The sequence below is a fragment of the Lissotriton helveticus genome, chromosome 3_2, assembly GCF_964261635.1.
Source record: "Lissotriton helveticus chromosome 3_2, aLisHel1.1, whole genome shotgun sequence".
Taxonomy (NCBI): domain Eukaryota; kingdom Metazoa; phylum Chordata; class Amphibia; order Caudata; family Salamandridae; genus Lissotriton; species Lissotriton helveticus.
In genome coordinates this window covers 155,155,465-155,299,643 of record NC_136062.1, presented here as the reverse complement: position 1 = coordinate 155,299,643, position 144,179 = coordinate 155,155,465, and positions in this window count along the sequence as shown.

The following is a 144,179-nucleotide window of genomic DNA, read 5'->3' as shown; positions in this document are numbered from 1 at the left end:
CAAGGTTGCAGCCATTCGAGCAGAGATACGTCAAGTTCTCCGTCTTTCCGAAGTGTCCCTTCGTTCTCTTGCAAAAATAGTGGGCCTTCTATCGGTGTCTATCCAAGCCATCTTTCCCGGTCCTCTTCATTATCGCGCCCTCCAACGTTTGAAGATAAGACATCTCCGCCAAGGTCTGACGTATTCCGATCTCATTCAGCTAGACCTAGAGTCCCGCCTCGAACTTCAATGGTGGATCGACCATTTAGATGCGTGGAACGGAAGAACGATCTTCGCTATGGCCCCAGATCTTGTATTAGAATCCAATGCCAGTCTGTTGGGTTGGGGCGCCCGATGTGGTTTGATCTCGACTGGAGGTACATGGTCTCCAGAGGAGTCGTCATTGCACATCAATTGTTTAGAGATGCTGGCAGGCTCCTTTGCAATTCGCAGTCTGGCAAAAAACAAGGCAAGCTGTTCCATTCTTCTTCGGATGGACAATGTTTCTGCGGTCCGCTACATCAACCATCTCGGTGGCACAAAATCCAAACCCCTCGCAGAATTAGCAAAGAGCCTTTGGGAATTCTGTCTCCACCACAAACTGTCCCTTCGGGCGGAGTACCTGCCAGGCAATCTCAACGCCATTGCAGATTGGCACTCTCGTTACCTTCGAGATTCAAGCGACGGGAAGCTGCTTCCCTCCGTCTTTCTTTCTCTCTCCCAGAAATGGGGCCCCTTCTCTATCGACCTTTTTGCTTCCCGTCTCAATTCCCAACTTCCCCCTTTCTTCAGTTGGCGACCGGATCCTCTCGCTCTGGCGACGGATGCCTTCCTTCAGGACTGGTCCCTACACCTCAATTATGCTTTCCCTCCATTCCTGATGATCAACAGGGTGCTTGCTCAAGTCCGACGTCAGTCGACCTCCTTGGTTCTTCTGGCTCCTTTCTGGCAAGCTCAAATCTGGTTTCATTCGCTCCTGGAGCTGGCTGTGGACTTTCCGGTGCTTCTTCCTTTCAGCGAAGATCTCCTCCTGGACCCTCAGGGTCTTCCCCATGTCATGATCCTGGACCGATCCCTAGTTCTTTCAGCATGGAAAATTTCCGGTCTTCCTCTTCTGACGTCATCGTTTCACAGGAAGCTTCACTCTTTATCAGCCAGGCTTGGGCCCCAGGCACTTCCAGAGCCTATAAGTCAGCTTGGTCTTTATGGTCAAGCTGGTGTCTGGAACGGTCTGTCGATCACTTTTCAGCCCCTCTAAGTTTTGTGGTTAACTTTCTAGCCTCGGAAGCTAGCGCTGGTAAATCTTATCGCACTGTCAACCTTTACAGATCAGCTATCTCTCTGAACCACTGTCCCATTGACAATAAGCCGGTAGGTACTCACCCGTTAGTGTGTCGTCTTCTCCGAGGAGTCCGATTCTCGAAACCTCCGTTGGCTAAGTATTCCTTTTTATGGGATGTTAACTTGGTTTTCAAATTGTTTATTTCATGGCCTGACAATGATGCTCTCTCCCTCAAAATGCTTTCAGCCAAACTTACCATGTTATTGTGCTTAATATCAATCAAACGTGCTTCTGATGTCAAAGCTTTGGATTTGTCTTCCAGACAGTTTTCGCCTTCTGGTGTTTTGTTTCAGGTTCACAGGCGTACCAAAACTAATTTGCAATCTGTGTTTTATCCCTATTTCCCTTCCCAGCCTCAGCTCTGTGTTGGTCAATGCCTAAAAAGTTACGAACAGAAAACTGCTGATCTCAGGACTTCCTCTCATTCGCAATTGCTCATTTCTTTTTGCAAACCCCATCATCCTGTGTCCTCTGCCACGCTAGCCCGTTGGGTGCGTTGGGTCATGTCCCTCGCGGGCATTGACATTACCGCCTTTGGTGCACACTCCGCTAGGGGTGCTATGGCGTCTAAAGCCTTTTGGGCAGGCTCTCGTTTGGAGGATATCCTGAAATCAGCAGATTGGTCTAATGATTCTGTTTTCAAAACAATTTATTGTAAACCTGTTGTTACTGCTTCTTCGTTGGTGGTTAATATGCTTTGAACAAGCATAATAGGAACCTCCGTTCTTGACATAAAATGTAGATTTTCCTAGTACTTATGACGGAAAGTCTTAATTTTATTAAAGACACGGAGTTGAGTATTATCCCACCTCTTCATTACTAATTGTGTCTGTTTTTCCCACCCTAGGAACTCCGGCTTTGCCACCAGCCTCCTCCTAGGACTGCGACTGCTGCTGTAGACTGTCTTTCTTCAGCTGGATCCTCGTCTCACTTCCGCTGGACTTTCTTCCATCTTTATCCTGCAGTTCTGGGTTTCCTTCAGGATTTATTTGCTTGGATTAAGACTTTTTGCTTATTGTTTGCGTTTATTCCACTGTTTATACCCTCTTACTGACTTCCTCGCACAAGAAAAGAGGGCTACTCGCGGTCAGATCTGTTCATATATACTACTCATACTGTGATTGGTTCATCATTTGTTTTGTTCTATCTCATTGGCCAGTAGCTTTTCTGCTGTGCCTTCTGGGTATTGTAGTTGTTCACTTATCTTGCTGCTATTTGGAATAAAGCAAGAAAAGAAGGCATAATACTCGCCTCCATGTCTTTAATAAAATTAAGACTTTCCGTCATAAGTACTAGGAAAATCTACATTGCCGGGGAGTTTTTTACACATTGCTCCTGTAAAATTACTATAACTTTCACAGTAATGTATACACGGAAACTCCTACAGTATCCTATACATAGTGTTTACAAAGACATGCCCAATATAAAAGCTATATCACCCTAATGCAAGAGAGACATTCATATCTCAATAGTGACAAAGCAACCCTAATGGGGCACCACATAATGTAGAGCAGCAATTAGAGATTAGGCCAACAGTATATACACTAGCAAAAGGACTGCCTTTGGGATAGCCTAGCAAAAGCGCCTTATAAATATAGCTCCAGTTGAGTTTGAGTTTGTATTTCCTTTTTAAACACAGGTTATAAAGCAGATACCCACTCTCCAATTTGTTGTGACCAACCGAGAGGTTAGCCAAAGGCCACATCAATCCAACATTCCAAAACAAAAGAAGAAAATTAATATAGAAAAGGCCCTCTGGTGAAAGGCTAAAAAAAGATAAACATAGCAGGTAAGCGAGGAGAGAAGTAGACATTCATGTGTTTTGTCCTCTAATGTTTAGATGAGACACTTTTAAGCCTAATAAAGGTTTGTTTGTTCACAGGAGGACTGTTTGAAATTGTTAACTAGGGACACTACATATGTGTCACCACACTCCTACTAGACGCGAAGAGCCACTTTTAGGACAAGACCTTACTTGGGGCAACATATTACCTGGTATTTACAAATAATTAAGTAGCCCTCCTTTCACAGAAAGCCTGATTAGGACATAGACAGAATATTGATCTGTTTTATATTCTTGGTAGAGATATAGATATCCACATTGCTTGGTGAGGGTGACCCATCAGAGACTACAGAGCCCACATATCCCACAGAGCGGGCCTGCTCAGTGCGGGTCCGACAGCTGGACTTAAGCCCAAATCCAGGTATGAGCACCCAGCATATCCAACGTATATGTATGAGAGAGATAGATGGGAGTCCCCCTATGGCTCCACTATAAATATGATTGAGCGTTAATTTTACCCTACGCAAATAAGGATAGTAGTAGTGTGACAGATCTACTAGGTGAAGAAGAGATCACAAATGTATCTCATTTTCTTTTTCTCTTAAACTTCTTTCCTATTTCTTCTTCTTTCCTTTTCACACAAATAAAACCTTTTATCTTCTAAATGGTTTTTGAATGAGATTTTATTGCCTATTCACCCTGTAGGGTTGCTTTGTCACTATTGAGGTATGAATTTCTCTCTTGCATTAGGGTGATATAGCTTTGATAATGGGCATGTCTTTGTAAACACTATGTATAGGATACTGTAGGAGTTTCCGTGTATACACTACTGTGAAAGTTATAGTAATTTTAGAGGAGCAATGTGTAAAAAACTCCCGGGAAACTATATTTCAAAGTGTCAAAGTATAGTAATATTCTAATGACAAGCATTTTTAGCAAGATGAACACAGCGCTCTTTGTAAATAATTGTAATGTTTCTCCACTATCTTTCTTTGTGTTTTGTCTATGTAGATTCCCCAATATTCATCACCTATCACATATCGCTACATAGTTGTAAAATAACCAATTGTGTAAAGGCCCTGATGAAGATGGAAATGAATAACTAGATCATTTGAAACGTACGTCGGCCAGGAGTGTTTGATATCCCAGATTCCAGCACAGCCCAGGAGGGAGGATTTTACCCCCCCCTTTGTTTGTTCATCTGTGCTTGTAGAGTTGGTCTGGGTGCGAGTATGATTGCCGAGTGTGTAGTATGACTGCAGAGTAGTATGGAATGGGTTATGTATGAAGGGGATTTTATTTGTGTTATATTGTTATGTTTATCTACTGTATGTACTAAGTGAACATCTTTTCCTTATCCGGTAAACAGTTTGGCGTCTCTACATCGATCCACGCTGGCAGCAGCTTACACCATATGGGAACTTTTACATTGACGGCAATACCCGCACGTCTTTGGTACCTTTATTTAGGATCATTACACGCAGCACGGCCGTAGTTGGCGTCTACGTACTCACCCGACCAGGACCAGGTTGGAATTATCAACGGCCCCACGATACCACCCCTTACAGCATACTTTCAGCCCTGAAGAGTCACGGGTTACTACCCGATTTGACGAAACACGTGTCGGCTGGTTTCATGTTCTCTGGATCTCCTCTACAAGGAGAACCACGCTCACGTATAAAGCAAAAAGAAAAACCAACTCTTGTGAACGATCTTATTTCTCATAATATCAATTATTACTTCTCAAAGAACTCCTTACGTGTACTCTAGTCCTTGCTTGTAAACATTTGTGGGTGGGGGGGGTTGTCACCCCTCTCCTGTACAGGGGTTTTTGGGTTTCCCATGTTCTAGTCAGCACCGCTATTCATTAGTTATTTTCTCTCCGCCAACCGTTACTTGATGAGCGCCACAATTTTCTGAATACTCTAAAACCCTTTGCAGGACTTTCACTCGACATTCAAAATTGTACAGTATGAATAATTGATACTATGCATTGTTCTGATCAAACCTACTGAGAATTGTATTATTATGGAAAAATATATTTGAAAATATTTATATAACTAAACACATGTGGATAAAACTTATTTTTGTACAAAAAATCGATATAAATAAAGAAAAAAGGAAAAAATCTAAATAAATTGATGTGTTGAGATATTTTTGGGAGATTGCCCTAGACTCTTTAAAGTTGTATTGAGAGTCAATGGTAAAGAGATATAGGTCGGGTGGGAGCTTGTTCTTGTGACAATATTGAGATATGACAGTGATCCCTTGCATTGATAGCGACCACAATCCCTTATCACCAGGGTCGGATTGAGATGAAAAATTTGCTCAGGCACCCCCCAAAAAAAGCGGCCCGCAATTTCAGTTCTCAACTATTCATGCCGTAAAAGGGGATTTCTTCTTATCAGTTTATAGTCATATATATATATATTTTTTGGAATTGCAAAGTTATTTAAAACTTTTGTGTTTCTTGTTTTTTCTCTCATTCCATTGCAACAGTATTTTAATGAAACTAGAGCCAAATTTCGGGGGTGGGGATGGGGACTACTAAAAATTTTGGGGGGGGGAGCCCTGATTCTTCCAGCAATATGCAGGCTCTATGAAGGGTTGAAAACACAACAAAGCCTCGTTAGCAAGTAAATGATCTTTTAAAGACGTGGAAGTACTCGGGTGGTGCTGTGTGTGTGCCCGGGAAGCTGTTTCAGCCGGGCTGACACACACTGTGGGGGTAGGGGGGGACTGAAGCCCTTTGAGCCCAATGGGCAGCAGACACCTAAGGCTCGTCTGCCTGGTCGTTGTGACCAGCTGTGGGGGACAAAGGCTTACTTCTCACACTGACGACTTGTTAATTGCACTGCTCAAAAGACATACCTCATTGGGGAAAAACTAGCTCAGGTATTTGGAGTTGCTTGATCCACAGACCCAAAAAATCATCCGACAAGCTGGCCTCTGCAACAGGCCCCTCAGGCACCGGCCGATTGTATGGCCTGCAAATCCGACCATGCTTAACACTAGAGCTGAAAACTATAATGACTACAACATGCGCCAATCTCAATAAACCCCTTGATGTTATTTTGGTTTTGTCAACTAGCAGGCGTAGGGTGCGTTGAAGCACTGTTATAACATCAGTAGATGCCATTGGTGATTTTTACCAATGTGCTGCTGGGGGAATTGATGATCTCTTGGTACTGTTAGACCGGTTCCAGTCAGGATTGGGAAATTGGGCAAGCCATACAGATACATACTTGCAGTTGTTTAGTAAATTATGTTAATTTTTCTATATAGCATCGTGCCATTCGAGCAGGAGGCTCAAATCCCACCTGGTACGACCAGCTGTGCAAACTTGGAAGAATAGCACTGGCAGTGACCATAAAAGTGCAGGACCATTTTATGATACGTGAGGCTCAATCAATCTACAAATGCTATGTAAGTGAAGCCACGAGAGAATGGGAACAGATGAAGTGGACCAACTTGCCGGCTGCTGTAAGAAGGAGGGACTCACGCTCATTCTGGAGCATAATCGCGACTAGATCTGTGGATGGTAATCCTCATTTTGAAAATCATATACCCATGGTAACCTGAGTTGCACATTTTGCACGCCTGTATTCCTTTCAAAATCCTAGTTTGCAATCTGCTGTTGAATCCTTTACTCCCTGTAGTAGCGTTACTCTAGCAACCAGTATTGATTTGACCACATGCACTACTACAGGCCATTCTCCTGAATGCCTAGTTTGAGGTACTGGGTTTTTCAGAACCGGTACCAAACCGGTAACCCAGCGGTGCCAGGGTACACCCAAAGACCTCGGGTACTTTCCTGATTCAGACCACAGAAACTCAAGAGTCTTCTAGGTGAAGTCAAGGATCGATTTTATTGGCTGCAGCCGAGAAACAAGTGTCCTAGAAGTACAACACACGGGATGTATATTCTCAGGAGACTGCTCAATCCTACAAAGTCAGGCTTCTCTTTTTATACAAAATATTGTGCTTTAGGCAAACATTCTTCGAATTTACAGTATACTATTCACATTCTTTTGTTACAAAGGAAAAGCAGAGTCATGATGACATGTCCATATTTCAGTTCGTCCAGCCCACAACAAATCATCCGGCAAGGCCCAACATTTCATCAGATATCGGTGGACCCCCAATAAAAATGGGCACCTCCCCATCATAAAGCAAGTGAGAGAGAAAAGAGCAGGGACAGGTGTGAGCAAGATTCGGCAGGGTGTGTGCGATGTAATGGGTTTATGGCCTGTTGTGCCTTGATGCTATCTCATTCGGCCACTGGGAGAGGAACTGACCAAGTAGGTTCGGCCTGGGGCAATGGTTCCAACTTGCCCAGGTCACAGGAAAGTCAATTAAGGTGTACGTGTCCTTTGGAATCGAATTTAGCTGTATTATAAGCCTATGTCAGGGCAACCCACAAAATGGCTGCCGTACACAAAATGGAAGCCAAGGGTTCAGAACGAAAATGACGATTTCGAGAGGAAATCGTCACTGGAATATGACGAAAATGCTTGTACATAGTGTACTCGTCATTTTCGGTCTTTTGATACTAAATTCGTCATGTTACGACGAAGTTTTATACTTAAGTCCAGAATTTTCAGAACCACAAACCCTCCTTTTGTCCTTACATAGGCAATTTAACCTAATCTCTTGAGTCCAGGTCTATATTCCTAAAGTCATTGAGATGTTGCTGTAACATCATTCTAGTACTTAGCTCGTCTCTTGATACAGGTTTCCTTACACATGATGCAGCACAGAGGCCACATATTGCAGGAGCACACTGCACGCACAGACAGAACAGAAAAAGAATGGCTAGGACCATCCCAATGACCATCAGAATTTTCCATCCCCAGGCGGATATCAGTTCCCATCCCATTAAAGACCAATCTCCTTTATCCACCTGAATAGATTCGGAAATCTTATGCAGTTTAGAGATGGCCTGGTACACTGTTGGAGCGTTATCTGGAATGAAAACACAGCAACTCGATTGGATCAATCTACATACCCCACCTCGGTCTGCAAGTATGACATCTAAAGCGACCCTGTTCTGAAGGGTCATAAGTCGATCCGACTGGAGCTCAGCAGTCAAGTTACTAAGGGCACCAGCAGTTTCAGTCACGGTGGATTCAACCACCCTTGTCAATTGCCTTATGTTCCTGCTGTTAGCCATCGGTCCCCAGAATGGCAGAAAACCCTTTACGAAGTCCCCAAATTCTTGTCCTGCAGTGTCTTCTTGACTCAAGGCACCTCTAACTATCCTTGTCTAGTGGTAATCTGCCGCTGCTGTGTAGGTGGGAGGCAACAGGAACGAAACAAAACATGAGCCCGAAAAGTCAGGGGGCAACCATGTATAGGCTCTATCATGGCAGATGAAATAGGTACCCTTAGCTGCTAAAAACGAAGGGGAAGTCTGGGCTGAAAAAACATACGTTTTAGTGCAGATACTCTTCCCTAACTGAGCTCTGGGATTCGTGCCATTACCTTGCAGACACAGATGACCCTGATGGGGTACAATCCAAATCGGGGAAGATATCTTAGCTTGCTGTTTCTCACTCAGAGTAGCTCCATATCCGGTTACGTTCCATCCTATGTATACTAGTGTCTCATCTCTCGGGATAGTCTCATAAGAAATACCTTCCTTAATCATGTCTACTATACCCTTAACTAGAGCACTATTCTTAGGATTGTCTGATACAGAACGTAGGGGGTAGACTTCATGTGCGTATATGAACATTGTTCTGTATGCCCACACAAAACCATTGTGGCTGAAAAGCAGGACCAGATAAGGGATACCTCTATCCGTTGTGTGAGGCATAAGACCACACACCCAACAGTTAGTTGTGTTCATTACTAGTTGGTGTTGGTGTAAAAGCTGAACAAAGGGGTTATTAATAAACTCTAATCTCCTAGCTGATTCGTGTTCAGGAAGGGGTTGAAAACAGTGTGGGGAAACAGTAGAAGGAGGAGGTATGGGCGATGTAGTGGGTGCAAATGTTACTCGAAAAGAGAACAAAACATAACTTATTAGAAATATCATCACACTGAATAACATAAAAATGCACAATATCAAAAAGCTTTTCTTTGTCATTATTTTACAGATCCTGGTTTTAAAGTTCACTCTTTTGGCAGGTCTCTCCATCTCGGAAAACTCCATCCTCTCTAAAGTGCTGCCCGCGATGGGAGGTTGATTCTGCTAAGGAATGCTTCTGTCAGTCCAGGGCAACTCCCTTAGACCAACCAGAACTGCCGACCTAACGTCGTCAGCTGCACCCCAAAGACTTTGGGCAATCGCGGCCCTAGCAGCGGAACCCGGATGGCGGTTCGAAAAACAAAAATAAGCAAGTTTCTTAGATGGGAGAGCTGCACTTTCAAAAATAGCAGGATAAAAAAAATGTATTTGTCCATAGGTCTCGGTCTCAAATTATAGCGCTTTTTCCCAGGTATTGTTTGGTCTTTGAAAAGGAGTTCAGGTTCTGTAGTGTCCAATGGAATTGACGGTGATACAACTGGTTGCAAAATGTTATCGCTCTCTTGTTCAGTAAGTGTTCCTTTTACTCGTGCATCACTGAAAGGCAGAAAGCGTGGTACAGTTTCAGTTTCTGAGTCGGCGACACCCTTCTGGACCCACTGGTCATACGGCAGAGGTAGGGGTACCCTTTTACAATGGACCCCGTGGATCCAGTGCTTCTTCCCTTCCACTCGAACAGCTGATCTCGTGGAAAGAAGGACGAGGTGCGGTCCGGTCCACCTGGGCTGGTCGTTCTTGGTTCGCTGGAAATTCTTGACAAGGACCCAGGATCCAGGGTCGATTGCGTGACCTGGAGTTTCAGAGACCGGAGGCAGGGTGTCGTGAACCTGTTGATGCAAAACACGCAATTTAGCCGTCAATTCGTACAGATAGTCAAGCAAAACAGGGTGTTCGAGTTCGCTGAACTTAGTGGGCCTTGGCACTCCCCATATGTTGGCCGGGCGGCCGAAAACTATCTCATAGGGACTGTTTCACTCGTGAATGCACAGTCATTCTGGTGGATAGGAGTGCTAAGGGTAGAGCATCAGGCCATTTAAGACCTGTGCTCGCTTGAATTTTGGCTAGTTTTAACTTAAGCGTGCCATTATAACATTCTACTAATCCAGCTGATTGGGGGTGATTTGCAGCGTGGAACCTTTGCTGAATGCCTAACCCTTCACATACTCTCTTCATCACTCGACCCACAAATTCACTCCCATTATCACTCCAGACCATTCTAGGCATTCCGAATCTGGGGAAGTACTCTTTCACAAGGGCTTTAGCTGTGGATAAGGCAGTATTGTCTTTTAGGGGCTATGCTTCTACCCTTCTTGAGAAGGCACAAACAACAACAAGTACGTATTTTAGATTGTTGCACCTCTCCATGTGGATGAAATCTAGCTGCAAAACCTCAAACGGATACGTAGGAGGTGCAAAATGACCAGCTGGAGTTGGGGTTCCCCTACCAGGATTGTGTTTCAGACACACCATGCAATTCTTGACGACATTCTCTGCACACTTGGGAATTCCTGCATTTTGCCATACTGGAGCCAACAACTTACAAATCCCTTTCACACTGATGTGAGCCATTCCATGAGCTATTGTAACCACTGCAAGCACATATGCATCGGGTAACAACCATCTCTGATGCTCTGACAATTCAATCCAACAACCATTTGCATCCATTCTACCCGTACTTTCTCTCCACATGTTCAACTCTTTCTCTGTAGCCTCAGCTTGAATAGACTTCACACTCTCTATCGTGTCCTCACACATTCCAACATCACCAACCCATCTTGCAGGGCCTGCAACATACATTCGGCTCATCACATTCCTTGCAGTTTCTTTCGCGATTTCGTCAGCAAATGCATTTCCATGACCAACATCATCAGTCACCTTTTTGTGGGAACTGCATTTCACAATCGCCACTTGCAGAGGCATGGTCAGTGATTCAAGAAGCTCATTCACCAACTGACCATGCTGAATATTAGCTCCATGCGAAGTCAGGAACCCACGTTCTTTCCACAATCGTCCAAAACTGTGAGCCACACCAAACGCATACTGACTATCGGTATAGATAGTCACTTTCATTCCTTTAGACAACACACATGCTCTTGTAAGTGCAATCAATTATGCTGCTTGAGCTGAATTATGTGGAATACGTGCAGCTTCAACAATTGTATGCAAAGTCGTGACAGCATATGCTGCAGTCGTGTCACTATTCGGAAGCTTGAAGCATGAACCATCCACCCATAATGTACCATCACACTTTGCAAGAGGAGTGTCCTGGAGGTCAATTCTCCCTTTCGTTTCTTCTTCTGTTCTAAGAAAACAATCATGCTGTTCTGAAGCATCTAATTCCTCTACAATTGGCAACAACGTAGCTGGGTTTAGAGTGTTGCATCTTTTTAACCTGACAATCGAGCACTAGTTAAGTGCTTTGTCTTGGTTCTGTTCAACAACGTGTCCACTGCATGTGGAACCATCACGCCTAACATATTATTCATCACTAGACCAGCAGACTGTCGAATAGAAACAGCTGCTGCTGCTGTTGCTCTTAAACAACTCGGCAATGCTCTAGCTACCGGATCCAAAGTCGACGAAAAATATGCACATGGATGCTGCTTGTCTCCAAACAACTGAGTCAGAACTGACAATGCACAACCTTGTTTCTCATGGACATACAATGTAAAGGGCTTACTGTAGTTGGGGGTACCCAACACAGGAGCCGAACATAATGCTGTGTGCAATTCAGAAAAACTTTCCTGACACTCTTCAGACCAAGGAATGGGATTGGGTGTATCTTTACATGTTAATGCCACCAAAGGTTTGGCTAATAACGAAAAATTTGGTATCCACTGTCTGCTATATGATGTAATACCCAAGAAAGCACGCACTTCTCTCTGTGTTCTTGGCACACTCAATTTCTCTATTGCCTGAATTCTTTCTGGGGTCAGTTTCCTTCCCTCCTTCGATAAGAGATGACCTAAGTAGGTCACTTCTTGTCGACAATATTGCAATTTTGAGAGAGACACTTTGTGGTGCAAATCACACAAATGACGCAACAATGACAATGTGACTTCTTTACGGATTTCCTCAGTATCTGCAGCAACAAGCAAATCATCCACATACTGAATAAGGGTAGCACCTTCAGGTAAAACAATTGTATCAAGCTGTGTTTTTAAAGCTTGACTATATATTGATGGACTTTCACAGTAGCCCTGTGGAGCTCGTTTAAAGCGGAAGCTTCGTCCTCCTAAACTGAAACCAAAAATATCCGTGCTCTCCTCAGCAATCGGGATGCTGAAGAAAGCGTTCTTCAAGTCAATCACCGAAAACCATGCTGCAGAAGCTGGGATCATAGTCAATAGGGCAGTAATGTCGGGGACAACTGGAAATTGTGGTACAACTATTTTATTGACCTCTCTAAGATCAAACACAAATCTGTAAACAGGTGGCTGGGAAGGATCAGTTCGTTTTAAAACAGGCAGGACAGGGCTATTGCAAATGTTGCCTCTTGTCTCTTCAATGACATCTTTTTCAATTAGATCGTAAACGATCGCTAGCAAAGCTTTTTCACCTTCACTAGAAATTCTATATTGGGGAATTCGTGGTATTTTAACATTGGCTTTCAATGTTACAACATATGGTGGTATTTCCAAAAGACCTACATCATTAGGACCAGTAGCCCAAAGAATATTAGGGAGACAGGACAGTTCTGTTGGAAGTTTGTCTCTCAACAAATACATTGGAGAAACCACTTTCTTACCCAGTGTAAGTTGTACTCCAGAAGGAGAACAGTACAAAGTCGCATACAATCTTTTAAGCAAATCTAATCCTAGCAAGTTTTCACCACAACCTGTTGTTAGAATAAGGGATGCTTCGAATTCACAAGGTCCAACAGAAAGGGACAAAGGGTCAGAAATCGGATTTCTAACTGGGGCGCCAGAAAAACCTACAGAAACATTCATTTCGCCAGACAAAGGTGCGCCAGGGAGTTTGGAGTGCATAATAGAACTCTTTGTAGCACCAGTATACAACAGAAAAGGTTCTGACACACCTGATGTAATCACCTCAACGTAAGGTCCACTCTGATCTACTGGAACTGAAACAACTCCCTCTCTTTGTCTATGGCTGTCCTAGCAATCATTACCTTCCCAGTGCTCATCTTCTGTATAGTAATCATCAGCATAGTACTGAGCTGTCCTACCAGATGCGTTATTCTGCTGATCGAACCTATTCATCGAATTTTGAGGTGGAAGAGACTGTGTGTTCTGGGGGAAATTTCCACGTCCTCTACCTCTAGACGCTTGTTGAACACCTCTACCTCTTACACCAGAAGCACCATTTGCACGCTGTAATAAAATAGGACAACTATACTTGAAATGACCCTCTTCCTTACAATATGAGCACTGATTGGGGCCTACAGGGACACGTGGTTGAGTATACTCGACTCTTTGCGAGTTCCTCTGATACTGTTGAGGCTGCTGATAATTATTCTGATAGTTACTCTGACCACTATTATTTTGACCACCACTATTCTGGCCACCACCACCACGTGGCGGATATGCTTGCTGTAACAAAACCTTCGTTTTCAGCTCCTTAGTTTTCTTTTCTGCTCTATCTTTCTCATCTTTGTCTCGATTTTCGTAATATTGTGCAGTAGCCAATATCTGTGCTGAAGAGGAACCTGCCCAAGAACTCTCTGAATCTTTCAACTGTTTACACAACTCGGGAAGCAGATTGTGCACGTATTTATCGACGAACAAACGCTGACCACCTTCTGTGCTCATATCTTGACCACTGTGGTTGACAAAAGTCTCTTCAAACCTGGTGAAGAAATCTGAGACCGTTTCATCTTTCTTCTGCTTACATGCAGACAACTTATCCCAATTTACTCGCATGGCAGGCATTAAAGTCTTCATGTAATTAATAATCTTACCAGGGAGGTCTGCTACTAAAGGCTCGGGTTTGGCACCACCAACTTGTCGGCCATCTGCAGCAGTAATATTAGCCCATGAGTCACCTAACTCCTGATTATGATCTGCATGACGAATCTTTCCCCACAAAGGCTGTGGAACAACGTTCCCAAACAACATGTCTATGTCTGCTAAATTCATGATACATGACCCAGCAGTCTGTGACAACTCTTTGTAATACCCTGCAGGATTTTTACGGGGATCAGGCAATGTCTGTTTAAGGGCCAAAACTTCAGCTAGCTTCCAAGGAACATGTACCCACACACACTGAAAATGTGCTGGCACAAGTGGTGGAACATTACCAGGACCAGCTGCTACTTCTTCCTTCCATACTGGAGGGACTTCCCTCATGGGGTACTGTCGCGCCTTTTTCCTACCGGGTGCGTCATGCTCAAATAGTGATTGAGAAATGCCCCCCTTACTCCGAAATGACAACAATGTCTCAACCGCTCTCTCGACATCGGGACCTACGATCATGCCCTCTGCGAACTCGTACCGCACACGACACAACTTGGGTGGGTTGTATTCCAGATCATTGTCTTCCAAATCCTCACAGAGAAAAACACACATTTGTTCAAAAACATATCTCTGCTTTGGTGCTTCCCATTGACGGAAGACTTCCATGACAGACTCTACATCATACCTTACAGCGTCGATAACCCATTTATGCGCTAAACGATTCAGTAAATCTCTCTCTCGATAGTCAGGCAGTTGACTTTGCAACTGTCTTCGTTCCATGTTAGGGGTCGTATTAGGCGACCCGGAAAAAGGTGAGAAAAGATTAGTAACAGTGTTGGCCATTCTCTGTCGAACGGAAGGAGAAACTGATGGAAGAACGGGTGGAAAAACAGGGTGAGATAAGGCAGGGGCAGAGGCAATAGCAGAGGGATCATTAGGAGAAATAGAAGGTGCACTAGGCAAAGTCGTAGAAAGCACAGGTGAGGCAGATGTGATCGGTGGGCCTTGAGGAGGCTGCACCAGAGGAGCAGGAGCCAGCTGAAGAACAGCTGGTGGGTGCTGTGGAGGAACAGGAGGCACAGGTTGCACAACTAAAGGTTGCGGAGGTGCCGTGGCATTTTGCGCATAGGGGGGTGGCGAACTTAATAAATGCGACATTAACGGATCTTTTTCAAGCCCTTTTTCTGCATCTTGCTGAGGAGGTGGCAAAACTGGATAGCATTTATCTATTACCATTTTACGTTGCCTGTGCAACTGCTCACTCATCTGTTCTTCTTCATTGTCTTTAAACTGCATGGCAGCTTGCATTATCGAAATTCCCCCTTCTCCCTTATTTTTCTTCGCTAATTTAATTTCCTTCTGTTTGGCTTCCTTACGCCATAGGCGGAAAGAGTCAAACATTGCCGGCCGGGCTTTCTTCTTAAAAAGTTTAACTTCGAGGTTATCTAAGATTTCTGTATCAAAGCTACCATATTGGGGCCATTTTAAAACACCATCTTTTCTGGTGTATTTGATCCACACTTCATTATATGTGATGGGACCTACGCCATGTTTGACATATAATTCATAAGTTGGAGTTCCAATCGGAGGAACCGGACACAAGTCCTCCAATCGGGAATCCCTATTATTACAACCTAGACAAAACAAATTTCCAAGTCTGCTAAGACCAGGCATCTTCGCTCTCTAGTCTAGCTTCAAACTTCAAAGGATTATCGATTACGATATTTCTCGTGAATACACGAGTCCTTTGGCTTTGGCACTTGCAAGTTCCAAAAATGATCCCAAAGGGAATACCCAAACTAAGACCAACTAAGGACTGGGAGACGCTCCACTTATACTTAACTGAGATATCGATGACGTCACCAGAAGACTCGTCTTATCGTTTCGCTCTACCAAACTTCAAGGGTCCAAATCAGGGCGATAGCCAGGGTAGCAGTCCTTTGTAGCCGTCGGGAAGCGGGGAACCTCGCAGCAAAGACTTTCGGACCACGTCGACATGCAGGGGTCGATGAAGTGGATGGCCTTCCTCCAGAATTTTCACACGAAGCTCCTCACGAACCTCTGGCTGGACTGGAACCGCTGGTATCGCCCCAAACGTTGGGCGCCAAACTGAGGTACTGGGTTTTTCAGAACCGGTACCAAACCGGTAACCCAGCGGTGCCAGGGTACACCCAAAGACCTCGGGTACTTTCCTGATTCAGACCACAGAAACTCAGAGTCTTCTAGGTGAAGTCAAGGATCGATTTTATTGGCTGCAACCAAGAAACAAGCGTCCTAGAAGTACAACACACGGGATGTATATTCTCAGGAGACTGCTCAATCCTACAAAGTCAGGCTTCTCTTTTTATACAAAATATTGTGCTTTAGGCAAACATTCTTCGAATTTACAGTATACTATTCACATTCTTTTGTTACAAAGGAAAAGCAAAGTCATGATGACATGTCCATATTTCAGTTCGTCCAGCCCACAACAAATCATCCGGCAAGGCCCAACATTTCATCAGATATCGGTGGACCCCCAATAAAAATGGGCACCTCCCCATCATAAAGCAAGTGAGAGAGAAAAGAGCAGGGACAGGTGTGAGCAAGATTCGGCAGGGTGTGTGCGATGAAATGGGTTTATGGCCTGTTGTGCCTTGATGCTATCTCATTCGGCCACTGGGTGAGGAACTGACCAAGCAGGTTCGGCTTGGGGCAATGGTGCCAACTTGCCCAGGTCACAGGAAAGTCAATTAAGGTGTACGTGTCCTTTGGAATCGAATTTAGCTGTATTATAAGCCTATGTCAGGGCAACCCACAAAATGGCTGCCGTACACAAAATGGAAGCCAAGGGTTCAGAACGAAAATGACGATTTCGAGGGGAAATTGTCACTGGAATATGACAAAAATGCTTGTACATAGTCTACTCGTCATTTTCGGTCTTTTGATACTAAATTCGTCATGTTACGACGAAGTTTTATACTCAAGTCCAGAATTTTCAGAACCACAAGTTGACACAGACCAAGAAGTCTTTTGGACAGGCGTCCAGGCGATCTTTTCCTTGGCAAACCTGACATGGGGGGCCTACTTTTCCCTGGTTTTTAGCATCATCATGCGAGTAGGCCCCATTCCCCAAAATGGCTTGGAGCTGAGATCATTCCTATTTTTAAGATGGGAGCCTGTGATACTCCAGCCAACTATAGGCCCATTAGCCTTATTGATTGCACCCAAAACTCTTTGCAAGGGTTCTTTTGAATAGGCTAATGGAGTGGATGTCCGAGTCCCAGATTCTTACACTCTTGCAGACAGGATTTAGAAAATGGATCAGCACGTTGGACCAGGTGCTCTGTTTCCAGCTCCTTTATTGAAAATTTGTTTTATTGGGGCGAGGACAGTTTTACATAGCATTCGTAGATATTAGATCTGCTTTTGATCTAGTTCCCTGCCCCAAGATTTGGACGGTTCCTGATGAATTGGTGGGGGGTGCAGCAATACCTGTTAAATATGATTAAGCGCCTACATGATAATAACTTTGTCTTAGTGAGATATGGTTCGATGGGTGAACTGACTGAGCCTTTTCCTGTCCAAAGGGTGGTGAGGCAGGGCTGTGTCCTAGCCCCTACCCTCTCTTCTCTTTTTTACAAATGCCCTAGCAACGTTTGTGGACTGTGGCGGCTCAGTTGCCCCACCTCTTGCAAACAACAGGACACCAGCCCTGATGTTTGCAGATGATGTATTGCTTATATTGAAGTCACCTATGGGCCTACAGAAGATCTTGGTAACAATAGAGGCCTAGATATAAATATCACCAATACTACGTTCATGGTACTCAATCCCTGCAGCCTAACCCTGTCCTTAGATAGTCCTATTTGGAGCGTGTTCACACGTTCGAGTACATGGGAATAACCCTTGATGAGCACTATATTTGGCATCTGCATATTACTAGGAGCAGGTTAAGGCTTGAGTAAACCATGGGGGGTATAATAACATTGCATAAGTGTTCTCCCTTTTGTCCCATTTCCCTGGCACTACAAGTTTTCAATCATCAAGCACTCGGCTCAGACCTCTATGGAGCAGAGCTCTGGGGGCACAGAGATGTAGCTCCCCTTGGGTTTGTTAAATCCTTTTCTGCGAGAGCTGACGGGACTTCCCATCAGTGCCCCGTTGCTTCCCTTAAGGCTAGATACAGGGCAAAAAAACCTAACTGATGTGGTGGGCCTAAAGCCTTTATTATATTGGAAGAGGGGCTGGCCTACTCCAGAGCTTGCTTCCTATCAGTCAGGCTTGCAGGAGATCTTATGTAGTACGGGTGTAAGAGATATTCCATGCCTGAAAAATGTCAGGGTGACACTCGCAAATATTGGGCTTGGGCAACTTTGGGACACCCCCGCAGAGTGCAGTGAAATATCAAAGGCCCAAATTAAGGATGTCTATTGGCAATACAAACTAAGCAACAAGCTATACAAGCAATATAAGCTTGTTGCATGCTCAGCCAAAGTAGGAATCTTATCTTTGGCCTCCCTCTAATGGAGCTATGGGCTGGAGATCTTACTGGATGATATTGAGCAGGTAGCTGCAAGGAAACTTTATCTGCAGTTCAGGCATGGGTCTTTACCCCTCCTTTCCTTTACAGCTAGATGGGGGACTGATTTGAGGCCCTCCCTCCATCAATGTGCCTCTGCTTTTCAGCAAGTGAAACAATTGAGAAAATTTTATTCTTTAGTCCTGCATACCTAGTTCCTAGGGAAACTGTGTATCCAACCACTGTGTCATAACCTTGGGTATAGGACATGTAAAGAAGCCCTAAGAAACCTCAAGTGTGGTTCCACACATTGTGTAGTATTCGCACTCTCACGTTTTTTAATGGCTATGTGGAGAACTAGGCAACATTTAATGAAAAGAATCATCAATCAATCAGGGGTTTTGTATAGCGTAGCTACTCACCTGGGTGTGGGGTCCATGGGGTGGTGTGGTCATCTGAAGAGCCAGGTCTAGCGGTTCTTCCCGAACTGGAACAGTGTAGGGTTGTGCCGGAGGTGAAGGGGGAGGTCGTTCCAGGTCTTGGCTGTGAGGTAGGAGAAGGAATTTCCATCCGTTCTGGTTTTGTAGATGCATGGCATGGTGGCCAGAGAGAGGTCTGCTGATCTGAGGTTTCTCTTGGCTACGTGGAAGGAGAGGCGGTTGTTTAGGTATGTTGGTCTGATGTGGAGGACCTTGTATGCGTGCGCGAGGAGCTTGAAGGTTATTCTTTCGATGGGGAGTCAGTGGAGGTCACAAAGGTGTTGGGTGATGTGGGGCGGGGGATGTCTATGATCAGTCTGGCTGCGGTGTTCTGGACGGTCTGGAGCTTGCGAAGGAGTTTTTTGTTGATTCCGGCATAGAGGACGTTACCATAGTCCAATCTGCTTAGTTATGAGAGCATTACCATAATCCAATCTGCTAGTTATGAGGGCGTGTGTGACCATTTTTCTGAATTCAGAGGGGATCCATCAGAACGTTTTCCGGAGTGTGCGGAGAGTGTTGAAGCGGACTGAGGATACAGCGATGATCTGGTGATTCATAGTGAGTGATGAGTCCAGTATGATGCTGAGGTTTCGTGCATGTCCTGTTGGGGTGGAGGGGGGTTTCCGAGGGCGGAAAGCCACCAGGTGTCATCCCATGCTGAGGGGTGGAGCCGAGGATGAGGACTTCTGTTTGCTCGGAGTTGAGTTTCGCTTCTTGGAAGTTGTGCCTGGTACCTTTGGTGAGGGAGAGGATGAGCTGTGTGTTGTCCGCGTAGGAGACAATGTTGAGCCTGTGGTTTCTGACTATGGTAGCGACCGGGACCATGTAAATGTTGAAGAGGGTGGGGCTGAAGAAGGATACCTGGGGTACTCCACATCTGGTATTTGTTGGTTCTGAGAAGTAGGGTGGGAGTCTGACTCTCTGAGTTCTGCCTGTGAGAAATGAGCCTATCCAGTCGAGGGCCTTTCCCCGGATGCCGGCGTCATGGAGTCTGGTGGCGAGGGTGCGGCAGGAGACTGTGTCGAATTCAGCTGAGAGGTCCAGGAGGACGAGGGCAGGCATTTGGCCCTGGTTGAGGTGGGTGCAGATGTTGTCAGTTGTGGCAGTAGGACAGTCTCTGTGCTGTGGTTGCTGCGGAATCTGGATTGCGAGATGTCCAGGACATTGTTGGCTTTGATGAAGTTTACTAGCTGGATGTTGATGGCCTTTTCGATGACCTTGGCTGCGAAAGGAAGCAGTGAAATTCTTAAGGTCCGTCGGGTCTGCAGAGGGTTTCTTCAGGAGCGGGTTGACTTTGGCATGTTTCCAGTCGTCGGGGAATGTGGCTGTCTCGAGGGATCGGTTGATGATCCGGCATAGTTCCAGTTCGATGGTCGTGCTGGCTCTGTGGAAGATGTGGTGGGGACAAGGGTTTGAGGGTACTCTGGAGTGGATGCTCTTCATGGTCTTTAAGGTGTCTTCTGTCGAGAGCGGGGTCCAAGCGAGTAGGGTCTATTGGGTGGTGTAGTTGGGGGCCGGGGCTGAAGCAATGCTGAGATCCTGGTTGTCGAAGTTATTGTGGAGCTTACTCTTGAGGTCAAAAAAGGTGCTGAGTCTGTTGCAGAGGTCTTGGTAGGGAGCGACGTCTGTTGTTTCGCTGCCGGGTTTGGCTAAATCCTGGATGATTGAGAAGAGTTCTTTGGAGTGGTGGGCGTTGGTGAGGATTCTGTCTTGGAGGAAGTTCTTCTTGGTGGATTTGATGAGTTGGTGGTGTGCTATGGTGGCTGTTCTTTTGGCGGTCCGTGTTTCTGAGGTTTTGCTGTTCTTCCATATCTTTTTGCGTAATTGACAGGATTGTTTGGATTCTTGGAGTGCAGTGGTGAACCAGCTTGCTTTCTTGATGTGTCGTCCTGTAGCTTTCTTGAGGGGAGCAAGTGTGTCTGCGCAGTTAGTGATCCATCGGTGGAAGTTGCGTGCCGCGGTGTTAGCATCCGGCGTCGTTGGAGGTGAGGTGCTGATGAGGGTGGCAGTGAGCTGTTCTTTGGTAACTTTGTTCCAGCTTCTGCGGGGGAGGCGGTGCGCGTGTTTGTGTACGGTGGGTTTTCTGAAGGAGAAATGGATGCAGTGGTGGTCCGTCTGTGGTAAATAAATAATTAAATACCTGTTCTATTTTTGACTAGATATACAATAACAGATAGCTCAATAAATAAGAGTCAAGATTCGAGGTAGCTGGAGTTTGCAGGTTTTAATCAGGCATAAAGGACAGGAACAGGACAACCTGCATGGGAATGGGATGGCAGCTGCCGGGGGGCAGGATCTGGGAGCATAAGGGGTAACTTTTAATAACAGTGCACAATATTTATAGTTAAACAATTGCATTACATTCAGTATAGTAGGCGTAGCAGTGGGTGGAGTTCATAGCAGTCGCGAAAGATAAGGCATAAGTGGGTGGAACAAGAGGCGTATACATAGACATGTGATGTAAACGTAACAGAATATGTCATAAACGGGGCGGAAACATGGAGGGGGCTACCTAAGGAGCCGGGACCTCTGACCTAGTGGTGCGCGCAAGCTGGCAATGACGTGTTACTAGGAGGAACTGGGGGCTATGACTTCTGCGCTAGAAGAGGAGACGAAAGTCTGGAGAGTCAGAGCGACATGTACCTAAACACTATCTAGTATCTCGTGTTTAGAGAACATGTTGATAGAATCCAGAAGTTATCAGGGTAAAGGCTAACAGACTCTAAGACTGGTGCATGCATCATTCTATATGTAGTGCGTGTTGAGGAATATTAAATGACCATTAATACAGTATTTCTCTTACATGGAGACGTAAAGGCTAGACGATGACTGAAACTATTGATGCGATTCAGTAGCTTTAGGAATGCAGAGAAGGAGGGCTGGACTGATAACTAGAATCATAACATACTCTTGGCAGACTGGCAGGCAGAGCCAGGCCGAGCCGGGCACTGTGAGGCAGGAAGTAAGTGAAGGGTCAGGGATACAAGTGGGGGCTGTATCGCTCCTCAGCGAGGGTTCAGGAGACAGGAGCTGAATCTGGTGTCCGGGCCCTTTTGAGGCCTAGAAACGGGGACTTTTATTGAATTAACGTGCACACTGTGAAACGTGGCAACATAACTTTACATAGGCCTAATACTCGTAGCTTTAACGAGAACTGAAAACTGGCATACTAGAGATGGACACAACTATAATTGTGTCTTTAATCGATCATAAGGGAATACATATGCATATTAATCATGCACATATAACATAAGATGGGGAACACGTAGGGACACAGAACATGGCAAAATTTACTTTTCCACATTCCCTCCTTGTCACTACGTTTCCATCAGGAAACATCAATATTCATGATACCATCTATCATTTCATACAGTATCATTTGCTCGTCTCGAATTGTCTTGGAACGGGACTTAGGACTAGGACTTGGAATACAGGATGTAGCACAAATGCCGCAAATCGCAGGGCCACATTGTAAACAGAGGCAGCAACTGAAAATGATCATTACTGCTATACCTAGGAATGACAATACTTTCCATCCCCAGGCAGAGATTATACTCCAGAGCCAACCGGACCATGTCCAGGTGCCTGGATTCTGGTGTAACTGATGGGCAATTTTATGAAGTCTGGTTATAGCTGAATAAACAGACGGCGCGTTATTAGGAATGAAAATGCAGCAACTAGATCCGATGACTCTACATGCTCCTCCTCTATCGGCCAGTATGACGTCAAGAACGAGACGATTTTGGAGCACGACAAATCTCATGGCAGATTGCTCTTCGGTTAAGTTACCTAGAGCAGAAGTAGTCTCATTCACTACTGCTTCAAGGGTTCTGGTTAACCTACGGATTAACTTACTATTCTGGATAGGTCCTATAAAGAAGAAGAAACCTCTATTGAAGTCTGTATACTGTTCTAGAGCAGTTTCAGTTTGATCGACAATCGGGGACTCAATCTCCCTTCTATGTCTAATGTGTACTAGATGTGTGTTTCTATGATAATCGGATGGGGCTAGGAAAACTGGTGGCAGTAGGAAGGCAATGTAACATGTTCCATCCCAATCGAGGGGCAGACGAACATATGCGGTCTGACCACAAACAAAATAAGAATGACGTGAGGCTTTGAAAATAGATTTCCCACTGTCACTATACTTGACAATAGTAGTACAATCACTATGTCCTACATGTGCGGAACCATTTTTTCGGACACATAATTCGCCTTTGACTGGTAGTACTGAAATAGCAGGTAAATCTGGAGTAGTATCAGACTGAACATTCAGGACCATAAAATTCGAAGAATAATTTCCCAAATTATAAACTTCATTTTCTAGGTCTAACCCGGTTCTATGGGTGAGACCTTGCTTGTCTGGAAAACATGTACTATTCAGAAGGGACATATCAGTTGAGGATGACGTTAACGTGGACCACGCTCCACACGAACCATTATGTGAAAACGGATAAGGAAAGAGTGGCAGAACTCCCTTCGGTGTCTGGAAAGGGGGGGGTCGACCACACACCCAACAATTAGTGGCATTGCTGGTCTGGTGTGAATAGTGTAACATACCGATAAACGTATTATTTCTCATAGCAAGACGATAGGATAGCTCGTGAGGAGGCAGATCACTGAATGTGTGTTCTACTGTAGCATTAGAAAACTTATTTACATGAGAAATTGGAAAACATAAATGCAATGCATGACTTGTGCAGGTAACCATCAAACTCAAAAATAGAAGAAAACATAAAATAACAATACATCTGATGGAGTTTTGACTAACTCTCTCACTATGGGGGTCTATCTCATACATGTCAGATACCTGTCTAACCGTTTCACCCGAGGGGGACTTAGACAATTAAACTGGCTGACTTATTTTACTAGACCGGAGCTTATTTTTATACTCCTGCTGCGGAGTTTCCTCTAACAGGGAGGGCTTTGAATCAAAGTCAATAGCGGGACAGTCCTTGAGAATAGGGCTGTTTTTAGACTCGGAAGTGTCTGCAGAAATGTTATTTAAAGTCTTGTTTCTTAGTCCATGAAATTTCTTGACGTGAGACAGGTGGACCCAGCCCTTACGGCCCTCCAACTTCACGGCCGTACGGGTGGTCAGAAGGACTTGCTTCGGTTCCTTCCAGCGAGGCTCCAGCGGACTTGAACGATCAAAATTCCGGACAAGCACTAGACTTCCTGGAACGATTTCATGCGGTTTCACCTCGGTATTGTCTGGAAATGCGGCGGCAACCTGTGAACGACAAGAGTGTAGGGCAGACATCAAGGAAGCTAGGTAATCTGTCAGCATATTACTGGAAACATCTGTAATACTTCGGGGTCTAGGTGTACCCCACATGTTCGGGGGCGGCCGAATACGACCTCATAAGGGGACAGACCTGATCTGGAATGTGCGACCATGCGCATATAAAATAGGGCGACTGGCAGAGCTACTAGCCAGTCTACACCTTTCTCTTTACAAACTTTGGCGAGACGGATTTTTAATGTCTGGTTATGTCTCTCTACGAGACCTGCTGCTTCAGGATGGCGTACACAATGAAACTTCCACTGGTACCCTAACAGAAGGGAAACATGCTTCATCAACTCTGATGAGAATGGCTGGCCGTTATCTGAGTACACGACCCTAGGGAGTCCATAACGGGGGAAGAATTCACAAACCAGCTGCTTGGCAGTGGTCGCGGCTGTGTAATCTGGGACTGGATATGCCTCTGTCCACCTGGACAAAGCGCATACAACTACAAGGACATACTTAAAACCTCGACATCGCTCCATCTGAATGTAATCCATTTGGAGGACCTCAAAAGGGTGGTCAGGAGGCTGGAATCCCCCTTGTTCCACCGGGACACTTTTACCTGGATTGAACTGACAACATATCATACAGGTACGGACTTTCTGCTTGGCTGCAGCTCGTAAATGCTTGTTGAACCAAATGTTCTGGATACTGTCTAACATGGCTTTTTCTCCTAAATGTGCAGGACTATGTGCGGTATTAATAATGACTTGAACCATTGAGTCGGGGAGAAACCATGTGGCTTTTCCCTTCGTCAACCATCCCTGATCTGTCTGGACCCCTCCTTGTTCGGACCATTTCTTGATTTCCTCGGGAGTAGCATGTGACTGGATATCTATGACATCTTGAGTAGGGTCCTTAACTGTCATACAAGTAGTCTGTTCTAGAGTGGATGTCGGTGTCTTGTTAACTGGTATGTCTGGTGTCTGTGCTGTAAGCTTGGCTGTTCGATCTGCTAGATCATTACCTTGGGAAATAATGTCAGTAACTTTCGTATGTGCTTTGCACTTCATGATAGCGATAGCTGTCGGTAAATGTATTGCATCTAACAGAGCTTGGATGAGGAGACCATGCTGAATCTTGGTTCCATGAGAAGTCATAAAACCTCTTTCTTGCCAGAGCACTCCAAAGTCGTGTACGACTCCGAATGCATAACGTGAATCTGTGTAAATATTAACTTTCAGGTTCTTGGCACGTATGCAGGCTTGAGTCAGAGCAACTAGCTCTGCTGCTTGGGCAGACAGGGTGTCAATACGATGTGTTTCAATAACTTCAGTGTCAGTAGTCACTGCATACGCGGCTACTAGTTCTCCTGTACTTGTTCTCATACATGAACCATCCACATAAAGTGTCAGGTCGGGATCAGGTAATGGAATATCTGTCAGGTCTTGTCTTGGCTTTGTCATGGTGTTAACTACTTCCACACAGTCATGTGTGGCAGGATTTGAAGTAACTGACGGTAACAGTGTAGCAGGATTTAGAACGTTGCAGCGTCTGATTTCTATGTGTGGCTGGAACAGTGTCAATTCATAACCTGTTAAACGTGCAATTGTCAAGTGCTGAGTCTGTGTTCGGTTTAAAAGAACTTCCACGGAGTGTGGAACTTGTACTGTCAGGGAATGTCCTAACACTATGGAATCACTTTGTCTGATAGCTAGTGCTGTGGCTGCAACTGACTTGAGGCACGCAGGCAGAGCCTGGGCTACTGGATCTAATGTGCTCGAAAAATAAGCACAGGGCTTGTATTGTCCTGCTTGATCTTGTGTGAGAACAGATAATGCTGTACCATTACGTTCTGTGACAAAAAGTGTAAAAGGCTTACTGTAGTTCGGAGTAGCTAGAACAGGAGCTTGACATAAAGCTTTCTTTAACTCATTAAAAGCAAGTGTATGTTCCTGGGTCCAAGGGAGGACAGTCGATACGGCTGCCTCCTGTGTCGTTAACTGTATCAGTGGCTTGGCTAGAAATGCATACTGAGGAATCCATTGTCGGCAATAAGAAGTGAGGCCAATAAAAGCTCGTACCTCCTTCTGGGTCTTGGGCTGAGGAAGACTCGCTATTAACTGGATACGGTCGGGTGTCAACTGCCTACCCCACTTGGACAGTAAGTGGCCTAAGTAGATCACTTGCTGGACACAGAATTGAAGCTTCGAAGGGGACACCTTGTGCCCCATCTCGGCTAAGAAATACAGAACTGTAAGTGATGCTCGCTCGCAGTCACGTTCAGAACGGGCTGTGATCAGTAGATCATCGACATACTGGAGCAGGGCAGTGTCAGTTGGCATGTGAATATTGTCTAGTTGTCTCTTAAGTGCTTGACTGTAAATACTAGGACTTTCTGTGAAACCTTGAGGAGCTCGTGTGAATTTATAGCTCCTTCCATTTAAACAGAATCCGAAAAGGAACTGGCTGTCTGGATGAATGGGGACACTGAAAAATGCGTTCTTGAGGTCTATGACTGTGAAAAACGTAGCTTCAGAATCAATGGCTGTCAATAGGGAAGAAATATCTGGAACAACTGGGTACTGGGGAATGATACATTTATTAAGCTCTCGAAGGTCAATCACTAATCGATATACTGGAGGTGCATTTGGATCAGTACGTTTCATGACTGGAATGATAGGAGAATTACATACATTGGAGTCAGTTTCTACAACCACTCCTTGAGCAATGAGCTCGTCAATAATTTTGGATAAGGCTGCTACAGCCTCAGGTGGCAATCTGTACTGTCTGATTCGTGGCAAAACAATACCTGGTTTGAGAGTCACACGATGGGGTGTGATTTGCATAAAACCAACATCAGTTGGACCTTGCGCCCATAGATGCTGCGGAACATTTAACAATCTTGGATCAAAATCACGTAATACATAGTGACCCTTAAAGTCACGTAAAAACAAACGTATTCCTTCTGGGGAGCAGCAAATAATTGCACCTAATTCTTTTAATGTCTTAATGCCTAACAAATTTTCTGGACATGATTTCGTGAGTAGCAGGTCAGTAGTTCGGGACAATGGACCTACTTCTAGAGTAACTGGTTTGGAAATCTCGTTAACAATTGGCTTTCCTGAAAATCCAAGGGAAACATTTCTAGAGCCTGAGAGCGGAGCCCCTGGAACCTCGTCATGACTGATAGTAGTCCTACTTGCCCCTGTATCAATCAGAAACTTTCTGTCTTTCCCTAATACTTGACTGTGAACATAGGGACCCTCTTGATCTACAGGAATCTCGATGAGAGGCAAGCCTACCTCCCTCTCTAGGCTGTTTCATGAATACGGCTGGTACTCTGGATACTCGGACTGTGCATACTGGTACATCTGCTGTGTAACATGCTGTGTTGCAGCTATAGGCTGAGGTGCTGTAACTGTCTGTGGTGTATTCTGTGGTAACTGGGAAGTCTGTGAAACTTGTTCTTGTCTAGGCGGACGTGGTCTTTCTTTAGTCTTACCAGTGGCTATGTTGTGTTTCAGAACTGCACACTCGTTTATAAAATGACCTGGCTGTTTACAATAATTGCAGGTTCCTTTAACAGGAACTGCAGGATGACTGGCTTGATTTGGACCCCTCTTCTGACTGTCCTGTGGAACAGATTGTGCAACTAATACTTTCATTTTCGTGTCTTTCATACGTTTCCTTTCGTGTTCTTGCTCTTCCCTGATTCTATTCTGGTGATACTGGAGCATCTGGAGCATTTGGGACGGAGTATTAGCTTGCCAGGTACTCTCGACTTTCAAAACTCTATTTTTAACTTGTGGACTTGAATTCTCGACTAGTTTAGTAACAAAAAGATGAGGGTATGACTCACTACTCATCTTCAAACCACTGTTGATGCTAAAACATTTCTCAAATCTAGAATAAAAATCACTAGTATCTTCGTCTGGTTTCTGTTTACAGGCTGAGATTGCATCCCAGTCTTCCTTTTTCGTGGCTAGTAATCTTGGCAAAACTTGTATTAACAATTCAGGTAATTCTTTACATTTATCTCCTTGACCGGTACCTGGTACACGTGTATTTTCTTCAGCTTCTAGAGCTGCCCAATCTATCTTTTTCTCTCCCACCTCCCATTCTTTCTCCTTGAGTTTTTCATATATGCCCGCGGGCAACAGGACCTTTAACATTTTAATTATATCTGGATACGTGTATTCTCCTATACGGAGCATGTCTTTTAATTCACGGTGGAACCCTGCTGGATCTTTATCGTGACAGGGAATTAACTTTTTCATCTCTAAGAGTTCCATCTTTGTAATCGGGGTGTAAACAAATACTCGTTGCATTTCACCACCCGCTGTCCTAACTGGGTGTACTTCTCATAACAGATGCTGTCTGTCTATGTAAAAGGGTTTACTTTCTGGGGGTGAGACGTGAACAAAATGCGGGTTCAGAAACGTTCTATATTTGTGGCGCTGTTCTAGAATGATACTAATTAAGTCGGTACCTAGACCTCTCCATTTATACTGGAGTAACTCGTTCAGAACATCATGTAACGGACCTGGATCGGAATGCTGACCCTCATACAATGTAATGAGGTGCTGGATCATATACATACCCACCAGTCGCTGCTCGGCTGGGGGCAGTTTCAGAAACATTTGTGCCACTATTTCGTCTGAAAAAGTGGTAGAATCAGTAGCCCATCGGACTGCTGATCGGGCTAGTTCTTGTTCATGCATGGTACTAAGTTCACTATAACCGATTCGTGATTTCAGAATGTGATCGGTAGCTTGAAATACTTGCTCTAGAGAGCCTTGTTCTGGTGCTGGAAGAGGAACAGTTTTCTTGTGTTCTAGACGTGAATGTCGGTCGGGAAGTCTAGCTTTACCTACATACGCTATTCTGGCGGTATTCTCGTCGTCTACCTCTTCAGTAGAAGAGTCGTTTTCCTTCTCGCTTACTTGTGCTGCTTTGCGTTTCTCGTGTAACCTTATTATTTCCTTACGAATTTTCTTGTACATACTCTCTATACAACTGAGCGTCCTGTGTCTTCCCTCGGCTATATTATCACTCCACCTTGTCAGGACTTTCATTTCGGTCGGATCTTTAGTCGGATAATCTTGTTCCCTTATTAAACAATTAATTAGAAACTTTAATAGCATGAGCTGAATCTCAGCTTTTCTTAGAAACATGACTTCGCCAATACTTTCTGGGTCTGTTCCTGTACGAATGAAACGATATATTCTGTCTAGATCTTCTTTCATATTCGGTAGGGTGTCCAAATACTCGGTCACCCGTCTTACACGTAATGAATATATAACCATACTATCATCACCTGGGACCGGATCATAACGGCATTCGGTAAGAGCTCGTCTGATATCTGCAACAGACTGATGTTTGGGCGTGCGCTGTAACGCACGTTCATGTAACTCGACTGACGTTACACGTTTGTGTGGCGGCGGGGTTCCCGGAGGACCTCCTCCCGCGGCCCCTAAACTGGAATCGTCGACTGATACTCTTCGTGCTGGCAGAGTGACCAGTGTAGCGGGTACTTGTAATGTAGACTGGACCGGGGGTACCGTAACAGGTGCTGTAACAGGTGCCCCGGTGACTGGAGGAGCAGGATTTACATTATTTACAGGAGCTGGCGGAACAGGATTTGCATATTCTGGGACTGTGTCGTCCAAATAGGACGAGAGAAAAATATCAGCTGCGGTCGGTTTGTGACGTAGCTTGGTCGGAACTAAGGGTGGCGGAAAATTACTGGATGCCTCCGGGGTTGCTTTTGGCAAGCCCTCGGCAAGAAGAGGGTACATACCCTTAAAAAGGGCATTTCTCTGTCTGTCTGACTGTTCGGTTTTAACTCGTTCACCTATTTCGATTAATTCCCTTTCTTGGGCTCTTTCTGAGGATTCTCTACTTAATTCTGACTTTCTGATTTCTTTTTCGGTTCTTCTATGAGATTCTTTGCGCCATAACTCGATGGCATCTTTCTGTGACTGTCTGGCTTTCTTTTTCCATAATACTTCTTCTACTCGCATGATGCACTCGGCATCCCATGTGCCTGATACAGGCCATCTATATTTCTCTTCTAATTCCTTAGTGTACTCGACCCATAAGTCTAGATATAATATGGCACTTATGCCATGCTTATGATACATAAAATGACCTGGACTGTCCCGAGGTGGGACAGGAACTGCTTCCTCGAGCAGACCTTTTCTAGTTCTTAACTGACGTAATTTTGAGAACAGAGGCATGACGTGAACTGGGATCTGGACACAATACAATACACAATGAACACAATAATGACTTGAGACTGATCACTCATACCACGACATTAAAACACATTGAAATGACATTTAAAATAACAGTTCGAACAGAAACATTACCTGGAATACTTGAGAACAGAAACACATGAATTTCTCGAGACTAGAACTTACTAGAGTTACTAGATGCACTGCTGAAACAGTACGAAACATACCGGTCTCATAAAGAGACACGTCAGGACCCGCATCCACCTAAGTGGACACTTCGTGTTGGATCTGTGTACCCAAACCCACGGACCAGAGACAAATTAATTGACCCTGTCTAGATACTACCCCAGCAACGGTACTCACCGGGCAGCAAGAACGGAAGGCCTCGGACTGGACTGGACTGCTACGACGACGGACTACGAACTTCGGACTTCAGTTACGGGTGGGCCTCCGGATACCTCGGACCTTGGACTCTCGGCTTGGGCTCTGGTCGGGACTCGCCGCGTTCCTCCACCGCCTCGTCTGGATGCTGGACCGCAACCTCCGTCTCCTCCGTGGGCCTGAGGGATACTTGAAGCAGAAATATCTGCACGTGCACGGTATGGTTCCGTCACGGCTGCAGAGGATCAGGGGGCCTGCGTGGCTTCTCCGGCGCGTGGGGAAAGGGCAAGTCCCTATTCGGGCGCCATTATGTGGTAAATAAATAATTAAATACCTGTTCTATTTTTGACTAGATATACAATAACAGATAGCTCAATAAATAAGAGTCAAGATTCGAGGTAGCTGGAGTTTGCAGGTTTTAATCAGGCATAAAGGACAGGAACAGGACAACCTGCATGGGAATGGGATGGCAGCTGCCGGGGGGCAGGATCTGGGAGCATAAGGGGTAACTTTTAATAACAGTGCACAATATTTATAGTTAAACAATTGCATTACATTCAGTATAGTAGGCGTAGCAGTGGGTGGAGTTCATAGCAGTCGCGAAAGATAAGGCATAAAGTGGGTGGAACAAGAGGCGTATACATAGACATGTGATGTAAACGTAACAGAATATGTCATAAACGGGGCGGAAACATGGAGGGGGCTACCTAAGGAGCCGGGACCTCTGACCTAGTGGTGCGCGCAAGCTGGCAATGACGTGTTACTAGGAGGAACTGGGGGCTATGACTTCTGCGCTAGAAGAGGAGACGAAAGTCTGGAGAGTCAGAGCGACATGTACCTAAACACTATCTAGTATCTCGTGTTTAGAGAACATGTTGATAGAATCCAGAAGTTATCAGGGTAAAGGCTAACAGACTCTAAGACTGGTGCATGCATCATTCTATATGTAGTGCGTGTTGAGGAATATTAAATGACCATTAATACAGTATTTCTCTTACATGGAGACGTAAAGGCTAGACGATGACTGAAACTATTGATGCGATTCAGTAGCTTTAGGAATGCAGAGAAGGAGGGCTGGACTGATAACTAGAATCATAACATACTCTTGGCAGACTGGCAGGCAGAGCCAGGCCGAGCCGGGCACTGTGAGGCAGGAAGTAAGTGAAGGGTCAGGGATACAGGTGGGGGCTGTATCGCTCCTCAGCGAGGGTTCAGGAGACAGGAGCTGAATCTGGTGTCCGGGCCCTTTTGAGGCCTAGAAACGGGGACTTTTATTGAATTAACGTGCACACTGTGAAACGTGGCAACATAACTTTACATAGGCCTAATACTCGTAGCTTTAACGAGAACTGAAAACTGGCATACTAGAGATGGACACAACTATAATTGTGTCTTTAATCGATCATAAGGGAATACATATGCATATTAATCATGCACATATAACATAAGATGGGGAACACGTAGGGACACAGAACATGGCAAAATTTACTTTTCCACACGTCCAAAGAAGTTCCATGGTGTGGCTATAGGAGACACTGCTTCCTCCTGCAAAGACGAGGTTGAGTGTGTGTCCCGCTGTGTGCATGGGGCGGTGACATGTTGCTACAGTCCTATGTTGGGGAGGTTCTCTAGGAGGGCAGTTGTGTTGGGTTCGTTGTCTAGGTGGAAGTTTAGATCTCTGAGTAATATGTAGTTGTGGAAACGAAGGTGTGGGGTGTGATGAGGTCGGCGATGGTGTCGGTGAAGTGAGCGCGGGGGGGCAGGCAGCCTGTAGATGAGGGTTCTGCTGAGAGTTGTTTTGGGGTTGGTCTCGATCTGGAAGTGGAGATGTTCCATGGGGGTCGTTGTGTTGTCTAGGTCAGTGGGTGTCATGTGGAGGTAGTTTTTGTGTACTATGGCGATGATTCCTCCTGGGTGGGTGGGGCGGTCTTTTCTCAGGATCTTGTATCCTTTGGGAATGGTGATTACGATGTCCGGCGCAGAGTTGGCGTTGGTCCAGGTTTCTGTGAGGAAGGCGATAGGCATGTGGGTGTAGAGGAGGTCCCAGATTTCTATGGCGTGACTGTGTAGGGAGCACATGTTGAGGAGGATGATCCCCAGATCATCAATTCTCTCACACATAACCAACAATGGCAAGCACACAATGCTTTTGCACACACAAATACAGGAGAATGTTATTGTGGTAGTAGTACTGGTAGTAATGATGGTGGTAGTGGTAATACTGGTTGTAGCAATAGTAGTGGTGTTTACAGTAGTGGTAGTGATAGTGCAGGTAGTAGTAGTTAAGAGTAAGTGGTGAGCATGGCAGTGGTGGTGCTGGTGATAGTGTCAGGAAGAGTGATATTCGAGATAGTGCTATTATTGGTGATGGTACTGTGTCAGTTGTAGGAATAATGGTAGTGATGATAGTCGTAGTGATGGTGATGATCATGATGGCAATGGTGGTAGCATTTGCGGTGGTGGTAATAGTGGCAATGGTCATGTTAGCAGTGATGGTAGTGGCGGTGGTAATTGTAATGGTGGTTTGAATCACAATGGCAGTGGTAATGGCACTAAATAGTGATAATAATCAATGTGGTCATGGTGATAATGATGATGTGGTGGAGGCACTGACGATCATGGTGGTAGTGGTTTTGGTAGTGATAGATGGGATGGTTGGTGATGCTGGCAGTGGTAATGGTGGTGGTAGCAGTGTTGGGTCACTGGCAATAGTTATAGTCGTGTTAATAGAAGTGGTGATAATAAGGGTGGTGTTAATGGCATGTATCTATATGGTAGATCTATATTGCAAACCCAGCCAAAATGTAGCGGTGCACTGTACATGGTCAAAAACAAGCATAAAGTGAATGAATAATAGAAGAGGATGCTGGATTGTGGAAATTAATATACTGTGATGTTGTGCCCTTTAAAGTGGTGAGTTTTCAACTCTTTTCCAAATTGGAGCAGTGTTGGGGTCGTCCTGATGGATCATCCCCATGATGATGTTGCAGATCCTGGGTGCATAGATGAAAAAGGCCTGCTGTCATCTTTTTACGCTTTAAAGTCTGTTAGTGTCCTAGCTGCGGGTGTGTCGGGAATCACCAGAGATGGTGAGCATGTCTGCACTATAAGCAGGGGTGCTGGTCATGATGGCTTTGTAAACGATGCAGCTGGTTTTCAAGGTAGTGCAGGATGGATGGCAAAGGAAGCCAATAGAGTTCCAATAGGATAGTAATTGTGCTGGTGGTTGTAATGTGGTAGTGATCTTGGCAAAGATGGTAGAGGTGGTGGTTGTGTTTTGGCTGTGGTTTTCTTAATGTTGGGAATGATGGGTGTGGTAATGGTGGCGGTAATGATGTTAATATTACTGCTAGTAGTTGTAGTAATGTTGGTGGTGGTGGGGTTAATGGTTGTATAGGTGTTATTCCTGGTAGTGGTGAAAGTGGTGGTAATGATGGTGATTGTGATGGTGGCTGTATTGTTGGTGGAGGCAGTGGTATTGTTCTCGATGTTTAAGGTGGTGGTAACTAGTTTTTGGTTATAATTATGCTAATGGTGATGGAACTTGTGGTATTGATGAGGGTGATGATTGTTAAAGGTGGTGATGATGGTGGTAATAGTGATGGCAATGATTATGGTAATTATTATGGTGTGATGGGGTAATGGTTGTAATGCGGGTAAACATGGTGTTAGTGATTGTGGCTGTGGAGGTAGTTAATGATAGTTGTAATGGTGGTGGTGATGTTAATAGTTGTGGGGATAATTGTGTTAGTGATGTGGTGGTAATTGATGGTAATGCTGGTGGCATTGGTGGTGTTAATGGTGGCGTGGCTTTTGGTGGAAAGGGCAGTGTTAATGGTAAGGATGGTGGTGGTGGTAGAAATGTTGGTAGCAGTGCTGGTGGTAATAAAGCTGGGAGCTGTAATGGCCAGGGCAGCAATTCTGGCGAACATAGAGGTGTTAATTAGATGGCAATGGTTAATACTGTGGTGGTGGTAATGTTGGTAACAGTAATCTTTGTGGTGGTCATTAAGAGGTGATGATGGTGGGAATTATGGTAACATCTATTCTGGCAGTGATAAAGGTGGTGCTTTTCATTGTGATAATGATTGTGGTGGTGATAAGGGTATAAATCATGGTGGCAATGGTGATGTTAATAGAGGTGTTAATGGTAACTATAGCGGTAGTAATGGGGTGGTAATTGTCGTAATACTGGTAGTGATAATGTTTGTAATGCTGGTCATATTGATGGTGGTGACAGTTGTAATCGCTTAACTGGTGATAATGAGGGTATTGATATATAGTGCCTAGACTCTAAACTGCAGCGCGATCTCGCAGGTTACATTTGTTAGGAAAACAGGAACCTGCATACCTGTTTAAAAATCGCCATTTTTATCATTACTTCTTGCTGTGTTATTTTAATCACGAATTGACTGTATTGTTTTAAAATAAGTTCTCGCTTACTTGCACATTAAAATTTACCCACCACACGCTATTTTAGCGTGAATAGAAACTCCTAGGCAGCTACCGCGCCATTTTGGGTGAGGGAGAGGCAGGGTCACGACCATCGGAAGGCGCCATCTTGGGAGGCGCTCTAGTCACTGCAGATGCTTGGCGGATCACACGGCCCAGCATATTTAAAGGGGGAAATGCAAGCGCGCACGCGCCAGAGGCAAGCCCATCTGCGACCGTCCGCGCCATGGAGGCGCACAGGGCAGGAATTGCTGCCCGCCTGGAAACCGACCAAAGGCGGATAAAATACGGTAGAGAACAACTTCTGGAGCTAGGTAAGACTGAGGCCCCCGTGAAAGACGATGCGAAGACTCTTAGGGGAGGGCTGATTAATAGTCGGTCAATCACGAAGCATGCCTCAGAGGTCTCTGATCTGATTGAGGATCTGTGACTTGATGTACTATTCCTAACAGAAACGTGGCTGAATGTAGAGTCCACCACTGTTCTGGGATGTGCCTACCCTAGTTACTATACAAGTCTACATAAGCACAGGGCCACGGCAGAGGGGGGGAGTGGCGGTAATCTTTAAAGAAGAGCTGGATTTCAGACTCCTACAGACTAAGGAAGTAGAGGGTATAGAAGTGATGGGGTTCGCACTATGCTCTTTAAGCGGGAACCTTCTTACCAGACTCCTATGCTATAGGCCCCCGGGGGGTTCTACAGATTATCAAAACCTCTTTGATGTTATTACCAATCTTACGCTGGCCCACTCTAGAATGATTATTCTTGGAGATTTTAATCTCTGGGAAGATGGGAAGGCTAATAACCATCTGCAAGATCAAAGACATACTTGTACTAATCTGGACTTCACCCAGATGGTGGAAAGCCCGACACATGAAGGGGGGCATGTCCTTGATCTGCTATTTTCTAATCAGGCCACAACAAGGGTACTAAATGTAATGCCTCAGAGTTGGTCAGACCACTATTTAGTCCTGTTTAGTATCAGGACGATGCACTCAAGGGACAGTGGAGGTCAGCAAAGGTCCTATAGGATAGGCATGGAATGGGCAAAACTGGGTCAGACTAGAACCCCAGTATTTGATCCAGAGGTCACATACTTCGGCCCCATGCTATCTGTAGAAGAGAACTACTTACTCTACACAAACCATATATCTGCCATCTTAGATCAGGTAATCCCCATGAAGAGGATAAAAAATAAGAGGAAGGCTACGGCGCCTTGGTTCAATGAGGAGCTGAAACAGCTCTGCATGCTTCGCAAGAAGGCGGAGAGGAAATGGAGGAAGGGGTATGGGGAGGAAGAGAAAATTGAACTAAGACGGGGACAGCTGCATTACAAGGAAAGCATCCTTAAAGCCAAGCCGGCCTTTATGCAAGCTCAATTGCCCACGCATCTAATGGGACAAAAGCCCTCTATGAAATCACTAAAGCTATGTCTGCCCCCAAATGTATGGATAATAAAGTGGCAGCTTCTCAAAAACTCTACGATGAAATTGCCACACATTTCCAGGACAAGATCGCTAAGATCGTGGATAGTCTCACTGCTAATAACAAGGCTGAACAACTTAACCCTGTACAGTCGGGAGCGGAAGATCAACTACAATCGGTATCTCTGAATAATTTCCAAACCCACTCAAAAGCTGCATTTGATAGTCTGGTAGAGAGTGTCTCTTCATGCTCACCGAATGATCCCTTCCCCTCCAGAATATGGAAGTCATCTGGCCGAGACACTCTCCCTTGGTTGAGGCAGATATGTAATCAGTCCCTGGTGAAAGGAGAGGTCCCAGAGGAATGGAAACTGGCGGTGGTGACGCCACTGATTAAAAAGCCCTCCCTGGATCCATCAGTACTGGCCAATTTCAGGCCTATTTCTCTCCTACCCTATCCAGTGAAGATCTTAGAGAAAACAGTTAGCAGGGAATTGTCGCGTTTTCTGGAGGAGAACTCCTTGCTCGACAAAGATCAGTTTGGCTTCCGCCCTGGCCACGGGACGGAGACGGCCCTGGTCACAATGTTGGATAACCTACGGATGCATGCCGACAATGGGAATGCGACCGTGCTAGTGCTTCTCGATATGTCGGCCGCATTCGACACGGTGAACCATCTCATCCTACTGGAAAGACTACAGAATCTAGGAGTAAGGGGGCGGGCACTGCAGTGGCTACAATCCTACCTAACAGGACGTCATCAGGTGGTAACACTAGCTCCTTTCACAGCCAGTAAATCATCGGTCATCCATGGGGTGCCGCAGGGTTCTGCGATCAGTCCCATCTTATTTAATATTTATCTGCAGCCCCTGCTCCCCATTATAAAGTCTGCCGGAGTCTGCATAGTCAATTATGCGGACGACACACAACTGGCATTCTCTCTGGAAGGTGACAACGCAGTATCCCTTGACTTGTTCCAGGAATGCATGCAGAAGACAGCCAATTGGCTTAGTAGGTATTCCCTACAATTCAACGCAGGAAAGACCGAGGTGCTTTACTGTTCCTCGGGTAGGCTACCTAGACAATTCCCCTCTGAATTTAGGCTTACCCCTGAGGAGGAACCACTGACCCCGGCAAGCATAGTACGCAATCTGGGGGTGCTGATTGACAAGGATCTCCAGATGGAATCACAGGCTAATAAGACCACCAACGTCTGCTTTGCTCTAATACGTATGCTACGTAAAATACTTCCCCTGCTTCCTAAAGAGGTGCGCCCACTGGTAGTAAGCAGTATAGTAGGTAGCAGGCTGGATTATTGCAATTCCTTGTATCTGGGGGCCCCATTATACATTCTGCAGGGGCTCCAAAGAATCCAGCCTGCAGCAGCTAAACTTGCCCTTGGCTGGCAACGCTGCGCCTCGACAACACTGGCCTTGAGAGAGCTGCATCGGCTACCAATGAGGGAACGTATTCGCTTTAAATCCCTATGTTTGGTCTTTAGAGTGGTACATGAGCTAGGGCCAGTTCCTATGCAGGAAAGGTTCTCTTGGTATCAACCCACTAGGCAGCTCCGCTCGTCCAGTGCCACCCTACTTACGGTGCCATGGTTCAAACGGGCCAGGCTAGGAGGTAGAGCATTTAGTGTGGCCGGCGCTCGGCTGTGGAATGGACTCCCCCAGAGCCTTAGACAGCTCAGCGCCCTGCTAGAGTTTCACAGGAACCTGAAAACCTGGCTTTTTCCTAGAGCTTAGCTCGAGTCCTCTATTTAGGCTCTGACAGGTGCGACCTATTCCATCGTGGTGCAGTTTTTAGTCTGAAGCGCCAGGATACCCGTGGGGTGACAGCAAGCGCTATATAAGTTTTAAAATCAATCAATCAATCAATCAAGTTATCGTAGATTAGTAATGATAGAAATGCTGCGGTAAAATTATGGTGGCAATAGTAAAGGTGGTGGTGCTTGTATAATATAGTGAGAACCGTTGTGGACTTTGCCTTGGCACCCTCACAGCTACATTTAATAGCGTGCTTATTATCATTTACATATATTCTACAAAGCATAACATTGTGTGTAGTTTTCAATTCACCGAGTAATTGTTTTAGTTATTAGTTGATAGTGTGTCTATAGTTCACGTCATATATTCATGCATTGTGATTTGTAAGGCAAACATAGTACATGTAGACAATTGTACAAGACAATTCACACTTTTCTAGTCACATCTTAGATCACAGACCTCATGGGACTCATTTTTTTCTCATATTAATGCTGAGGAAATATGATTTAAAGCTTGTCCAGGAGCCTCTCGACGAGTGAGACTTCAGGCATTCCAGAAGGAGCGGCTGTAACAGTCTACATCCAGACTTCACACTGACAGTTGCTAGCTGGTTCGTCTGAGAATACTATCCACACATAAACGAAACCAGGCCTCGCCTCTGGGTAGGCTGCGAACTGGAAAAATATTAAAGATAAGCAGGTATGAGTGTTTGCAATATAAAAGCTCACATTTTCAGCAAGAGTTTGGCGCTAGGATTAGGAAGGAACACTTAGTAGTATTACCGTCTGGTCTGCATTTGTAACCTCCCATAAGGACTGGACTTTTTACTTGTATTGTTACATGATCTGTTTTATCTACAGCCTGTGAGCACTATTTTCTTTAATAATTTCCCCCTATTGCAGACACAAAGTGCGTTTCCGCAAGGGTGCTGCTTTGCCTCAGGGCGCAGAGCTACAGTTTCAGCATGGCACCCACTTTTACATTTTTATTGTGCCAACTTCACAAACAAATGCTTTTTTTTGTAAAAGCACCCCTGTTGGAAAACGAGGCAGCATCTGTGAGGCCTGCACAAATAACATGACTACATTTGTCCTTCACTGAGATCCAAACACCCAATTGTAGCGCCTGACTCTCAGTGGGTAGCGTTGCAGAGCAGTCTGAGGCTTACTCAAGGGAGGTGGTGGGGGCTAGTAATCGCCATTTGCAAGTGTGCAGAAATAACACTCAATAATTGATTGTCCAGTCTGTACTTTGCTTTATAAAAGTAAGAGTACATTTATTAAACACACACACTACTCAATACTATGCACCAATTTACAAATATACATAAGCTGTTGGAATTACTTTGTGACATTGCATAACATCTCCACCCCACCCGCAAGGGGGGGGTGGGGCCTAGTACCACCACTCCCATATATGCACATCATCTTGCCCCCAATGCAGTTAGTGGATCTTAACCTGGAGCAAGGGCCCTGCGCACTGGCACCATCCCAGTGACGATCCACCCCAGTACTTCAACCAGCATTTAAAATAGGTAACCCTGCCTTGGTGACACACAACCCTGACCGAGCATTTCCTACTGACCATAAGGTATGCACCTCTATATCTTAAGGGCTAACAGTCTGGGTTCTTCACCTAAGCACAGCTGCAAGAATACATGTTTAAGCATCCCTTTAGAGTGACAGTACTCATATAATGTGGATATCATTAGAATGCATAGCAATTACAAGTCCCTAAAGGCATCACAGATTTAAGTAAATACAGTCAGACACCCTTAGCAGGAATGTCTAGCCCCTTAATTCCACTTTGCTTATGACTCCACCTTCACCATGTACTTCACATTAAACACATGAACTTCAGTCCCTCTATAACGAATAACATGAGTAAAACCATTTGTGGTGCACTTTCACCTCTTCACCTCCAGGAAATGTTTTCTTCCAGACATCCACCACCTCAGCCCTTCACTCCATGAAGCCCTTTTCAATTCACCCTCAGCTGAAGAACAAAAGTTCCAGACCAGAAGGTGATCAATGCAGGCTGAGCCCTTGAGGGGTTATTATTTCCAATCCCTAAGACACTTATGGTGAGCCTTTTCTCTTCATGCAGGGGGAGACTGCGCTTCTCCAGCAGCTCCCCCAGCACCCGCACCTCCAAGTGGTGGTGATCCCGTCCTCCTAGGGCCACCACAAGCAAATAAGACGCTGTTTTGATCTGGCCTGCGTGGCATTATGGGTAGGCTGTGCTTCTATTCGTGAATATTATAGCAGCGGCTCTCCCGCTGAGACGGGGAGAGCAGCGATCTGTGCCTCCGGCCACTTTGGCTCCCTGTTGGAGGGCCCGGTCCCATCTGGACCCTCAGGTGAGTAAGACGGCTCGGGGAGCCCACCCCCGGCGGCTTATGCAGTCTTCGGGCCCGGTCCCACCCGGGCCCCTGGCGCTGCTTCTCCTCCTCCTCCTCCTTCGCAGGGCCCTCCACAACCTTGCCACTTCTGGTGGTGGGGGCATCCCGGGGAGCCCACCCAAGCTGTTCTGGCTGGCTCTCGCCCGGCCCGCACTCTTGTGTGCAGCCGTGTAAGCCAGAGCTGTTCTGGCAGGTTTTCGGGGGAGTGCGACAGCACTCCTCCCTCCTCCCTCCAGCCTTGGGGCCCGGGGAATGGGGTCCCGGACCCCCTCCATTACTTCGGGGCCCGGAGATGGGGTCCCGGGGCCACTCCATTACTTCGGGGCATGGGTATAGGGTCCCGGGCCCCCTGGCATCATTGGGGGGAGGTGGGCGCAACGGCGCTCCCCCGCATCCTGGCACCTTAGGGACAGAGGATGGGGTCCCGGGCCCCTTCACCTCTCGATGGGGTTGCGCGACGGTGCACCCCATCGCCATTTTAGTCGGGGGCCAGGGTGGGCTCCTGGCACCCCATGGGGCATTGTCACGGGGAACGCGACGGTGCTCCCCGGCCATCCTCCTCGCGGGGAGGGAGAGGGCTCGACGGCGCTCCCCCGCCTCCATGGTCAGTGGAGGTCAGGGTGGGCTCCTGGCCCCCATGCAGGGAACCTTCACGGGGAGGGCGATGGCGCTCCCCGGCTTTACTTCTCCTTGGGGGCAGCCCCCGGGACCTGACCCACCCCGGGGGCATTTCTGAGACCGGCGGCGGAACCCCACGAGCTTCGTCGTCGGTCTTCTTAGGGGTCAAAGGTCACCTACCTTCCCGGGGCCATATCTCAGCCCCTGGGGGTCCGATCTGCCCCATTTTCTTGTATTCCTGCTCCTGGTGGCACCACCCAGCCACTGGGAGCACTCTCCTTCGCTTTCCAGGTCTCCAAGAGGGTGCATTCTGCAGGAAGCGGTCTTCTCTGGCTCCCTGCGCCAGCCTTTCGCCTGGCTCTCCTCCTGGGCCTTTTAAGTCATGTTGTTTAGCAGTTAGTAACATGGCTATTCCTCTATTTCCTCCTAGAAGCGTTTCATGCCATCTTATACAGTCCCTACCTGGTACGTAGGAGTACCGCTCATCTTTTGTGGTAATCTGCTCAGATTTCAGCATTTCGTACATTACTGGTCTGCCTTTCTATTCCTTTCAGAGCTTTTTGATTACTGACTCTGTCCAGGTATTTAGGTTTCCTCCTTTTTCTGCATGTTTGTTGGCATAGCGAGGTCCATTCTCTTCATTTTCTTCTTCCCTCTCTCTACAATGTTGTGTACTCGCGCATTTCAGTCTTCTTTGTTGCTTCTTGTTTTAGGTAATTTTCCCTTTTTATATTCTGGTCACCACTTGGGGTGTGCACAATTCTTTAGCTCTTTGTTTCCATTCACCTTACGTTTCACATTGGTGATGGCATCTTACTGGCTGCTAAGAGGGGTTACGTTTTGTGTAGAATTCGTGTTGTCTTATATTTTTGGTAGCAATTCATGTATGTCTCTAAATAGCATGATATATCTTCTTTATACAAGTTGGATATATACATATTTCTGTTTTGTTTTTTCATTGTTGTGGCCCCTGAAGAAGGGACGTGGTGTCCGGAAATGCATCGGGCCACCTTGGAATGGAATGCTTTTCGTTTTTGAACATACTCTAGATTATAATGTCAGCTCATGGATACAATGTAAAAATGTTTTGCCATACTAGTGTATGATGTACATAGATGTTGTCTTTATTTTGATATGTGAATTGTTCAATAACAAACAATCTTTATTTGACAACAACCCTGTGTTGAAACTTGTTTCTGTTTAACGAGGCTTAACAGGAGTAGTTTCATATAAGCCAGTATAGGTTGTTTACCTTTGTGAAAATTGTACATGGTAGTGCACACAGTCACTCAAGTGAGAGTTCGCTTGATTTTTTGACAATTAATACATACGTGGGACAGGCAGCCCACAAACACTGTGTAGCACACAGAAAACATACACAGCAATTCAATCACTTGTTCAAACGTTTTTTAACCGTGGTTTAAACCATTAAACTCAGGTGTGCACCGCATATTTTTATATATTGCCATTTACAATGTAAATGCTTGTTTTTCATATGTTCTGCATTAGAGTACACCATCAACATATCAAGAAGTGATTTAAAATTATAATGTGGAATTCTTGTATGTGCTTATCCTTCACGGAAAGGTATTCCAGCCAGTAACCCACATTCAAATAAATTGTACTCATGACAGTCTGTGGCAGGATTTGACCTTTATTTGATACTCCTAGCATATTGTGGGAGATGCTTGCTTCACAACTTGACTGGTTCTCCCGCCCAAGCTGGAAAGTTCGTTCACACTTGTACTTGCTTGAGAGTCAAAGAAAATCAACTGTTCCGTATTTAATATATTGCCTTTGTATAATCTTTAGATACACATTATCGTGCAGGGTTTCTGTGAGGTGTTTATCATTGAAAAGAAATAAGCAGCCATGTGGCAGCGAAGGTGGGGCAGAGCAGAAGCAAAGACCACTGTGAGCTACTGCAATAAGTCAGTTGAGAGAGAGTAAGATCATGAGCAGCAGTGGATTTCTCCCAAGGATGGCACGTAGAGCAGGATGAGGCAACACTGGGAGGAATGGGCAGGCGGAGCAGGATCTGGCATCAAAAGTGCTAATACCTACCACTTTGGATTGCCTGGAATAGTCCGAATGGTTGCACTGGTAGAAGTGTGATGGTTATTAGTTGTGTTGATACTTGCATTTTGTAGTGCTGCCAGGGGTGATAGGTGGTGGTGCAAGCTACAGTGGTCTTCTTTCTTCTTCTTTTTTTACAAATTAAGCAATGTCTTCCCGTCCTATTCATGTCTTCTTGTTTGTGCCTGCTTTTGCTTTATTACTCAGATGAATGCCTGTCTTATGGCATCCTGAGGTTCTTGCTTGGTACTCAAGATCTATCAGGAGCTCGTAACAACACATCCTCCCAGTATGATTGGTAAGCATCTCACTCTCCATATACCTATTATTATTGGCCTACTTATATCAACTTAAATCTACTATTTCACGAAGTCCCTGAGGCTGCTGAATAGAGGGTCCCCACTGCGTTGCCTACTGGGACAAATCCAGGACAATTAATTCCTAGTTTTCTCCTACCCCTTTTACATTTTTTCCTGAAGTTCCTCTGCCAGCCGGATCAATTATCAGATAATCTGTTCCAGGATTTAAGGACTGGAGAAAGGTAGAATGGGATAAGAGAGCAAACAGAGACTCTGGATATGCTCACTCTTCTTCATTATGCTGATATCTACTAGTTCATTGTGAATATAAATTAAGACTAATGCCATATCTCTGTACTGAATCATTGATCATTTGCTATAACAAATGATATATCTCCACGTATCTCTGTGCCTCATGCTCTGTGGGGTATTGTTAGAACTCTGACATTCCGGATACTGAAACATAAACAATTTCTATATAATTTATAATTCTTAAGGTTACTTAAGGTTTTGCATAAGCCTCACTCCATTGTTTCATAAAGGTAACTTCCTTGTGTTTTTTGAGTATACTCTGGTTCTGATATGCTTTCAAGATTATTTTTTATACAGTAATATAAACAAACATACATCAGGGTTATATATCTCATACTGGTACTAGAAAATTGTTTTCCTAAGCACGTACCACTATCTTAAACACAGTGTATGCATTGTGACGTGGCAACAGTCATTTAAGGAGCTGAGTATCCTTTTTGTTGCTGACATAGGTTTAGAATAAAAAAAGTACGATACTAAATTTAAGTTTATCTTCCTTCAGTCATAGCTCTAAAATAGTACTTTACAAATGTTTTACGTTAAAAAAATACCTCTTAACCATTTCGCTGCTAACCCCCCCCCCCCCCCCCCCCCCCCCCATATGCTAAGCCTGTTTTTTTTGGCAATTTGGGGAAGTTGGCTCTTAGGCCCCTGTAACTTTTTGTTCAGATAAGGTATACACACCAAATTTGCGTCCTTTTCTTCCAACATCCTGAGGATTCTAAAGGTGCCCAGGGTTAGTGAATTTCTCTGGAGGAGACTGAGAAATTAGCCAAAATATAGCTACATTTTAGGTTTTTTGTTTCGAAACATTGAAAAAAGTCCTGCAAAAGAAAGAGTCAGGTTTTTTCCTTGCAAATGGCATTAACAAAAGCTTTTGTGGTGCTGAAATCACAATCTTCCCAGCTTTCAGGAACATTGAGACCTGTCAGAAAACACAGTTTCTACAAAGTTTTGGCATTTTACTGGGACATAGCCTATATTTCCAATTTTTGTGCTATAAACCTCCTTCCACTTAGTGGTAGAAATGGGTGTGAAAGCAATTATCGATCCCGGATAGCTATACATTTCTGAAAAGTAGACAACATTCTGAATTCTGCAAGAGATCACTTGTGTTGATCTTTCAAGGTTTACCTATAGAAACTAACAATTGAAATAAAGAAATCTTGTAATTGAGTTGAAAAAAACAGCCGTTCGAGCCACCGTTTTTACCTGTAACTTCTTCTAAGTATGGTAGATTTTTTAAAGCAATATACAGTTACGTCGGCTGGACCCTTCTAGTTGCATGGATATATACGACTTGCAGGTTCAACAAGAACCTAAGTTACCCAGAGCCAACAACTGAGCTGCGCCTTACAATGGTTTTCATTGTGAACCGGGTATGTAGCAATTCATTCGGTAAAATGTAAAGAATGAAAAATAGGTATCAAGGAAACCTATGTATTTCTGAAATTGGAACAAAATATAGAGTTTAGAAGCAGTGGTTATTTGTATATATCCTTAATGGTAAGTACCAATCCTAGCATGTGAATTAGAGGATAGTTTTCAAAATGACCTCTTTTTTACACATTGTCTTACATTTGAAAGGCAGAAATGCATAGTGAGTCAATTGGAAATAGCACTTGTTCTACAATTATGTGTCCCCCTCAGTCTCCTGATCAAAATGGTAAAACTTAGCTAACTTATACATTTTTTTAAACTAGGAGAATCAAGAATAGGGTCACATGTGAGGCTCTCATCAGGTTCGGGTACCCAGAAACCATTGCAAACCTCAAGCTTTGTCAAAAAACACATTTTCATCACATTTCTGGGATGGAAAGTTCTGCAATCTATGGGGAGCCACAAACTTCCACCCACCTAGCATTCCCCCAAGTCTCCCGATACAAATGGTACCTCCTCTTTGTGGGTAGACCTTATTCCTGTGACAGGAAATGGTGCAAAATGTACTGTGGAGACCACAAAATTATCGATCACAAATAGAATTGGTTTTGCGACGGAGTTGCCTGCGTTTTTGGTGCCGGGCTCGGTGGGCATCTAGGGAAATCTACCAAACCCAGACATTTCTGTAAAATGGATATCCGGGGGAGTGCATGGAGGTGTGACTTGTGTGGATCTCCCAACATTTTCCCACCCAGAATCCCCTGCAAACCTCAAATTTAGCAAACAAAATTATCACATTTTCCTTACATTTCTGCCTGGAATTACTGCACCAGACACACAATTGATGGACGGAATGCAGAACAAATCAAAACATTCACCCCCAATCAAGAGATCTGGGTTAAATCCATCATTCTTTTGCTCACTATGCCACACCAGTTTAAACCTGGCCATATGCAAATCAGTCTTGACCCTGTGCCTCATGGGAATAGTCTAGCCCGAACTGCTAAGCCAGGTCCTCCCCGGACCGGAAACAAGCATCCTAGGACCAGTTTCAGGGTTTCACCCCTCTTCAGCCAGGATAGCTTGAATCCAGTGGCACAGTGAGCCTCGGACCCATGTCTGGGCATACCCAGCGCACTTAGGGCGAGGAAGTAAATGACACACAATTGATGGACGGAATGCAGAACAAACCAAAACATTCACCTCCGGTCAAGAGTTCTGGGTTAAATCCATCATTCTTTGCTCACCATGCCACCCCAGTTTAGACCTGGCCATATACAGTCTTGACTCTGTGCCTCATGGGAACAGTCCAGCCCGAACTGCTAAGCCAGGTCCTCCCTGGACCGGAAACAAGCATCCTTGGACCTGTTTCGGGGTTTCACCCCTCTTCAGCCAGGATAGCTTGAATCCAGTGGCACAGTGAGCCTGGGACCCACATCTGGGCATACCCAGCGCACTTAGGGCGATGAAGCAACAGACACACAATTGATGGACGGAATGCAGAACAAATCAAAACATTCAACCCCAGTCAAGAGATCTGGGTTAAATCCATCATTCTTTTGCTCACCATGCCACCCCAGTTTAGACCTGGCCATATGCAAATCAGCCTTGACCCTGTGCCTCATGGGAACAGTCTAGCCCGAACTGCCAAGCCCGGTCCTCCCTGGCCCAAAAAGAAGCATCCTAGGACCAGTTTCTGGGTTTTCCCCCTCTTCAGCCAGGATAGCTTGAAACCACTGGAACAGTGAGCCTGGGACCCACATCTGGGCATACCCAGCGCACTTAGGGCGGGGAAGCCAAAGACACACAATTGATGGACAGAAAGCAGAACAATGTCATAAATTCACCCCGGTACAGAGTTCTGGGCCTAAATCCATCATTCTTTTGCTCACCATGCCATCCCAGTTTAGACCTGGCCATATGCAAATCAGCCTTGACCCTGTGCTTCATGGGAACAGTCCAGCCCGTAATGCTAAGCCAGGTCCTCCCTGGACCGGAAATAAGCATCCCAGGACCGGTTTCAAGCTATCCTGGCTGATGAGGGCTGAAAGCCCAAAACCGGTCCTAGGATGCTTGTTTCCAGTCCAGGGAGGACCTGACCTGGCAGTCCAGGCTGGACTGTTCCCATTGTGCATAGGGTCAAGACTGATTTGCATATGGCTGGGTCCAAACTGCAATGGCATGGTGAGCAAAAAAACGATGGATTTAGGCCCAGATCTCTATATTGGGGTGAATGTATAACATTGTTCTGCATTCTGTCCATCAATTGATCTTTTTTGCATTGTCAACCCGAGTGGGACGGGTATGCCCAGACGTGGTCCCGTGAACTCCATGCCACTGGAGTCAAGCTATCCTGGCTGATGAGGGCTGAAAGCCCGAAACCGGTCCTAGGATGCTTGTTTCCAGTCCAGGGAGGACCTGGCCTGGCAGTTCCTACTGTACTGTTCCTAGTGGGCTCAGGGTCAAGACTGATTTGCATATGGCTGGGTCCAAACTGGAATGGCATGGTGAATAAAAAACGATGGATTTAGGCCCAGATCTCTGTACTGGGGTGAATGTATGACATTATTCTGCATTCTGTCCATCAATTGTTCTTTTTGCATTGTCACCCGAGTGGGACTGGTATGCCCAGACGTAGGTCCCGTTCTCTCCATGCCACTAAAGTCAAGCTATCCTGGCTGATGAGGGCTGAAAGCCCAAAACCGGTCCGAGGATGCCTGTTTCCAGTCCAGGGAGGACCTGGCCTGCCAGTTTGGGATGGACTGTTCCCATTGGGCGCAGGGTCAAGACTGATTTGCATATGGCTGGATCCAAACTGGAATGGCATGGTGAGCAAAAAAACTATGGATTTAGGCCCACATCTCTGTACTGGGGTGAATGTATGACATTGTTCTGCATTCTGTCCATCAATTGTTCTTTTGGGGATTACTGCACCGGCACAACTGTCCCATTTGTGTTTGGGCCAGTGGGGGCATTGGAATGCCCATTTTGGGCGGCCCCCATCCCTACATATTCAAACAAAATAATCCTTGGTGCCTAGTCGGTTTTCTGCCCCCCGAGGGGACATATCGAGGGGCTAGTGCCACCAACTGCCCCTCCCCCCCGGGTGTCAGAGAGTCTGTTTGGAATGTAATGTAGGTAGGGGCATGGTCTTGCCCATTGTGGGCCGTTCCCACACCTCTTTCATAAAAAAAAATTCAATCCCTGGTGTCTAACGGGCTTACTGTCCCTCCCACCCCAGGGAGGCATATCAAGTGTAATATACCCCATGTGCTCCCTAAGGGGGACAGAAAGACTGTCCAGGTTGTTTGGGGGCGTAGCATTGGCATGCCCATTTTGGGCAGCCCCACCACCCCTATATTTACATTTAAAAAAATCCCTGGTGTCCAGGGTGCTTTCTGTCAGGGGCCATTGCCCCCATCTGTCCCCTAAGGGGGGCAGAATAGAATATGCCCAACACTTTTGGGGGGGGGCAAAAGACCCTTGCCCAAGGAGCCGTTCCCCTCTCCCTGCTGTCTAGTAGTGGTGTATTCCCTGGTTGGGGATTGACCTCCTGCAGCAATCTCCAAGCAGGGATCCACTAGGGAGGAGTGCCATTAAAAGGGGAGATTTTCCCCTTTTAAATCATACCTATCCCATCTGATTTCGGGCTCAGGTTGTTGAGATAGTCCCCGAGCACGAAGGCAGTGAAAGTGAAATGAGCCTATCAGCTCATTTCACTTTTGGTTTCTGTGAGATGACGTCAGAACGCCATGCGTGCTGATCGTCATGTCAGTGAAAACCGAGAACAGCCTCGGGAGCTGTGGCTGATTTGGAATAGCACAAGAGGGATTTCCAGTGTTATATGCGGAGACGCGCGGGAGCTGTGTGACGCACCCGAGCACCGTTGCGTTGGATGGCTCCAGCGCATCCGGCGCATGGAGGGGTTAAATACTTACAAAAATACCACTTTCCAAGGTTTTGACACCTCTGGTAAAAAGGTCTTGGTGTCAGCAATAAAGTATCTCTGTAGCCTAGAAAGAATACTCTGGACCATTCGAAACTTATACTCATCATCTCCAAAAGGGCTGCTGACCTTTTCAAACATTGTGAGGGTTCGGTGGCTTTGTTGACCAAACGTGTTGAGAAATGAGCCAGAATTACTGATTATAACAGATACCTCTGATAAACACCTGACAGATTTTTGATCTGTGCAAATGTAAATAAAATAAATCAAAGAAAAAAGTGATGACATATGCAATAGAAAGAAGATGGAATTTTAAAAAGTTCTTCAGAAAACAAGATAAGTCTTTATTGCAGAAGGATTTCTCCTTGCTACATATGAGTACATTCTATGGATATGGAAATGGTTTCAGCAGTTTTGATTATAAAACTAGAAAAATCTCTCTTCTTTATCGCAAAACCTTTTGTGTTACCAGTTTCCATGTTGAGTGCGATGAGGGTAGAGTTGTTATCGCAATAATTAAAGTTGATGATACAACTTATCTTTAGCTAATGTCTGAGCCCCCAATGATGGTTCTAATATTTTCTTTGCCCATTTAATGACCTTTCTTGAAGTAGCACAATATTCATTGTGTCTTTTTTTCAGATAAATTCGGTATTACCCTTGAATCAGCTATTGAACGTTCCAAAAATTCCTCATGTCAGAATTGTCAGGATGTTGGCACAGAAGTGAGCTGAAAAGGGGTCACATCGTGCCTCGCTAAGGAAGAAAGTTGGTTATTGCATCATTATTCCCTCAGAGAATTACAACATTTTCGGATCCTGAGAGGTCCTAGTTTGGAAGCTCGGACAATGGCATCTATGAATAACTAGATTGCTAAATACGGCGGGAATGGGAACTCCATAGGGTAGGAGTTGCTTCCCGGTATTCACGCACAGAACATACAATAAGTTGACATTCCCAAATAACATGGAGTAGGGTTGTTGTTGGGTGGTGTATCTGAAGCATGACAGGTTGGCAGCCCTTTTCATGTGACAAAGTACCGAGAGATGATAGTAGACTTGATGTGGGTATTAAGATTGGGTCAGTGTGACTATGGCACAGATCGCCATGGTTTGAGGGACCACATGGTTCTCCATCCATTCATCGTCCTCCACCTGACCCGCATGCGCCTCCCACCATGTCCTTAGCTTATCAAACACCTTCAGTGTATTAACTATCAACATTCTATATATCATTGAGATGCCACTTGGCCTCTAGGGGGTTTAATTTTGCCAACCACCGCATCTGATCCCTATGTGCCTCCAGTGTACATCGAATTTGAATAGATCGAAAGTACTGAGATCTAGTCAAACCAAATTCCTCTAACAAGTTCTCAAATGATTTAACATCAGTAGTTGCACATACATATCCCAGTGAGGCCCAGTGCCCTTTTTTATTTAAATTATTGCTTTGCTGAGGTTTCCTTATAGTTTGCAGAACTATACCTTCCCTTTATCACCACTCTTTTTCTAAAATCTGCAAGCCCCGTTGCGAAAATGTGTGTGGGGAGTTGGGAAACCCGGAAGTTTTCTTGGCCAAGAGTACCTGATATACTTACAACAGGGCTGGGACCCGTCAGACCCACCACACAAGGGGCTCCATTACAATAGCAAGCAGTAAAGGGGAGTGCAGACAGTCCTGCCTGCTCTGCTTGAAAGAGGAGTACAATATCCCATTGACCTGAAATACAGGCCCATGGGGCTACGTACAGGACCCTCATGTAGGACCTAAAATAGGGCCCAAATCGAAGCCAATACAATACACAGTGCAGGAACAGCCAATGCTCTGTATTGAAGACCTACTCAAAATACACCAATACCAGCGCTGCTTTTCCTCTGATTTCTCGAAGCTGGGCCACAACAGCATTCTCTTTTCAGAGACAGTGGCGAGTGCCAGAGACTGGCATAAAGCCGTTTTGATCTGCATGGATGAGGGACGAAATCACTTTTGCCTATCGATCGTCCAAAATCTTGGCTAGTGTCTACACCTCAGAATTTTTGAGGTTTATAGGGTGATAAGAGCTGCAGAAACACGGCACCTACCCTGCCTTTAATATAACAGCAATAGTGACACACTGGTCCAATGGAAAAAAGCTATTGTGCCTCGACTCTTCAAATACATTTAAAAGGTATGGTGCCTAGAGAGATGAGAATCTTTTGAAGAATTCTGGGAGAAGCACATTTGGACCCGGGGCCTTGCTACAGGGAATAGCAGTGATGGCCAGCAGAATCTCCTCGATCATAATGGGGAGGTCTAATTCCCATTGTTCTTCATCAGTAAGGGAGGGAGCGGACGATTGCTCAGCATCAGTTGGTCTTTTTCTTTTTGTGCTGGAGTGGTAGCGTTATACAGCGTCTTATAATATTTGGCAAATGTGTCCACGATCGCAATGCTACTTGTGATCAGTTGTGCAGCTTCGTCATACACAGCCGGGACCAACCTCACCGCTGCTTCTCGGGTTGCCAACCAGTAAATCAGCCTTCCCTCTTTATCCCGCCACTCATAGATGCAATGCTGCGAAAGTAACCACGCGGACTGTGAGGCACTGAGCAAGATCTGACTGAGCCTGAGCTGAGCCTAACCAAGGCTTCTACTAATCTTCTCAAAGTGTTCCAGATGGACAAATTGCCTGGTGTCGATCCTTCTCTCTCCCCGTGTTTAGAAAATAAATGTATCCTAAGTTACTGCTTTGTATGCCCCCCAAAGTGGCAGGGCTGAAGAAATGAAAGAGAGTTAATTTTGAAGTGTTCAGACAAATCCTCCCAGAGCAGGGTGACAGGGCAATCTCTGTGGATCCACCAGGGGAGTTCAAGTATCAAACGCTACGCTGTACCCTGTTTGCCCCTTGCAAGGTCAGGTTCCCTGGGGAATGGTCTGAGGTGCATGGAGATTAAGTAATGCCGACCCGTCCCTGTTTATTCATTATTTCCCTTCTACCTGACAAATGGGAAAAGAACAATCGATGGACAGAATGCAGAACAATGCCATACATTCACCCCAGTACATAGATCTGAGCCTAACTCCATCGTTTTTTTTTGCTCACCATGCTATTCCAGTTTGGACCCAACCATATGCAAATCAGTCTTGACCTTGCACCCAATGGGAACACTCCAGCCCAAACTGCCTGGCCAGGTCCTTCCTGGACTGGACACAAGCATCCTAGTACCGGTTTCAGGCTTTCAGCCCTCATGAGCCAGGATAGCTTGACTCCAGTGGCATGGAGAGCACGGGACCCACGTCTGGGCATACCCGTCCCACTCGGGGTGACAAATGCAAAAAGAACAATCGATGGACAGAATGCAGAACAATGCCATACATTCACCCCAGTACAGAGATCTGGGCCTAAATCCATATTTTTTTTGCTCACCATGCCATTCCAATTTGGACGCAGTCATATGCAAATCAGTCTTGACCTTGCACCCAATGGGAACAGTCCAGCCCAAACTGCCAGACAAGGTCCTCGCACCTGACAAATGGGAGCATTTTGTTCTTGCTATGTCCAGTGCTTCTACACCCAGGGGGCTGGGAGAAAGGGTGGGGGCTGGGCGGCTTGCTGGTAAATGAATTATTCGAACAGTGTTTTTAATGGAAAACTCTGGAGAAGGGTACCGGGTGACTAGAGGCCTGCGGGAGGAGGGATGTGAAATCTCTGTCATTGGAATGTACTTCTCTGTTTTTATTTATAGGCTGTTCAATACTCTTGTGATGCAGTCTCACACAGAATGTTATAGTGCTGTTGACTTTCATCAAGTTACTTGTCTTTCTGTCTGTGCCTTAAAAGCATTCTAATGTATCCATAAAGGCTCTATTACTTACCGGTAATCTTCATTACTCCGGGTCCCGTTGTCCTCGTGCCACTCATTTACAAAGTGGAGATAACCATCTCCCGACAGAAAATCGACAAGAGGAATGCAGGGACCCTAATACTGCCACTCCCACCGGGAGTACATAAACAGTACTTACCCAGCATCCCGCCTGTACAACCAAGTCCAAACAGGAAGACCGGCCGCCCGGGTGGGAGGGAGGGGCATATGAATGGGACGAGGACAACGGGACCCGAAGTAATGAAGATTACCGGTAAGTAATAGAGCATTACCCCCAGGTCCCTTATGTCCTCGTCCCATTCATTTACAAAGTGGAGCATACCAAAGCAGAAAACCAGCCTTCCGAACCCACAAACGCACCCAGGAAACCACGACAAATGCAGCAACCCAAGGGAGCACCGAGAAGGAGGGAAGGGAGGACTGCCGGAAGCAACCGGACCGCAACCCAAAACAGAATAGCAGGGACCAAACACGGACCGGAGACACCCAAGAAAAAAACTGAAGCCAGAGCCACAAGAAGGAGGCCCAAAAACCAGACAAACCTGAGACAGGGCAACCAGGGCAAAGGCCCAAAGGACACGGCCAAGGGATCCACCAGACAAGGCAGCCCATCCAAGAACCACCAGGAAGGCACACAGGACTCGGCAGCCGCAGAGACACCGAGCAGGCACGACTAGCCCGAAGAAGGCCAAAGAAAGAAGCCAAGACCGGCAAACAGGGCGCAGGCCAACTAGGAAGGAGGGAAGCACAGGCCAGAAACAGGCCCAACCCACCAAACCAAACGACCCGGCCCCCAGAGACGACAGAGGAGAAAGCCAACCCAACCCCGCAGAGGAGGCCTAGGAACCAGGAAAGAAACGCAGGCACCACCAGGGCCACCAAACAACAACGCACCCAACCCAGAGAGAGGAGGAGCCGCAGCAAGAGGCCAGGCCGAAAAGGACAGGGAAGGAGACAGAGACCAGAAAACCCCTGGAGGCCGAAAAACCCACAGGGAAGGGGGCCGCCAGCCGAACCAGGAAAGCCACCAAACCCAGACCAGCAGGGGCAGAGGAAGCCAATCCAAAAGATCACAGGCCAGAGAAGGCCCCAGAAAGAACCGGCAGCAGGCCAGACAACAGAGAGTTCAACAAAAACCGGAAACCAACAAGCCGGAACTGAACAGGCCCAGCCAGGGAGGGGACAGGGCCACCAGCCACAACCCCAAAAACCCACAACCCCAGAGGGAGGGAAAACAAGACAGGGTGCAAGCCCAGGGCAACGGGAACCCCCAGCAGCCCTCAAACCAGGAAACAACCAGGCAAGAAACCGCAGAACCACAGAGGGCAGAAAAAAACACGCGCCAGCACAGCGGTGGAACCCACAGGCACCCAATACCCCGGCCAAGCCCGCAGTAAGGGCAGGAGCAGCAGAAAAGGCCCCAAGGCGCACCGCCCACAGGCCAGAAACCCACCAGGCCCGACTCCATCCAACGCCGGAGAGGAGCCAAGAAAATAGCCAAGAAACAGGGCAACAAACGCAAAGGAGCCAGGAAGCCAGGACAGAGCGAAGCAACCCACCCAAGCAAGCCCAACCAGCCCCCGGAAGGAGCCCAGGCAGCCCAAATGCTGAAGCACGGGCAGGAAGGCCAACAGAGACCCCCAGCACACCACCGCCGGACCACACCGCCGGACCACACAGAAAGCTGGAAGAAACAACCAGAGAAAAACGCCGGGAGGAACCCGGAGGAAGCAGAGAAGCCAGAGGGCCAACCAGCAGCAGAACCCGGACAACCCTCAGCCACGAGGGAGGACGCCACAGAGGCCAAGACGAACACCACAGAACCCCACCCCAACAAAAGAAGGCGGGGCAAACACCCACACTCGGAGCAGAGCCCGCAGACGTAAAGGGAGACAGGAGCGAGCCAGGACATCCGGAACTAGGAAACAACTAGGAACTCCCGACAAACACACCCCCAGCCGGCAGAGAAGAGACCGCACAGCCAGTAAACCAAAGAGGCACCGCCAGAGGCCATGCCACACCAGCGGGAAGCCGACAGGCCAGGAGCAACAGGAGGCAACCCCGTAAATGCCAACCCAAAAGCACCGAACACCAAGACCCCACACAGGCCCGGACAAGGCAACAGAAAGAGGCCAACGAAGAAGGAGCACCGGGGCAACCCCAACAGCCGTGAACAGAGACACCAGGACTCGGTCTCCCAACCACAGGAGAAGCAAGCCCGGGAAGAGAACCGTCAGCAGGAGCAGGCCCAGAAGGACACACCAGGACAGGGCCAGACACCAGCGGAATGAACTGCCAGGCCAGCCAGAGAGAGCAAAGGCAAGGATGCCGGGCCGAAGAAAGCGACCAACAGGAGCCAGAAAAGCCCCAGTGGACCCCAGCCAGGCACCCAGGAAGGGGACCAGACAAGGCCAGGACCCCACCCCAGGGAGCAACTGCTTCCGGAGCCCAGACGGAACCCCAACCGCAGTACAGAAGAGGGGAAAACAGGGGCCAGAGCCCTGGACAGGGCAACAGCGGAAGACAGCCAGGCCCAAACAGCAGAGGCATGAACCCCCAGGGACCAAACAGGTGAACCGCCACAGGGAACACACCCGTGGAAGGGGTGTGCAAAGGAAAGGTAGAGAAGGAGCCCAAACTAGACCGAGCAGCACCGACGGCAGAACCGAGAGGGGCGGCCAGGACCCACCGAAGTAAGCCAAAGACACAGGAAACAGAGCATGGGTACAGCAAAAGCAGGGAACACGAGGACAAAGTCAAGGAAACCCCAGAAGCCAAGTGCCGAAGGCAGGAGCAACCAGGAGAGCAGCACCCAGCAAAGAAAAGGCAGGCAGACGGAGACAGCACCAGCCAGCCAGACCCCATGAAGCATACCCCAGCACAAAGAAGGTCCGGGACAAACCCCGGCCGCTTGAAAAGGAGGCAGCAACAGGCGCAAACCCCAGGAACCAGGAGGAAGCGAACACCGCACCACACCGCGGATCCAGCAGCCTGAGTCCAGACCTGAGAACCCGCACCGCGAACACACCAAGAAGCAGGACCGGGCAGGCACGACAGAATGAGATGGCAGACCCCGGCAGGACCAAAAGCCCAGGAGAGGGCAAGCACCAGCGAGGGGGCAGCCGAAGAACAACCATCCATACCAGAACAATGGCGAGGAGCACGGCAGCCACTCAGGCCCAGGAGGACCACGGTCCCAATCTCAACACCCAGGGAAGCCAGCCGCCGGCAAGAGCAGTGACCCCCAGGAGGACACCAGAGCCGCGGCCACCACGCCAAAAGGGAGGCAGAGACACAGCACCACCCAGGGCGACAGTCGAACACCACGAAACAACCACCCGGGCCTGCCAAGCAAGAAAGAACAGCCAGAGAGGCATGAGTGGCAGTGCCTGCACCAAGACGCACCACACAGCAAAGGGGAGACACGCAGCCAGGAATAAGGGCTGGACAAAACACACCACCAGGCACCCAGCACTGACAAAGAGAACCAGGCTGGGAATCCATACCAGCCCGAAACCAGTAAAGGCACAACCACCCAGGGACAGAGTGCCACCGGGCAGGAAACAGCCAGCGCACAGCACAGCAAGTGCAGGGTGGAAAGGGGGGGCGCGATCCAGACCCCGTAAAGGAAAACAGAGCTACAGCAGCGATGCCCGCAACACCAAGTCAAGACCCCAGCAACAGAAAAAGGGGTCCCGCTCCAGAAGAGCCCAAAATGAGGCATCAGGAAAGATCCCCCACCCCCAGCAGCACGAGACTCGAACCCACAACCAGAACGCGGGAACACCATCCCCAACTGCTGCCATTAGGAGCGGGCGCCCCAGGAGTACCTGAAGGAGCAGCCAGCAGCACTAAGCGCGGCACCCGCAGGGCTTTTGAACATGACTGCCCTGAAAACAAAATATGTTGAGCTCAACATAGCGGCGGGCAGAGCCCAAGCCACGAAGGTTCACAGGGACTGAACCCGTGAACAGCCAAATAGGCACTGGCAGTGGCAGCACAGAACAGCATAGACATCGCACCCCGCACATCCAGGTACATATCCAAATGGACTGTGCAAAAAAAGTCGAAGGGAAACCTGCAAACCCTCGCCAGTCACCAGAAATGATAAATTTCAATAATTGCTGTATATGGCACCAGGTCGGGATTGGAACCCACAGCTGTATCTAAAATAAACACGTCATTCTCCTTCTGGTGCTATCGCGCCTCAGCCAGGCCATCTGGAGGCAGCATCAAGTAGAAGTTGAAATTCAGAAAAGAAGAGGAAGGCGCGTCCTCCCTGCAAACACACATACAACATCGTTGTGGCAGGGAGCAGACCGCAGCCCCTACGGTCATCAGATCCCAGAGACTCACGAGCACCGGACAGAGTATGCAATACAAGCAGCGGTAGAAATAAGAGAAAAAAACGCCAAGCAGGACTCACCCGGGGCGGGGGACAACACCAGCGCCAAGGCCCATCCCCTTCAACTGCCAGCAGGAATCCAAGAGAAATGAGGAACAGCACAAGCGAGGCACGTCCCACCCGGCCAGGCTCGGGAAGAGGCAACCACGAACCGGAAGGAAACAGGAGCACATGCCCCAGCTGCAAAGGGCCCTTCCAAGCAGGATTGCAGCAGGAACAGAGACTGACTCCCAGCAAGCCCGGCAGGCCAAGAGACAGTCCAGGAAACCCCGCGCCCGTACAGCCAGGCAGCCGGGCGGGGGTGAAGAGAAGCAACGCCACTCCATCCCAGCAGGAGCAGCACCAGCACATCCAAGTCCATTCTGTCGACAGACAGAGAAAAAGAACAGGCGGGATGCTGGGTAAGTACTGCTTATGTACTCCCGGTGGGCGGGGCAGTATTAGGCTCCCAGCATTCCTCTTGTCTTTTTTCTGTCGGGAGATGGTTATCTCCACTTTGTAAATGAATGAGACAAGGACATAAGGGACCTGGGGTAATGTTTCATGAGGCAAGCATGTATTCCTGAATCATACTGACTGACCTAGTGTGTAGTAATTATATAGCTCTTCAATCCCTGGGGGTACAGCACCTAGGATAATGTGCTGCATGGCCAAACACTTCTAAGGTCCCAAAGGCGAGACCTATTGGCTATGCCAATGCTTGTTAATGTTGCTTTTGAACTTTACCTTAAGTCATACATGACAGGATGTGGACTTTGCAGATGTAAAATGATGGGATACAGTATGTAAGGTGTTGGTTTACACCGATGATGTATTTCTTCGGCTATAAATCCTAGAAAATCCTTCAAACATGTTCTTAATTTAGTGGAAAGATATAGAAAATTTGTATCAACAAATTGAATGTTTCGAAGTGAAAAATTATGTCAAAAATAGATCTGATCACCTCCCTCGTGTGGCTGGCTGCAATGTTTAAAATGCTTGCTCTGCCGAGGCTCCTGTATATCTTCCAGAATACGCAATACCCGGTTCCCAATGGAGTATTCAAGCGGATCTCCCAGGCACTACGAACGTTGCTCTGGGAGGGAGCCAACCCAAGGATAGCGCTGCACAAATTGACATGGGGGTTTATGATGGAGACTGGCCCTCCCAGATGTACCATTATACTACCGGGCATCACAGCTGCAAGTGGTTAAAGACTGGGTATATACAGCAGGGTCGGAGCCGGCTTATAGAGTTGACAGATGAGTCATGCCAGGGGGAAACTACGAGCCTCTCTTTTATGAGAAGAGGCCACAAAGGGACCTGCCATCGCACACAGGGGTGGTGTTCCAATGCTGGAGGGAGTCAAATCAATTCCTGGGCTGGAAAGACTCCCTGACAGGCAGAACCCCTTTATGGTTTGTGGACCAGTTGCCAGAGGTGACCCGATTGACTGGCTTTAGGGGATGGAAACTAATAGGCATTGAGTACTTAGGGGACGTATGGAAAAGAGACGCCACCCGACCTTTCGACTATCTTCAAATAGAATATGACCTACACGACACACAACATTACCACTATATACGTCTTACTCATGCTCTACGTTCACACATGCGGGGTGTCGCGTCAATTCCTGAGTATTCCCCTATGTAGGACAGGCTTCTCCTCAATCCCATAGTGGAAAAACCCACCTCCACAATCTATTGTAAACTTATTAACAACATGCCTGACCCCTTGGTGTCCCTGCGGGAAAGATGGTAGGGAGACATAGGGGCCCTGGAAGACAACGACTTGCAAGATGAACTACAAAGACCCCGAGAAATTGCAGTTCTTGTCAGGTTCCGATTGGTGCAGCTAAAAATTCTACACGGGTGTATTACCCCGTACCCATCTATATGCCTGGGGAAGAAGCCAGTCAGCCCTATGTGTGAGGGGATGTAGAGGAGAAGGCACATGCTTCTATATCCTCCGGGAATGCCCAGAGATAGTCCCCTTCTAGGCTACAGTTGTGGACACAATGGCAGCGGTAGTGGGTTCTCCGGTCCCACTAGAGCCTAGGTGGCTATTGTTGATGATCAAAGGGACCACGGACTGGTCCAGACACAATGAGCTCTGGCTGGCAATGGCAGCAGGGGTGGCAAAAAGAAATATTGCAAGTGGCTGGGGGGCACAGGTGCCCCTGATGGAGCAGATTATTGAACAAAATGTAGTTCAGTCTTGTGAAATCAAACTTCCATAATGTTTAATAAAACTAATATGTTTTGCATGTGTGTTATTAAATCAACCTAGAATAAAATTGCATTCACGAACATTTGGGTTTAACATATTGTGCTCTATGTTGCAGCGAGTATGTTTTAAAATTAATTAGCTAACCTTGTCTGTTTGTCTATCGTCTCATTAATTGCGGCTGTTTAATTTATGGCATTTGCTTATTTTATGTATGTTTTGTCTATGTGGTGTCTTTTATTTTATACAGGTATGCAGAGAATTCTGTTGGACTAAATGAAGAATGGTAGATATAAATGCTGCTTTAATTGTTTGCTTTTGCTAGATAATATAGACTAATGGGTTAATTATTAGCAATGGTGGGTGGGTAACAGACCGAATATCATTTCTTACATTAATTATTCTTTTTATGTTTGTTTATACACTAGTTAACGTGAAGGCGTTTTTGAGGCCTAGTATTTTTGTAGTTGGCAAAAAGTTCTGCTCGGAGAAAAGCAAGAGTCCTGTGAGGAAAGAATGATTTCCCTGCCAAAAACTATTCGTGTGGAAATGAAATAAATAAACGTGATGAGCTGACTGTTCTTTAGTCAGCGGGGCCAAGGCCAGGAACCGGCAGAGGAGTATGACAAGCTGAGGAAGTTATGAACCTCGTTATTAAAATGTTGCAAACTGGAGGAAGCCTCACAATTCGAAAGCGAAGGACAATGGACTCTAAGAAAGAGACGGAACTAAAGTTTTGAGAATGCAATGACATTATGGCCTGTCACTTGACAGCCAATGAAATCCCAGACCGAGTAGAAAGAATACAATTTTTCTTAGATCAGTTTAGTTAGAAAAGGTATATAAACTCTTCCTCTAGGGAAGAGCTGCTGCTGCTTGCTGACCATTAGATGGGTGTGTCGTGCTGAAGGACATCTTTGGAGCACGTAAGAACCTAGAGCTTAAAGACTTTTTCCCTTTAATTCTTATAGAGCAAGTGTAGCTAGGAACTTAGAATTTAGATAATACAAAACTGCAATTTTCCATTTGAAATTAATGCTTTGAATTTACTTGAAACTGTTATTACTCTTTGCAAAATCTAAAAAAAAATGCTTTAATAAAAGATTCTAATGCACTTTCTAAATATTAGTTAATTAAAACATTCTTTGAGAAAACAAGCTGGCCTTGTTATTTCATGAGTTTAGGTTACTATTAGCAGGTCTTTTCGCCACAGTGGCTTAATTAATCATAGGGTTTGATAAAGTGTGATGAAATCGTTTTACTGCAGTTGTATATAAATGTATATATTTTGTGAATAGGTTAATTAGGTCACATGATTCAGTCGGTCAAAATATGTCATGTTAGTTTATGGGCCTTATGAATAATTTGTGGTAAATGGTAGGTATTGTGGAGTTGGGTAGCGTTGCTTATGACATATTTCCTATAGGCCGCTGGATCAATTTCCTGGTAGCAGAGATATGGTTGCTATGGTAACCAACATGCTACATGGTAGATACATAGGATCAATGTCTAACATATGTTAAGTTCGTTCACTTGTGTTACGTGTAGTCGAAAGGTTTTTTCCTGCAGTGTGAAAAATCCTAGTTGTACCGGTACAGAATGGTGTAACGAGAAGTGAAGTTACACAGTGCATTTGATCTGTTTCAGAATAGTGGTATTATCTTATATCACAAGTGTTGTGGTCGTACAACACGTGTTAGGGATTTAGGTGTGCTAGATAGAATGTATGTATAGTGAGGAGTATCTATAAAATTTTGGCTTTGAGTATAGGGACAGAGAGCCCGTTTTAAAACTCACTGTGAAAAGAGTAATAGAATATATTCGAGCTTGTGTGAAGGGTAGGATAACGTCGTTTATTTTAATGGTGGTTCTGAATTTCTATGGCTGGTTAAAGTCCTGCCAGGATTTTGCGTGCGTTTAGTATTAGGGTAATTTTCCGTTTGAAAGTGCGTAAATGATTGTGTAATTCCGTTCGAGTCAAACTTTGAATTGCTACTTTATGTGCATTCAGAGGGAAATGAATTCGTAATTACCTGTTTGAAGGGTAGAGTAAAAGTTTACTTTATCGACGAATGTATATTCTGTGAGAATAGCGTCGTCTATTCCACGCATAGAATTCTTGCATGCCTGTAAAAACTGTCACTTTATTTTAGAGAAACAGACAAATGGTTTGTTCTTTTTGTCGTTATTAATTGAGTTTCATTGGAAAAAGTGTTCTTAAAATGGCGCTGTGAAAAGTTTTTGTGAAGGAGGGGTGAGCGCTGAGAGTGAGACGCGAGAAACCGCAGCGGCTGTGTACGTCACACGACCGCGCTGTGATTGGATAACATACGTCACAGCTAGTATTCTGATTGGCTCACGTGACTTTGACGAGCTAGATGCTGATTGGCTTTTGTGGAAAGCTCCGTTCTTACTGGTTGAGCAAGGTGGTGACGTAGCTCGAACCTTATTGATCTGTTAGTGTGTTTCGCGCACGGATTGGCTGAGTTGGCGGAACATACAGGAAGTATTTACGAATATTTCAATTTAGCGAATTTGATTTAAAAATGAGTTATTTCTATAAAAAGGTAGAGAAAAAGCTTACGATGTTTCAAAAAATTTTACATTTTTATTTCACCCGATAAGAAAATTGAAACGCGAGGTGGGAAATTACTTCATAAATACAAAACACCTGCAGCGTATATGGAAGGTGAATATGGTTATCATACCTGCCTATGGTTTGATGTTTGGAAATATTACACCAAAGATGATGGAGTTTTAGCTTGGCCAGAAGACGGTTCATTTAACATGAGGATTTTGAGAAACTTAAGAAAAAAAATGACAGCTCTTGTTCCAAAACCTAGACCAATTCAATTTGAAGCTTTAGTTGAATGGGAGGATGAGATGTTTCAACTTCAGAAGGAAGCAAATGGATTATTAAGACCTCCTAAAACATCGATTTACAAAAGAGAAACACATGAGGATAGAATGCGTGTGTGGAGACAGGCAGACATGTGTGAGGGTTTTTATGTAATAAGTGAAAAGAATACTCAAAAGAAAAATAATGCTGTGGTAGAAAGTGAAACAGAAGATGCAGTTTTGGAAGAAATTTATATGACAAATAAAAAACAGACCCCATTAAAACCAGCTTGTTCATGGTCCACTCCTATGGTTTCTCCAGGGATCACACCGAGTGCACCTCCATTAAATGAAGAATCATCTAAATTGTATCCAAATAATTCTGAAACTTTTGAAACCCCTGAAAGGTTTGAAACAGGAACTAATTTTAGTGTCTATAATGAGAGTAGAAATTTTTCTGAAACCCCGATGAGAAGGGAAGCTCCTAGAAATTCAATGGGAATTGGGAGAGATGAGGAAGTTGCAAATACCTCAGACTATTTACGATCAAAAGAAGAATTAATTCGGCAGTTATCTAAGGGCATGGAAGCGGTGACAGTTCCAGTAACGATTGGTCCTGTTCAGCCTATTTTTGATAAAGGAGAAATTAAACAACCAGGTTTGACAATTCCATTAAATGCAGAAATTCAAAAAGTAGCTGAAAATTTTTATTCGGAATTAACTGAAATACATCGTGAGAAAACAAAAATGCCTGATTTAACTTTTAATGAAGGTTCACTAAATAAAACACCAATGGGTGCAGAGTCAGATACAGAATCATCAGAAAAAACAGAGTCCACTTCTAAACTTGATGTGGCAAAACTAAAAGCAGATTTAGAGGAGTTAATAATTGGCACAATTGGTCCTGACAGTTCGAAATATTATCGAGATGATGAACTTCTGTTTATCAGCAAAAGCATTCAGTGGAAAACTAAAAACAAATATGATCAGTTGGAGGAATTAGCTGCAGAGTTGGATTTTGATTTGAGTAAACAAAAAAAATTTGGAAAACATTACAGATTAGATTTTACTGAGAAAGACATTGGGAATTTCAATACAATGGGAAGAATCATGCATATAAAAGAGCTGATTGTGTACATTAAAAGGTTAGGTGATCTAAGTAAATGGAGAGTGAAGAGGACCAAAAAGAAGGAAGACGAAAGATTGGAAAAACTATTTAGACAGCGTCCAATGAGGGAAATTGCTGGTGGTGGATATGTTCATGTTCCATGTACAAGACAAGACATTCTGCTTTTTACAAATGATTTCCCTCGGCTGAGAGAAAAGCCAGTGGAATGGTATCGACAGGTAGACAGATTCATTAAAGTTTCAAAAGTTCTGTGGATTGATCTAGATGGATTTTTTGACATCGATGTCCCATCAGATCTTTGGACAGAATGTAAAATTGCTGTGAGTTGGCCCAAGTCAGAACCAGATCGTATCAAGGAGACACCAGCACCAGCACCAGTGGTCATGGATCTTTATGACAAAGTGATTTATTGGTTAAAAGAAAAAATTCCACCAAAAGAAGTTGATTGGGTAAAAATAGACAGAACAAATCAGGAGCCAAAGGAATCAGTACATTCATTTTATGAAAGATTACTGTTGGTTTGTAAGCAGTACAGTGGCTATGAAAAACTAAATGAAAAGGACATGAGCCATTTTATTTACAGGTTTGTTTATGGTCTTAGACCTGAAATTGGAGAAATGATCAGGAATAATATTGTCGGATGGCAATCAAATTCAGTTGATGATATTTTGAGAAAGGCAAAATACTGCAGTGATGAGCTGGAAGCAAAGCAAAAGAAATTAAAAGAGAAGGCAATGTGGGCACAGGTGAAGGTAGCTGAACATCAAATTGCAAATCTTGAGAATAAAAATGTAAACTTTGTTCAGAATCCGAATCAGGGTCAGGGAAAGTTTAAAAATAATTTCAACAAGCCAAAATTTAATGTTAACATTCAGGAGTTAAAACAAAAATTACCTTGCTTTAATTGCGGGGAAATTGGACACTGGAAGCGTGAGTGTGAGAACCCGCCCAGAAATTTTAAAAATACATCATTAAATCCACAGATGCAGAATGATGTGGATCTGCAGCAACAGCTACAGAGACAATTGATTGAATTGAGTCTTCAGCAACAGCTACAGGGACAGTTAGTGCACCAGCAGAGTCAGATTCCACAGCCTCCTCTTCCAAACTGCGGGGGTGGTCAAAGGTATAACCAAAGTACAGGATTAAGCGGAGGTGATCAGGTAATAAGAGCCCAAAGACCAAATGTGCAAAATGCATCAGGACAATTTTTGATAAAAGGAAACCAAGGAAGTGATTCTGACGACTGCTTCTGACGGTGCCCGAGAGAGGAGGAAGAGTGTGTAATTGGAGCCACTCTTAAGGTTGACCAGTCTGGTCCATATGTAAATGGTAAAGTGAATGATGTAGAAGGAGTAGTTTCTGTCCTGTATCTCCAGTTCTGTAGTAGGGGTATCTCTGTTATAGTCATAATCTAGTGAATAGTCCCGCCCATGTGCGTGGACCCCGGAGCAATCAAAAATAATCTCTTACAGTGTCAAAAAATGCAGAAATGCATAGACACTTAAGAGAGAATTTAAAGACAGATAATGCAGCCAAAAAAGGCTACACTGTCCAGTACTTCAACTAGAAATTCCACCACAAAATCCACAAAACAGCAAAGCCTGTACAGATTTCCCTTGCTTAACAGCAAAATCCCTCAGGAATGATAGAGAGAAGAACCTGGACAGACAAGCCCCATAGGCTGCCATTATGTGGCTTAAATAGGATACTGTGCCTTTAAGGAACCTTCCAGAACCTTCTCCCAGTATCCCAGAATGCATAGCAGGTCCAACTTAGTTTCAGTTCTTTTTGAAGGCGTAAAAAACGCCAGACCTGTAGCATTATGCACCTGAACAAATCTCCACCGGGGAGGCGGGAGGGCGCTTATGACTATAACAGAGATACCCCTACTACAGAACTGGAGTTACAGGACAGAAACTACTCCTTCTGTAGTATGGGATCTCTGTGTATAGTCATAATCTAGTGAATAGAATGGCAAGCCCATCCCCACATCAAGTGGCGGTGGAGAGTACGAAATTACGCCACTATTGTGCGAACAAATTCCGCAGCGAAGCCTGCCCAACCTGAGCGTCTGCCCTGGCATCAGTGTCCAGGCAGTAATGCTTAGCAAAGGTATGGACCGACTTCCAAGTGGCCGCCTTGCAGATCTCTGCAAAGGGAACATTACGAAGCATAGCTGTCGTGGCAGCTTTGCCTCTGGTGGAATGAGCCTTAGGTTTACCCCCTAAGGTCTTATTAGCTTTGCAGTAACACAATTGTATGCAGGACACAATCCACCTCGAGATGGACTGTTTAGAGGTAGCAAGACCTGTCCTGACTGAACCATAATTAATGAACAATTGGTCTGACCTACGAATATCCTTAGTCTTATCAAGATAAAACTTCAGCACCCTCCTCACATCCAGGGAATGTAAAGACCTTTCCGCTGGAGACGACGGATTCTGAAAGAACGTAGGCAAAGTGATAGTCTGATTGATATGAAAATCAGAAACAACCTTGGGAAGAAACTTAGGGTGAGTACGCATAACAACCTTAGCAGCATGAAATACAGTATAAGGTTCTTGGCAACACAACGCCTGAATTTCACTCACCCTGCGGGCCGATGTAATGGCCACGAGAAACGCCGCCTTCCAGGACAGGTGCTGCAACGAAGCCTTATGAATAGGTTCAAAAGGCTCCTTCATCAATCTGGACAGCACCACATTCAAGTCCCACGAAGGCGAAGGAAGCCTGACAGGAGGGAATACTTTCTTCAAGCCTTCCAAAAAATCTTTGATCACAGGGATCTGGAAGAAGGAAGTCTGTGAAGGGCCTTTCCTGTAGGCAGTCAAAGCAGCCAGATGAACCTTAATGGAATGGACATTAAGGCCCGACTGCGCCAGATGCAGTAGATATGGAAGGATGACATCTTCCTTGCATGTCGTAGGGTTAAAGTTCTTAGACTTGCACCAGATGCAAAACCTCTTCCACTTGTAAGCATAAGAAGTCCTAGTGGAAGGGCGTTTAGCCTCCTTCAGTATGTCCATACAATCATCTGGGAGATTCAGATGGCCATATTGCACTATTTCAGGAGCCATGCCGCCAAACTCAAAGATGAGAGGTTGGGGTGCACCATCCGCCCCCCGAACTTCGTGAGAAGGTCCGGCCTGCACGGAAGCTTCATGTGAGGAAGGAGAGACCGGTGAAGCAGGTCCGTGAACCACCACTGTCTGGGCCATTCCGGGGCAATCAGAATCATTCTCGCCCTGGATTGGGACAGCTTGATGAGAACCGCCGGAATCAGGGGAATTGGTGGAAAAGCGTACAGAAAGCTGTTCGACCAGTTGATCCATAACGCATTCCCCAGCGTCCCGCGGCTGGTAGTACCTGGAGGCGAAGCCTCGGCATTTTCTGTTTTCGGCGGTGGCGAACAGATCTACGTCTGGAGTCCCCCACCTTGCGAAGACTTCTCCCAGAACTTCGTCGCTTATGACCCATTCGTGGTTTTCCTGAATGAGTCTGCTCAGTTCGTCTGCCTGAACATTCTGCACACCTGGCAGGTGGGTGGCCGTTATCGACAGTCCTCGAGCCAGACGCCAGTGCCAGATCGCCTGCGCCTCCTGCGACAGAGTGCGCGATCTCGAGCCCCCCTGCTTGTTGAGGTAATACATCGTTGTCGTGTTGTCTGTCTGAACAAGCAGAGAGTTGGTCTGAAAGGACGGGTGAAAAGCCTTCAGCGCCAAGTGCACAGCCCTGAGTTCCAGGAAATTGATGTGGTACGTGGCCTCCGTCTGGGACCACGTCCCTTGAATCTGCAGGTCTCCGGAGTGCGCTCCCCAGCCCTGGAGAGAAGCATCCGTCACGATAGTCTGTGTGGGAATGTCCTTGTGGAAGGGAACCCCTCTGAGAAGATTCTCCTTCGAGCACCACCACTTCAGAGACTGAAGAGCATGTAGAGACAGTTGTATCTTGTCGTCCCAAGATCCTCTCCTCTGGTCCCATTGATCCTCCAAGCACTCCTGCAGCGGTCTCATGTGCAGCCGCGCATGTGGCGTCAGGAAGATACACGAGGCCATCGATCCCAGCAGAGAAGACACCGTCCTCACTGTCGTGGATGGAGTAGACATGAGAGCCTGAGCCTTCCGAAGGAGTGATATCCGTCGCTCCTCCGAAGGAGACACGCTTGCTGACAGCGTGTTGATGGAGGCTCCCAAGTACTGGATGCACTGGACCGGAGTCGGGACAGATTTGGACATGTTGATGTGCAACCCCAGCTTGTTCAAGAGAACGCACGTCTTCTGGAAGTGTGCTTGAGCTTCCGAGAAGGAGGAGGCCTTGATCAACCAATCGTCCAGGTACGGGTAGACAAACACCTTGTTCTTCCTCAGGTGTGCCGCTACCACTGCCATGCATTTCGAAAATGTCCTGGGTGCAGACTTCAGCCCGAAGGGAAGCACCGTGTACTGATAGTGATTGGTGCCGACTTGAAAGCACAGAAACTTCCTGTGTTTGCATGCAATAGGCACATGGAAGTATGCATCCTGTAGATCTATGGCACACATCCAATCTCCTCGTTGCAGCTGAGGGTAGATCTGATGCAACGACAGCATGCAAACCTTTTCTCTGCGAATCCACTTGTTTGCCTGTCGCAAGTCCAGAATAGGCCTGAACTCGTTCTTGTCCTTCTTGCGGACAAGAAAGAACCGAGAGTAAAGACCTCTTCCTCTTTGAGACGGAGGTACGTCTTCTATCGCCCTTTTCCTTAGCAGGATGTCTGCCTCCGCCTGGAGCTCGCGCAGTTGGTACTGCGAGCTGACCGGAGGGATCGATGGAGGCGGGCTGATGAACCGAAGACTATATCCATTGCAAACAATATTCAGCACCCACTTGTCCTGAGTAATTTTTCTCCACTCTGCCAGAAAAAATTGAACGCTTCCCCCCACCGGAGCGGGTAACGGACGAGGGGGAAGTAACCGCTCAGGGTCGAGACCCGGCCGGGCCCTTGGTCGCGGCAGAGGACTGCTGAGTCCCTCTACCCCTCTGACGCTTCTGGAAGGGTCTTCTGTACTGCTGCTGTTGTTGCTGCTGATGTTGCCCAGAAGACTGTCCCCTTCCACGACCCTGTGACCCGAACCGCCGTTGGAACTGGCGGTAGGGTTTCTTTTCCTTGGGCTTCTCCAAGCCCACCGCCGTCAGGGTCTCCGCCTCGGCCTTCATCCTGGCCATCTCGTCATCAGCGTGTTTTCTCCGAAGAGGGTGTCTCCAGAAAACGGAAGATTCGCCACACGTTGTTGCGCTTCCGGTTTAAGTGACGTCAATCTGAGCCAAGCATGGCGCCTCTGATTAATCCCGTGGCAGTATCCATGCGCAGACAGCAAGGAGATATCTGCCGCGGCGCTGATGGCCTGGTTAGAGACCAGCATCCCCTCCTGGACGATCTCCATGAAGTCCTCTCTGCGGTCTCGAGGAACAAGGTCCGCAAACTGCTCCATAGAGTCCCACAGTGCGCGGTCGTATCGTCCCAACAACGCCGAGTCACTACCGGCCTTCATCGAGGAGGAGGACGTACCACACGCTTTCCGTCCCGCAGAGTCAATCCAGCGGCTTTCTTTATCCGGAGGCACAGTTGATGCAGGGGAGGTGGCATGAAGCTTTCGAGCCGCCGTCACAATCACTGAATCCGGTACCGGGTCCTTTCTCAAGAAAGCTGGGTCCGAGTCTGGAGCTCTGTATTTCTTGAGGAGCCTGGAAGGCACGGACTTCACCACTGCCGGTGTTAGGAAGAGCTGTTCAGCCGGCTCGAGGAGTCCTGGCACCAAAGGCAGTAGGGGGCGAGACATGTGTTTCTTATGTAACGTCTCAAAGATCACAGAAGTAGAAGGCGTAGGCGCTTCAACCTTGATCCCCAACTTCGCCGCCCCTCGCAGGAGGACCTCCTGGAATGTGCCAATATCGTCTATCGGAGACACTCTAGTCTCCGGCGAATCAGACAGCGTAGGCGAGTAAGAACGGGTCCCAGAGGCAGAACGTGACCTGGACCTACGCCTCCTATGGCGATGCCTGGATCTCGAGGAAGATCCGCGTCCACTCCTAGATCTGTCTCTTCTACCCGAGCGAGACCTCGATCTCTTGGGCCTGGGCCGTTCCGTCGGCCTCCCCGGTTCGGATGCCTTAGGCTTTGGAGGCTTCGACTTAGGAGTCTTCTTCGGCGGAGTCGGAAATTTGGGCATCGACACCACTCTCGGAGGAACCGGGGGAGGGGGAGTAACCGGAACCGGGGCCTGTCGAGCCGGCAAAGGAGGCAACGGAGGAGGAGGGGTCGGAGCCCTCGGAGGTGGACCCCTGGGTAAAGGAGGCAGAGGAGGAGGTGCAGAAGGCTTCTTCGGGGTATATACCTCGGAATATGCCGTTCCCGGCGAACCATCATCCCGTCCGGACTGTGGGGAGCCCCCCACAGTCCTGGGCCTGGCCTTACGCCCTCCTGACGCCGACGATCGGTGCTCAGACGACGACCGTGGGTCCCTCGACGTCGAGCGTCCTTTCGGCGTCAACCGTTCCACACTCCTCGACGTCGACCGGTGTCTACGCCTCGACGTCGACCCCGACCAGATGGACGAACCACGAAATCTCGACGACAGGCAATGGTGCCTCGACGGTGACCTCGACCTCTTCGTACGTCTCGACGTCGACCTCTTGGAACGCCTCAACGTCGATCTCTTTGAATGTCTTGACGTCGACATCTTCGGCGCCGGAGACTTCTCCCGTCTCGACGGCGACCTCGACGACGAGGATCCCCTCGACGACGATGACTTCGACGGCGAACGGCGGTGTCGCCTCGACGGCGAGCGCCGACGCCGGGTCCTCCGATGTCGACCACTCGACGCCGACGGTGACGACGAGGAGATCGACACCGGCTTCGACGGCGGCCTGTAAACGTCCCTCGACGTCGACGGGCGACGTTTTCTCAACCCAGAGCCCTGGGGAGACCGGGAACTGGCCGTGGACCTTCCCCTCGACGTCGTGGTCAGCGCAACTGACCCAGACGGAGAGCTTGGGTGTGAGCTGGACTTCCTGCCCCTGGGGAGCCCCCCAGAGGCCACAGCATGGGCAGTAGAAGCCCCTCCAGACCCACCTCGAGCCTTCAATCTTCTTTCTTCAAGTCCCTGAAGTCTGATCTTCCGCCTGTCCTTCAGGGTCCTGCTAGAGAAGCCTCTACAGATCACACAATCCTCAGGGATGTGGGAAGAGGGAAGGCAGAGAATACAGACCTCATGGGGGTCTGATTTGGCCTTCTTCCTGGAGCACTCCGGGCTTTTGTCAAATAATGCTGGCATTATGGACAACAAAAGAGTGCAGAACCCAAGAAGAAAGTCACCAAAGTACTTTAAAAGTACAAAAAAATCGAATTTAGTGAAAAACACCAACAAAACCCTTGAAAAGGGAGAGCTCAATGCTCCAGGGTCCTGCTTGCAGGAGCCGGAAAAAAGAACTGAAACTAAGTTGGACCTGCTATGCATTCTGGGATACTGGAAGAAGGTTCTGGAAGGTTCCTTAAAGGCACAGTATCCTATTTAAGCCACATAATGGCAGCCTATGGGGCTTGTCTGTCCAGGTTCTTCTCTCTATCATTCCTGAGGGATTTTGCTGTTAAGCAAGGGAAATCTGTACAGGCTTTGCTGTTTTGTGGATTTTGTGGTGGAATTTCTAGTTGAAGTACTGGACAGTGTAGCCTTTTTTGGCTGCATTATCTGTCTTTAAATTCTCTCTTAAGTGTCTATGCATTTCTGCATTTTTTGACACTGTAAGAGATTATTTTTGATTGCTCCGGGGTCCACGCACATGGGCGGGACTATTCACTAGATTATGACTATACACAAAGATCCCCTACTACAGAAATCACTTTTCTTGTGGACACTGGTGCTACCCGTTCTACTGTTAGATCAGTGGAAATTGAAAACCTGCCTCTCTCTGGGGATTCCATCCAAGTAGTCGGTGTAAGTAATCAGCAAATGAAAACAGATCTGACAGAACCTGTGAAGGTGGGAATTGGCAATTTTAAATACAAACACAGGTTTGTAGTTTGCAATAGCAGTCCTGTAAACTTATTGGGGAGGGATATATTGTGCAAGATGAATTGCAGAATATATTGTTCACTAGAAGGAATTGAGTTGCAAACCATGGAAGAAGATGGGCTGTACAGGTTAACAATATTAATGGTTGAAGCAGAAGAAGCAGAACTATTTCCTGTATTTGATAAGGAAAATTTGCCTGAAGAATTAAAAGAATCAGTTAAGGCTGAAATTTGGGATTTAACAGGGAATGAGATGGGTCTGATGAAACATGTTGATCCAGTCAAAATTACAGTGAAACAAGGAATAGAATTTCCAAACATTCCTCAGTATAAAATGAAAGCTGAAACAATTGAGGGTGTCATTCCTGTGATTGAAAAATTCATTAAGCAAGGCGTTTTAAAAGAAATTGAGAGCAGTCCTTGTAATTCACCGATTATGGGGATCAAAAAAACAAACGGAACGTTTAGGATTGTTCAGGATTTAAGAAAAATTAACCAAATAGTTGTTCCTTGTTGTCCAGTTGTACCAAATCCAGCAGTCATTCTTTACCAAATTCTGCATGATGCAGAATGGTATACTGTCATTGATCTTTGCAATGCGTTCTTTACTGTCCCATTGCATCCAGAAAGCCAGGAAATCTTTGCGTTCAGGTTCCAGAGAGTTCTTTAAGAAGGGCTACAGGAAAAACTGCTGAACGGAATCCAACCAAATTTGGCAAAAATCTAGATCTTGGTGTGCAGTTTGGTCTTTTTAAGATTTGGTGTAATTCCATTCAGGGTTTGTTTTAGAACTTAAAGGTAAAACATATTTGGATATCTGGATGGTTGGGGCCACAAGAGGCTTGAGAGACTCCCTCAAGAGCGCCAAATCAAAAAAGGACCATTCTGATTAGACTACCAGAGTGGCACTGGGAAGAGCAGCAGACGAAAGGCTCTGTCTTCACTGGTAGGCAGTGGTTATATGGGGACTGGCCATCAGTCTTTCTATGGGTGGTGGACTGGGGAGCAGTGGGCGGCAGTCATGGGTTCGCAGACATCCAATGGGTGGTTTTAAAGGCGGACGGAAAGCATAACTGCGGGTTTTTATAGGGGTGAGAGTAGAGTGTAATGGATGCGTTAGTAGCAGTCAAGACAGCAGTGGTCTGTGTTTGGAGGTGATTAACTGAGCGGGCTTCACTTGGAGGTGGATCATCAAGTAGGAGGATGTGTTTGGTGGGCCGGCTGGAGGCAGTGTTATGTAATTTTGCTGGAGGGCGCAGCAACAGTATTTACTGATGTATGTATATCACCCAATGAGAGGGCGGATGTGACCAATGGAGGAACCAGAATCCTTTTTTTATGGCTGGGGTGAGCCCAGGCAGTATGGCGGGTCGCTGGCCTGAGAGCTCTTGACTGATGCGGAGAATGGAGGACCCCTCCATGTACTTTGAAGGGGGGCCCCCCTCAAGTTTCGTTACACCACTGACTCACTGTATTTTGGACGTTATCTACTCTGTCATAAAAAGTTGCCTATTCCATTTAAGGTGGATTCCTCTCATCTGGGAGAATGTCGGGGTTACATGAAGAATGGCTGCAATAGGTGGGCTTGTCAGAAGATGTGTATATGAGGGACACTAAGAATTGTTAAAGTGATCCTAATTCCTAAAATGTTATATAGATTTAGCTGTGTTCTATAAACATTGTATTCAAAGAAGATTTTCATTTAATATATTTCACCTTGAATGACTTTTATACCAAGTTCTTTTTTAAGTGCTAACATTTAAAACAACGAGGGTATGATGCTTTGAGATTTCTGATTTCATGATGTACAAAGAATCCTTAAGTTTGCAATAACTATTTCATGTAATAGCAAAGTTCTTATTTTGTGGGATATAATTAATCCTTACAAAATGTTGCTTCCAATAAATTTGTATAAATTGATTACTGGACCAAAGTTTACGAGAGCAACATTCTCAGCTATAAAAATCTGGCTGGAGCGCCCCTCCGTCTTTGACTACGACAAACATGCTCATGACTCTTGTTCTTTGTGGCATAATTCCTGCTTTAACATAGGCACAGAGCTAAGGAATTGGAAATCCGGGATCAAGGTAGGAATTTGAAGGACATATACATAAAACATTTTTGTGGTGCAAAGGCTGCAAATCGGATTCTGTGTCTGCAAATATGCTTTTTGTATTAAACTAAACCCATTTTAGGAGTCAGTAACTTTGTTCCGACTCCTAAATTGGGTTTAGAATTGGATGAAGAATCGCTACTTGGAAGTGGCATGTTCTAGGAAACCTTTCCAAATAGCAATATCTATCCATATATATCTATGGTTTATGAGGAAAAGAGTGGTTGCAAACTATTGAGCATACATTTCTTTGTTAGGCATAATGCCATAAAAACAGACTTACCGTTACAAAGTTAAAATATAGTACAACCCGAAAGCATTACACAATCAGTCAAAAGATTAAGAAAGATTAAGAAAAACCATTGAAAAGTTACCAACCCCCAAGTTGGGGTGGTAACCTATTTGCCTGTGCCCCATTCTCCTTTATGTATACAATAAACCAAAAAAAAAAGTTTTGGAGGAATAGGCAGTGGCCACAGGACCACAGCAACTCTCACAGGAACTTTTGTAGAAAATGTAAATGTTTCTTTTCAAACGCAATCCTGTTTTCACATTTTAAAAAATGTACTTTATTGAAAGACATTCACAGATGTATCAGGGCACCATTCCTGTTAAAATCTCAAATTGGAGTGAATCTCAGTTTGTGAACTATCTCTTTAATATTAATGATGCACGTCAGGTTGCAACCCACTCTGAATCTGAATTTTTCAACCCAATCTATTTCTACATAGATCGAGTTTGAAAATTATTTACTGGTTACAAAATGCAACCAGCATTTTGCGAGCATTAAAGTGAACATCTGACCCTTAGTTTTGTACCATGTTCTAAGAGATAGTTTGGTAATGAGATTTACATTTTTAGCATTAATATATACGATGGAGGAATCAAAAATACTGATATTGTACTTTATTTTTTTCTCTTTTTGTACTTTTTTGGGGGGTTTTCTATGGGAAGCCGTTCATGTCAAAATTACAGATCCCCATATAAGACACAACCTAAAATGCATTGAGTGCTCCAAAATAAATTTGACACACACCAGAATGAATGTAACATGTGTCTAAACAAATATGAAACATGGCAGAGTGAATATACTACTCAGTGGACAATAGTGATAATACGCATTCTGTATTGGATAAAAGGTATATCAAGATGTATAGCAACTACGCTGAAATTAATATGACTTGCTGAAAAGAATACAACAAGATCTCAAGTGAATATAAACCTTAATGAAATGATATAGAATGGTGAAGAAATGAATATGACCCACATCGGAACAAATATGGCATATATTAAATTGAATCTGAGACGCTTTAAAATGACTGTGACACACATGAAATGAATGTCAGACATACATCAATGAATACAAGCCATGTTCAAATGAATAAGACACATGGTCAAATGAATACAAGATAAGGTGAAATAATTATGACTAGCGTCAGAATGAATATGACTAACACTGAACTGAATAGGACACGTTAATATAAATATGATTCCAGTTGAAATACATTTGGTGTGGAATTTAAATGAATATGGCCCACACTGAAATGAATATGAGAAGCTTTAAACTGAATACAACATGCATTAGAATCAATGAAACATGGCTGAATAAACATACTATCTATTGGACAATATGAATAATATACTTTGAATTGGATATAAGATAAACCGAGACGTATAGCAACTACGCTGAAAGGAATATGACTGTTGGTGAAAAGAATACAACAAGAATTAAAGTGAATATAAATCTTATTGAAATGATATACAATGGTGCTGTAATGAATCTGATCCACACTGGAACAAATATGGCACATATTAAATTGAAATTGACACTCTTTAAAATGACTGTGACACACATGAAGTGAATGTCAGACATACAGCAATGAATACAAGCCATGTTCAAATGAATATGACACATGTTCAAATGAATAAAAGATCATTTGAAATAAATATGACGTGTTAAAATGAATATCACTAACACTGAACTGAATGTGACACATGTTAATATAAATGATGAAATGATGAAATGATTTTGATGTGCATTTAAATGAATATGGCCCACACTGATATAAATATGAGAAGCTTTGAACCGAATACAACATCCATTGGAACCAATATGGCACATATTACATTGAACGTGACACTTTTTCAAATTACTGTGCAAATAGTATTATCTAGGCTTGGATGAATATGTCCTGGTTTAAGATTCACATGACACACATTAAATAGGATGCATTGGAGGGAGGAGCCAAGATGGCGACCGGAGCAGACCTGTAGGCTCCCGGCTCCGCCAGTCCTTTTCAGCCGTGCCGATATCCTGATTCTGATCCTGGCGGAATTGACGGCAGAGTGGGTGCGATGTGGCGCTGATCCCGGCGGTGCTTTCCCGGACCCTCGACCTGCCCGGCAACCGGAGATAGCCACTTGCCAGTCCGTAGCCCTGGACCCCGCTTGTACGGGCTCATCCTGCCGTGCCTTGGAGACCTGCTGTCGGCCGGAGTGCTCCGTCGGCGCTGGCTGCTGGACCACCGGCGTGACCCTTGAGAGGCGCTGCCTGAGCCCAACCACCTGAAGGGATTCATAGCGGGCGGAGGGACGGCGGCGCTCACGAAGCTGCATTACCCCATCGGAACGGCGCCTTTGTTTGAGGCTGAAGGTACGGGGTGAAGATTGCCCGGCCATGTTGGATTGCCCGGGACTGCCTGACCCCATGCCTCTCTATCCGGGATTGTCAGGGGGCGCCTAACCTGCACTGCGTGTCTCCCTGGCACGGCACATACCCCCCCGCCAGCATTGAAAGGGCGTATACTAGTGCTTTACTTCTCCTGGTGAACGTCCCGGGGGTTTTGCCATAATGGCTTTGTGTGCTGACATGTTTTGTGGGGAGATGCGCCCGTCCTCGCCAGCGACCTGTGCTGCCCCGCCTGTAGGTGAGCCCGAGGTTCGAGAGATTCCCCCGGGACCTGTGGGACAGCCTATATTCTCTCTTGGCACCGTTCTGTCCGCTCTGTGCGACCTCCGGGCGAAGATGCACTGCTGCTACGGAAGATTGGGAGGCAAGCTAGATGTCATGGCGTCTGCGCTGCGGTGGGACAATAACGATCTGGTTCCGCAAAGCTGCCGCCTGCCCCCGCCTACACTGCACGAGGACACGGCGCTTTCTCCGGCCTGTTGGACACCTGAGCCCGCTTCCTATTTTGTTGGCACCCAAGATCGCCCGCCTGACGACTCCACCCGGGATACTTTGTTTTCCCTTACAGTGAAGAGTGATACATTGTGGCTGGACTTATTATCGTGTGCGCCTCGGGATCTATCTGTGGCATTGCTGGTTCTACCGTCTGCTCCTGTGTTGTGCCCCCTGACTTTGCTGCCTACAAACTCGTGTACTCCTGGTGTCTCTGTGGAACTTTCTGCTACATTCGACGGATTTCCTGGTGACTCTTTGCGGCCATTTTGCGCTCCCATATTGCTTTCGTTCTATCTCTCGCCATTTTGCTTCTTTGTTCTGCGGTGGGTGGGCCTCTCTGGGGAAGCGCATCTGGGGGTGTATCCACGTTCGGGCCAGGGCTAGGCTGCCTTTCCTGTTATCGGCTTCTTGGCTGGTTGACCGGGGTCTGGGATTGTTTTTTTTTTTTTTTTGCATCCAGATTACTTGACCGCTGTGAATTGCTGTTTCACCTTTTCTCCCCGGCCATATTGACTCTTTGTATCCGAGGGGATGGGTTTCCCTGGGGGACTGTCTGCAGGGTTGCATCCACGATTGGGATAGGGTTAGGCTGCTTTTCTTTGCCATCGACTACCCGGCTGGCGAGAACGGGAATGGGACTGTTTTGTACATGCCTCGAGCGCGCACTGCGTGATGACTTTCTCCGCCTGTATTAGTGTTGCTATTTACTACTGTACTGGGTGTTCAGGGAGGAAGGTTTTGTGGACTGCGATCTTCCTACCCCAGCCCTACTACTATGTCTCTTGCCCTAGGCGGCCAACAACCTCGCCCTCAGCATTCATGGAGCCGTTGCTACAATAACTGGTTATCCTGGCCGACTGCGCCTATTCTGTGATGTTATCGATAAATTGTACTTTGCAACGCACTGATGCTTTGAATGCGCAGCTCCTTTTGCTTGATGGCGCTGTTTGGGAACGGTGGCGTCCATTTTGTCTAGGACCATCTCCTTTATGTTGAGTACGGCCATTTGGTCTCTTTGTTTTCAGTGGGGGCGGGCCCTCTGAGGGAGTCATGTTCTGGGATACGGTTGCGGACGGGCCAGGGCTAGGGGGCATTTTTTCCATGGCCATGTGCTTGATTGGCGGGTGGGATTCGGGCTGAACGCTTCTTCATTGTGTGTCGCTGTTCTCTGTGCTGACTTTCCCCACTCTCTCGTGTGCTTGGGGCTGTCCTGTTGTGTTCGGGGTGGACGATTTACTTGTGGCCGGGGTGACCGAGAGCATATAGATTTGGCCCTGGGGGACCCAGTTTGCACGACATTTTACTATGTTTCTTGCGTTGAATGTGCTGATTTTCCCCACTTCAGTTTGTAATTGCTATGTCATGTTCTTTACTCTTGCTGATGGGGGGGCGTACTTTGTGCTGGCCGGGGATCTGAGTGTGACTGATTCTGCCATTCTTTTGGACCTATCTCTTCCGCATCTACTGCTCTGCACGGCGTGACGGTTTTGTATGGCTGGGAGTCCGGGAGATCTGGTATTGGGTGGGCTCCTCCCCACCTTCTCTTTTTCTGGGAGTTGTGGATTGGTTTATTCTTTTCTCACTCCCTATATTTCAAGTGTGAGGGGTTCTCTTTCCTTTTTCTTCACTTTTCTTTTTCTTCCCTTTTTTCTTGGTCTATATTTCGGGTTCTTTAATGGGCGACAGACACTTTGCCGGGGGGGGGGGTAGGCCGTAGCCTCCGCATTGGTGTAGGGTGGGGGGAGGGTTTTATTTTTCATTTAGTTTCTATGGGCCTTATTTTTCTATGTTTCTGCGCTTTCTTGCTCTGTTTCTGTACTGGGTCCGCGGTAGGGGTTGATGGGGAGGGGGTGGCGCTGTAGGTGGGGCGTAAATGCTGGCTACTTATCTTATTGTTTTACTTTGCACCGCCATACTGTCTGTGGTCTTATTTTCCGTTGTAGTTCTCAATGATGATGCCACCTGCCTATGTTGTGATTCTAATGTGTGGACTCAGTTCCCCTTATCTCTTATTCTTTACTGATTTTTGTTTAGATTGGGAACGAACTTAAAATTAACCTTTAATGCTCCTTTTCCTCGGTGACATGATTCTATTCAGTGTAACGTTTATTAATTGTTGCTATGTCATCCGCTGCCGCTGAGGAAATGTATTGCTTGCGATTGTGCTTCAAAATGTCGTGGCCGGCCTGACGGTTGTGGGCCCGTATTTGTTCTTTTTCGTGCACAATAAAGGTTTTCAAAAAAAAATAAAAAAAATTAAAAAAATAGGATGCATTGAAATAAATATGACCTAATTGGAAATGAGTATGACACATTTCAAAATTATTATGACCTACATTAAAATCAGTTTGACACATCTTAGAATTAGTATATCACACTCCACACAAATAATAAAGTCAAATGAAGTAAATACAATCTGGACTGACATGATTATAGATGGACTGAAAGTAATGTATAGTTCACCTAATCGACTATGACGTCCTATGATAAATATGATATGCACATAAAATAAAAGGGACTGCTACAGTTAACCAACAACTGCCTAAATAAATAAATATTACTGAGGTGGCTGATTCAGTAGCTCTGGAAGGCACATGACATTGTGGCCCAATCAAAATGCAGGACAAGTCAAACAGGAAAACCAACTTCTGAAAATGCTCAGTCCTTGAGTTTATAGCCGTTAGTGAGCATGGCTTTAACAAATGCCTCTACGTTTAGTTTTTTGCTCATTTTGCTTGCTTGTTTCTTACACGAGGCATTATCAGATGATCTTGTGGACTATTTCACCTCTTTAAAATCATGCTTTTTTGCTTTAGATAGAGCTCTGTTGTGTGTTGATATTAACAGTTTGGAACAACTGCGGAGAAAACTTGAGAGCCATTTGGAAATTTAAATTGCCATATTAACGGCCTACAATCTTTCTGGAAGTGCGCCCATCACTGTGAGCTTCATTTTGGAAGAGTTGTGTAGGCTCACTTCTGTTTCAATTACAAACATTGAAAAAAAGATCACCAGTTTGTCAACTGTTTCTGCAAGTAATTTCCATACACCTGCAGCAAATCAAGGTGTAGGAAGGCCAAGGTAAGTTCAAATTTATTATTTCAGTTGCACTGTTTTGCAACTTGCTTTTTTCAGTCTATTTATTTTAATTCTGTTTCTGCAGGTTTTTTGTTTCAAAAGAAAATATGGAGTACCTATGGCAGATTGGATTTTCATGGGCATCGATTGCATCTTGTTTGAACATAAGTACCTCAACTATTTACAGACGAAGAGTTGAAATGGGTTTGTGCACATCTTCTGAAAATAGATTTACCAATATAAGTGATGCAGAGTGTTAGACCTGGCATCTTTGGCGTGGTTTCCCCAGTCTTTTTTGCCTCTACCTCCTGTATTTTTGATACTGTACTTGATTTCGTTTTTGCTGGTTTCAGATGCTTTGGACACTCTGCCCCTGCTGATCAGTGTCAGAGTGTAAGTGCTCCCTGTGTAAATTGTTATTGTGATTGGATATACATGATTGGCATATTTGTATCACCATGAAGTCCCTAGTAAAGTGCACTGGGTGTGCCAGGGCTGGTGATGACAAATGCTACTAGTGGGCCTGCAGCACTGATTGTGCCACCCACATGAGTAGCCCTAAAATGGTGTCTCAGGCCTGTCACCGCAGTGCCTGTGTGCAGTCTGTGAACTGCCCCGTCCTTCTGGTCAGTGTCCCCACTGACCAGGCCTAACCCTTCCTTTTCTGTGCACATTGGTCACCTCTATGGAAGGTCCAAGGTACCCCCTTGGGCAGGATGCAGTGTATGTGAAAGGTAGATCATGTACTTGTGCAGGTGACATGCTCTGGTAGTGAATTACAGCCATTTTCGTTTTTCACTGCTGCAAGGCTATCTTGCTCCATAGGCTATCATGGGGGATGCTGGCTACAATGGCTACCAGCATATCTTCCCATAGGAGCAAGATAGGACATAAAAGTCTGGTATCCCTGAACTCAGAATTTAATAACACATCTTTTAGGAAATGTGGTTTGTAACTCCTATGTTTGAGAATAACACTTTTAGAAAGTTGCTGTTCTCTTCTCTGACCTTTCTGTGTGCCTTGGCCTGTTTGCGGATTGACTGTCTGGTTTGAGAGTGACAGGGGCTGGGGATTCCCCAGGAGGCTGGCTGAGTCAGCCCTAGGCTGAATGACTGCATTTGCAACTTGAGTGGTGGGAGGAGATAGCACCTGGGCCTGAATAGGGCTGTGTCTGCCTTCTACAATTCTGGCTCCACCTCCTGCTGGGCGGCTGACGACCCTGCCCCTCACTCTGAAAGGAAAGGAGAAGCCAGGAAAACAAAGTGCTCCAGGAACACCCAGAACTGGTTCAGACCGGGCTCAGAGCCCTCTTGCACAAAGGGAACAAAGACTTTTAGGGGTATAAGTACAGGACCCCTGACAACAGAAAATTAGATCATCCTGGAATCAAGAAGGAACCTCTGCCAAGGAGAAAGCTAAATCTGAAGAAGGAAGACTATCCTGCTGTTGCTCTGCTGGACTGACCTGCTGTTGCTTTGCTGCCAAGGAGAGGGGAAGTACTTTGCTGTTGTGCTGTGTCCCCTGTCTTGAAAGAATCTCCAAGGGCCTGAGAAGAGCTGGCTCCCTGTTTTTGTAGTCCCAGGAACAAAAGTACTTCACCCCCAGCTTCCCTGAGCTCTGCTGAGAGAGCCCTGTCCTTCCTGAGGTGCTTGGCCCATGTGTGGTGACTATGGAAGTTGTACCTTTGGAGGGGAGCTGGAAATCACCCTTTTAAAGACTTTGCTACAGAAAATCTATCGCAAACCCGGCTGAGCATGAAAATTCCCGCCGCTACGAAGACCGATATCGTCGCAGCCCCTGCCGCGCTGCCCAAAGACGCCGCATCTGTCGTTAGCGGGAAGATTTCCGCCACTGCGAACATCGTCGCAGAGCCTGCTGCTGCTGGGTGAAACCATTGCATCACGTCGCTGCGAGAATCGTCGCAGAGCCACCGCAATGAGGAGCTGTGAGAGAAAGATTGCTGCTGGACCACGCATCGTCGCCCCGTAGATCGTCGCAACACCCGAGAATCGTCGCATCGTGCCTTTGCGGGAGAACACTCCCTACAGAACCTACGCACCGGAATCCATACAAGTGGCATTCCTCCCCATACAGACCGGATTCGTCGCAACACGCCCGCTGCTGTAGCAGGACTGTCGCTAATTCCTCCTCAGGGTCTCAGGAGCAACGCATCGCTTGTTTTTCACCGCTACAGCTTCTGTGCTTGGAACTTTTTATCGCTAACAAAGGTACTGTGGCTAAAACGTGACGCAACTGTGGATAAAGTTATCGCTAACATTAAGAACTCTTTTGCAACCATATTCTTGAACTGTGTATGTTGGATTTTTGTCGTTTTGGTCTTGTGTAGTTTAGATTAAATACCTTTATTTTTCTAAACTGTTGTGGAGTGGTACAAATACTTTACACATTGCCTTTGGTTAGCCATGACTGCCCGTGCCAAGCTACCTAGAGTGTGAGCAGGGGTTATCTCAGAGAGTTTCCTCCTTACCCTGACTAGAAGCAAGGGTCCCTATTTGGACAGTGGTACCTACCCCTGCCAACTAGAGACCACCAGTTCTAACACAGAGCTTGATCAACAAATCATAAACATTCTAAGTTCAACACCTGATTCAGGAGAAAGTTATGTATGTGGCAGCTTGAGAGGTAGAGGACTAAGAATTCAAAGTTGGAGAGTAAGAAATAGACTTCATCTTCTTGACCCTGTTGGTAGAGCCATTAGACAACGTACAGCTATTCGACGAAGGGTGTACCATGTGCAAGGTCCAAATCATTTATGGTAAAGCATTCCAATCTATCTACCTATCTATCTATCTATCTATCTATCTATCTATCTATCTATCTATCTATCTATCTATCTATCTATCTATCTATCTATCTATCTATCTTTCCATCTTTCTATCTGTCTATCTATAATGTATAGATTACTTCTTGCTCTACGAGGGTCAGTGATTCACTTTAACAATGTTTGATAAGTGAGTTATTTAGGCCAAAACTAGAAAATGCTATCCAAACTCTTTGACCTTCAGCAACAAGTTTGAGTTTCAGACTATGCTCTGTTTCCAGAGATTTTGTACTAAGGCCATGTGCCCCTAGTAATTTCTAAAATCCTCCAAACCTATTGCACATGGCTGTGTTGAGTGTTGTGTAACAGTATTGAATCTTGTAGTATTAATGTTTTCTGTTGTGTTCGTGTAGTTTTGTTCGGTGTAGTGTAGCTGTGTTGTTATGTTTGAAGTTTTGCTTTAATTTTGTGTTTTTGTGCCCTTTAGAGCTTTTGTTGTTTTCTGCGGTGTAGTTGGTTTTTGCTGTATTCGTGTGTAGTTCAATTGTTTATATATTTTGAGTCTATATAAATGTATGGGTCTGGTCAAAGGCACCACTCCTGCAAACCATAGGTTGTTCAAAGTTGAAGGCTATTTCCAGGAGGCACTCAGGCTTTGAGGACTGGCTGTACACTGGAGCCCAGATTTATTTTTCTTTCATACAACGCTGACACAAAGACAATTTTCAGCACGCCTTGGGCGAAAGGGTGAAAACAAAAATGGTCCATATTTACTAAGATATGGAGAATAAGCCCCTTGAGCTTCCAGCCCCACATGCAACCTATTCACCCCAAATTCCTTTATTCCACAACAATCTTCATTCATTGATGGTGCAAAAGGCCATAGTTTTATTTACATATTGTTATATACAAACACCATAATACTTCAATCAATAATGCAATTCCTGCCTCCTTGCTTCAGTTTTGACAGCACAACCCTTTATTGACAGAGCCCTGAGAGAATGCCCCCTTTGTCTAGCCCTTTTTTTGTGGCCTCTAGGCTAACACCTTGCTGCCAAGTGTTGAATGGTGGCCCTCATGCCTGACCCAGGCTGCAAATGCCATGTCCTCCCTCTGCGGCCCCATACTGACCTGTAGCCTGCTCCCTGTGTCCCTGCCATAAGGCATCCCAAGGACACGGGTTTGAGCAGCTCCTTTTTGGTTATTCAGCTCTGACTGCTGTCCCTCTGTGCTGTCTCTGCCCTGCCTGAGCCCTACCTCTGCCTGTGGCTGCGACACCCTCAATTCAGGTGTGGGTGGGTGGGTCAATGGCGAATGCACATATTCTTGGTGGGTGACCCCGCCGCCCTTAAGACCTGGTGCGTCCCCAGGGGGCTCCCTAAACCTCTCACTGCCCCTCCCTACACTCCTCCCTAATTCCTCCTCTTTAAAAGTAAGTATGCTGTTTTGTCCATCCACTTCCCTGTCCCTTCCAAATTTACTACTAAAAAGTATATCTACCTGTGCAGAGACTTCACTCTCAGGATGGAGATCTATGCTCAGAAAAGTTAAGAGCAGTAGAGGTGGAAACTATGCACTGAGGTTTGTGAATATCATTGTCAGTATGCTAGTAGTGCTACTGTAGTACTACAAAATGCACTTAATGACTAGCCTTCAGGGCAGTGGCGTAACACAGGCTCTCACAGCCCCGTGGGGGCCCCCTCAGCACAGTACTCAGGCCTGAGAGCTCTGGATTAAATCCGGTGAGGGGGCCCATCCATGTAATTTGCAGGGGGTCCCCCTCAACTTTTGTAACGCCACAGCCTCCAGGTGTCTAACATAGCTGAATCAAGTTTCATATTCTAGCACCACTCTATGAGAAAGCCTGGGTGAGACTTCTGGTTTTCTTGAAGGCTAGAGTTTACAGTAGGAGAGAGTCTGCCCTCTGTACTTGATTTCCAGAGATGACCAAATTGTCGGCTAGATAGCTGGGGGGAGGTGTTGAGTATAGACTTATGGATAATGAGGACTCATTTGTAAATACTTCTGTTTTTTATGTAAATCTGTTTGAGTGATATGGTATGATCAGACATCAACCCATCTTCAGTCTTGACGTCTGCTTTTAATAGAGCAAGATGAATTATCAAAATTCAGAAAGCAAGGAAATATTATAAGAAACTTTCGAGAGGACAAAGGTTTGTATCACAGATCTGATGGTATTTTGTGGAATGATGGATTTAATGCCTCCTACAAGTCTGTTTTGGTGGTGAGCGTTTTGAGCTTGGGCATCGTTGTGATCCTGTAAGTGCCTTTATTTCAAGAGTCAAGCAATCATTACAATTGTTTTTCAGACCTACATGTTTAGTTTCATCTAACCATGTGTTCACTGGAGTGGTGCATGTCAATGTAGAGAAGAAGAGGAGCTAAATGTTCGTAGGGGTATTCCTTGGTAGTTAGGCTTAGGGCCTGATTATGTGTTTAGCAGTCCAACCGCTGTTGGACCGTGTCTGTGAATGCCAGTACACTGCTGTGCTGGAGCTCTCCCGCCTGCCGTATCATGAGTTACCTGGGCGGCCAGTGGAGTGGGTGCAGTGGTAGGTAGTATATCCCCATACATAACGATGCATAGGTGTTCATTTCGACTGCATATGTGTTGAATGCATACATATGTTAGATATATATATATGGTAAGATACCATCTACCCATTGCCGGGCTCTGAGCCACATGTGGGCAGTCCCGGCAATGGGTATTTGTTATGATATGCACTTACCTGTATTTTGGTATCCTTTTCCTCAGGGTGAAGATCCACCTCGAAATCTCTATGAAAAAACAGGACAGGTGTAAGTATGCACCCCAAACCCTTCCTTTCTACCTTCCAAACCGCGATGGTTTGCTGTCAGAAGAGCAACCTTGTAATACGGTCAGCAGTCTTGCACCGCTTGACCGTCCAATGGGGGCTGCCTTTGCGTGACTGCCGTGCCGGCAGTTGACCTTGTGCTGGCAGTGCCGACGGTTCAATTAAGGTCCCAGTACAGGCAACACTGCCAACTCGTAATACGGCGGATGGACCGCCGCCCTCAGACTGACACCACCAGCCCAGCAGCCTACGGACCGCAAACTCGTAATCAGGCCCTACGTTTTTGGACAGAAAGTTTGCTAGTTTTATTTTCAGTGATCAGTTTTTCTTAGGGTTGGGGCACAGATTCCCAACCACTGTTCAAATGTTTTCAAAAGGATGGCATGATTCACTATATTAAGTAACTCTGACTATGATAAACTGGGAAGAATGAGTAAACATCATTAGAGTAGGATTTTGACAGTTTCATCTACTATTTGTACCACAGCAGTTGTTGAGTTACAGCCAGCACAGAATGTTGATTGAAGATCATAGAGAAGCTGGTTTGTTTTTCATTGCTAAAAAGCATTGATTATTTCTTGATGTAGCTTTCCAAAACTTGTCTAGGAAAGGTATTTTGAAAAATGGTCAGAAATTATCTTGATTTTCTTAATCGGATCACTGTTTTCTGAGCACAAGAATGACTTCGCTAATTTTTAAATTGTCCTGGCCTCAGGGAGAAATTGACAAAGATTGTTATGTATGGAATGGATGAAATGCTTTATTCGCTTCGCTGATATGTAGTGGCAGAAGTGACAGGAGGGTCTTTGTCAATACTGTCTGTTTTATCTTATAAACAAAGATCATATCTGTGCGGACTCACAGACTAGTAGGAATGAAAGTATCTCAGGAGTGTCAACTATGAGAGTTCTACTTCTCTTATTTTGTACTGGAAGAAGGTAGATACTTTTTCACACTGTCACTTGAATTCTTTGATGGCATGTAACAACAGTTGGGGTTTTCTATAGGTTTGAACTATTTCAAAAAGCTTCTTGGGTTAACTTTTTACAATATAGAACCCTTAGTAATAAAGAAGTTGTTGGTCTCCAAAATGTGATTATACTATACCTTCCATTTTGATATTACCTTTTCCTGTTGAAAGTGGAAGTATATCACCTTCATATTCTGTCTGTTGTGCTAAGACCTTTCCTTTATTCATATAATTATTTGCAAATTAGTACAAAGAAGAGGGATTATTTTGTCTTTTTTTTAAGTCCAACAATTTCATCTGCCATGTCAATCATGGATTCATTATAATGTGCTGTTAAACAAGTAATGTTGGGTTCATTTATGTTGTTGGCTAATTTTGTAATGATCTTCTATTCAAGATAGAGCAGTTTGTGTCCCTGCAGTTTTTTCTTCAGATTGTCTGTTTGTTTAATTGACCCTTGACATATGTTTGGAATATAAAAAGGTGAAAGATAGCGGGAGGTGGAGAAAGAATTCAACGGCAATTGTGTTTTCGCTCTTGATGCAGCCTTTTTGACTATTGGGAAGTTGATTGTCAAATTTTCACATGACTTGGTGCTGAGCAAAAAGGAATGAGTTTTATGTTATGTTACCAAGAATTTCTAATGCACACGTGCCCCAAAAAGGTTTCATGGGGCTGGGGCAAAAGAGGCAAAGGACTCTGAGCTTATCCATAACCCTGTCTAAAGAGCAATGTTTTTAGCGAGGTCCCAAAGCTTCTATGGGAAGCTGTGACTCTTATAGTCGGGGAAGAGAATTCCACATGCAAACCTTAGGCACTCAGTCTCTTTTTGTTTGAGCTGATCTAAGGTTACGTTTGGGTGTATAGTACTGGATTCTGGAGTTCACAAAGGTAGGATATTTGCCATTATTAGATTTAAAAATAATGCACCCAGTTTTAAGTAAGGACCTTTGGGCAAATGGAAGCCATCAGAGGTTTAGTGTGGAGCCATACGAGCCTGGTTTGGAACCAGCTGCAGCTTCTGTCTCAGTCCCTTAGGAAATCCCAGATAGAGTGAGTTTACATAGTTGATGGGGACATGACCAAGGCGATTATAATCTGAGTAAAAGCCTCAAGTGAAATATTTCTTGATTAAAAAAAAATTCTAGAGCTGAAAAAATCAAGATAAAATTTAAGGCACTTATCTGAGGCTTCATAGATTGATTTTCATCTATCATTGGGGGAAGGAAGTTCACCCATCTTCACTGGCAAAATGGAAGTGTTAAAGCTATTCATTTTGTTTTCAGGCATCATAATTTCAGTCTTATCTGAATTCAACTTTAACTCATGACAACTCATTCAGTCACAGATGTATAACATGGTGCTACAGAAACATTCTGCAGATTCTGTTGTGTCATCGATGTTGAAAAGCAACTGCATATCATCGGTGTACTTGTATATGTTCACCATCTGCGGACAGGGGGCGGATACTGAGGTAGAAAAGATGGGGGGACAAAGAGGACCCATGTTATACTCCTCAGTTAAGTTCTACCTTTGACAAGGAAAAAGGAGTGAGATTTACTGATTTTGAACAACCAGAATGACTTTTTCCAGTTTAATGCCGACTCCTGCACACTTGCGACCCTGACATATTCGATTATGATGTCATGCGCTCTACTGTCTCCAAGGCCGCAAATTAGTCTAACAGGACCAGTGCCTGGGTCACTCCTGTGTCTGTTTTTTCTTTCATATCGCTAATTACGGAGAGAATAACTGTGTCTCTAGCATGGGCAGGGCAAAACCCTGCCTGGTGGTGATTGAGAAAAGAGACGTCCTCTAAGAATGTGCTTAAAGGTTGGGTAATGTATGCCTTTAGTAACTTGGCTAAGTAAGGGAGGAGTGAAAGGGCTGTAGTTTTTCAATATGGAGGGATCGTCCTTTTTATTTTTAAGTGGGATGACTACCGCCTCCTTGAAGGTATGGGTGACAATGCCTTGACTTAGGGATACGTTGAGCAGAGAGATCACAGGATCGGGAAAATGTGAGATTTCTTTTAGGATTCGTGGGGGCAGGTCTCTTTTGGAGAGCCAGATTTGACCTTAGTCTTCAATTTCCACTTGTCATCTATAGTGATGGCCGGTAAAAGTGAGTGTTCTAAAATTAACATCTTCCGCGCCAGTAGTACTAGTTAGGAGGCTGGGAGGAATACTGTCTTTCATCAACCTTATTTTGTCAATGAAAAAGAAGCCCAAGTAGTCATACTTGAGTGATCAGGGTTAGAAGGTTCGCTGGCAGTATCAAGTATTTCTTTAGTTTTGTTGCCAGCATGTAGGATTCTATTGGAGAAATATGCATATTTAGCCCCACAAATTGATTTCTTTTAGCCTTTTAGTCGCACCATGAAAATGTCCTTATTATTCGGAGTAGATGTTTTATGCCATTTTCGCTATACCTGGCATTGCTCAAGTTCATCTTTTTTTAGTTCCTCTGTTCACAATTTTGATGGTTCATGGCGGGAAACTGGTTTTGTTTTCTGTTTTAGGGCGTATACGTTACTGGCTTCCTTGAGCCAGGAGGATATGGGTGAATCTAGTTTAATGGTAATGTTCTCTACCGTTAAAATTGGTAGGAGAGTAAGTTTGGTAAAATAGAGTGAGTGATTAAAAATGTTTCCTTTGTATCTCTCTACTTGTGACTGAAGCAACCTATGAAGATGTATTTAGTTGTTGAATGGATTCAGCCCCCCAGTTTTCCGTAAACATCTTTTTCACATCTGAGCCTTCCCAGTCTTCAAAATAATTTCTTCCTATTGGAGAAGTTAATTAGATAAGAAGAGAAGGTTTGATTTGATCTCACCTTTACTTATGTAATGTTAATAATCAGCAATCAGTGTTTCCAGTAATTCTTTATGGGCACTAAAACACATAATCATTGATTTTGGTACGGGGATAGTGGCCACAAGAGGAGATCCAACCCTTTAGATATGCACCTAAATCCGTTCAATTCATCATGAAGGTCATTGTCTTTTTTTTTTTGCTTTACACTAATGTATGAAATATTTATTCACCATTATAAAGTGTTTTTGTTTGTTTTATTTATCAGGAATATTGACAGTAATCACAGGGTGATAAGGTGGAGGTTTATCTTCTGTGGCTGCATTGATGGCTTCAGTAGAGCAATTATATATGTGAAATGTTGCACCAACAATCGCGCAGGCACTGTTCTTAACCTTTTCAGAGATGGAATATCCACCAGATTTGGACTGCCATTGAGGGTTAGAGGCGACATGGGTGTTCAAAATGTTGATGTTGCACGTTACATGATATGTAGAAGAGGATTAAACAGAGGCAGTTTTATTTGTGGTCGAAGTGTTCACAATCAATGTATTGAGCGAGTTAAACAGAGTTGTTGTTTGTTACTTCAAGGATTTGTTCTTTTGGATGGAACAAAATGGAATATTAGATATTAAAAATGAAGTCCATTTTTTTGCACTGCACTTTATTTACCTAAAAAGAATAAATAAAGCAGTTGCTGAGTTTGTGAACCAATGGAATAATCGCCATTTGCGTACAGAAGGGCACTTAACTCCTTTACAGTTATGGACTGGTGGTATTATCTGTGCCACCTCAATGTTAGACACCTTTTGTGTAGGAGATGATTGGGGTGTTGATAACTATGGGCACACGTTTACTGCTGAAGTAAACAATTCTCTACAGGGCTCTGAAAATGTTTTAATTTTAAGTGAAGAAAACAGGTTGTCACTAGAGAATTCAATAGATCCAGACTCCAATAATTCTAATCATGCAGTAGACATTTTTATAAGCAAATGTAATTTTATTGCAAATCTAAATAACAATGTAGACATTGCTTAGATTCAAAGTATTTTGTTTTGCTCTCCGATATGCTCCAATGTTTTGTTTTCTTTAAAAAAATACTTTTCTTGTTTTTATGCATCATTGAGCAAGGTATATTGCAATTTCTTTACTAATTTAAAAAGGACATATTTTGTACAACACTTAAAGTACTTGTGATGTCAGTGGTTGCATTCCACACTGTGGACTTACAATTACTGGATCAAAAAATATATTGTTATTAAATATGGCCTTTGTTGGTCTCATTATTTAAAATAATAAACTGTGGAACCCTGAGATGGACAACAAGTGGATACAGTTTTAAACTTTAAAGTGTTGGTGCTAGTTGCAATTGTGTGTTTCAATGACCACTAAACATGCAGTCATTTTAAATATATTCTGAATGCAAAGTCAGTTTCAGAATATTGTCAGCAGAGGATGTAACTTAAACATAGGCCTTTTATGATAAAATGAGTGATGACACATTCTACCCTTGCAGAGGTAAAGTTAAATAGATTAAAATTAGTGCTACATAAATCATTAAAACTATGAGGATAATTTCCAGGAACTGTAAGTTAAAATAAAATACACAAACATACAAATATCATAGTGAACAATAATAGCTTAATGTATTGGCTTAAAAGGACAGGACTTGAAATAGTTATACCATGGAACATATGGAAAAGTAGCAAGTAGCAATTTCATGGTGAAAGATTAGAGGCACATATAGCCCATAGACAGTTGGAATTATTTCTCTTTTCCTCATTGTTGATTTTAGAAAATGGTGTTTGGAGGCTCAGTTGCAGAGATTATGTTGGTTGGATACATATTCATACTTTCAGATTGTCAACAGTGGAGCATAGATTCAGAGCTTTACTTTCATAAGGTTATGTTTGTATTACACTATACTTGAAATTATTTTTTTGCTGATTGTTTCCTTGTTAATTATTATCAGAAATGCCCCTCTTAGGTGTAGGTGATACCTTGTTTTGGCCTCTCCAAAATTAGAAGACTCTTATCGCACAATACCCATCGGCCAAGAAGACACTATTTACCGTTACCTATAGAAAAACACATATACCAATGTTATCCCTATGCCTATTATTACACATTTGTAATTTACATGACTGCCTATCTTCATTGGTATTATTCAACTGACTGCTTTCATTTGATGCCTGATACAGTGAAAGAACACATTGTTAATACTTTCTACTGGAACTGAACTGGAAAAAACATTAAAAGCAGTGGTCAAGTGATCAACAACTAAGGTGACACTTTCCGTACTCATAAAGTATTTACATGTGCATTAGTGTACCTAATCTGAGTGGCCTCAAGTGCAATCCCGAGAAATCTGAGGTGCTCTTCTTTGGGTGTACGTCTGATCCTGACTGGCATGACTGGTGGCCTATAGACATGTCTCCCCCTGCCGTTCCATCTGCAGTTGCCAAGAATCTGGGTGTCAAGATGGACAAGGGTCTGTCAATGAGAGCCCAGATTCTGGGAGTGACGGGCACCTGCTTCGGTCTCCTGAAGGTATTAAGAAAGTTTCTACCCCTGTTGTCGGAAGAACACCGGAAACTGACTGTGCAGGCTCTGATTGGGTCCAGATTGGACTATGCCAACGTCCTATACCTGGGCCTGCCGGAGTATCTGCTACAGCGCCTTCAGGTGACACAAAACGCGGCGGCGAGAGCCATCTACGGTCTTAATAGGCGAGCTAGGGCGTCATGTCTCTTGCAGGCCCTGCACTGGCTGCCTATTCGCAAGCGTATTATCTTTAAGACGCTGACTCTGACCTATAAGGCCCTACACTCTGGAGGTGCAAAGTACCTCCAAAGGAGAGTGTCCTTTTACCAACCGGCTCGGGCACTTAGATCTGAGTCACAGTTTTTGGCGGTTGTGCCGCGCGTTCAAAAAGCCCGCATTGGGGGTCGCTCCTTTGGTCTGCGTGCCCCCCAGCTGTGGAATGCTCTGCCGCTGACACTTCGTGGTGCCACTAGCTTGCTGGCTTTCAGGAAAGGTCTTAAGACCTGGCTGTTTACTTTATAGGTTTCTTTTTCTGTTCATCACATTTTCTTTCTGCTTTGTTGTCGTGTTGTGTTACTTTCTGTAGGTCTCGCTGTGAAAGCGCCAGGATACTCTTTTTGAGTCGCTGTGCGCTATACAAATAAAGTGTAACATAACATAACATAACATAACATACAGTGTTCAAATTCTCATTTTGCTGCAAGAAAAAGTCAAGTTGGACTTGAGGAATTGCTCCTCTTTACATGCTCATCTTCTTTTTAGCTGTATATATTGCTTTTTTAGACTCTGCACAACATGGCACTGCTATCAATGCCCAGTGTATGTGTTCTGAACCCTAAAACTTTTAGACATTGACAAATTGTTTATTGGCATGCTAAGGCCATAGTGTATGATGTAGAAACTGCACCCAAGGCATGGACTGCCGCAAGTATTGTACACTCCACTCAGTAGGACAAAGGAATAAAACATGACGTTGGGGCTACCATTGTTACCTGACTACTGCAGTGTAATACTTGCAGAATAAACTGTTATAATAACCTTTTTTTAATGGGTAAAAAGCTCCCTTCGAAATATTAGGAAATCACCCCTCTGTGTTGTAGCCAACACGCTTGGTTGGATGGTATTTAAAAGTGCCACATGTTCAAAATTAACATGACAATGTCCCTAAAGTAATAAGTCCCGAAAGGCTATTATCAGTTTGCTGTTCTATATATAAAACCAGAGTAATTTCAAATGTTTAATAAATAGAAATAATAAATAGAAAGTTAGCATTATTATGCCTGAGCTTTCGGAAAGCTAAATAGCATTAACCTTTGTCAACTCCCAGCCTCTACTCAAGCCTTGTTATAGGTTTAAAAAAATGTGAACTGCATACCAGGAGCAAACAATAGGCTGACCTGCATAGGCAGATGACCCCTCAGAATTCCACAGAATATTTACAGAAGAGGCTGTTGGCATCCTGTTGACACCATAATGTCAATCTTGCTTAACAGGTCTGTGAGCCACATTTACAGTTGCCAGGGAGAGAACAGGATGCCAAGGCAATTTTATGTACTTAATGCCTTTTACTGAAAGATCCTGCTTGTGACCTACCAGGCATCTGTCTCTGGGTTTATTGTGGGTACAGTGAGTGCTTCAAACTGAACGCCATTCTTAGATGTGGAACGTCACTAGGATTACCAGGGTACACTCCCCATTTACACCCCCAGCCTCAGAGCCCAAGTTTATTGTGGCCAGAGAACTTTGCCGTACAGAACTTACTCTAATACACATTGCATTTTTGGCCACTTTACAGTAAGGTAAACAGGAACTACTGCAAACGTTTTTTTTTCTACTGCTTGGGAAACTTTACTCCATTTGTCATAGGAGAACTGGGAGTGTCATAGGATATACCCATTCCCCCACAAGCTGGTGAAACAAAGAAGTCTGGACCCTCATCCAGCCTTTCTCTGAAAAATGGCAGACTTGCTAAAAGTCTGAATCTGCTGCACTTTGCTTCTATGACCTGTTAAAAGATCTTGAAGAGTTTGGACCCCCTCCTTCTTGAAACCCAAGGACTGAAAGGTCTCCAAAGATCAAGAGGCTGATCCCCTGGGCGGCTGCAGGAACCAAAAAAAACCTGAAAAGAACATTCCTGTGAAGAATGCCAGTTGACCAGTGGCAAATGGACCTGGACTGAACTTTGCAGTTTCCCTCTGACAGACACCCTGAGGGGCAGATTTATCATTATTTTATGCAGTGTGGTGTAGCAAGCTACCTTGCTGCACTATGCTGTGTGAAAGGGAATGGACACGATTGCACCATATTTAACACGAAACCGCGCATTCCTGCCCTTTACTTGCACTGGCGCACTATATGCTGCCTTGCAGACATGAGTGTTTTTTGCAGGACACCTTCCTGCACTAAAAAAATCCCCTGACGCATTTTTTCTCTTTCTATTTGTGCTGTGTGTGCTGCAGCACACATTTAAAGCGGAACAAAAGAGGAGAAATAGAGACATTTTTCCTCATTATGCTTCTCCTGGGAGGCTTAGCATTTTTACCAATTCCCACATCTGACATTAATGGTATATCTGGGAATGTGCCAAAATGCATGGTAGGATGCGTGGGAACACCTAGGCTACACCCATGAAACACCTCCTTTGGACAGAGTAAGGCAACACAGCAATTTGCACTGTGTTTCGTTACTCTAGATTTATCAAGCCACACTGGGCTACACCAGGTGGCCTTGCGTTGCATCATAAATCTGACTTAGTAGTTGTGTCGCAAACGCAATGCAACTCGTTGGTAAATCAGCCTCTTAGATTCTAAAACTACTCCACCTAATAAGTGCCCTCCTGTGGTTGTTCAGACACCACAAGACATTTGTGAACTTTGCTCCAAAGTTTAAAGGGACCGATGGCAAAAAGTATTTGATTGGCAGTTCCCAGAGTCAGATTAAAATTCCTCAGAAATGTGAAAACGTTTGAACTTGGAAATTATTTCAAACTTCCCTACTTCCCAATCTACGTGGTATATCCAACTTGCTGAAGCGGCACTGATGTAAAAATGTACAACTTGGCTAACTCACACCTCCACTCCTAACTAAGACCTCCTACTCACGACATAATTAGGCTACACAGAGCTCGGAAGCTGGGTGGTGGCCTAGGTTGTATTCATAGGAACACACTCTCGATTTCTCACATGGAGTCCTCTTCGCCTTCCTCCTGTGAATACCTCTGTCTCAGCATCTCAAGTAATAACCTGCCAGGTTTGCAAACTTCACACTTTTTATCACCTCCCCCCCCCGGGAGACAATCTCCCCTTCATCGAGCAACTAATGGAAATCATCTCTGGCAATGTCGACTCAGCCGTGTCCCAAATCTTCCGTGGTGATTTCAACCTTCACTGGTCTAACCCCATTGACCATGCAGTAACGTGCCTTACATCATTCTTAACTGATCAAGAACTGAGTCAGTACTGTGACCAACCTACTCATAACAAAGGAGAAACTCTAGACCTCATTATCTCGAAAGGACAGACCATCACTTTGGATACCATTACCCCTTGCGACTGGTCCAACCACTACTGCATCCTCTTTTATATTAACAGAGGTGTCGGAGAGGAAGGGTCAACCAACGAAATCAAAGATTTGGAAAAGGGACCTCAGATCAATAAACTCAGATGAACTAACAGCCCACTGTAAAGCTGCCCTCTCCTCCCAAGCTGACTTGGTTGAGGTTCAGTTACTCACCGATTCCTACAACTCGACCATCTCTATCATCATGGATGACATTGCACCCCCCCCAATAAAAAAATGCCTCAACAAAAATATCCAAACCGTGGTAAAACGACAATCTAAACACGGAACTCGGCAACCTCAGGCCTGTTAAACGGTCCTGGAAATCCAAACCCTCCCTGGACCAACTAAAACTCCTTAGAGATGTTAGGAGATTCTACAACAAACAAATCAAGAGCACTAAAGCTGACTACTTCAGACACCAACTTCATCAAGCTGCTAACCGCCCCAAGAAAATGTTCGTATTGGTCAAACAGCAATCAGTGGAAGGTCCTAACCACTCTGACTCTAGAGGCAGTCCACCCTCATGCGACAAACTTGCTGCTTTCTTCACTGAGAAATCAAGACTCATCACCACTGAAATCACCTCCAAGAAGGCTCTCCTGTCATCCTCTGGGTCCGCACCACCCCTTGACCTCTTAGAAAAGTGCAAACCTATCAGCCTGAACACTATGAACAATGCTTCATGGGGTACCTATACCCTATTCAGTGAAAAAGACATAAACAAGATTCTTCCGAATATCAACCCATCTAACCACTTCAGTGACCTGTTACCCCCGGGAATCTTCAAAGAAATCAAGAATGCACTTATCCACAGCTGGATAAGGATTGTAAACGCTTCTCTATCACAAGACACGATCCCAGACTGCCTAAAAGCAGCTCAGGTATCACCTGCACTAAAAATACAAATGCAGATAAAGCTGACCTCAATAACTTCTGCCCTATCTCCAACATCCCTACCCTAGCCAAACTCCTAGCAAAATGCGTACAATCCCAACTTTGTGCTGACATAGAACATTCCAACTCCTAGACCAGCATCAATCCGGCTTTCGAAAGGGGCACAGTACGGAATCGGCTCTCACTCATGTTATGGATGACATTTTAAAAATGCTTGACCAAAATGATTCCTGTCTCCTAATCCTCCGTTACCTTTCCTCTGCATTCAAAACGGTTAATCATGACAACCTTTTTTCCATTCTGAAGAACAGGATGGGTTTCACGGGTTGGGTACTACAATAGTTCTCGTCCTTCCTCCACCACAGATCACAAAGAGTCAAGGCAAACCACTCCCTCTCCCAGCCTTCTCCAGTACTCATGGGTGTCCTCCAAGAATCAGCCCTTTTTCCAATCCTCTTCAACCTTTTCTTGGAACCACTACCTAATTCACTACATTCCACAAACATTCTTTTTCATATGTATGTGTACGATACGCAAGTTTATCTGAAAATCTCATCCCTGGATAACATCATCTCACTCAACACTACCCTGACGTCTACTCAAAATTGGGTAACTGAGAACCATCTCCTGCTCAACACCTACAAAACTGAATTCCTTCTCATCTCTCCTCCGAACCACATCTCCAAGCCAGACCTTTGGCTGATTCACCTCACTGCTTTCAACTGCACCCCTCTCATCATAGACTCAGCCAAATCTCTTGGAAACATCCTGGACAAGTACCTTGAATGGAAAATCACATCAGCAATGTGGGTAAGTGTGCTAATCACTTGATGAGGACACTTAAAAATATCAACCCATTCCTTCCACAATCTGATTTCAAGCAGGTGGTCCAGGCGCATGTCTTACCGAGGCTAGACTACAGCAGTGCTACGTTCTGTGGCCTTCCCAAATACACCCTGGCTCCACTAAGGGCATCGTTGAATGCTGCAGCTAGACTGGTTACAGGTAGCAAACGAAATGAGCACATATCCCAAGTCCTAAAATCCCTTAAATGGTTGCCCTACGAAGCTCGAATTCAGTTAAAGATTGCCGTTCTGACGCACAAGGCCCTGCATAAGCTTTAATTATCCTGTGGTGGTAGAGCCTCAAGAAGCGCTAACACTTTCCTCTTGAAACCACTCATCCATAGCAAAAAGAGAACTTGTCACCAAGCCTTCTCAATCGCTGCCCCAAAGATATGGAACTCCCTTCCTCTGGAAGTACGCAGAATATCCTCAATGACTGCTTTCAAACTGGAAGCTAAAAGATTCTGAATTAATAAACTCTTACCTTGATTGGGCTAGGTTCACCTGCTCAAAGTCATTGATCCTACAACCATTGTACCATCATCAGTCTTCACGTGGTAGTCCCCATCACCACATAGACTGGCTCTGATAGCGATTGCAAAACTGTTGTCCTGAATATGGGGCACTGTAATTCTTGTAAAGTCATAAGAGCATGGTTATTACTGATGCTGGCATCTTAAACAGGGCCAGGCTTTTCTTCCACAGGTGATTAGGCCAAAAGAGGTCAAAGAAAGATGTCTTTGTCTCCTGCTTCAATGACAATAGAAACAGAACTGAGACCAAATTCTTCCCACATTTACACATATAGAAAAAGAAAAATGCCTCTTTGATGTGTTTTTCTGTAGGATCCTGCACATAAACAGTACTGGCTGTAATGCAGGCACTCTTTTAGCATGAAGCAAGGGTGCCTGCATTGTTGCTAAGCAGCAATAAGTGTGCTTGCACCGGAAGAGAGTGCCATATATTTTAAATATGGCTCTTCTGAGCACTATCTCATTCATGTAATGCACCACAGAAACTTGCCTTGCTGCACTGCGTTCATGTATTCTTACTAAATTTCTCCCTAGACGTGAGGCTACTGATCTCGTGGCACAGCTGTGTCTTCCCATTGTCAACCCTTGATTTTGGAGTGTGATGCTGTCTGCCAGGGTCACCCTACTAAGTAGATCCGTGTTTGGTCTCATGACATTTTTGTTTGCAATCTACTTGCAAGGGCACACAGCCTACAGCTTAGCCTACGGCAATTTATTTAAAAGGTTTTGCAGACAATTTCGATGGGTGCCTATGGGAGTATCCTGTTCCTTTAGTCTCCAGCATTCAATTTGACATGTAATATCTTTATGCCATATTCACCTGGTGTTGTACTTTGAATTCTGTATGCATGGGCAACATCATCCATTCATTCCTTTTCCCTACAGAGCCTTGACCCCTTTTATTTGTCTATTTCCCCACCTTCTTGCACTCTTCCATGTACCATTTCTCCTTAGATCCTATTCCAACCTTGATCCATTTACTGAATTTAGTCCTTTTCCAGTGTGTACTCCATCCTGGTGTTCTCACCTCATCCCACCTCAACAGGGTATGAACTATTGTTGACTTCTCTTCCTGGCCTACTCTTAATATTGTGTAACTTCTTTCTTCCACTCCCCTGTACATACTCGGAGTATCCCATGCGGTCTGTTTTTTTCCTTTCTTTATTCTTTGCTTGTGCCATTTTCTGCCTTCTTTCCCGTCATTATTTGGTATTTGCTGTGTTTTTTCGACTGGGCTCCTAGACACATTCATGCTTCCTACCTTCCTTTTGCACAATAATGCAATTTTCATCACTTGCTCCTAATGAGATCTTACCTCCTTATCTATCTCTCCTCTGCCACACCCATCTTCTTGTGCCATTCCCTACCTGGTCCCTCTAACCATTGCAGTCTGTTTCTCACAAGAAGTTTCTTACATTCGGTAATGCCTTATCTGGTAGAGACTCTATCTAGCTGCAGATTCCTAACCATAGAATATTCCCCAGTTGTCAGACTAGATCAAGAGGTTTTAAAGCAGTTCGCTTGAGATGGCCTCGTCCGGCTTTGTGTTGTGGTGTCTACGCCGGCAATGCAATCCGCAGTGCCTAAATAAATGCCACCCTGGAGCGCTGATGTAGTTCTTTTTGCGACTTTCCATGCCAAGTACACAGAGCCATGATGAAGACTGACAACCGAACTGAAATTCTAAGGCCTTAGAATGCTGACCCTTACACTGTAATCAGTTCTGCGAGCAAGGAGGATGGAATGACCAGTAAGCAATCTGTGTCTACATAGGTACTCAACCAGATAAGGCAGTACCAAAGGTAAGTAACTTGTTCATCTGATAGAGACTTCTAGCTGCATATTCCTTATCTTAGAATACAAAACCCAAGCACTGCCTCCAAGGAGGTGGGTATGCAAAGCTGCTTTAAACCAGAAAGTCCTACAAGACTGAGTGGACCAAGTGCCCGTCACGAGGGACCTAACTGTTGAGGCAGTAATGTTTGGTAGACATCTGAAGAGATGCCCATGTTGCTGCCAAATAGATAACCAGGACGGGGACTCCTTACGCTAACGCAATGGTCATAGCCTTGGCTCTGGTGAATGAGCAAGCAAACCCTTAGGAGGTTGCTTCTTGCCCAATACGTATCAGTTATTTATGCTGAGCACTATCCGTCTTGAGATGGTCCATTTCTGCACATTCCCTTTCCTAGCCCCTTTGTACCCCACAGAGACTTGATCGTACACCCGAAACTCTTTAGTGTGATCAAGTCAGAAACAACAACTCTTTTTGGGTCCAGACAATGGAGTCTCTCCTCCTTTGAAGTGTGAAGTGGTGAAAAAAGGTGAGCAATGTGATTCTCTGGCTACATGGAAAGGAGTCACAACCTTCGGGAGTAAGGAGGCATGTGTCCGGAGTACGTGATTATCCAGATAGAAGATGGTGTAGGGAGAGTTTACATAGAGTGGCTGCAATTCACTGACCATTCTGGCCAATGTAAGGGGCACTAAAAAAGCAGTCTTGAAGGTTAATCAATGGTCGGAGCCATTATGCAAAGGCTCAAAGTGTGCACACAATAAGACACAGAACAAAGAACATAAACCGGCTCTCTCACACACAGAGGGTTACTTTCTGCTGCTCTTAGTCAATGAGACATTGACTAAGAGCAGCAGATGAAAGGTATGGCTGACCTTCGTCTCCTACACATTGATCAACCCTCCTTATAGATAACTGGCCATTGCGCCAATCTACCTTAGTCTGAGACCTCCAGCCTACGTCAAGGACTGTCTTTACAATATCCCTATCTCACCTGTCTTGAGGAATACCCGCCGTGACCACCCATTGGGGCACCATAGGGTCGAAACGTCGATGCTTGTTTATAGGACCAGTTCCACCAGGATTCCATACTAGTAAAGACAGAAATCACTGGACTGAATTTTGTATCTGGCCTACCCCAAAAAAACTTGTATATATGGAACTGTTTTCACTGTATATAATGTTCACTATTTTAAAGCACCATGCACTTATGTCACCCATTCGCACTTTATATTGATGCCTTTTTGTTTTGACAGTCTGCCTACGTAATGTACATATCATTGAATGAAGCAATTCTGATATATATAACATTGCACTAAATCGTTTGATCCCACGTCTTATTCATTAAGTGCTAATAAGTAACCCTCTGTGTGTGAGAGAGTCAGTTTATGTTCTTTGTTAGCATTAATAGCTCCTTCAATTATATTCTTGTTCTACCCGACAGAACCTATTTTTTGCTTAAACACTGAAAGAAACTGTGCCAAGAGCGGGGCCCGACAGGGCCAAGAATAGACCAAACAGGAGAACCTGAGAAAGGGGAGCAGTTAGAGGACTTATGTTCCTAGATAAACACCATGCAACAAATTTATCCCAGCGGGCTGGCGTATACCCACTTGGTGGAGGTACGCCTGGCTGCCAGAATAACATCACATACTTCGTGAGGAAGTTTCAAAACTGTCAGGTGTTAAAGCTCAATCTTCAAACCTAAAGGTGAAGGGTTTGCAGGTTTGAGTGTAGGACACTCCCGTTGCTGCAACAGAAGATTCTCTCGATGAGGCAGCCTGATCAGGGGAGCGATAATTCAAGTCCAGAAGCAGATTCATAGAAAGCCGAAGGCCTGTGTCTTCACTGGAGTCCGTACTCCTCCAAGTACAGCGGCAGAGGCCTCGGCTGCTGCCTGCTGTGTCGTCAGCCCAAATGTTGGAACCCCCTATCAGCATGTCAGCTCTCGGAAGAGGGAGCAGCATGTCATGGGAACTGACATGTGTGGCAGGGCTTTCTTTTCTGATGACGCATGCATGTTACTCAGTAGAGTGTGTACCTACTAGGCTTAGGGTCCAGAATACTATTGCTTTCAATGGTGATAATACTTAACAGAGTGTGCATGGTGGTTATATTATTTTTCAAGCAGTTAGGCTTTACTTCAACCAACAAAAAAAACAGCAACGCAGCATATGAAACTTCCATTCAGCTGTTCAAAAAACAATGGGTTATAAGCAGCATTACAAGGTCATTCAACCAAGGAAAGAGCGACTTAAGAGGCATTTTTCAATACATTTGCTTACCGTTCATACATGCTTCTAACTGAGGCATTGTTTGTTCTGTGATCCAGATACGTCATACATAACAACAACTTCCACAAACATTTCCAAAGAGAATTATTGATGAGAAAGTTGTAAACAGACCTACAAATTTGGGAGGGGAAGACAAGAGGACTGATTGCTTGGGGGAAATGCTAGTGTCCAAGTGCAAGCTTCAAATGTATTCAGTGGTACGATATGAATTGGTGTAAAATATTTGGGGACAATACAACTCGCACACCAATATAATAACTGTAAAGCAGCTAATATTTTCCATATAGGCTGTAGGTATGGTTTAAGCGAATTCATTACCAATAGTATGGAAGTGTAATAAAAGATGTTTTGGTTTTTCTAATGTTCTTTTTATTTGATAGTATGAGTGCTGGAATTATTATTATATATTTGCCATATTCTGATACACAAGGTTTTTATGTGCAGATTGTCCACATTGTCTATTCTATTATAAAAAAAATAGCAATAGTTGTGATGTTGACTGCTTTCAGGTTCCGGGTTGAGGCTCCACACATCTACAAAGACTCCTTTCAGATAAGAGCTTCTCTGAAGGACTCTCTGACTCATAAAAGTCAGGATCAAGATGAGCATAACTAATTGCAGAGAAGAGTGAGATACGCCTGTCTTTTTTCCTATTCTCTGAAGGTAGTGCAGGAACCAAGTTCCCCTTGTAGTTATGTGAATCTTTGTGGATGTGCCCTGCAATTTGGGGGTTCACAACACAGTGCAGTATGTCCCTGCTGACCACTCGTGGTGCAAAAGACACACAATTAATGGACGGAATGCATAACAAATCAAAACATTCACCCCAGTCAAGAGATCTAGGTTAAATCCATCATTCTTTTGCTCACAATGCCACCCCAGTTTAGACCTGGCCATATGCAAATCAGTCTTAACCCTGTGCCTCATGGGAACAGTCCATCCTGTACTCCCAAGTCAGGTCCTCCCTGGACCGGAAACAAGCATCCTAGGACCGGTTTCGGGGTTACATGGATCCCATGCTCTCCATGCCACTCGAGTCAAGCTATCTGGCTGATGAGGGTTGAAAGCCCAAAACCAGTACTAGGATGCTTGTTTCCAGTCCAGGGAGCACATGGCCTGGCAGTTTGGGCTGGACTGTTCTCATTGGGCGCAGGGTCAAAACTGATTTGCATACGGCTATGTCCAAACTGGAATGGCATGGTGAGCACAAAAAAATGATGGAGTTAGGCCCAGAGCTCTGTACTGGGGTGAATGTATGACGTTGTTCTGCATTCTGTCCATCAATTGTTCTTTTTGCATCGGATCAATCGTTGTGGGCTGAACCAATTTCACTCGGGTGGGAACTGTCACACGGGTCTGCTTGAGACCATTCAAAATGATAATCAGCACCTGACCCTTGTTACTGACACTAGAGAGCTCGAACTCCGAAGGATGGAAACACCTGGAAGAGGAGGACTAGGACACAAGGCACAGTAGCTCAGTAAAGTAATTGTAGCTATAGCCTGTTCTGTGAAGCATTAAGTTTTACATTTGTATAAAGTTATTTTTCATAAGCAAAGTAAAGACTTCCAAGTTTACATACCCTCACACTACCTCACTGAGAAACCTGTAACTGCTTGCCATTGCTATAACTGAGAGTGAAGTGTTAAAGAGATTGTACATAGGGCAGTTTGCACAGCCAAAGGTTCACTGTACCCCTTTACATCAGAGGTAAATTACCACAGGCCTCAGGCCCAGTAGCCTCTGCTTGCCCAGTGGCTACCCAAACAGGGTCTAACACAAGACACACTTTAAAAAGATGAAACCAAGAACTTAGTCAATCCGAAGAACTTCTATTTATTGACAACCAATGTAGTTTTATTGGTAAAGGTAGTTTAGAAAAAAACTTTATTCATCATTGCAACAACAAACATTGACAAAGTATCAGGAAAAATATTTTTTTTCAATAGAATTTTCTAATTTGCCATGATGCAGACAGGAAGGGAAATAACTGTGCTATTATCAAGGCACAGTGACTTGCCCTGTGGCTATGAGGTGATTTTACAGAAGCCTAATGCCCTTGCATTTTGTATGCTGTCACAAGACTCTCACCGTCCGCGACAACAGCATGATCAATCCTTTGTATCCATAACTACTTTGTCATATATATATATATATATATATACATTATACCCCTCATTTCAATATGAACATTAGGCTCGTCCAAATCCTGGAGAATTCAGTATCCCAAAGTCCATGTTTGTTTTAAATTCTTCATAGGATATTGAAAGGGGGAGGCGCAACACATTTCCACAGGTGGTTGTCTCTGGAAACATAGACATTTTGACTTGGCCTTCGAATGCAGAAAATCTATTGATGGTTGGGGATTAAAGCAAAGTGGTGGAACTGTGTTAGCGCCAGTCACAAAATACAGAATGTCTTTTAATTTGGCTTCACATGCAAGCTCTAAAAGAAAAAATAAATATGAGTCAAACTAGTAAAATTGTGGTTACTGCAACAATCGTGATTTTCTTTTATTTCATCTGCTAAATGACTACTTCAGTAATGGTTGATATGTGAATAATGAAAGCCCTGTGCTTCATTTCACAAAAAACTCATCAAATCGAGATTATCTGTTGTTAACAACAGATAACTCTTTGAGATCTGGTGTGAGAGTATGTTACCATTTCCACAATCCTGCTCGCCTTACTCTCCCTTTAATAGAAGTCTTCCCATTGTTCAACATAAAGTAAGCATAGGTATTCCATGCTGCTAGACCTGCATCTGACACTCTTTCTGAGTCTTCACACACACACACCACTGTTTATACAAACAATGCCGACAAGCCAATAACCTTATCTTAAAGGCTTGGGGCTGGAGGTAGCTGCAATCTCCCCTGTGAAAAGGCCTTACTCTGTCAGAGACCCACACATCAGACCCAATCATGCTCTATATTGATTTGTATTACTTTTCCTTGATGCAGTACATAAAGCATCATTCTAATGGGGTAGCTACAATTTTTCTGGCAGGACACTACAATTAAGCTTGAACAACATTAATAATAGACATATCGTGCAAAATGAAGATTGAAATAAAGCAGGCATAGACTTTATAATTTTGGATGCATTACCCTTTTGTTCTTATTATAGATTTTACTCTGTGCAAATAAAAAGGGTTGGTATGTCCCTCCTTAACTCTCTTTCTCTACAGTATCTTTCGGAAGTCTTTGACACCATGTTTGCCATAATAGGCTGGTTTAAATTAGTTTCAACAGATGTGTCTCATCAATAGTTGAGTTATAACATAATGAACCAATTTCACTTGCCTTCACAATCTTGGATGTAATCTCTCCAGGAACCAATGATGTGTCCTTCCTGTAACCTGTGGTTACTGCCAGATGAACTGAATTTAGTGTTAAACATTCCATTTTTGATATCAGTGGTGATTTTGTGTTCCATCCAAATCAATGCCTCTACAAAAAGTTCTTTATGAATTTCCATGACCTGAAGTACTCCCATTGTTTTTAACCCCTCCTTTAATCTGCAATAAAGAATAAAGAATACCTAATCATAAATAGTCAAACTATTGGTCAAATTATAATGTAAAAGTTATTATAATATTAATTTATGTCTATGACACATCTAAAGATCCTTTAGTGCCCTATGTTCAAGCTGTTCATAAAAAGTTCAGTCTAAATAGAAGTATTTGAAGCTAGCTGTTGGAGACCACTGACAAAGGCAAATTCTCTTTCTCCTGTGGTATTGTGATGATTTCCTAGCAGCAAGGTAGCACACGACCTGCAGCTTTTCTTTAAAAAAGTAAACAAACCCAGCATGCACATTATTAGAGAACAAACTGTTGATTTTCAGAGCTTTTTGGCAGCCAATTTTCGACTTCAAACTGTGGACCCTTTGTAGTGTGTGAATGGGACCTTAGCGACTGTGCTTGGACTTTTAGCAAGGCCTGGCTAACCTTGCTTAATAAATTGTTATTTTATGCATTAGATGAAAGGACCACCTGGTTTTTAGTCGTAAAATGAAGAATCATCTTATATTGATTTAGTATTTTTGAAGTGACACCTACAATACACTCCTTCAAAATATCAAATTTGTATGGAGTCACAAACCCATTTTAGGAACTTTTATAGACTGTTTTAATCCCTGGCCTTCGTTCTGCTGACAAGTGATAGTCCCCCTGTCTACTGCTGGAAGGGGGGACAAGTAGGAAATACCTCAGCTACAGGCCGACCCTGGTAAGATGGCGCCCTGTGGCTGAGTAATGTAGAGGGCTCTCTGAGGCAGTCTGCAGGGGAGAGCCTGTTGCTCATTAGAGGCGCTTGGTGGATTGAGGGGACAGATATTTAGCATGGCTGGGATCAGCAGTGACCCAAATTGGCTGAGCAAAGATATTGTGATGAGGCAGAACAGCATGGCGCAGTGATTGCCCTGAATTAAATCTACAATTTCGTGCCTGCCTGATGCTCCCCTGTAAACAGAACGTACACATTTTAATGAGCATATCTCCGCTTCTGGTGCTGGAGCAAGTGCTTCCCTTCAAACACAAGCGCAGACTGGGGTCCGTTTTGCACACTGAATTCTCTGAGATTGCCAGACCGACAGGTGATAGCTAATCAGTGGAGAGTTAACACAGCTGTATTTGTATATAGAAACTCTTGCCACCCTATAAGGCATTTAAGGAGCTTAAAATGCACAAGGCCCCTGGTGCCAAGTGCATTACAAGTGATTTCTTTAAGACAGACCCAGCGGTGTTGGTACCAGACTTCACAACCTTATTTAATAGTATCCCGCAAAATAGAAAACTTTCAAAAACAATAAGTGAAGCCCTAATTACAGTAACACCTAAACCAAAGAAATCTCACCAGCTCTTCTTCCTACAGACCGACACCCTTGTTAAATCTTGATGTTAAATTTTGCTCTGGAATTCCAGCAGTAAAGCTGAATAGCTCTGTTTCACAGCCCAATCAGGATTTGTCTCATTAAGACAGACAAATGATAACAGCTGGTAGAAAAGGTCAACATAAATAAGATCCGGTCATATAGTGGCCTTGGACACAAGAAAGCTTTCGACTGGGTGGACTGGGTCTTCCTCATGAGGACTATAGAGAAGTTTGGTCCCAGATTTATAGAATTGGTATGGCTGAATTACAATAATCCTATGTCCCACACCCTAGTGAATTGCAGAAGAACGAGAGGGTATCAATGGGTCGAGACACGGAAGGGCTACCCACTCTCACTGCTTCTTTATGCTTTTAGCATAGAACCCTTTGAAGCACGTTAGAGCAGACAAGGAGGTCGGAAGCATAACCTTTGGGCAGGAGATTCATAAAGCATTCTTGTTCGCTGATAATGTCCTCTAATCATTTACGGATCCCCCAAGATTTTTCCCTTGAATTCAACACCTTCTTACTCGCTTTGAGGGAGTATAAGACTTCATTGTAAACACAGCAAAGTCAAGAATTTTCAGGCTTACACTTTCTTGGGGCAAGGTTGAGGTACTAGCACTAAACACCCAGTACCAATGGACAAATAAGGCTGGCACATACCTGATTGTTATAGTAACTCCTAAGATTAAGTACCTTTACAAAGCTAACTTTCCACTGCTTCTTCAGGTTATATGAGAGGACTGTCGGAGGTGGTCCTTTCTTTACCTATCTTCATTGTGGAGGCTCAATTCCATTAATCAATCAATCAATCAATCATAGCATTTGTAAAGCGCACTACATACCCGTGAGGGTCTCAAGGCGCTGTGGGGGGGAATGCTGCTGCTGTTCGAAGAGCCAGGTCTTGAGGTGTCTCCTGAAGGTTAGAAGGTCTTTGGTCTGCTGTAGGGGGATGGAGAGGGTGTTCCACGTCTCGGCGGCGAGGTGGGAGAATGATCTGATGCCGGCGGTCACTCTTCGGATGCGGGGGATGGTGGCGAGGGTGTGGTGTCCGGCGCAGAGCTGGTGGGCGGGGGTGTAGAGGCTGAATCATCTGTTGAGGTACGCTGGTCCGGTGTTGTGGAGTGCCTTGTGTGCATCAGTGAGGAGCTTGAAGGTTATCCTCCTATTGATGGGGAGCCAGTTCAGGTCTTTCAGGTGGGGTGTGATGTGGCTGCTGCGGGGATGTCCAGGATCAGGCGAGCAGAGACGTTCTGGATGCGTTGAAGTCATTTCAGGAGTTTGGCCGGGGCTCCTGGGTAGAGTGTGTTGCCGTATTCCAGTCTGCTGCTGACGAGGGCCTGGGTGACAGACCTTCTAGTTTCGGTGTGGGATCCACTTGAAGATCCTGCAAAGCATGCAGAGGGTGTTGAAACAGGAGGAGGAGACGGCATTGACCTGCTTTGTCATGGAGAGTGTAGAGTCGAGGATGACCCCTAGGTTTCGTGCGTGGTTGGTGGGTGTAGGGGTGTTCCTAGTGCCGTCAGCCACCAGGAGTCGTCCCAGGCCGAGGGGGTGGAGCCGTGGATGAGTACCTCCGTCTTGTCCGAGATCAGCTTCAGTCGGCTGTTCCTCATCCAGTCGGTGATGGCCTTCATTCCTTCATGGAGGTTGGTTTTGGCGGTGTGGGGGTCCTTGGTGAGCGAGAGGATCAGCTGGGTGTCGTCGGCGTAGGAGTTGATGTTTAGGTTGTGCTGTCGGGCGACATGGGCGAGTGTTGCCATGTAGACTTTGAACAATGTTGGGCTGAGAGATGAGCCTTGGGGTACTCCACAGATGATCTCTGTGGCTTCGGAGCGGAAGGGGGGAGGCGGACGTTCTGGGTTCTCCAGGAGAGGAAGGAGGTGGTCCAGTCCTGGGCCTTCTCTTGGATTCCAGCGTCGTGGCAGTGTGCTCTTGGTGTGCGGTTACAGTCTGTGTCAAAAGCGGCTGACAGATCCAGGAGGATGAGGGCTGCGGTTTCTCCGTTGTCGAGCTTGATCTTGATGTCGTCGGTGGCGACGATGAGGGCAGTTTCGGTGCTGTGGTTGCTGCGGAACCCTGACTGGGATGGGTCCAGGATGTTGTTCTCTTCGAGGAAGCTGGTCAGTTGTTTGTTGATGCCCTTTTCGATGAACTTTGCCAGGAACGGGAGCAGGGAGATGGGTCAGAAGTTCTTGAGGTCCTTGGGGTCCGTCTTGGGTTTCTTTAGTAAGGCGTTGATCTCTGTGTGCTTCCAACTCTCCGGGAAGGTCGCTGTCTCGAAGGAGATGTTGATTGTTTTCCGGAGGTGGGGTGCGATGGTGCTGCTGGCTTTGTTGAAAATGTGGTGTGGGCAGGGGTCTTCCGGGGATCCGGAGTGGACGATGTTCATGATCTTGATGGTGTCGTCATCGTTGATGTTGGTCCAGGCGAGCAGGCGGTTAGTGCGGGTGGTGGTCATGGGAGCGGGGGTGTCGGCTGTTGCCGGGGTGGTGCAGGCGTCGAAGCTGTCGTGGATGTCTGCAATCTTGCGATAGAAGAAGGTGGCCAGCGAGTCGCACAGGTTAAGATACACTTAGTTCCTCTAGTTCTCTATCTTTTCCAGGCACTTGCTATAATGGTCTACAGGAAACTGTTGGTATCCCTTAATCAGTTGAACAGATGTTTTATTGGGCAGGCAGAAAGGGCTACACTCTCCGATAGACATAAACATACATGAGTACCGAACCATGGGGGGTGACTTGCCCTACCAGGACTTGCCCTTATACCACAAGGTAAGCCAAATGAGGGCGATAGTAAACTGGTTGCTCTGAGAAACAGAGATGCAGAGAAGCATTGGCCACATATGGAAAGGGTGGTGATAGGATGCTACATTTGGGACCTGCTCTGGAAGTCAAAATCTGATCAACCCTTGAATGCATACTTAAGCATCCCCACAAAGGCAACTTTCACAGTCTAGACATGGTTATTAAGAAATCTGCATTTACAACATTCCCCTCTCCACCCACGCCGTTAATTTGAATACATCATTTAAACCTGCAATAGAACCAGGTTGCTTTAATAACCGGCTGGAAGGAGGGGCTGCCATACTATCTGTTATGTTTCCGGGGAAAGAGATACTCTTACTGTTGGAGCCTGAAATAGTACATTTCTTGTAAATGTATAAGATACACTCAATGATCTAATTGGTCTCCCCAACCCTGAACAAATAAGCAGCTTCCAGAGATTTAAAGATCTCCTTTCAGTTGAGATGTTTGTGCAGGAGGGCCTAGGGTTAGGATCACCTTTGTAAATAATATGCTACTTACCTCGGTTCCAACTCATACTCTGCCACTGCAAGAATTTTAAGATAACATTGAGGGCCTTATTTAGATGGTACTGCACCGATCTACGTATTGGCGCAATTCGCAAACAATCTTGCACACGCTAGCAGGAAGGGAAGCTCATTATAAAGTGATATTTGATTGAGATCTATATCCTACTAAGTTTGAAAAATAGGGCAACTCTCTTTGTGGGGAGTTTGTGGATTATTATGAGGCTTTAAACACTTCTAGTGGGAAAGTCCTCATGTCCCCCCTTTCTGAAAATTGTTACGGAATTTAAAGTGATACTTGGATAGACAAGGTTTTGCTTTGTTGGGACTGTGCTATAACTTGTTAAAATATCAAACAATTGCTGATTAATTGAATATGTGGAATTTTTGGGGTCAGATAAAACAACACTCGCGGCAGATCGGAATGAAGTGGACCCTCCAGACTCTCAGACTATTCGGACAACCGTGAGACTGTTCAATGTCCTGGTAGATACATTTAAAAACATTGAGGAAATGTGTGGCCTGCTGATCAAGTTTTTTATCCACGGGGCTGCCATTCATTTTCTATCCCATACACATGCAAGCCCTGAATCTGTTACATTTTTAGAACTCCTTTTGGGCTGCCAAGACTTGAATATGAGAAGTCCAATACCTCTGATGCTCTGCTTTTTATGCTGATGCCCATTGTGACTACGAAGGTAAAGTAGTGGTTGCATAATTTTTAGTGCAATTTCTATTTGAGGAAGTTGGGGAGGTGGGGAGGCCTTTCTTGTTGTATTTCTTCCTGTTTGTTTTCTAATATTTTGATTTGTGTTGCGTGGGCTGAACCTATGGGATTGTTGGGATTCCTATAATTTTTGTTAGCCTTCTATTTATGCCCCCTGGAGGAAGGACTGCACAAGTTGTATTGTAAAATGCCAATAAAAAACTGAAACAAAGTAAATTAAAAAAATATTTGAGAACCATGATGTGCTTTATTTCACAAGCTATCATTGGGACATTTCTGACAGTATGAATATGTATGATGCCATTAGGATGGACAGTGATTTACAGTAATTACTTTTAAAAAATGTACATACCTGTATTGCAAAGTCAAAATGATATTGTTTTATAATACATATGCATATAAATATCACTGAACCTAACTAGTGAAGGAACAGTCCTCCCCACAATGTACCGATTAATGATATCTTCCAAAAGTTCTTTTTTGTCATTCAGAGATTTTAATGGACAAAAGCAACCTGCTACACATAGAATTGTGCTGTGTTTTTGAATCAATCCTTGAAGAGTTTCAAGAGACGAAGCATCCTCAATCTATGGAAAATTAAGAATGTGATATTTTGATTAAATAGGAACAAAAAACATTTTCACTGTAACAAAAAAAACAGTAACTAAACCATAATGATGCAGAATAATTTGTCTTGGCCATGTGCTAAATAAACATATTTGTTCAGTAAGTTTAATGTCTATAAAAGTTTAAGAGTCAATGGACTAAAACAGTATCAACTGCTACTGTAGTTAATCCTACTGTAGTTTTACACTAACTACACTCTCTCGCTGAATGGAACACCAACTGGGAAAGAGTGCGAGAGAATGACAAAGATGACTAGCACAATGGCCTAATGTACTTGAAAGTGTTTGGCAGTAGGTTTTCTGTTAGTTCAATTGCAAAATTCAACACTGAGGGGCACATTAGGATGGCGTGCGGACTTTGTCCGCCCGCCATCCTGACGCAAAAAGGGGCCACCTGCCATAAGGGCGGGGGTCCCGTGGGGGCCATTAGGATGCGCCCGCCACACTGACGGGCGCATCCCGCATTTTTAACATTACGGCGGGCGGTGCTAAAAGGCCATCAGCACCCAGCTAACATACTTCATTGAAGCCAAAAACATCCCACACATCTCCCAATCCAGATTCCGCCGCAGCCACAGCACCAAGACCACCCTCCTCGCCACCACAGAGGATATCTGCACATTCCTTGACCAAGGTCAAAAGGAAGCCCTCATCCTCCTGGACCAATCAGCAGCCTTTGACACTATCTCCTACTGCACACTAACCACTAGACTCTACGACACCAGCATCCAAAGAAAGGCCTTAGATTGCATCCGCTCATTCCTCATGGACAGAACACAGAGAATAAGACTTATTTCTTTCCTTTCATAACCGACAGAGACCAGATGCGGAGTACCCCAAGGATTCTGCCTCAGCCCCATCCTCTTCAAAGTCCACGTGGCCCCCTCGCAACCATCATCAGAAACCATGGGTTCAACATCGTCTCCTACTCTGATGACACCCAACCCATCCTCTCCCTCACCAAGGAACCTGACATCACCAGGCACAACTTCCAATAAGGGATGAAAGCTGGCAAAGTTAAATTCCTTGGAGGATGATTGTTGGGGACATGTATTAATAACCCAGATTAAATCTCTCCACCTCGCACTTATGTATGTAGTACCTGAATAAAAGGTACAACTCATTCCTGCCCAAACAGGGTGTTAACCAGGAATAGAATATTACATACCATTTTTGGACCTTCCAGATGTTTCTTTCTTTAAGCTGCAACTTATTCCGAAATTTACCATAAGTAAGGTGCTGAACCCAAAAAGTTCTGCTTCCTCAAACCTCCTAGAAGATGTCTTGAGGGGCTCCAGTGGAGGACAGAGTCTATCCTAAGAACTTGCTTTTTAAGATCTGCATCTACAATGGACTGGAAGACTTTAATTTCTACGCACAGCAAGAACTCCTACCTTTATGACCTGACCAGTGTCTCAAGTCTCATGTATCAAACTAACTCACGAAGTGGGTTATTGCCTTTGATAGACGGGCCTATAAAACATAAAATATATAATGGAGTACATGCTAGCAAGGTTTTTTTACAGGGTGCAAGGGATATATATTCAGTGGGTGGAATTGAAATCAATCTGCTCTTGCTGCATAAATGAATAGTATAGTGCAGTATTCCCTTCACTATTACCCTTTTAGTTAAAATTCTTTGAGAATGCCTGATCAGTGGTATCAAACAAACTTTGAAGAAGTCAGTAAGTAATATAATATAAACATTATTTAAACTTAAAATAATAATTCTTTCCCTCCTCTAGAATTTGAACAGTTTAGGTTTAGGAAGGTTGGAATGTAATAAATGTAAGGTACCTTGGGCATCACAGCTGAGTGTCTTCCTGTTTTCGGGTCCCTCAAAGAGTTTGCTGTGTTGTAAATGGTGCATTAACAATTGCAAAAATTCCCGTGTTGGAACGCCAAAATCAACAGCTCCTTCAGCGTTACCAGTGGAATCGGTAAACATAACAGATATACCGTTGGTTGCTTTATAGGTTTTGCAAAATGTATGTTTTCTTCTTTCACAAAAGAGGAACACTTACGCCGAGCACCCTCAGCCCTCACCGAGATTGATAGGGCCACCACCTCGGATCACTAAGGGCGAGGGACCGCCATGCATACACCTAGGGGTTTCCCCCTCACGGGCATTCCCCCAGCTGAACATCACTGTAAAGCACAAGCAGCATGTTGTTACTGTTTTTGAGTGTTTGGGTGGGGGGAGGGCATTGTGATGCTAGCATGTTTGGGATGCTTCAGTGGGTGGGGGGTGGTTTCCTTCAGGAACTCAACATAGTCATGGCACAGTATATTGGAAAGAAATGTTGGTGCACTCTCGTGCTTGCATATGTTCTGCGGCCACAGGGCTAATTACCACAAATCACATGGACCTATGACTAACCCACCCTCGCCTGAGAAATTACAGATTATTACCTGGAATGTTAGAGGGCTGGGAGATCCACGAAAACGCCAGATACATATTTAGACAGGCACCAGATCCACATAGCTACGTTACAGGAAACACATATTAACCCCAGGCACAACAATAATTTTGCGCACAGATGTGATGAACATAGGATATTCTCTTCCTACTCATATGCCAGAGGAACAGCCATACTTATAAAAAAAACACTCCTTTCGCATTAGCGGGCGCCTCTTGGGATCCACATGGGGGATACTGCCTGGCTTGGGGTAGGCTGGGATCAGATTTGGTCACACTAGCATGCTGCTATGGTCCCAAAGTCGATGCCCCTGAGTTCTACGCCTCATTTTAGGGTAAGATAGCGGAAATAGTTTCCACTCATATAATCATATATGTAACATATAACCCTGCTGCTTATAGATCGAACCCAGCCCCACATCATTACACGAAATCACACAAAGTCATACATGACATAATTGTAGCCAACCAACTGATTGACACCTGGTAACATATGCACCCTCACAAACAGGAAGGCACACACTTCACTGCGCAAGCCGCGTCCTGGGCGCGTTTAGATTGCTAGCTCTTGTCGCGTGGATTCGGACCTGTCGTATCTAGCGGTACACACCTAGCAAGAACATACTCTGATCACACTCCAGTCAGGCTCACATTAATTTCACCAGGAAATGGTCCCCACCCCCGCAATACATGGAAGTTGCAGCCATCCGCTTTACTTGCTGCAGTCTTTCAAACTGAATTGGGTGACGAAATCCAAGATTTTTTCCAACAAATCAAGGGCTTGTGGATAGCGTAGAGACCATTTGGGAAGCTTTTAAAGTTACGCTACGGAGCTTCTGCATATTGAAAAGCTCGGAGTGCTTCGAGACATAACTAACACACTGCAAAAACTAGAATCTCAAAACACTTACGACACAGCTTTTATTGGGACCTGATAGCTACGCCCAACAAAAATTCCGTGAGAAGCTCACAGACTACACGGACACTGCTAACCGCAAGATACAATTCAGGGGTAAAAATTGTGTGGCTCGCCGTTACAGGGAAGGTGAATGACTGGGCAAAACACTGGCAGAAACCATTCGGAAGCAACGATTCTTCAACTATGTATTAGAATTGACTGGACCGGCGGAAATACTCTATCGTGACACCGCTGATCGACTTAATGCCTTCACTGAGCACTATTCTTCACTATACACATCGAGCAGGAACGACTATTTAGATCTTGATGAATATCTGGGGGATGTGGCATTGGGATGGTTGGGTAACTCACACAGAGAATTCTTGTGCGTTCCCTTTGAGTTGGATGAGGTGAGAGAGGCCATAATGCACATGAAATCTGGTAGAGCCACTGGTATGGATGGCATACCCATAGAATTCTACAAAACGTACAAAGTTCAAATGGCTCCCATCCTGCGTGAGGTGTATGAGAATTCATTGGAATCCAGCAAACTTCCACCATCCATGAGGGATGCACTCATTATTTCCCTACTCCAGCCGGGGAAGTCACCCCTCCACTGCGACTCATATAGACCACTGTCTCTCCTCAACTGCGACACCAAAATCCTGGCCAAGATCATAGCTAATCATCTTAGTCTCTTGATGGAAAAGCTGATTCTCCTCGACCAATCAGGTTTTGTGCCTGGGAGGGCTACTTCACATAATCCACTAACCCTTTTCACAATACTCAATAATGTCGCACCTGAGTTACCTCTAGCGGCGGTCTTTCTGGATGCCACCAAGGCATTTGATTCGGTTGAATGGGATTACATCTTTGGGGTAATGCATCGGATGGGTCTTCCTTCATTATTTCTCTCCTGGATCAAGCTCTTGTATCAATTGCCGACTGCCAAAGTCCTCATAAACGGTCATTTATCCCATGTTTTTTCAATCACAAGAGGCACCAGACAAGGGTGCCCTTTGTCCCCCCTCCTTTTCGCCTTGGCGGTCTACCAATGGCGGCCAAGCTGAGACAACATCATCAAGACAAGGCACTCCGCTGTAATGTGCAACAGATCCTAGTATCCCTCTACGCGGATGACATTACCTTGTATATCAGAGACCCAGAACAAAACTTGAATCCGGTTCTCAGGGAGTTTATAGTATTCGGGAAATTGTCTGGAGTCCATATTAACTGGGGGAAATCCCACATCTTCCCCCTGATGGCAGCAACAACTCGTTTTCCCCCGGATTTTCCGCTGGACTGGTGTGACTCTGATTTGCGTTATTTAGGTATTCACATTTCTAGGGACAGAGAGGAGATGATGCGCCTTAACAATGGCACCGCTCTGGATCGCATCAATGGTTATGTCACCCGATGGATCTCCTTGCCACTTTCACTGGCAGGAAGAGCATCTCTAATCAAGATGGTAATACTTCCTCAACTGTTGTGCCTCTTTCTGAATATCCCGTGTCATCCGGGAGGGTATTTCTTCAAAACACTCCGGTCCAAAATGATCCATTTGGTGAGGGGGGGGGGGAACAGTCGCGATTACAGTGGAGCATACTTATTCGGCCGTATTTTCAGGGAGGATTCAACATCCCCAATTTCGAGCTATACTACATTAGTGCACAAGCTCATTATGCCTACTACTGGGTACATCCCCCGCGGTATATGCCACAGGTAGTGGCAGAACACTGGTTAGCTGACCTATATAGGGCATGCTTTGTGCTGCACCCAGCCCCAGAGATAAAACCCTAACCCCACTTACATGTACAATAAACGCTTGGAATCGCATATGCACCTTGCTGCAAAGGTACAGGCTCTGTTCACTGCTGCTCCCGCTTACCTATCATCCCAACATGCCGCTCTTCCAGGAAACAGCGTTCCACAAATTTAAGGAACGGACCAAACTTACCACATGGTGGGATCTCTATCACAATGGAAAGTTTCAAACATCCGAACAGACATTTCATGGACTCCAGCCATCTCCCTTAGATATCTTCTTATATATACGACTTTGGCAGGGCATCCGTACTGTCACTCCGGAGTTCACCCAGGAACCACCTGCTCTTGCTCCCTTACAGCTGATGTTAAGTGCCACTTCACTGGGGCATCTAGTATCCACCATATACCACACAGTACACACACAAGGAGGAGCCCTCGAGCCCATCACACGCATATTGGAATTCGGAACTAGGCTACGAATTGTCAGATGACCACTGGGAATACTGCTGTTCACAAACTGAGCAAATCTTTGCCAGCAGCAGACTACACATAAGACATTTTAAATTTCTCCACCGGCTGTATTATACCCCAGTTAAGATGCATAAATAAAACTAAAAGATTTCGATAGATGCAATAGGTGCAAAGCCACAGGGGCTGACTTTCTCCACTTAGCTTGGGACTGCCCAGAGGTATATGAATACTGGAATCAAGTCTTTGACGCCATAGCATTGATGACAACACCTAATATTGAGCACACCCCGCAATTAGCCCTACATTACACCGCAGATATATTACTATTGCACTCCTGATGGCTAAGCGGCCCGTCGCCTGCCGACGGGGTAGAGGAAGAGCACCCAAATTCAAGGGCTGGCTTTACGTCCTGGTTTTCTGCCAAGAGCAATTATCCATTTATGCAGAGGTACTCCCACTCACTTCACAGCCTAGAGACATTTGGGGACCCCTTACAAGCTACCTCATCGCGCATCCACGTGATGTCCCAGTCGATGACCTTGTAACGAGCACATCTTAAAGTTATTCCACCACAGTAATGTGGCTGAACTTCAGAGCTGAGAGTCACGCACCCTCCGAGACATATTCCCGTTTGCACTACGCCCTTCACACGTCGATGCTTCATCATGGAACCCCCATCTCGAGATATAGCTGAAGCGGAGTGACATATTGAGTGCCTTATCAGTAGTATGGAATGTATATCTAGTAATGAACCTATATTGTCATAGGAGATGTCATATTGTGCCATTAGAGGTAAACAGAGCTGCAAGAGTGAGACAAATTGAGCGTATACTTTTCCATATTGTGTCATGTTAACGGAAAATCAGCAATACGACTTTTATGCATATGTACTGTGCATATTTTCAACTGCCTTTATTACTAATGTATTGTTCTATTGAAAATCAATTTTAAAAAAATGTATTTAACTTCTTCCTGTGTCCAATGTGAGAATTGGTTGAAGCGTACTACATACCGCTGTCACTGGGCCTGTTTTGGAAGTCAGTATAATGTTTATCTTATTATAGTATAATTATAGCATTCGTACAGTTCATACGCAACTGTGAGGCTGTGAGAGAACGGTGATGTAAAATGCTAGCAATAGTTCCACTTTGTTGTTTAGTAGTTCTTGTGCAGATTTACACTAGTGTGATAATGTGAGCAGTCTAGTAGGTGGGATGGGCGGAGTCACGGGGTTGGAGGAAGAGGAGGAGCACAGGCAGGAAAGGGGCAGTTAGAGTAGGGACAGGGACGAGGCAGGAGTATGAGAATAAAGCTCCTTAAATATAAAGTCTGTCATTCTTTATGCCCATGACACTACAGCTGGCGACGAGGGTGGGATGAAGTGACCTACCATCCCTACGTGAACAAGAAAAGCGTCCTGTCCCTGGGCAGCACGAAAGCGTGGTCGCCGTCGCGACACGTGTGCCCCCAAAGAGATCGCCGCCTGAGGAACCAGGCCAGCGATATTTGAGCCAGCTCCGCGATTCGCTGATCGCGTGGAGCCCTGCCTGACGAGCGCGATCGAGCGCTGGAAGAGAATTGCACCCGAGCGCTGCTTCGCGCCAAAACGGTGAGCTTACCCCCGATGCGTGCAAGACGGCACGGTGTTGGAGGTGGCCAGCGAGTGAAGCGGCAGAGTCGGGAGCCCACCCCGACCCTTTCTGAAGGGTCCATTAAGTGAGGGTGAGTGGAGCGCCGTCACCGTGGTGTTGCCTGCAAGACCGGCGATCCGGTGAGTCCCAGTGATTGAATCGGCGTGAAGGGAATGAATGAAGTCGAAGTCTCGCGGGAGCCGAGATTTCCCTAGCGGCGGCCATCTTGGAACCAGGCAGCTAGTAGGACAAACCCCTGTGCAATGTGGAAGCGGCCATTTTGAGGTCAGGCAGTACAAGGCCTAAGCAGATGAACACTGGTAAATGCAAAACAAGCACTGGCGAGTGTGAAAGAAGCATTGGTAAATGCAAAACAAACAATGGTAAATGCAAAACAAGCACTGGCGAGTGCGAAAGAAGCACTGGTAAGTGCAAGACAAGCACTGGTAACTGCAAAAGCGAACATTGTTAAATGCAAGACATACACTGGTAAAGGCAAAGCAAGCACTGGTAACTGCAAACCAAGCACTGGCAAGTGCAAGACAAGCACTGGTAAAGGCAAAACAAGCACTGATAAATGCAAGACGAACGTTGTTGAATGCAAAACAAGCATTGGTCAAAGCAGAAACAAGCAAACTAACAGTGGCAACTGCAACCAAGCATTGACAAAGGCAAGAGGCAAGCAGACCAACATTGGCAAAGAGCAACAAGCACTGGCAAGTGGAACAGTACCATTGATACACCTGTCCAGAAATGTCAAATTTGCCGTGCCGAAATGGTGGCGGAGCAGCAGTGGCCGCCCCGGTTGCAACTGGAGTTTCGCATTTGCGCTCGCCGGAACCACTGACCCTGGTGGCTGGCGGAAGCATGGGCCCCAGATGGCAGGAGTGGCTAAAGGATTTTGAAGACTATCTTGAAGGATCAAAAGTCACGGGAGACAGAGACAAGTTAATTGCACTACGCAATCTGGTTGGTAAAGAAGTCTGCAAATTGATCAAAGAGCTGCCGACAGATGATCAAGGAACATATGACAAAGTGCGAGATGCGTTAAACAAAAAGTTTGTGCACAAAAGGAATGTGGATTACGAGAGATATGTATGCCATCAAGCCCGGCAAGACAAAGAAGAAATGATGAGCACGTTCATATCTAGGCTACGCTGACTGTCTCGGTATTGCAATTTTGATGCGTTCTCAACGAACGATGCCATCCGATTACGAGTCATCGAGGGTTGCCACTCAGCGACCCTTCGAAGGCGGCTGCTACGGAAAAGCCATGATCTCGACGAGATAGAGGAAATGACAAGAGTGCATGATCAAGCGGAGGAACATGCTAAAACTATGGAGACTGGGCGCAGTGAGAGAAGGGAGCAAGCATATTGGATGCAATCTAACAGCACTCGCAGAAGATCAAATGAGCGACAGAGAAGGTCCTGACCGGCGTCCCCATAGAATTTGGGACCCCCTCTGTAATTACTTCTACGACAAGGGAAAAGAGAGGATTACACTTCACATAAAATATCAACAAGTTTCCCCCATGGTCAGATCATAGTTTCATTTGTGGCATTGCTACTCAAATTAGACAATAAGCTTTACATTCAGTACAGGAATGACACTGTCTTTTCTTTCATTGATTATTTTTTCTTTTTCTTTTTTTCTTTTTTCATGAATTGTATCAAAATTATTTAAAACAATTTTTTCCCCCCATTTTAAGTCTTTTTCACAGTTAGTATTAATTCATTACCATTGGTGTTACTCTAAACAATTATAAAAAGTGGAGGGTAAATGACCCTGTGTTATACAATTTCTCCAAAATATTTGATTTATTCCACAACCATTCCCCTGTTACACACACTGACTCACATTCATATCATTCATACCATACCACAATCTTACAAGCTCTAAAACAATCTCTAAGTTTGAGGTAACATAGATCGTATATGTTGTTTAACGCCAGGTCTACGCGCGTTTCGGCGGCTTCAGACCACCTTCCTCAGGACCAGCTTAGAAATGGTTTTACTCTTTCCTCCTCACGTGTGTGCAGGGTATCTGAAATTAAAAAGTACATTGTAATATACCTGTACCTGAGCCTGCATACGAGGATATACCTCTTAACTTACAATCATTATTGGTCTAAATTGGAGTCACTTTGACATTAACTTAGGGACATCAATTTACACTCAGGGTAGAGTGGCACAATGTGGTTTACTAATCCAATTATCTCAGAATTTTAACCTATTTATTCACAGTAAACGCACATGTTTACATACTAGCCTCTGGGAGGGGAAGTATTCATAGATTGACTTATTATGTTATTTGGGTTCAGAGAGGCCCACAACGTGCTGCCACTTGTACATTGTTGTATAGCTCCTATATATCCTTATATCGTGTTAAGTTAGCTTAGGTACATTTGAGATTTAAACGCCATTTTTCCTTTCTTGCAACTTCTGCACACGACCCTTAATTGTTGACTTAGCTTTCAACCTAGTGGTTTGCCGTGGTGTATGTGAGAATAATATGTTATTGCTCTGATATCAGTTTTGTTTAATAAACCATGTCTGCACGGAGAGTGCTGAAGTTTCAGGAGCAACACGATATGGAATTGTTATGAGGTCTGATCTCCACGCCTTCATAGTCATAACACAAGTGCAGCCTTTGCCAACTTGGGCTTGAGGCGGGATTGATATTGCTTTGCAGGAGAATAGTTAACACACTTGATGCGGTGCACATGCAGAGAGAGCTGGTGTATGCTGATGTGATTCCTTCATGCTAGGACACTAAGGTATGGGCCCGCCCTAAAACAACCCAAAGAGACCTTCTTAGCTAATAATATAATATATGTGTTAGGGAGGGTGAGATATAAGTGTTGTTAACTCTTATTCATTACAGCATGTTAACATGCTGTCACCATTCGCTTTTTATGTCTTAGTAACTATGCTGATAATTTTGATACTGATAATAAGTATACTTGTATTATCTAAGATACTGCGCCTGAGAAGACGGCATTAGTAAATAAACATTTCAAATGCACATGTGTCTTCTTTACTCCATGTTCTGGTTTGTAATGATAATATAACGAAAGAGTGTTCATGAGTCCCACGTACCCTGAGGTACTGTAAGTTCATGTTCTGGTTTGTCTAAACATTGGGAGTTTGATATGTCCAATGAGACACTGTAGCTAGCTCGGTAAGGGGTGAGTTGGTTGCTAAGGTAAGTTTTGGGACACCCTAATTTGCCGAGGTTCCACTCCTCTGTGCACAGTTCTGTGTGAGTACAGAAACCCTGCAACATGGCGCCCAACGGTTTCGGTGGTCTTATATCATGACACTCGAGTAGTTTATCGTTCATGCCTTAACCCCTTCACTTCCGTTTCCGGAAAACGGGGTGTCGGTGAAACCTACCTATTTTTTGAAATAGGTCTTTATTCAAGCTTGATTCTTTCTCAAACGGTTTCTTTGAATTACTACCCAGTTGTGCTACAAAGTATTCTTTGTGTGTTCTTGTTTCCAGTGTTGACATGGCGGCGGTGGCTATTGCGCAGCATAGTCGCGTAGCGGTACGCAACCATCTTCAGAGGGGTATTTTGGGAGAACCTTTCGTCTACGTACGACATTTTGCTTTCCGAGGCTGACTGGCCCCCACCTTTTGTGCTCGCAGCGCCGCGAGGGGAGGAGGTAATCCTTCCCAGTTTCGCGCACACTGTCTCGACTGAGCATGCGCAGCATTTTGCAGAAGAGTGGGCTCGGGCTCTTGCACCGGCTCTCTACCGCAACCAAGGTGGTTGGGACAAATTGTCCCCATGCCACGAAATTCCTTTGCGGTCTGAGCCGCAGCCTCAGCCTCAATATCCCATACGGCGTGAAGCTAAATCAGCCGTCGCAGAAATCCTTGAACAATTGGAATATCAGGGAGTTATTGAAACGTGTGTGTCACCAATGAATAATCCCCTTTTTACTGTGACCAAACCTGACGGATCATATCGTTTGGTATTGGATTACCGGCATTTGAACTCGCATTGCCGTAACTGTGCAGTACAGAATACTCACGGCTCTGCCCTAGTGGATAGTCTAGTGCGTAAGCGTTTCAAGACAACGCTTGACATTTCCAATGGTTTTTATGCCCACAGACTGGATGAGTTTAGCTCCCAGTGGACAAGTTTTACGTCCGCTGGGGTGCAAAAACGCTTCCGGCGACTCCCAATGGGCTACAAAAATAGTCCAGGGGTCTTCACCTCCAGAATAGTCACACTATTGGAGGGAATCGATCCGGATGCATGTTCTTATGTGGATGATATTTATCTCACAGACGACGAAATTTGGATGCATCTGTGTCGAGTGAATTCCATAATTTGTACCTTTGCAGACATGGGTTACAAATTTAATTTTGCAAAATCGCACATTGCAGAACACACGGTGTTGTTCCTAGGCTATGAGCTGAACAATGAAGGTAGAGGTTTGGCTCCTCACTTCTTGGAGAAATGCGCACAATTGCGCGCTCCTACAACACTGAAAAAATTACAGTCTTTGCTGGGCTTTTTAAATTTCGGCAGGACTTACATTCCGGAATATGCCCAGCGTATCAAGCCTTTGTATGCTTTGATACAACCTACTTTCTCAAAATCACGCTGGCTGCCTGAGCATTCAGCCATTTTGCTATCCTTGCAGGCTGATCTGCTCGCTTCTAAATATTTACTGACTCGTGATAACCACACCAACCTGGTAATAAGAATAATTCCTGGGACGGTGGGTTTCACATACCTCACTTTTAATGAAGGTGACACAGTACCTATTGCTTACAAGTCACACTTGTACACTTCGGCTGAGATGCGGTTTCCCACAGTGGAAAAGGTTTTAACTGCTGTACAGATGGCAATTCTAAAAGAACGAGCACTGTCTCAGGGGAAACGCATGCTAGTGGTAACACCCTGTCCTCACTTGGAGGCAGTCACGAAAGCCAGTGTACCGAATTCGAAAGCTTTGCACCCTCGGTGGATTCAGTGGGCTGCGTCATTGACATCCACGGATGTCATGTTTATTTTTGACGCCTCCTTACGGTCGCAAGAGTACTTGCAGTATGAATTCGTTCATCCTGCTCCTCTGGCTATGCGACCTTTGGAGGACTTCCATTGCATCATTTACACTGATGGGTCGGCGCAGGTTGCGCATGGCTCTAAACATGCCTACGTTTCCGCATGCGCCATTGTGGTCGGTGCTATGTTGAATGATGAGTTCGTTTCCAGGGAAGTGCACACGTTGCCCCTGGGCGATTGCACCGCAAAATTGGCAGAGCTTCGTGCTCTCTTACTAGCTTTGGAGTACGCAGATCCAAGTGTTACTACTCTAATTGTAAGTGATTCTTACTACTGTGTCCAGTCTTACAATGAAAACTTGTTCTTTTGGATTCAAAATGATTTTCATGATTCCAAGGCTAGCACAATAAAACATAAAATGATCTGGGTTCGAGTGGCAGAGCTTAAGGCTATGTTGCCACTCGTTTATGTGATTCATACTCTCGGTCATCAGCGCGTAGGAGTTCACGCTGTTGGCAACTCGCTTGCTGATGAAGCAGCGAAATCAGCAGTATCTACATACTTAGTTGCGGCAGTTACTAGGTCTAAAACCAAGATTGATAGCGACATCTTGGCAGCGATTGCTGCCTCTGAGAAGGGAAGTAAACATCCTGCGGGATTCCCTTCGAAGTATAAATACCACTTAAGTCCCGAAAAGGTTCCTTTTGTGACAATTCCTGATGTTGGGGAACGGCTGATTCCCAACTCGGATCGCAGAACAGACTTGATTACAGCGGCTCATGAAGGTGTGGCGTCTGCGCATGCGGGCGTCTCAGCCACTGTAACGCAACTACAACAACGTTTCTGGTGGCGGGGACTGTACAAACAGACGCGTGATTATGTCCTTCTTTGTGACATATGCCAGCATATTAAACCTTCAACTGCTACGCGTCCGCCACAGACTCAGTTGTACATTTCTAATAAACCACTAAGCTGTGTTTATTTAGATCACTGCGGTCCTTTTTCATCTGATACTGCGTATAAGTACATCTTAGTAGCAGTTGACTCATGCACACGCTTTGTGTGGGTATGGCCACATCGCAGCGCTGATTCACGGACTGTCATTAGAGATTTGCGTATCTTTATAGGGATTTTTGCCTGTGGTACCTTCCATTCGGATCAGGGTCCGGCTTTCGCCTCTAAGGCGTATAAGGATGCCATGACTTCGATGGGGGTCCAAGTCAAGTTTTCGTCACCCTACAGACCTGAGGGTAATAGTGTAGTTGAACGAATGAACCGTGATTTAAAGCAATCTTTGACAGCCCGAGTTATAGGCACTGGCAGAAACTGGCTGGCTCACCTCTATGGCGTGCAGCGTGCTCTTAATAATCTCCCTAGAAGGTCTCTGGGTGGGCGGACCCCATACGAAATGCTCTTTGGCATCAAGATGTACGTCCCTGACCTTGACGGTCTAGACTCTGTGGTTCGCGCCACTTCCTTTGACGCAGATGAACATTGCAATGTTTTACAGAATCTACAAAAGACCAGAGACAGTCTTGCAAAGGAACATTTGCCCTCCACATCGGATGATGCGTTGCAGATCCCGGTAGTTGGCTGGCTACCCCAAGTTGGAGAACTGGTTCGAGAGAAGATCGACAACAAGAAAGAGTTTGGTCCCTCCTATCGAGCTCCAGTCCCAGTGCTTGGAGTGAAGGGCACAAGAACAGTCATTTTACCACCACTTCCAGGTCGTAAGGAAAACAGGTTTATTTCTATTGACAATGTCAAGATACACAGAGTGGCCGATTCTTCTTAGCATGACACCAGCTGTTTCCTGTCCTTCCATTGTGAGAAATTCAATTATGCCCACTGCTTCTAATAATGAACCTGAGGTGGCCATCGAATTACCTGCTGTTTCCAGTCCATTATTAAATAATTTACCCGGAACTAACATTGATGAGACAGACTATACATACCCCACTGATTTGTCCATGCCTGACCTGCAAGCTCGTTTAGCCACGGAATCCAGATTTTCATTTGACTCTGCTTCCCTTGCCTCGAAAAAACCCTCTCAAATTGCGGTATATGCTAGCCTGTTTAAAAAACATTTTTTGATTCCTCCTTGGATATACATTTGGCTGGTCCTTTTTTCGGTTTACCTTTTTATGTCAATTGGTTTTGTGTTTTATTTTTTTCGAATTATGAATGGACACTATGTCGAGGAGAGAACTTGCATTACTCATTTAAATGGAACATTGGCCCCACTTTCCTCTTCACATTCTACACACAGATTAAAAAGAGACTTGACTTTGGTTAACATCACAGCATGGCCTGTTCTGGATGGAATCGCGTGGGATGCAGTTCGTTTTCAGATTCATGGCCCAACGGAAGTCGTTAATGTTCCTAATGTACTAAGAGTTAATATGGGGGATGTGGTGAAACAAAACATTCGTTCTGATGATTGGGATGTTAATGCTGTGGAAAGTTTGTTTTCTGATTTGAAATACTATGCTGCTTTTGATGCTGAGGATTTATATTTAGAATCTGCTAATTATGGTGAATTGTTCTGTTACCAACATTATGGCAATCACTTCTTACACAAAACATCTTCCCGAAGGGATGCTGTTAATTTTACTCAGTGGGAACATTGCCCAGCACCTACACAAGGGAGTTCAGAAACGTTTCTTAAAAAGTATACTTATTTCACTGACTTTAATCAGTCCAATCCCGAGTCCTTTTATTTTAAATTTCACAAACAGCCACTGTCCAAGGTTAGACTTACCGATACAAAATTGTTGTATTCGAAGGCCTTCCTAGATCAATTAGTTACTGGGGGCTATGAGTTATGGAAGGAAACCATAGACCTTAAATCGGTTTGGGGTTCAAGGGCCTGGCAGGTGCAAGGCACTGAGGCATTGCACCGTGCATGTCTCATCCCGAATCATATGTTGTTTTTAAATGAAACCATTTCCCAGACCACATGCTTTGGATTGGCTACATCTAAAAGGTTAAACACCCCGTCTTTCCCGGAGTTGGAGGAATATGAGAATTGGAGTAATTTTACTCAATTGTCCATTAAAGATATACAGGCTCTGCTTCTTAATTCCTCCTTTAACATTTCCAGTATGAATCCCAAGGGTTGGCTGCTTTGGCACCGTAGTGCTGATTCTTGCCAAAAAAGATTTTTAAATATAACTGACGGTTTTAAGACTGTTAGATCTGATCCCCGGTTTGATTTGAGTCATACTGTCACCTCTTACTCTGTGGGCAAGTTGTGTCAAGCTTGGCTGAAACATTCAACTTTACCTGCGGTTAAGTATCACCTTTCCAAACTGAATGCAGACGTGGATTTGAATGATTTCATTAAAGGCCCAGCTAGTGGCAGGTCGAAAAGGTGGTTATATGGGGTTTACAATGAAATTTGGAAACTCTCACAGATTGAGGCTGCTTCACGCCTTAGGGCTATTGATCAGGCGAATCTTGAGAAAGTGCTTGCAGTTGTTGACAATAGCATTAACGTGCTTTCCTCTAGAATTTACACATTAGATAATATTGTGTCGTCTGTTGTTGATATTGTGCATGATGAAGTGTCAGTATTATACCATGGTCAAAATCAATTACGGTCAATCATGCAGTTTGCATGGACACTTCAGACTCTGAAAATGGGTAAAGTTCCCTGGGGATACATGAACGTTTCCTCTTTATTTTCACCGTTTAATTTGACAGACAAACAACGCTTGCTTTCAATGCGTGATGCTTCCTTTTCTATGCTCCATATTGAAAGGTTGGAATCTTTACCTTTTTCTGTGGCAGAAGCCACTACTGCTACGTGGCTTATCCACGGTTTAATAACACTGCCTTTTGCTTTATATAAGTTTTCAAATTGTATGAAATATGTGCCAATAGGTCGTTTTGAACCCTTAGGTAGCGGTTTTCTTCATGAGGTCTGGTCACTCCCATACACATACAGATGTTTCAAGGATGAACAAGAAGTTTATCTAACGGGGGATGAGTGTACTGAGACGCCAGATCATTCTTTAATGTGCAGACACATACAGTTACACGGTTCATGTAACAAGGACCGACCGAATATGGCTTGCGTTTTACAGGGCACGCCAGTTCCTGCTATCATCCCCACGTTTAAATTGTTAGAGAATGGTAGTTATTTAATGCTCAATAATGAAAACTGTTGTGGTTTAATTAAAGGTATAGCTTTCATAGTAACAGTAAGTGAGCGAGTTATTTGCTGCAGAAATGTTCTTTATCCTCCCACACGTGAACATAGGGAGTCTTCCATTTGGCCACAGATACCGACCTTGGGAGCAGAATTCAGCGGCATGGCTAGAATAAGAGCTCTATTGTCCCAGAAAGAGGTGGCCTTGAGCTCGGCCCGTGAAACTTTCGTGCTTCACATTGCTAACACCCGTACGGAGGTTCAGGCTCTTTTAAATACTGATTTGCCTTTGCATTTCGGAGCCATGGTCCGTTCTATCTTTAACGCATCCTCCACAACGGGCCTAGCACATTTTTTTAAAGTTGTTAGCGGTGGTCTCGTGACTTCCTTTGAGAAGATTTTTGGAGTCATCCCTGCCTTCTTCCATTCTATTTTTTCATCCTTATTTGGAGGGTTCCCGTTTTTACTTGCATTAGCGGCTGGCGCATTGGTGGTTTTCTGCCTTTTTAAATATGGATGCCCTTCCTGTGCAAGACCACGCTCAGCTGCTACTGACGCGGTTTCGCAACCGCATGCTTGATTATTATGGCACACTGCCGTTGGCGACTCTAAGCACGGCTTTTGGATTATCTTTTCGGTTCTCCTATTTCACCTGTGTCCAGCCTGTATTTCGCTGCCTGACCTGTGATTTCCTTTGGGCCATTGATTTGTGTCTCTGCGGACCAATATCTTCTGACGTCGATTTTGATCAACTGATGAGTCCTATCATTGCTCACGAGTTGGTTTGTTCTGACGAAAGGATTATGGCCTTGGCGGTGGCACATGGACTAATGGGTCCCTGGGATGTGTTGTCGGCAGCGCAAAATTTCTTGGAACGAAGTTTTCTTGAAAACCCACCGAGCTGTCCTCTGATGGTTATAGAGGATCCGGTGCTGGAAGATCACGTATGTTCCTTTCATCTTTTAAATTGGATGGCTGAACTGTTTTCGGATGAGGACAGTGACTTCCTCCTGGAGGCTGTTGCAGCATACTTTTCATATACAGTCTTATCATAGACACTGCCTCAAATTGACATGCTGATTAATAGCATTTCCTTGATTTTATTGACTTTTGGTCAAGACATTTTATTTTTGCTTGCCTATTGGCTTGAGCCACATTATACTTGTGGGCTATTTTTTAGCATTAGTTTTTATAATTGAATTTTTATTCATGCTCGTTTATAATTTGATTCTGCTCTCATGTGATGGCACTTCTGTTATCTTATTTAGTCCGTTCTCGGATCATGGGGGGGTGTTGTATAGCTCCTATATATCCTTATATCGTGTTAAGTTAGCTTAGGTACATTTGAGATTTAAACGCCATTTTTCCTTTCTTGCAACTTCTGAACACGACCCTTAATTGTTGACTTAGCTTTCAACCTAGTGGTTTGCCGTGGTGTATGTGAGAATAATATGTTATTGCTCTGATATCAGTTTTGTTTAATAAACCATGTCTGCACGGAGAGTGCTGAAGTTTCAGGAGCAACACGATATGGAATTGTTATGAGGTCTGATCTCCACGCCTTCATAGTCATAACACAAGTGCAGCCTTTGCCAACTTGGGCTTGAGGCGGGATTGATATTGCTTTGCAGGAGAATAGTTAACACACTTGATGCGGTGCACATGCAGAGAGAGCTGGTGTATGCTGATGTGATTCCTTCATGCTAGGACACTAAGGTATGGGCCCGCCCTAAAACAACCCAAAGAGACCTTCTTAGCTAATAATATAATATATGTGTTAGGGAGGGTGAGATATAAGTGTTGTTAACTCTTATTCATTACAGCATGTTAACATGCTGTCACCATTCGCTTTTTATGTCTTAGTAACTATGCTGATAATTTTGATACTGATAATAAGTATACTTGTATTATCTAAGATACTGCGCCTGAGAAGACGGCATTAGTAAATAAACATTTCAAATGCACATGTGTCTTCTTTACTCCATGTTCTGGTTTGTAATGATAATATAACGAAAGAGTGTTCATGAGTCCCACGTACCCTGAGGTACTGTAAGTTCATGTTCTGGTTTGTCTAAACATTGGGAGTTTGATATGTCCAATGAGACACTGTAGCTAGCTCGGTAAGGGGTGAGTTGGTTGCTAAGGTAAGTTTTGGGACACCCTAATTTGCCGAGGTTCCACTCCTCTGTGCACAGTTCTGTGTGAGTACAGAAACCCTGCAACAACATGTTAATACACGCTGTGAAAATAACCTTATACACTATATGTTCAGTTTACATTCTCACCTTTTACTGAGAAGCAGAAGATCAGTATAAGCGTTTCCTCAGGTATCATTGATGGCAGTCCTAACTCATGTTTACAACCATTACACCTAGACAGAGAGTATATGTATGTCAAGGGCCTGCATTCGTTTCCTCATGTATAATCATTGCTGATATGTATACAAAGAAGATATCTCTTACCACTCGTGTTTCACAGTGAGATTTTGTGGTGTCACTTCTTTTCACTTTATGGTCTGCCAGATTCTTCTTGTAATTAATCTAAATAAAATTAATTATCTATTTTTATCACTAGTTTTCTAGTTATGTTGATCATACAGAGCAATCTAGAAGAATTCTTACCCGTCTTATCTTGTCCAATGTGTGGGTTTTTAGGGCCTATTCTTTTCTCGGTATAGGAGAGGCGTAAATTGAGATATCTTCGTTTTCAAGATTCTATTTCTATTTGTTCTAAAAAAATGATAACAGGTGTTTCACATTTTCTGTCCCTTACTTTATCATCAATGGTACATATGGTCAAGGCAAGCAACCCACCTTCATTAACCTTGTGGTGGGGCTGATCTTAGGCACTCCTCTATTATTGCTGCCATCCGACCCAACTCTCTTCTATAGCTTTCGCACTCGCGTATTTTGCAACTTCTAAAAATTAAATACAATATCATTGTTATTCTTACTGTATGTTTTATTTTGACACTGGTAGATTCATAATGCTATTGCAATTGTAATCAATCCGGGTAGTGTTGTATGGTCACAAATGTACCCACCGTTATCAAAAACCTCGAACCGCTAGCGTTCGTCAAGTTTTAGTTTAATCTAGTTAGTTTATCGCACACGCGATTCCTTTTATAAAAATAATAATAAAGGCTTATCTTACTGTTTCTAGCGTATGCAGCCCTTTGTCTACGAAGCGTATTCAATATAAAGACGAACACAATGGCTGGGCAATTTCAAGTTAACTCAGTCTATCTGGCCTGAGATTCTTATGCCTAACGCCCGGTTTGTGCATGCATACCTGGTAGCGATGTGGTGTCCTCGTTAATGGGCTCCTCCCGTCTGCTCTCCTTCTCTATGCCCCGCGCATTACTGGTGGTTGAAGTCGTATCTTTAAATAATGGCCACCACTACTACTCGCCAATGGCGTTTCGCGTGATTTACTGCACCGGAACCAATTCTCTTAGTTTCCGGTCAGATTATTAGCGCCATGTTGGAATGGGGTTGAATTCTTTCTTTTCTAAATAATAGTGCTCTCTTCGCTTACATATGTCGGTCCCTGCATTTCTGACCCACAAGTTGAAATCTTAACATTGTGCCACTATATTTTCTTTTTATCTCCTATTCATAATGTTGTACACGACCTGTACATATAACGAGACATCGACCTCGACTCACCTTCACCTTGGGCGCCATCTTTAAGTGGCGAAATACAGTTCTATCGTTATCTCTTGGTTTTTTTTAAAAATAGGGAGACGAACCTGGCATATATTAACATTATTTCGGGCGCTTTCATGTTTATTGAGGACAAAGAAAAATGATTGTATCTCGATGGCATTCGCTCTGTCACATCTACACCGTCTTTTGCTTTAAGGTTGTAGAATCACAATAATGAGTAAACCAATACTTACTAGATTTTACCCTATTGCATATAGGCTGTGAAATTTCAAAGGTGTGTCTTCAGATTATATAAACCTCTCTCTACTCTGGCCCATGTAAGTTAGGCTATTCTTCCCTGATTATCATTGATTTAAAGACTACTTCCTCATAGAGTCTAAATATTTGTTAATTATGGGATAATTACATAGTACCTACACAAACAATATATGGGCATTAGCAGTCCTGAGGCTTGGTATGTCAGTTTACATATTTTTGGTGACAAACCAAGAAATGTTTTCATTTAATCCTCTGCGAATGCTGTCCATCTGGAAAATCCCAAAACTTTCGCGTTTTTTGCGAACATGTTCCATAGTTTGACCTAGTCTGAATTGGACTTTCTCTAAAATGTACCAACGGAGTTCACTTTCCTTGTGGTTCAGATCTATACAATGTTGCACCAATGGTGCTAATATTTTCTTCATTCTAACAGCGGATTTATGTTCAATAAATCTTATGCGAAATTCCCTGCCTGTTTCACCAATGTAGGCAAGACCGCATGGGCACAGGATTATATATACAACATTGCTGCTTCTGCAGTTAGTTAGTGATCTCAAGGTTACTTCATAATTGTTGTAATTAATTGATTCAGTTGTAATCGCTGCGTCGCAGGCATGGCAGGACCCGCATCTATGATTGCCTAGTACCGGGTTTTGTCCTGTCAGTGTTGTCTGAATATTCCCTGTTTTTTGTTTGTTCCTAGTATGGACCAGCCGGTCTCTTAGGTTTCTGTTTCTCCTGTACGCTATTAGAGGTTTCAATCTAAAGGTCTCACTCTCTTCTGTTTCCAATATGTTCCAGTTTTTATAGATTATGTTTTGAATTTTGTAATTTAGTGGGGAGTGATTAATGACACAAGTAATGCGATCTGCGGGTTTCCTTTTAGTGCCACTTAATAGGGAGTCCCGATCGTAATACTTTGCTCTTTTAAAAGCTTGCCGTATCAAACGATGGGGATAACCTCTCTTTAGTAGTCTGATTTTTAGTTCCTCTCCATGGCGTTGGTATTCCATCAGGTTGGTGCAATTACGGCGTATCCTGAGGAATTCGCCAAAAGGTATAGAGTCCTTTTGGCAATGTGGATGAAAACTTGTCTAGGTGTAATGGTTGTAAACATGAGTTAGGACTGCCATCAATGATACCTGAGGAAACGCTTATACTGATCTTCTGCTTCTCAGTAAAAGGTGAGAATGTAAACTGAACATATAGTGTATAAGGTTATTTTCACAGCGTGTATTAACATGTACAAGTGGCAGCACGTTGTGGACCTCTCTGAACCCAAATAACATAATAAGTCAATCTATGAATACTTCCCCTCCCAGAGGCTAGTATGTAAACATGTGCGTTTACTGTGAATAAATAGGTTAAAATTCTGAGATAATTGGATTAGTAAACCACATTGTGCCACTCTACCCTGAGTGTAAATTGATGTCCCTAAGTTAATGTCAAAGTGACTCCAATTTAGACCAATAATGATTGTAAGTTAAGAGGTATATCCTCGTATGCAGGCTCAGGTACAGGTATATTACAATGTACTTTTTAATTTCAGATACCCTGCACACACGTGAGGAGGAAAGAGTAAAACCATTTCTAAGCTGGTCCTGAGGAAGGTGGTCTGAAGCCGCCGAAACGCGCGTAGACCTGACGTTAAACAACATATACGATCTATGTTACCACAAACTTAGAGATTGTTTTAGAGCTTGTAAGATTGTGGTATGGTATGAATGATATGAATGTGAGTTAGTGTGTGTAACAGGGGAATGGTTGTGGAATAAATCAAATATTTTGGAGAAATTGTATAACACAGGGTCATTTACCCTCCACTTTTTATAATTGTTTAGAGTAACACCAATGGTAATGAATTAATACTAACTGTGAAAAAGACTTAAAATGGGGGGAAAAATTGTTTTAAATAATTTTGATACAATTCATGAAAAAAGAAAAAAAGAAAAATAATCAATGAAAGAAAAGACATTGTCATTCCTGTACTGAATGTAAAGCTTATTGTCTAATTTGAGTAGCAATGCCACAAATGAAACTATGATCTGACCATGGGGGAAACTTGTTGATATTTTACCTGACCGGCGTCCCGTCATCAATACAAAGGTCGCCGACGCTATGCATCTGGGCGGAGAAACAAGAAATCGGACCATGCAAGAAAACCAGAGCGCTCAAGAAAATGCTATCGATGTGGGTATGACTTCCCACATACGGACGTGTGTCCAGCAGTGGGTCAACAATGCCGAAAATGTGGATGGAAAAATCACTTTGAGGTGATGTGTGGAGTATATAGCAAAGAAAGAAGGAGTGAAACAACAAAGTTGTTTCGCCCTGAGACCAAGCGAAATCATGCAAAAGCAGTACAGGATAGAGCGATATCATCCTCTGGTTCTTCACATTCCAGCAGGGAGTCTCACAAATCCCAATGGACAAGAAGGTCGCCGAGACGGTCTTCGTCGAGAAAATCGAGATCGACAACTCGGGATTCAGAATACACGGATGAATATATTTGCATGGTAGCAGACCCGGACCAGCTAAAGAAATATTCCCCACTAGACATCAGAGTGGGGACACATGCGACCAAGTTCGTTTTAGACAGCGGGGCGTCACTAAATTACATGCCCGTGACCGAATATAACAAGGTGAAGCCACCACCCCTCCAGAGTCCAGCACATGTCAGGGTGTTCACCTGGATGGCGAGAAAACCACTTCCGTGCCTGGGAAAATTCGCAACGACACTCAAACATGAATCTACCTCTGTGTCGGCATATATTCATGTCATCGAGGGCCCGGAGGCTGATTGTCTCCTCGGCCTGCCGACAGCGGAGCGCCTCCCACTGGTTGAGATCCTATACCGAGCCAGTGACAATCCGGACATTGTCCGCAAGTTCCCCAAGTTATTCACTGGACTTGGAAGAATGAACAAATGTCTGATTCGCCTGCACATCAATGATCAAGTGCGCCCTGTGGCACAACACCCCAGGCGAGTGCCTTTTCATCTTCAGCAAGCCGTAGAGGATGAAATCCAGGAGTTGCTACAAGCCGACATTATTGAAAAAACGGATGGTCCCACACCATGGGTGTCACCAGTGGCCATCGTCCCAAAGAAGGGCATTCCTGAAAAGGTGCGCTTATGTGTGGACATGAGGCTTCCCAACACGGCCATAGAAAGAGAGCGTCACCCAGGGCCTCATCTGAGTGACATGATATCAGCATTGAATGGAGCCAGGGTATTCTCCAAACTTGATCTAAATAAGGGATACCACCAGCTGGAATTACATGAAAAATCAAGATACATAACGACATTCACCACTCATTTGGGTTTGTTTCGATACAAACGACTGAGTTTCGGTATCTCCTCTGCGGCAGAAATATTCCAAGAAATCATCCGCCAGACCATCAGACACATACCAAATTCACTGAACTATAGGGATGATATTCTGGTGTATGGGTCAAACACACAGGAACATGACAAAGCGCTAGATCGAGTATTCCATGCGCTCCTGGAAGCTAATCTTACTCTCAACAAGGACAAGTGTGAGTTCCATCAATTCACTCTTAAGTTCTTCGGACATGTATTCTTGGGGGCTGGGAGGAAGCCTGACCCGGAGAAAGTGACAGTGCTCAATGCCACCAAGAGCCCTCGAGCCCATCACACGCATATTGGAATTCGGAACTAGGCTACGAATTGTCAGATGACCACTGGGAATACTGCTGTTCACAAACTGAGCAAATCTTTGCTAGCAGCAGACTACACATAAGACATTTTAAATTTCTCCACCGGCTGTATTATACCCCAGTTAAGATGCATAAATAAAACTAAAAGATTTCGATAGATGCAATAGGTGCAAAGCCACAGGGGCTGACTTTCTCCACTTAGCTTGGGACTGCCCAGAGGTATATGAATACTGGAATCAAGTCTTTGACGCCATAGCATTGATGACAACACCTAATATTGAGCACACCCCGCAATTAGCCCTACATTACACCGCAGATATATTACTATTGCACTCCTGATGGCTAAGCGGCCCGTCGCCTGCCGACGGGGTAGAGGAAGAGCACCCAAATTCAAGGGCTGGCTTTACGTCCTGGTTTTCTGCCAAAGGCAATTATCCATTTATGCAGAGGTACTCCCACTCACTTCACAGCCTAGAGACATTTGGGGACCCCTTGCAAGCTACCTCATCGCGCATCCACGTGATGTCCCAGTCGATGACCTTGTAACGAGCACATCTTAAAGTTATTCCACCACAGTAATGTGGCTGAACTTCGGGGCTGAGAGTCACGCACCCTCCGAGACATATTCCCCTTTGCACTACGCCCTTCACACGTCGATGCTTCATCATGGAACCCCCATCTCGAGATATAGCTGAAGCGGAGTGACATATTGAGTGCCTTATCAGTAGTATGGAATGTATATCTAGTAATGAACCTATATTGTCATAGGAGATGTCATATTGTGCCATTAGAGGTAAACAGAGCTGCAAGAGTGAGACAAATTGAGCGTATACTTTTCCATATTGTGTCATGTTAACGGAAAATCAGCAATACGACTTTTATGCATATGTACTGTGCATATTTTCAACTGCCTTTATTACTAATGTATTGTTCTATTGAAAATTAATTTTAAAAAAATGTATTTAACTTCTTCCTGTGTCCAATGTGAGAATTGGTTGAAGCGTACTACATACCGCTGTCACTGGGCCTGTTTTGGAAGTCAGTATAATGTTTATCTTATTATAGTATAATTATAGCATTCGTACAGTTCATACGCAACTGTGAGGCTGTGAGAGAACGGTGATGTAAAATGCTAGCAATAGTTCCACTTTGTTGTTTAGTAGTTCTTGTGCAGATTTACACTAGTGTGATAATGTGAGCAGTCTAGTAGGTGGGATGGGCGGAGTCACGGGGTTGGAGGAAGAGGAGGAGCACAGGCAGGAAAGGGGCAGTTAGAGTAGGGACAGGGACGAGGCAGGAGTATGAGAATAAAGCTCCTTAAATATAAAGTCTGTCATTCTTTATGCCCATGACACTACAGCTGGCGACGAGGGTGGGATGAAGTGACCTACCATCCCTACGTGAACAAGAAAAGCGTCCTGTCCCTGGGCAGCACGAAAGCGTGGTCGCCGTCGCGACACGTGTGCCCCCAAAGAGATCGCCGCCTGAGGAACCAGGCCAGCGATATTTGAGCCAGCTCCGCGATTCGCTGATCGCGTGGAGCCCTGCCTGACGAGCGCGATCGAGCGCTGGAAGAGAATTGCACCCGAGCGCTGCTTCGCGCCAAAACGGTGAGCTTACCCCCGATGCGTGCAAGACGGCACGGTGTTGGAGGTGGCCAGCGAGTGAAGCGGCAGAGTCGGGAGCCCACCCCGACCCTTTCTGAAGGGTCCATTAAGTGAGGGTGAGTGGAGCGCCGTCACCGTGGTGTTGCCTGCAAGACCGGCGATCCGGTGAGTCCCAGTGATTGAATCGGCGTGAAGGGAATGAATGAAGTCGAAGTCTCGCGGGAGCCGAGATTTCCCTAGCGGCGGCCATCTTGGAACCAGGCAGCTAGTAGGACAAACCCCTGTGCAATGTGGAAGCGGCCATTTTGAGGTCAGGCAGTACAAGGCCTAAGCAGATGAACACTGGTAAATGCAAAACAAGCACTGGCGAGTGTGAAAGAAGCATTGGTAAATGCAAAACAAACAATGGTAAATGCAAAACAAGCACTGGCGAGTGCGACAGAAGCACTGGTAAGTGCAAGACAAGCACTGGTAACTGCAAAAGCGAACATTGTTAAATGCAAGACATACACTGGTAAAGGCAAAGCAAGCACTGGTAACTGCAAACCAAGCACTGGCAAGTGCAAGACAAGCACTGGTAAAGGCAAAACAAGCACTGATAAATGCAAGACGAACGTTGTTGAATGCAAAACAAGCATTGGTCAAAGCAGAAACAAGCAAACTAACAGTGGCAACTGCAACCAAGCATTGACAAAGGCAAGAGGCAAGCAGACCAACATTGGCAAAGAGCAACAAGCACTGGCAAGTGGAACAGTACCATTGATACACCTGTCCAGAAATGTCAAATTTGCCGTGCCGAAATGGTGGCGGAGCAGCAGTGGCCGCCCCGGTTGCAACTGGAGTTTCGCATTTGCGCTCGCCGGAACCACTGACCCTGGTGGCTGGCGGAAGCATGGGCCCCAGATGGCAGGAGTGGCTAAAGGATTTTGAAGACTATCTTGAAGGATCAAAAGTCACGGGAGACAGAGACAAGTTAATTGCACTACGCAATCTGGTTGGTAAAGAAGTCTGGAAATTGATCAAAGAGCTGCCGACAGATGATCAAGGAACATATGACAAAGTGCGAGATGCGTTAAACAAAAAGTTTGTGCACAAAAGGAATGTGGATTACGAGAGATATGTATGCCATCAAGCCCGGCAAGACAAAGAAGAAATGATGAGTACGTTCATATCTAGGCTACGCTGACTGTCTCGGTATTGCAATTTTGATGCGTTCTCAACGAACGATGCCATCCGATTACGAGTCATCGAGGGTTGCCACTCAGCGACCCTTCGAAGGCGGCTGCTACGGAAAAGCCATGATCTCGACGAGATAGAGGAAATGACAAGAGTGCATGATCAAGCGGAGGAACATGCTAAAACTATGGAGACTGGGCGCAGTGAGAGAAGGGAGCAAGCATATTGGATGCAATCTAACAGCACTCGCAGAAGATCAAATGAGCGACAGAGAAGGTCCTGACCGGCGTCCCCATAGAATTTGGGACCCCCTCTGTAATTACTTCTACGACCAGGGAAAAGAGAGGATTACACTTCACATAAAATATCAACAAGTTTCCCCCATGGTCAGATCATAGTTTCATTTGTGGCATTGCTACTCAAATTAGACAATAAGCTTTACATTCAGTACAGGAATGACACTGTCTTTTCTTTCATTGATTATTTTTTCTTTTTCTTTTTTTCTTTTTTCATGAATTGTATCAAAATTATTTAAAACAATTTTTTCCCCCCATTTTAAGTCTTTTTCACAGTTAGTATTAATTCATTACCATTGGTGTTACTCTAAACAATTATAAAAAGTGGAGGGTAAATGACCCTGTGTTATACAATTTCTCCAAAATATTTGATTTATTCCACAACCATTCCCCTGTTACACACACTGACTCACATTCATATCATTCATACCATACCACAATCTTACAAGCTCTAAAACAATCTCTAAGTTTGAGGTAACATAGATCGTATATGTTGTTTAACGGCAGGTCTACGCGCGTTTCGGCGGCTTCAGACCACCTTCCTCAGGACCAGCTTAGAAATGGTTTTACTCTTTCCTCCTCACGTGTGTGCAGGGTATCTGAAATTAAAAAGTACATTGTAATATACCTGTACCTGAGCCTGCATACGAGGATATACCTCTTAACTTACAATCATTATTGGTCTAAATTGGAGTCACTTTGACATTAACTTAGGGACATCAATTTACACTCAGGGTAGAGTGGCACAATGTGGTTTACTAATCCAATTATCTCAGAATTTTAACCTATTTATTCACAGTAAACGCACATGTTTACATACTAGCCTCTGGGAGGGGAAGTATTCATAGATTGACTTATTATGTTATTTGGGTTCAGAGAGGCCCACAACGTGCTGCCACTTGTACATGTTAATACACGCTGTGAAAATAACCTTATACACTATATGTTCAGTTTACATTCTCACCTTTTACTGAGAAGCAGAAGATCAGTATAAGCGTTTCCTCAGGTATCATTGATGGCAGTCCTAACTCATGTTTACAACCATTACACCTAGACAGAGAGTATATGTATGTCAAGGGCCTGCATTCGTTTCCTCATGTATAATCATTGCTGATATGTATACAAAGAAGATATCTCTTACCACTCGTGTTTCACAGTGAGATTTTGTGGTGTCACTTCTTTTCACTTTATGGTCTGCCAGATTCTTCTTGTAATTAATCTAAATAAAATTAATTATCTATTTTTATCACTAGTTTTCTAGTTATGTTGATCATACAGAGCAATCTAGAAGAATTCTTACCCGTCTTATCTTGTCCAATGTGTGGGTTTTTAGGGCCTATTCTTTTCTCGGTATAGGAGAGGCGTAAATTGAGATATCTTCGTTTTCAAGATTCTATTTCTATTTGTTCTAAAAAAATGATAACAGGTGTTTCACATTTTCTGTCCCTTACTTTATCATCAATGGTACATATGGTCAAGGAAAGCAACCCACCTTCATTAACCTTGTGGTGGGGCTGATCTTAGGCACTCCTCTATTATTGCTGCCATCCGACCCAACTCTCTTCTATAGCTTTCGCACTCGCGTATTTTGCAACTTCTAAAAATTAAATACAATATCATTGTTATTCTTACTGTATGTTTTATTTTGACACTGGTAGATTCATAATGCTATTGCAATTGTAATCAATCCGGGTAGTGTTGTATGGTCACAAATGTACCCACCGTTATCAAAAACCTCGAACCGCTAGCGTTCGTCAAGTTTTAGTTTAATCTAGTTAGTTTATCGCACACGCGATTCCTTTTATAAAAATAATAATAAAGGCTTATCTTACTGTTTCTAGTGTATGCAGCCCTTTGTCTACGAAGCGTATTCAATATAAAGACGAACACAATGGATGGGCAATTTCAAGTTAACTCAGTCTATCTGGCCTGAGATTCTTATGCCTAACGCCCGGTTTGTGCATGCATACCTGGTAGCGATGTGGTGTCCTCGTTAATGGGCTCCTCCCATCTGCTCTCCTTCTCTATGCCCCGCGCATTACTGGTGGTTGAAGTCGTATCTTTAAATAATGACCACCACTACTACTCGCCAATGGCGTTTCGCGTGATTTACTGCACCGGAACCAATTCTCTTAGTTTCCGGTCAGATTATTAGCGCCATGTTGGAATGGGGTTGAATTCTTTCTTTTCTAAATAATAGTGCTCTCTTCGCTTACATATGTCGGTCCCTGCATTTCTGACCCACAAGTTGAAATCTTAACATTATGCCACTATATTTTCTTTTTATCTCCTACTCATAATGTTGTACACGACCTGTACATATAACGAGACATCGACCTCGACTCACCTTCACCTTGGGCGCCATCTTTAAGTGGCGAAATACAGTTCTATCGTTATCTCTTGGTTTTTTTTAAAAATAGGGAGACGAACCTGGCATATATTAACATTATTTCGGGCGCTTTCATGTTTATTGAGGACAAAGAAAAATGATTGTATCTCGATGGCATTCGCTCTGTCACATCTACACCGTCTTTTGCTTTAAGGTTGTAGAATCACAATAATGAGTAAACCAATACTTACTAGATTTTACCCTATTGCACATAGGCTGTGAAATTTCAAAGGTGTGTCTTCAGATTATATAAACCTCTCTCTACTCTGGCCCATGTAAGTTAGGCTATTCTTCCCTGATTATCATTGATTTAAAGACTACTTCCTCATAGAGTCTAAATATTTGTTAATTATGGGATAATTACATAGTACCTACACAAACAATATATGGGCATTAGCAGTCCTGAGGCTTGGTATGTCAGTTTACATATTTTTGGTGACAAACCAAGAAATGTTTTCATTTAATCCTCTGCGAATGCTGTCCATCTGGAAAATCCAAAAACTTTCGCGTTTTTTGCGAACATGTTCCATAGTTTGACCTAGTCTGAATTGGACTTTCTCTAAAATGTACCAACGGAGTTCACTTTCCTTGTGGTTCAGATCTATACAATGTTGCACCAATGGTGCTAATATTTTCTTCATTCTAACAGCGGATTTATGTTCAATAAATCTTATGCGAAATTCCCTGCCTGTTTCACCAATGTAGGCAAGACCGCATGGGCACAGGATTATATATACAACATTGCTGCTTCTGCAGTTAGTTAGTGATCTCAAGGTTACTTCATAATTGTTGTAATTAATTGATTCAGTTGTAATCGCTGCGTCGCAGGCATGGCAGGACCCGCATCTATGATTGCCTAGTACCGGGTTTTGTCCTGTCAGTGTTGTCTGAATATTCCCTGTTTTTTGTTTGTTCCTAGTATGGACCAGCCGGTCTCTTAGGTTTCTGTTTCTCCTGTACGCTATTAGAGGTTTCAATCTAAAGGTCTCACTCTCTTCTGTTTCCAATATGTTCCAGCTTTTATAGATTATGTTTTGAATTTTGTAATTTAGTGGGGAGTGATTAATGACACAAGTAATGCGATCTGCGGGTTTCCTTTTAGTGCCACTTAATAGGGAGTCCCGATCGTAATACTTTGCTCTTTTAAAAGCTTGCCGTATCAAACGATGGGGATAACCTCTCTTTAGTAGTCTGATTTTTAGTTCCTCTCCATGGTATTCCATCAGGTTGGTGCAATTACGGCGTATCCTGAGGAATTCGCCAAAAGGTATAGAGTCCTTTTGGCAATGTGGATGAAAACTTGTCTAGGTGTAATGGTTGTAAACATGAGTTAGGACTGCCATCAATGATACCTGAGGAAACGCTTATACTGATCTTCTGCTTCTCAGTAAAAGGTGAGAATGTAAACTGAACATATAGTGTATAAGGTTATTTTCACAGCGTGTATTAACATGTACAAGTGGCAGCACGTTGTGGGCCTCTCTGAACCCAAATAACATAATAAGTCAATCTATGAATACTTCCCCTCCCAGAGGCTAGTATGTAAACATGTGCGTTTACTGTGAATAAATAGGTTAAAATTCTGAGATAATTGGATTAGTAAACCACATTGTGCCACTCTACCCTGAGTGTAAATTGATGTCCCTAAGTTAATGTCAAAGTGACTCCAATTTAGACCAATAATGATTGTAAGTTAAGAGGTATATCCTCGTATGCAGGCTCAGGTACAGGTATATTACAATGTACTTTTTAATTTCAGATACCCTGCACACACGTGAGGAGGAAAGAGTAAAACCATTTCTAAGCTGGTCCTGAGGAAGGTGGTCTGAAGCCGCCGAAACGCGCGTAGACCTGACGTTAAACAACATATACGATCTATGTTACCTCAAACTTAGAGATTGTTTTAGAGCTTGTAAGATTGTGGTATGGTATGAATGATATGAATGTGAGTTAGTGTGTGTAACAGGGGAATGGTTGTGGAATAAATCAAATATTTTGGAGAAATTGTATAACACAGGGTCATTTACCCTCCACTTTTTATAATTGTTTAGAGTAACACCAATGGTAATGAATTAATACTAACTGTGAAAAAGACTTAAAATGGGGGGAAATTTTTTTAAAAATAATTTTGATACAATTCATGAAAAAAGAAAAAAAGAAAAATAATCAATGAAAGAAAAGACATTGTCATTCCTGTACTGAATGTAAAGCTTATTGTCTAATTTGAGTAGCAATGCCACAAATGAAACTATGATCTGACCATGGGGGAAACTTGTTGATATTTTACCTGACCGGCGTCCCGTCATCAATACAAAGGTCGCCGACGCTATGCATCTGGGCGGAGAAACAAGAAATCGGACCATGCAAGAAAACCAGAGCGCTCAAGAAAATGCTATCGATGTGGGTATGACTTCCCACATACGGACGTGTGTCCAGCAGTGGGTCAACAATGCCGAAAATGTGGATGGAAAAATCACTTTGAGGTGATGTGTGGAGTATATAGCAAAGAAAGAAGGAGTGAAACAACAAAGTTGTTTCGCCCTGAGACCAAGCGAAATCATGCAAAAGCAGTACAGGATAGAGCGATATCATCCTCTGGTTCTTCACATTCCAGCAGGGAGTCTCACAAATCCCAATGGACAAGAAGGTCGCCGAGACGGTCTTCGTCGAGAAAATCGAGATCGACAACTCGGGATTCAGAATACACGGATGAATATATTTGCATGGTAGCAGACCCGGACCAGCTAAAGAAATATTCCCCACTAGACATCAGAGTGGGGACACATGCGACCAAGTTCGTTTTAGACAGCGGGGCGTCACTAAATTACATGCCCGTGACCGAATATAACAAGGTGAAGCCACCACCCCTCCAGAGTCCAGCACATGTCAGGGTGTTC